Raw genomic sequence first — 120,923 nt, forward strand, 5'->3', positions numbered from 1 at the left:
TTGATAGAGGGATTGTTATGTAATAATAACCACATGAAGCGTGCTTCACAAAATAGGCTCTGTAGCAAAAAGTATTGGACCGAATGGGGAGATCTTGGTATCATAATTGTTCTAAAAGGATTCTCCATCAATTGGTACAGGTTGTTTGAGTCTCAAGGTAGTGTAAATATGCCGTTCCGGGTTTTTTTACCACCCTGTATAATTATAGGTGTTGAATTTAACACCACTGTTTTGGCATTGTAATGTTCAATGCTATATAAGGGAACATTAAGTTATTATCCTATAAACATTCATCCATTATCTTACTAATAAAATGGGGAATGAGATACGGCGTATAATTTGAGAAGCAACGAAAAATGTATTGTTCAAAATTAAAATACTCTTTTTTTACAGAGACATTGTCATTTTGTTAATGAATTGAGTCCAAAGACTGTCGCAATTATCTTTAAAGTAGTTCTTGTTTTGAATTTGTTATTTTCCAAGTATCAAACATCAATGACAAATAGACAAATCAGCCAAATTCAGTTTGGTTAGGATTCATGGAATGGTTAACCAAATAGAAAGCATAATCTAGCGGGAAAATCAATTCTACTTGTCGCCCCTATCCCACGAGAGAACGTCTGAAATGTGCACCGAAGACGAAGTAATGCATTTAAGGGGAGAATATATCGTGCAGTATGCAGTGGAAATCTGTAATTCAAGGGAATTTGACCGTGTCATACGTGCATTGCAGCAGGTGAAATTCTTGCCTCTTTTTGTCTTCTTCTTCATTTCAAGGGTCCTACTGAAGCAACGATCGGGTGTCTACTGAGATTAATTTTAAGGCCATCTGAAATAGCTTTGATTCGTTTATTACATCTGACGTCACATTGACGTCATCAAAACATTGCCACTAACAACTACAAATTGAATGTGTTCCTCAGCCATCAATGTGATGATGTACTCCGTATACTACAATATTCTCGATTTCCTCCTTCGCAATGCTCTTCAGAGTGAAATTCCTACGGCTATGAAATTCCACAAATGCTTGAAAAAGATGCATGATAGTGGGACGCACTTTTAATCTCAAAATCTGATGATCCTTTGTTTTAGTTTTAATCAACTACCATTCAACTGTACATATTGCAGTGGAGTTTTTTGCGCTGGTATCATCACCAATGTGACAATACGTCTCTCGCTGTTAATTCCATCCTGATTTTTAAGCTCAAACAACCAAACATACTAACATACCAAAGCAACCAAACTGATCTGTTACCCTTTCGGAACAATGCATAACATTGTAGGTACTGATAAACCTAAATTCATTATTAACAGGAACGTTTGGAAAACCCGTATCTTACGGAGAGATAGATAAGGGTGCTTTTTTTGGGGGGGAGGGGAGCTTGATTTGACCAAACAGCTCCGCAGCCGAACTTTATGTACTTTTGATGTTGTTGTTGTTGTTGTTGCTGCTGTTGTTGTTGCTACTGTTGTTGCTGTTGTTGCTGTTGCTGCTGTTGTTTCTGTTGCTGTTGCTCCTGTTATTGCTGTTGCTGTTGTTGTTGTTGTTGTTGTTGTTGTTCTTATTGTTCTTGTTGTTGTTGTTGTTGTTGTTGTTGTTGTTGTTGTTGTTGCTGTTGCTGTTGCTGTTGCTGTTGTTATTGTTGTTGTTGTTGTTGCTGTTGTTGCTGTTGTAGCTGTTGTTGCTGTTGTTGCTGCTGTTGTTGTTTGCAGCTGTTGCTATTGTAGCTGTTGTTTGCTGTTTTTGCTGTTGCTGTTGCTGTTGCTGTTGTTGCCGTTGTTGCCGTTGATGCCGTTGTTGCCGTTGTTGTTGATGTTGTTGTTGCGGTTGTTATGGCTGTTGTTACTGTTGTGGTTGTTGTTGTGGTTGTTGTTTTGTTTTGTTTTGGTTTGTTTTGGTTTGTTTGTTGTTGTTTTTTTTCTGACTCCAGGTCATATTGTTCCTTAGATCTTCCCCCTCGCCTCAATAAAAGTACCTTCTCTTTAAAAGTACCTTCTGTGCCTCAGGGCCTCCGCGTTAGGGCGCACAGGTCGAGTCTCTCCCCGCAGGAGCTTAATGTTGCTTGGATTGATGACAGTCTCGCGCGAAAGGTCGAGGTTGGCAAATTGACAAATTGCTGGCCAATAAATTAGTTGGGAATGCTGAGTGCAGAGGTGTGCGCTTGAGTGGCTTTGGCTCCCTGTGGTGCGACGATCAAAGAGCAAAGGCGTGTGTACGCGCGTGAGAATGGGTAGAAAGCCAGATGTTAAATTAGACATTCCGTGAGATATCGCCAAAATTAAGTGTATTATGTTGTTTACCAGCCACAATTCAAATACCGGGGTAACAGGAAATCCATATAATGTCTTACATTAATGGAGATGATGTTAGAAAACCTGGTTGGTGTACATCTGACGCTATGCGTATTTCCAGCGGGGAATAAAACCATCGAATGTTGGAGCCCAACTGTAAACATACGACTGGCGCCGTATCAATGCATACCACGAATTGACAATTCAATGTGTTATATTTGGGGTGCAGACCTGTAAATCGACTACCACAGAACTCAGCGATAATTACGCGTACTTCCAAAAATTATTTAAAATACTCACAACTCTCCAAGGTGTTTGAGGCATCCATCCCATTAAAGCTTATTTCGTCATCTTTCATTTTCTGTTCATTTTTGGGTGTATTCTATTCCATGACTTTTGGGGGAAAAATTCCATCCAGAGATGATCACCCCTAAAAGTAGTCATGTGGCCCATCGCCATTTTGAAAAATGATACCTGCACTCCACTGAAAAAAAGAGCAATTTTAGGACCCAATTTCATCCGTATTTCACAGAAATATGAGCGCGCACTCATGTGCATGCACGGCTTCCACCCATCTTTTTTTTACAAACCTTGAAGTTCATGGCCCACAAAGTGATCCAATGGCCAAGAAATTGAGGGCATACAAATCGTGTTGGTCGCGTAGGCAATTCTGGACCTATTTACAGGTCTGCACCCTAAGACCCAAATCTAATTTCAGCCTAACACACAAGGCAATTCTGTAACGCGCACGCGCTTGGGGCAACTTTTTAAAAAGGAACGTGCATAGGCCTATATGTTAAACTGGAATGACGACTAGCGCCCCAACGGCTTGATTTTTGAGGACCAAAATTCGGTACCCCAAAATCCTTTCCGCGGTAATTACATGAAAACAGCGAATTGTCAAGGTTTAAATGTGCGAGCGGTCATATTCTTTCTTTAACGATCATTCCGACTAAGATCATGCCTTGGTAAACGCGTTTTCCAAGCCCATAGGGCGCTTCTTCTCCAAATTGATGCTTTAAGCGTATCTGAGGAAAGGCTCGGCAGAGAAGTCTTCATGTCACGGCTGCCTACTGTCTTAGATCCAACGAAATGAAAACCAATGGATTATAAAATGTCACGTTCAGTGTCTCTTAATATCTGTAGTACTGCCCGCATGGTGCATTATGTCAGTCACTTTTCAATCATGATCAGAACGCATGATGCAGTTCAGGCGAAGGTCGACTCGAGGTAAAATCACTAGTCAATCATACGTCAGATCACAAGTTATATGAGAACAACGCAAACTCATCTTTTTTGTAAACATTTAATTTCAATAGCTTGACTTGGCTTGCCATTGGATGACTTGTGAATGCTTGTGATAACATTCGCTGACATGTGATGACTGCCGATAATAATAACTTGATTAAGACTCTGAATACATCTACCAGTACCTCTGTCAAGGCTGCATCCTGAATATTGTAAGTCTATAGGATCATAAAGATTGCAATTTGACATGGCAGACATGTCATGGCATTTCCATGTTTAGTCTTACCCTCCCTCTTTTCCCCCCGCGTTTGTGAAGTACGAAGGTCGATAGGATTTAAGACGTCTGGTTAATGAACACTTGGGGATTACATGAAATATAAATGAGAGGGAACTAGCAGGTGGTTTATTCAATTAACGTTGTCAAGTTCTTTGTGCATTCAATTTTAATATTATTTGCATCCACTTCACTAAAAATACCAACTCTTTCTCCTTCTCTGGCAATATACTTTAACCCAGATTTAACCCGGAATTTTGGTCATATTTGACCTGGCGCTTTTCGGGGTCAGAATGACACTTTCAGGGTCAAAATAACATTTTGCAGGGTCTGAAAGACATTTTTTTTTGTTCAAAACGAATCTTTTTCCAGGGTTATTTCTGGGTCATATGAAATGGGAAAATGTCGTTTCGACCCTGAATTTAACCCGGAATTTTAGTCATATTTGACCTGGCGCTTTTCGGGGTCAAAATGACACTTTCAGGGTCAAAATGACATTTTGCAGGGTCAGAATGACACTTTTTTTTAATGATTCTTTTTCCAAGGTTATTTCTGGGTCAAATGACCCGGAAAATGATCAGGAGAAGTGTCATTTTGACCCGGTAATGTGCCATTTTGACCCGGGAAAGTGTCATTTCGACCCTGAAAATAGTGGGTCAAAATTTAACCTGGATTCCGTGTCGAATCTGACCCGGGACTTTTAAGAGTGCAGGTAATAATAATTTAACTGCTAGTTAATATATTAGTCCAGATAAAAAACAAAACAATGTAAATGTGTTAAGGGGGGGGGGGGCGAGCTGGACCCATTAATTCCTTTAATTAGTATGATGTCGATGTTAACTAATGGGTATCAATCAAGTCTTTACAAAGACATTTTGCGTAAAATCGCAGTTGCAGTGATATACCGACTATAATTACTATAGCCCTTTATTTAACAAACGCACCCATCAATTAGTGAATATAGCCTAAAAGCTCTTGTCATATTTGTCCACGGTGAAAATCTCCAGAATCCGCAATTTACACTGTTGCAACTTGCTCATCAACAAAGCAGCAGAAAAGGTAAATGCCATCAAGCAAAGTGCACGCGATACTTGGGGGGGGGGGTGTCAAAATGAACACACACTCATTGCACATGTGATAGGAAAACTTGATATAACTGTTGTTCGAGTTATATTTAATAATAATTCTTGGTAAGGGAGCAATCATATAGGGTCATAAAACCTTCATACGTAGACAAAAATCATTTGAATGTACTACCAAAAACCCATTTTATTTTTTGTACCGTTCTTGGCAAAAAATTGCGAATAAAATATCCGGACGCACCAGGCCTATACTTTGCGTAATATACCGGTCCGCTAGCCGACGGCAGCATGATCCATCCACGTCTTAAATTACACATTTTCCTTGATTAAATGCAAATGAGGTTGTCACTTCACTTCGTGTTGTAATAACTCATTTGACCATCCAATAAAAGGAGTCAATGGTGCCGCGGACTGGGCGGCAACCCCCTCACCCCCCCCCCCCTCCTCCGGGCATTAGGCGAGATGTTTCCGGTGTAGGGGACACGGGATTTTTTAAGTGCGGTCATTGGACAACAGGTGGAGTGCACTTTGTTGATTTGATGAGTATAAAGTAAGAGATCCCTCCGAGAGCCAAATCTCTTAAGACTAGCTATACTGCAAAACAGATATAATGCAACCAAAAACTAGGACAATCAGTTTAAGGTTGATGTACCTGAACACATATTACACGCCACGTTGTCGCACCTTGACGAGAGCAGCCGTGGAGACGGTTTGAACTTTGGCCTGTACTTAAACTCGTCAATCTCAAACGGATATTATTGTCACACTGATGACACAACCATTCCGTCTTGTCAGAGTAACAGATAATGCCTAGATCTTGTCAAGATGATGAATTAAATCCTATCAATTCATGCATACTAGGAATATTGTCAGAATTATGAGGGAGGTTTTTGGTTGTATTATTTCCAACATTATTTCCCGGGGTAGTGGTGCGTTACCATCAACTGATCTTCCAACCAGGTATAGTGGATCCCTTGTATCGCCAATAATCTTGGATGCATAATTGGGCATATGTGAACAATGTGTTCAATCGATTATAACCGTGATGTCACGAAATAAATCTTGTTAATGATGCAAATTGATGATGAAATCCGTTCAACCTGCACGATGTTAATGAGCAATATGGGAATGGCAGATATCGTGTGATGATTACCGGACATAGTATCCGCATTAACGCAGCACACACAACACCAAATGAAAATTGAAAATCAAGGCACTACAAATTCACTGCTTATTATTTCGATAACCAAACAGAGAATGGAAACCAGATACCCTTCCTCCCAGGGTCTTTTTATGAGACTCAGGCTTTAAGTATTCCCCGTTAAAGAGACTGGTTAAGATAAGATAATACTGGTTAAAAAAAACACACTTTTTTGTCCAATGAGAAAACCATGGTGCGCCACTATTCTGCCCTCAACACTTCTGGCCGAAGAATGGTGCATACTCGTTGAAATGGCCGTCAGTATAGAAGAGACGCGGGTCGGTTGTAATGTTCATGTTTCTGCTTTTACCTTTTAGCAAACCATAAATTGAGTCCTTTTCGGCCTCTCGTGCATTTCCACCGAGGAGTAATCTCCGTCATCTAACAGGATTCAAACACGATGATGCGAAAACAAAATGTCAGGAAACGACCGGCAAGAAATTACAGGCCTGCCAGATTTCCTCAGAAAGACACCGGTGATGGATTAGGAGAAATCAGATGAGTGCAGTGAGCATGCTTTATTAAATCGACAAGACATCTTCAGCCTGGCTTAGCACTTTGTAACGTATTTTTTTCGGGGGAGAAGGGGAAAAAATCTAATATCGATATTTAGCGGGTGTTTAATATAATCTGATGTAGCCGGATGCAACGAGGATTGATCAAAATGACTCGGAAGCCTCGAAATGAAGTTGTTACCAAGGAGACGTTACCTTGGTGACAAGGATGTCGCAGCAAAATTACCACTTCCTTTGGAGACGATATTTTTTTTTCTCCGTTGATAGATGGATCATAGATATTGAATTATCAATCAGTGCAGACATCAATCAAAACATGTGGCTGAGGCAATTATTCTGTCCAATATCTTGTCAGATTTTTCGGGGGGGGGGGTTAATGATAAAATGTCATAACTGAATGTGCTGGAGTTTGACAACCGAATTGTAGTTTCTTCAGATTTACCAACCACGACCATTAGTTCTTAAAAATAAGAGAAATAATATGGCTTCTTTACCAAAAATATATAAAATACAACTAAAATTAACATACAAATCAATGTAGTAGTAAAAAAGAAAAGAAATTCGTCTGCATGCGCCGTCTTGTTTTCTAAAACACGTTGCCCGCGAAATGACAATGCAAGTTAGCAAAGACCATCAAAAGGTATATAAAAAATTGAACCCAACTATATTATTTGAAATGGACGGATGGTAGGGTTTGGCTATAGGCATTCTGCATCGTTTGTTATTCGTATCATTTATGAAATAACCCTTACCCAATTGTCACAGCTAAACCTCATCTTATACCGCATTATTGCTTGACAACAACCCGATTACATCTCAACTTCAACTTACCTTATAGTTCTCTAGTCCTTCTATTTAATCCAAGACGACCTCATTAGTTAGAGTCATGCTACCTTCAAACTGCAATCTATTCCAAACATAGATGGCTTGGCCCAAACCTCTTGAACCTCTAGCCTCATCTGCCATATAGGTCTATATAGCATTTCATTGTGTAAAATTCCCGATCTTTTAAAAGCACCACATTTATGCTTTTGTAATGAAATGAGGGGTTTTTGCTCTCTTTGGGAACATATCCCCTTAATCTCCCGAGGTTTGGATATCATCAGATTATCTAACAATAAGTGACTTTGCCAAATTATTTGTGGTGAAACGATTTTGTTGTTTGTTGTGACTCTGGCTGTTCCTGCTTTGGTGCCTTGGATGGATCTCCCCCCTTGAATCACAATCCAAACCTTGTGACTGCCTCATTCAGACTATGCACTATCCCAACCTGCCTGCATCAGTCTACTGACCCCACTCAACAGACGCTTTTATGCCACAAGCAACCTCACCATAATTGCACCCCAAGGACTTCAAGTTGATATTAGAAGTCAAAATATTACGTCTCTCTGATAGAAATCCAATTCCAAGAAATGTACTCGTCAGTTAAAGATTTATAGCAAATATATACACTACTAACTTTGCCCGGTTCGCGTCATAACCTCTCGCGAGTCTTGACTCCGCGCGACCTTCCACTCCTCTCCGTTACCCGATCTGTCTTCATTGCATTAACCCAGATCAGATATAGACCACTATATAAGTTGGATATCAACAGAAAATGGACAGGTTGGATATAGGTAAGGCTGATGCCCAGCCCACGAAATACGCAGTTCAAAAGGGCACGCGGATATTGCGTTCTGCAGGCTTGACAAGTTGTCTGGAGGTGAGATTGGCGGGATGAGGAAAGCTATATATGTGCGTAGGCACAGGTGTCAGTTTTCAGGGCCGGTTCATTAGACCAGCTAATGACAACCACATGAATGATGAGAGTTAACATAGACTATATCAAGGCCCTAGATTTAACAGATAATGCAAATGCACCTGATGTCTGAAAATAACCCACATGAAAGAGTTCGCCAGTGTAAAGGTATAAAATAATGGCGTTTGGTGCAGGTAAATTTTGTTTTCAAATCAGTTTTTTGAAAATGGTGTATCTGTAACAAGCACATGGGATAGGAAGTTTTCAAGATGAGCCACGTGCTATTGTTATGACACGTAGAGGCTTCCCGTGGACTAAATATACCCATCGTGAATCTATTTCTGCCCCGTGGAATGTTTCTGCATATGGTATAGCATCAATTTATGAGTCCAGCAGATGCCTTTTAGCACAAAGCCGAGGCGCCGCATGAAAAGCGCAGTAGATGAGCGCATTCAGGTATCTATTACAGTTAGATGGAAGGAATACAAGGCAGAAACCTTCCCAGCAAGCCGGTGACTCAGGCACGAGAACCCTTCACTTGCCAAATTTCCATTAACTGGGCCCGGCTTTGAAACCCAATCACGGCGTTGCCGTGACAACAACTGCATCACGGAGACTATTTTTGTGGAAATTATTGGCATGGGAGATACAAATATCTCGGAATGGAAGAAAAGACATGGATAGTCGCTGTCACCTATTAATGAAAGTACAGGTAAACGTGCACCGAGCCGGATGGCGATCGATTCGGAATAGTTCGGGGTAAAACGCCACAAGGGCACATAATATGTGCGCAGCTGTGGACAATATGGACAGCTATTGCGGTGCTGGATTCAAATTGTGGCTGGTATAGAAATACGTTTCTCATCAACACGGGTTATTTCCAATCCAAGTCTGGCCACTTAACCACTTCCTCTGTTCCATATCTTGTCTTTTAATCTGAATCCCTTCAGATTACTGTTAAAGGTACACGTATCTGCTCTTTGTTAATTGTTTACGTTTGAAGCAACACAATTTCTTAACATCTTAGGTAGGGTGCATAGCAACAAACTTGTTGAAGTTCTATCCGTGGAAACTCTACGTTTTGAAAAACAAACAAACAGAGAGATTTATAGGCCTATACACAGTTATTGTTTGGGGTTTCGTAACTGGATTCCTTACCAACGCACGCGCACGTAAAAACTTTGCCCGCGGACACACTTTTTAAACCGCCTCATTGATTTCAAGCGGATTTACCTTATTCACGAGGAAGCCATTTTGGTCGTGTTCCCTGAATGTTTTTTTGTAAATTGTGAACGGTTCAATGGGATGGTGCCAGATTATTTAAACATTCTAGCCTCACTTTCTTTTCTTTTTTAAAATGTGGCTTAAAACATCAGGGTGTATGTTTACTCACAAATTTGCAATTATTCATCAGAGCAGACTGGTGTTAATTTGTAACATACTTTATGTCATTGCTTTCAGTTCTTTTCGTAAGTTCCAAAAATGAAGATTTTACCTCGATTTTTATTTAATATAGCCGACTCGTAAATAAAGCTCGTTTGGTACCAGTCCTTTCTTCACTTTGAGCAATGTTTTTCTCATCAAGTCTGTGGGTACCTTTCTGGAAAATTGCCGATGTTTGAGCGTGTTTTTAACCACCGACACCGTTGCATATTTTGTCTTTTGACTTAAATCCCTTAAATCAGTTCACAGTTAATTTGTAATGGATGTGCATCTTTGAACGTTGTCAATTTCCTGTTTGTAGGGCCGCTGCAAAAAAATACCAATCAACACATGTGATATTGCAAATTATTTCTTAGCAATAATTATCAAACATGCTCGAGCGGAACATTCCAGAGACTACACGCATATCCACACACGCAACCGCACAGAAGATAAGATTTGTGCGTGTTTATGGTGTAAATCGAGGACACACACGTGCAAAATCATCGATGAATTGAGGACATGAAACAAATCGAGGACGACCTCGATTAGAAGACGTATACAAAACCAATTAGAGCTGTTGCAAAACAAGTTAGAGTATAAACAAAGGAAAAGGGAAGAGGAACATTAGAACATTCTCTATTTACACCATAAACAAATGGATGCTAGTGTGTCTGTGCTAGTGAGTTTGTTTCTGCATTCAATAGGGGACGTTGAACAATAGAGGACAATAGGGTCCTCAATTCCCGAGTGGTCCCCCATTTGGATTCGTGTGCAAAACATATGGGAGGTTTTCCTAAAAAGTTAAAGTACAAACAAGACAAGGACAACAGGGGGTCCCCGATTTCATGCAAATACATGTGAGTTTGTCTTACAGTCACTATGTTGACATGTGAACAAAAGATGTCCACATAATGCAGGTTGTGTTGACGTTATGTGGACTAAGCCGTGTTCACATAACGTTTCGCCCTCTCTGGAAAACAGGATTAGAGGCGTTTTCGGGTTAGGGTTATCAGTCGCAGAATGAAGAGAAACATTCACAGAAATCCCAAAAAAGGGGGTTGAAAGGGTTTTCACAGTTTAAGTAAAGTTATTTTTTGTACCAAGTTTTCTTAACTACACGAAAACAAAGGAATATCCACATAGCGTATGTAAAACAAACATGGGTGTGTGTGCGGGAAAGCTTGTTACATTTTATTTTCAATGCTGTCTCTGATGAATAACTATAATAATAAATATATTTATTAAATATATTTATTAAAGTAAGGTCATTATTATCATCATTTGGTATTTCTTTTGAACATTTTCCGGAGTACGAACATGAAAACGAAAAATATTTCTAGAAGAAACCTGTCTTAATGCTACAGCCTAGTATAATACTTTACAAAGAAACGCACAGAAATCAAAACAACTTTATGCAAAATCACTGCCAATTTACGGTAAATCCTCCCCCCCCCCCAAAAAAAAAAAAACCCGAGGGTAACAGTCCTCAGACAGATCAGCGTATTAAAGTCTAGAACACAACTTTAACTGTTTCTTTTCTGCAAGTCGATATTTAAAGAAACAGCACCTGTTGTCTATCAAATCAAATCCCACCCATGCTGAGGATTGGTAAATGACGGAAGGGGTAGGGTTTAATTCAACTATCGCCTAGGGTTTTTTTCGTGTTTAATCGACACAGTCTGTGCCAGGGGGCGGGGGGGGGGTCTGGCAATACAGATCCATGGTATAACGATAATATAGCTGTAACTAAAAATAAAAGGGGCCGTTGTAGCTTCCGCTGGAAAATAGGGATCAATAAAATCCTTCAGAATGCAGAGCGGATGTTCCCTGCAGTCATATAGTATTCCATCTGGCCACTCAATATCATGCCGTGTATTTTTCATAATATTTGTAGTTGAGAAACCTTTCCATAGCTCTAGAAACATAAAAAGCAGGTAGAATGTAGAATGCAGAATGGTACATATGAGTGGTGTAGTTTACCTAGGTCTATATTATTGGTTTTCCCGGTTAGGCGTAATTTAACAGTCTTGTATCATTCAAATTCCATGGAAATTTTTACTTTAATTTCGTTCTAGAACGTCGTTGGACTCCATTGTTACTTCCGATTTCAAATTTACCAGTAGATTTTGTATTTGGTCCAGTGTAATCCGCGAAAGTATCATTCCGATTCGTCCCAAATTTAGGGGGATTCGTCTCATGAAGAGATTGGCGTTGAACTCAATATTTCTTCTTTTTTTTGTTATCATTATTCGTGTTCAGTACGAGCATTTCTCGCATGGCAAGGGAGCAGATCGAAGGATGAAATAATGACATATTAAAGTTGTTTATTATGTTCATGCCTGATTTCGATGTCCCTGATTTCGTAGATCACCCATCTCCGTTTGCCCTTCATAATATAAAGGGACTAGCGCATCCAAGCAAAATCAGTCATGCATGTTATGCCTGATTTCCATGGTCATCTATACATCAATTAACAAACGCAGTAAAATAATATTCAAAAGCTTATATTACCATTTTTAAATGAATTAAGAAAAGAAGAGAGCAGACTATTTCACAAAATCTGCTTAGTCTTTTTGAGAAAGTCAAAAGTCAAAAAAAGTTTCAGCTTGCCACTAACGAAATTGAAGGACCGAAGCATTTAAATATATGACCCCCAAAACCCGCATTTTCCTTTTCAATCTACCGCTAATATCCTAATGAGAAGCATTTCCCAAAATTATTACGAATAACAATGGGACATTTTGTGAAATGCACTGCACCAAAAAGAAATCTATTTGTACAAATCAGAAATATGAAATTGACAATGGAGTCCAAATACGTTAATTCAAGTATTTTCAATGTGACTTTGAATGACACAAGTATTAGTGTAACTGGGAAAGCCTATACTATGATATTTTTGTGTCAGATAATATATGACAAGCATAATATTATACTTGTCAATATTCTCTTCTTATTCCCATTCCAGTGCATCTGTAGTGCTGATTAAAGGATCCACGAAATGAATTTTTCTTAGGAACATCATTTTGTTCAACTTTCTACTCCTCTTAAATGTATGAAAACTTTTTGACATCCCTTTTTGGTAAATGTTATTGAAAAGTGCACTTCTTCAAACATTTTTTAAAAATCCATGCTTTTCTGGACAACCGAGGGCGCTGTTTCTGTGATGTTATTTCCTGAAGACGCTGTTTTTTTTCCATGGGTTTTCTGTTCAAATTGTGAACCCAAAATTTTCTCATTAAAACATCTGTGAGAAACGTTTGCTTACTGGCTTACCACCGTGTACTGACACAACAAAAAATCACCAAAGAACAGCAAATTGCAGCAAAATATCCGAATTTCTGACATTTGGCGCTGAAAACTGTAACAGTGAGGTTTCTGCCAGAAATGACATCACACTTTTGCTCATGAATATGGAAATTCACATTAGCATTAAAACCAAAAAGGCACCAAAATACCCTTGAACATGGCAAAACAAAATTTGAAAAAAGGTTAAATGGGATACAAACGTGAATTTCCAAGGACTCGAGTAAAAAAATTACATTGCATGTGCCCTTTAAAATGTTACGCAAAATGAGGTCCTAGTTTATTTTGCACTTTATATAATCCAATATCATTTATTAGAACGAGAGTATATTCAAATTTCGGTCATCATCCCGGTTTTAAGCTTTCATCGGGGATCCATTATTAAGGGACGGAAATTGCCAGGTATCATTGAAAGCTCCGCCTCAGGCAACGCGTCGAAATTGGCTTAAGTTTTGCAATAATGATGTCGGCAATATGGCGATCGCGGCCAATCGCACTGATCATTCCAAAATGTGTTGTTGAATACTCGATGCTTTTAAGAGGTTGCATGCATTTTGTGGAACTGTTCTGAACGTGAATATTAAAACAGAAAGACAGCTCCTATTGGAATCTAAGAGGGAAATAACAATGTGTTTTTTTTCTAATTGCCAGCGTTTTGTGACTACATTTGTAACCGTAACATATTTTACAGTCGCCAATCTTTTTTGGTATTCCTTCATGTATGAAAGCGTAGACCATTTGAAACTCATCGGGAGACGAGACCTCTTGTATTTTCTGGTATAGATGTAATGTCTTGAGGGCTTTGGTACCTGGTCTATATGATATACAATATTGTGACAGGGGATAATGAATTGAGTGTGGTTTGTCATCTGGTTATTCCGTGGAGATGCATTTGGTAGTAGGGACACATCAGGGCACTCAATACTACACGACACTATGTACGACAATGATATCTCCGTGTTTCGGTGCCGCTTAAGCAAGAGATTAGATGTGTCAACTAAATAATGTGCTTGTAATCGGAAATGTTCATTGTAATACTTTAAAGGTATACTGCAGCAGGATGGTGTCAAACAATCCAACGGTCGATTGATACTCAGGGGTATCCCTCTGCAAATATATTGCCGTAAATTTTCCCCAACAATTGGTACATGTGACTCCGTTAAGAAATTGACAAATAGCATTCAACAGGTGGCGAGTTTTTGTATTTAGATTGCAAATAAATATCAAACCACAGACAAAATAACAGTTGGTCATCCCTGTAAATTCTTCATAAACATGCACTTTGTGTAGACTTCTTGCACATCCAGAAATATTAGGTATACATTCACTTTCCGGAAAAGTCTTCTTAGTTTGCATGAACTTTTACTATCCAGGTCGTTGCCTGCAACAACAATAAATGGTTGTAAAGAGTAGATGATCACGTTAAGGTTTTAAAACTTCTATTTTGTAAGAGGTTCGTGTCGCAAATCATGTCAGATTGACGAACTGAAAACGTACTTTTTACATTAGGAAATGCATATTATTATGCTTTATCCAGATTTTTGCTAGCATACCACTTCCACTAATGCCATTCAATGAATACATTGTAAGCAGAATGTCACTCGGAAAAAAGGAGTGAAGATATTATCCTAGACGTTTGGTCAAGCAACATAATTATTCGCTATTCTGACAGAAAGAGTCCCTTGACATATCTTCTGAAACAACATTTGCCGTTCGAAAGATTAGCACTGAATTAGTGGAAATATCATTGTTAGCATATTTTATGCAAATAGTGCAAGCACCGAATATATACGGAATCATTGCCAGTCCTCAATTTTTTTATTCATTTAATTCCATCGTAACCTAACTGACAGCTTGATGAAGGGATGGGAGGCCTGAAAGTTTTATCATGTTTGACTGTCTGTTCTCTCCCGTTGCGATCCATTAACAAATATTGTCAATAATCACTTCCTTGAAGGAAAACCCCCGCGAAAACTCGACATCCTTCTCCAGCCTTGTCATCGGATGACCATCCACATTATCGTCAGCAAATCACTGTCCAATCCTTTATCACAATCAGGAATCCATTGGATTACTGTCACCAGACTCCTGTAAAGCCCACTGCCTGTGTGTTTTTACGATCAAGTTACATTTCTATGTCCTTGGTTGCTTGGCAAAGCCATCCTCAAGGATGCCATGCTCATCCCGAACTCTCATCTCTCTCTTCCTGTATCTACCCACGGCCACTGACACAGTATCCCCGTGTTTCCAACATGGATGTGTAATTCATATCGTGTGTACAAAGCTCCATTCTTGCTTCACATTATATATCCATGATAATACAAAATGTATCTGTAGCATTATTCTGACACATGAACCTCATTCCAATCAAGCGTGGGGGTTAACTTGCCTTTACTTCTCTGTGGCTCGATAACCCAGCTTGAATCCAGTGCATATGGCTGTGCTAAAACGTGGCTACGCAGAGGAGACCCTGAGTGAGTGTAGTCTTAACCTCGTTCATTGGGTCTAGTTTCAACCTGGAGACAAAGTACACTCTGGGAAGGAAACTTGCTTCCTGTATGTTTATTCGATCCCGCAATAGCAAGTAATTGCTTCATATCGTGTACTTAGTGATTTTATTTCCAACGTGTGGTGTATATGCCTATGTGTTTTAACGTTATTGTGGAGTATTACATCCAATCCTCAGCAATTCTCCCTTTTCCCTTTTCCAATTTGCTTATGATCATATTTGGTGTAATACTATATGTTGGATGGGTAAGTCTAAGAATACAACTTGGTAAAAGATATTGTGTGTTGCCGACATCACGCCACATGCACAACGAATCGATTCCGTCTGTACCCTAGACACTGCATACAAAAAGAAACACTGATTTAAAGCATGACCAGGCAGCAGACTGGTCCGTACTTTATAATGTGCAACTTATGTTTAAAAACATGCAAATGGGCCAGTAATAGGGCGAAAGGGCAACTTGAAGGAGCGTACTGATTGACGCAATGGGGACGAAGTTGGTGTAGCCTCATTTCGCCTCTGTCACCGAAGCGCCTTAATTTCATGCACTACAAAAAAAAATACAGGTCAACTTTTCGGTTCGACAAGAACCGTCTCCACGATATGATTACATCATTCGGTGTGTAACCATATCAACAATAAGTCATTGAAAACCTCTATCTGACCCAACTGGCCTGGCGTTTGAACTCCGTAAGTGTCCATCAAGTGTCCTCGTTGATACTGCTTGGTGTTGGATGGACGTTTCATTTTTTGGTTGTTAATTATTACTTCACAAAATTTGCTGATTCCAGAGAGACCAGCTTACAGTCCTCTTTATACCTGACTGTATCTTACTGACTGACTCACTCATAAAAGTGTCAGTGTGTCGGCATGTAACTTACTGTTTGTCACTTGTAAATTAAAATCAATACCTATCTCACTGAATGACTTTCACTTGTGAGTTAGATCTCATTGACTAAATGTCACTTGTGAATTAGCCTGGTTTACCTACCGGTACCGTATCCCACTGACTGATTGTCACTTGTGAATGAGGCTGGTTAACTATTTCACTGACTGATTGTCACTTGTGAATGAGGCTGGTTAACTATCTCACTGACTGATTGTCACTTGTGAATGTGGCTGGTTAACTATCTCACTGACTGATTGTCACTTGTGAATGAGGCTGGTTACCTATCTCCCCGACTGATTGTCACTTGTGAATTAAGCTGGTTAACTATCTCACTGACTGATTGTCACTTGTGAATGAGGCTGGTTAACTATCTCACTGACTGATTGTCACTTGTGAATGAGGCTGGTTACCTATCTCACTGACTGATTGTCACTTGTGAATGAGGCTGGTTACCTATCTCACTGACTGATTGTCACTTGTGAATGAGGCTGGTTACCTATCTCACTGACTGATTGTCACTTGTGAATGAGGCTGGTTAACTATCTCACTGACTGATTGTCACTTGTGAATGAGACTGGTTAACTATCTCACTGACTGATTGTCACTTGTGAATGTGGCTGGTTAACTATCTCACTGACTGATTGTCACTTGTGAATGAGGCTGGTTACCTATCTCCCCGACTGATTGTCACTTGTGAATTAAGCTGGTTAACTATCTCACTGACTGATTGTCACTTGTGAATGAGGCTGGTTAACTATCTCACTGACTGATTGTCACTTGTGAATGAGGCTGGTTACCTATCTCACTGACTGATTGTCACTTGTGAATGAGGCTGGTTACCTATCTCACTGACTGATTGTCACTTGTGAATGAGGCTGGTTACCTATCTCACTGACTGATTGTCACTTGTGAATGAGGCTGGTTACCTATCTCACTGACTGATTGTCTCTTGTGAATGAGGCTGGTTACCTATCCCACTGACTGATTGTCACTTGTGAATGAGGCTGGTTAACTATCTCACTGACTGATTGTCACTTGTGAATGACGCTGGTTAACTATCTCACTGACTGATTGTCACTTGTGAATGAGGCTGGTTACCTATCTTACTTACTGATTCTCACTTGTGAATAAGACTAGTTACTTATCTCACTGACTGATTGTCACTTGTGAATAAGGCTGGTTACCTATCTCACAGACTGATTGTCACTTGTGATCAAGACTGGTTACCTATCTCACTGACTGATTGTCACTTGTGAATAAGACTGGTTACCTATCTCACTCCCCGACTGTCACTTGTGAATAAGACCTGTTTCTCACTGACTGATTGTTACTTGCGCATCAACTACAATAAACGTGAAAGTCATGGAGTCGCGCGGAGCCATAAAACACAACGTCATCATCAGTCATCGGAATATCACAGCGTAACTGATAAATTCTGCCATTAATCTTGGACCCGGCCCAATTTAGGCGTCCTCTGCACACAGTTTGTGCGGAGAGGCAGGAACTGCAGGGGAACAAATAGAGATGGATGACACTAGCTGTCTTCGCCTTCTCAAAATGTACCACTGTAAGGCAAGGCTACTCGTGTGATTTCAAGCTGCGAAGATACAGTGCCCAAATTATGTGTAAAAGTAGGTCATATTGGATTTCTAATTTCATTTACCTGTCAGTTTCAGTTCGTGTGCTCGCAATGCAACATTTAATTTCGCTGTTGTTATTAAATTGATGCATCTGGTAACAGCATATGTATGTGTCAATTATAAACGACGAATTTTCTATACCTTCGCTAAAACTTGACAATGTAGTAAAGTGGTATGTATATTTGTCATTGATATTTTATTTCGTATTTGTCATCAGTCTCAGTACTCGATTCTATTACTTAATTTTCCAAACTAATAACTCATTTATACGAAGACATGTATTTGTAGCATACATGTTAGCATACAAGACAGTGACATTTATGGAACTGTGCATATTTGAACATTCCCGGACAATTCCCAAATCAAATTAATTCTGCTTGGCTATCGTGGAATTCAAGGTAACTTATCATGTATGCCTTATATCTGTAGACTTCAAGCTGCATTTTAATAACAACCTTGTCATTTCCAATTATGCCAAATGTGAGTATATTTGATTAATTTATTCGATAAGTACAATTTGAAAAAAAAATAAACACACACACACACATGTCACAGGCAGACCAACAAGAGTACTGCGACTTTAAATTGGATGGAACAGCGGGTGGTGCATGACATTACGGTTCATTTTCTGTCTGGGTCAAGACAATTAAATGGATACGGAGAAGCAGGCGAGCAATTAGCGGCACAACTAGATCATGGGTGACGAGCTTTTCTAAGAATCGGCGTGGAATAGAGATGAAAAAAGTATGTAAAGCTTTAATTGCAGCACATTACATACCGCGAGGCTGTAATTGGGAACAAATGACAAATAAGCCAGCATGGATGCTAAATTCAGTTACTCTTATAAGAGATTATATGAAATTATAATGCAATCGATAATTTAGGGGCTAAAATCATTTAAAATTATCTGACAAAAACATATGTATAACCCATTATAAGGCACCACTTAGACTGCGTAATGGAAGCAGGATTCTCATTTATATGAATCTTTGATCTTTAAAGTGAATTATCAGTAACCATGGGGAAACATCACCATGGTAACATGGAATGAACAGTAATTGAATCGCTAGTTATAGCTACAAGTCATTGAAATAATTCATATTCTACTTTCCTCGCATCCTTTTCTAAGAATTTAACTCATTCACTTACAGCAGCTGAGTATGCATTGGCTGACATGTTTTCTATTCTAGGCCTAGTTGTGTTTCTATGCCTATGACGCCATTGAATAAGCAGTTACTGAGTACACACAACCGACGCGTCGCGACGGTCTACTGCCTTATTTTAGGTTAATTTTTAAGTGTGTTTGCTTTGCCACTTATCTTTTTTCTTGTTTCAGAGGCACAGATGATAACCTGGTAAATACAAAACCCTTTTAAGGGTTGATCGTTTTCGTATTTACATGCACAGTTATAACTTTTGGTCTCGTAGCTGGGCAGAGTATCGCGTGTGGGATGCTCTTGACCGATGACGCGGTGCAACCGAGCCGCGTTTGCATTGTACGTGACAGGAAACCTAACGTGGGTTCTCATAATACGCAACGTCAGGTTAAAGGTGCGATGCAATAAAGACGGTGTACATTTTAATCTGCAAGTTTTATCAAAAAGAGGTAACCCATAGACATAGGGTTAGTATTGTAAAAACGATAATTTTGATCACTGTTAGTGTGGTTGCCTCTGAGAGGATGGCTTATGAGGTTTCTGTTAAAACTTACAAGCACCTCTGCAATCGTAGGTGAATGACCACCATTTTTTTTTCAAAACAGAAAGAAAACATCATGTTTTTCCAGGTTTGCTGATTCTGAGAAGTGAGACGAGTTCTCTAAAAAAAAAATATACACCGTCACTATATTGACTGCAATAAGGGAAGGGCATAAGTCTTCAGGGTTCGACCTCAACTTTTTTTGTGTGGTTGCCTCTTAGAAGATGGGTTATCAGGTTTCTGTTAAAACTTACAAGCACCTCTGCAATCGTAGGTGAATGACCACCATTTTTTTTTCAAAACAGAAAGAAAACATCATGTTTTTTCAGGTTTGCTGATTCTGAGAAGTGAGACGAGTTCTCTAAAAAAAAATATATACACCGTCACTATATTGACTAATAAGGGAAGGGCATAAGTCTTCAGGGTTCGACCTCAACTTTTTTTTCACTAGCCAGCCGGGCTAACTAGCCTGTGGGCATTTTCACTAGCCCGCATGTTTTTTTTCTTTTATAGAGTGTCTCATAAACAACAATGTGCATACATGTAAAACGTATATAGAACCTTAAAGTTGACCACTGGTGGCGTGCTTCAGGGCCCCTCGAAAAGGAAAATTAACGTGTAAAAGTCCGAGTATTTGAAATCAGTTTTGGTACAATAATTTTTAAGTTAAGAACATCACCCTCGAAATTTTATGGAAACTGAAAAATCGCATGACGTGAAAGAGAAATATCGTGCCAAAAATTGACCTCTCACTTCCGAAAACTTCCGAGTGGACTCGTGGAACTCGATCACTCGTTCCAGCATGAAAATGTATGGAATATTTTGTGGCGGTCCATTGGGTAAAAACTAAAATTTAAACAGGAGACTCAAATGTCTTTTCGGACGGACAATTTTTTGAATAAACTTGAAGATTCTATTTTCATTTACGAGCAAATCTTAAATGACCGTTATAAGAACTGTATTAAAACGTGATCCAAACGAGCCTGAATATATCTAGAATCCATCGGATGTACGTTGGTAAATCTTTATGTCGTTATCATTTTCGTTCTCAAGCAAGTACGCGATGTAAAAACAGACGTGATCCAACAAGCCGACTTTGGAACGAAAATAGGTCGTACGTAAAATTCGTTTTTACCCATTTCCAACTGATTTCTCATCTTTTCTGATGCAATTTTGTCAGTGTTTTTTAACAAAGAGATCTAATAATACAAATTGATACAGGTTTGCTTTCTGAATGTCATGATTTATTTCTTCCTGTCCTTTCATATTTGCCGTAGCCCAATAATTGTTAGACTCGCCAGCCAGGCTTCTTAAGGAAAAGTTTGACTAGCCCGCCGCTATTTGACTAGCATTTGGCTAGCGGGCTACCGCTAATTTCGAACCCTGCTTATGATAAGTACTGTTTATACAGCTCATACCAACAGAATATCAGAGCAACTTGGCTAAACAGTTTTGAGCTTCAGGTTTGAAAACGATGGTCCTCAGTCATGGGCGTCGCCAGGATTTTTTTCTGGAGGGGGACAAAGCACATTTTCCCCAAACTCCCCATAATTTCCCTGCATTTTCCCGATTTTTTTTTTTGCTTGTCGGGGGGGGGGGGCTGCCCCTCCCCTCTCCTCGCGACGCCCATGTGTTCAGTCATTTATGACAGCTGGAAAACTGATGGACCACCTTTTTAGATGCCTCCACTCAAGTGTATGATATTGACATACTAATCCATTATTTTTTGATTACCTTTTAACCCACACGGAAAGATTGACACACGGCACCGAGCTAACTAAAGTTAATAACGGATATTGGCTGTCATCTCTGAAGTACACCCTCAAAATGTTGCCCAATGCACTGTTAATCGCTCCTCTTCAGCTAGCAATGACAGCCATTTTCTTGTACTTTTTTATTCCAACAGACAGTAATTTCGTCCTTGGCAATGCACAAGTCTCCAACACCTACCCGATCGTGTATTGCTCGGATGGGTTCTGTGAACTCACTGGGTTCGCGCGAGCTGAAGTCATGCAGAAGAGCTGTGCCTGCAAGTTCCTGTTCGGGAAGGACACACCGCCGGAGAAGATCGAAGAGATTCAGGCAGTGCTTGACAGCAAAGAAGAGTACAAGACGGAAGTCATCTTCCAGAAAAAAGACTGTAAGTGAAATCATACCCATTCGTTATCACGACGTAAGTCAGTTGCTTCCTTTAGCCTGGCCAGTTCTACAGATGTATAGTCATCACATGCTCCTTTGGTGTCTCCATCTTGGTGCTCCCATTAGGACGTTTGAGTGGGAGATTTGTCATGCAGTCCCCTGATACCAATACACTCTAGCGATACCCGAGTGTAAACAGTTAGTTTTTCCCCGTGCGTTGCATCTTCGTGGAACTCGTTGCCTGAGGTTTCCTTTCTTCGTCCTAAGATCTGCTCTTAACTGAATCTTTCCCCTATCCTTTTCATTGTAGTATTTTACCTTGAGTGGCATTTCACTCAAAATGGGGCCTCCGTGATAGAATTGATACCGTGCCCGGATTTGATCTATATCAAAATCGGAAAGAAAACCACACTGACCACACGCCGAAATTGGAAACATTTGCTATAGTAACGAAGCAAAAAACTTTCCAATAAATAACGCTTAATATATCACCTAAAGATAAGTGTGTTTTGATTTACTGAAATGTTCACATGGAAATTATGAAGAAAACAAATTGCAATAAGTCTTCGGACAAAGGGCCTCCTTTGTCAACGTACGTTATATGTGTACGCGTAATTAAAGAATAAGACAATCTAGTGAAGTGCAATTAATTGGGAGAGTAAAGTTCACGTTTGGTGAACATTTGCACTTAAGAAGCTAAACTCCTGCTCGTTACATCCGCCAACGAGGTTATGTTTTCATCGGCGTTGGTTTGTGGACTACAAAACGTTTGAGTTCAAGGATTTGCTTTATTGAATAACTAACGATATAAGGCGGTCAACATTGCTATTTTTCGATGAATTCGGAATATGAGCAATCCTGTTGACATTTTAAATGTGTAATTAAATATGGAAGTCCAGTGGATAGGCAAGTATTTCTTTTGGGTGTACCGACAATGTGGCGGGGAATTGTTCAGCATTGGCGGATGTTTGCGCTCTCTGAGTTCTAGTTATGTAACTTAAATTCTCCCCTTCTTGACCTTGATTTCTTCTTGATTTTTCTCTATTCATCCACATTTAATCCAGATGAGCTACTGCAGGCGTTAAAATGCCCTTTAAAAATATATTTTTACGGAAATCGATTGACAACAGCTTGTTTTTCTCTTTCTTACAGCGTCGCCATTTTGGTGCCTTTTGGATATTGTTCCCATCAAGAATGAGAAGGCGGAAGTTGTTCTATTTTTAGCATCGCACAAAGACATCACGAAGTCCAAGACAATGAACTCCGTCAACGGCCATACGGGTAATCTCAAATATCATTCCACACTTCCAGAAATTAAACAACTCGACAGGATAAGTGCTAGCAGCGGCTGACACAGTGCTAAATAATGGACAGGGAGGAGAAGTCATTGGCCAAAGCTGGGCTAAGCTATTTGCGTTTTGTGTGCATTAAAAAGTTTAACAATGCCTAAACAAAGCACTGAAATAAAAATAAAAAAATTAAAAACGCCCAGAGCAATAACAAATTATCCAAAAACATCGAGCTGTTCAAAACGAATTTTAACACAAAATATGTTACGCTGATGAGTAACGCTCTCTCAATTTTCTCAGAGAGAAACTATTCAGGGTTCCTTTGAATTAAGCACGATTTACTGTGCAGAAGATCGTGCTTAATTTAGACGAGCAGATGGGCATTGGAAGTGAGATCTTTTAAAATCTGGTGTATTTTAAATAAAGAGCGCTCTGTCCGTAAATAAGTGTGGGGTTCACACGAGATGTCACAACGAGATCTAGATAACTCATGAGCGGAACTTCCCCTATGTCGGTATATAGACCATGTCACCCAAGACATCATATCGGCAGGTACGCGACAGGTAGCCCAAACACCTTGCAATTTGTAGATGTTATTTTGCCCAATGCTTTAAACCGATCAAATTTCAAGAGATATAATACATTGCAGAAGAAAAAATAAATCACGTGACCACAACATTTAAATTTTGTAAACAAATGATCATATAACAGCTGGATCATTTCACAAATCTCGGTTGCACCCGTGGTTTCGGCTTTTTCTCTGGCTCCGAATCAATATGACAAAAACCTGTGGTGTTTGAACCGAATGCACAGACTAAGTTTTGGCTCAAAAAGTGGAGCCATAGTTCGCCGGGGTTCTCCAAAGTCATGCATGAATCCTGAGCCTAAAAACGTAGCCGAAGACACAGACAAAAACAAAAAACAAGTCAGAGACGCTTCCTGTAAATGTTTCCTGTAATAAATAAAACAACAGCTTACGACATTAGCTGTCAAATACTCTCCGCTCGTTGGAGATCAGTTCGATAAGAACTTCAGCCAACAACTTAGTGTTGTTTTGATTTCGAAAAACAATTTTTGAAGAAAAAAAATGCTCAGGCGTCTGGGGAAAACAAGCAATGTGCGATCCCAACTCGAGCAGAAGAGATCGTTGCGATATTGTCAACATTGCACGAAGGAGAATGCTTTTAAGGACTGACCGTCAGTGTCCCGTGGACTGTGACTCGCACTCGCTGTGTACTTCTGATTGATTTGTCCTTATCCAGAGGACTGGATCTAAAAATAATAATCCTCTCTAAACTGACCACACATTGGTGTTACACAAGCAAGACCGTCCGCTGAGTGACAGGAAATTAAAGTGTGTTTACTTTTATCAGATGCAATCACTGTGATTGCAAAACAACGCCACCAGACATGACCTCTATTTACTGCACCCCGATTATCTTGGAGCACTGATCATTCTCTACCCTTGCATGCGAGATTGCCTTTACTTAATATGAATCGCAAATAATTAACTTTTTGGGGATTTTTTTTTCTCCGTTTGTTGTAAATTGTGACAAAGGAAGAATTGACTTTCGAGAATTTGTCGTTGGATAGATAATCTTGGCATAGATGAATCGGTTGTTTAGGGTTGTTTTACGCCGCTGTATTTTTTTCACTTGTATAGAAGTAGCTGCGCACAGCATGTTAAGCAGGCGAATTGCCTTTCACTGTACAGTGAACTTTTGGAAACACGATACTGCGGAGGTAATACGAAACAAAACGAATTTTCCAGTAGTACAATGCATCCTAAGAATTCTTTTAAAAAAAGGTTTGCAACAACGATATTCCATCCTCATCCCCGGAGCGATAATACCTATGACCTTTCAAATGCATGGCCGTGAACTGAAATAATAATGATGATGCAGCATGCAACGGCTATCTAAACAATCTTCAATATTGCTGACAATTTCATCTTGATTATAACATTGGCAGCATCCCTCGACGCCGCTTAAAGATGACGGCATTTCCAATTCATTAGAGATCGCAGGGGGGCTGGCTCGACGTTGACTGCACACAACTGATGACTATCGGCCATTCCACAATCGCAGAGCAGTGGAAAATGTTCATTTTATATACGGCAGTGCGGGTGATTTGGGCACGGCCTCCAGAGAGACACAGGAATCGAAATCGATTATAATTCAATTGCCGACTCGCTACACCCATGAATAAATCAAATCGCGCGTCGGAAATCAGCTCTGAGTTAATTGTAACGTAATTGTACAAAAATTGATTATATTTGACAAAGAGTTAACCTGCCTCACACTTGAAGATGAAAAGTGATACCTTTTTGCTAGAATACATTTGAAAAATCCTTGTGCTGACAAGTTCACAGTGGGACCGTGAAGCTCCATGGTGGGACTAAGTTGACTGGATTTAACTTCTTACTCTGACAGGAGTGTTAATCTTCAAAAGACTGAGAACATTACTCTCTTGTCAAATGTCGAATTATCTCTCCATTTAAGACATGCCGTGGACCTGCCAGTGAACAAAGGAAAAGCTCTCTGGAAACTCTATACAATGATTGGTCGCTGATTATCATAATCATCCAGTATAAAACGAAACAAAACACCTGTTGTAACCTTGCCTTGGAGTTATAGGAAAAACAAAGACGGACAGAATTAAAAGCAATTGTGATATTTTTGATAGATTTTCCACTTGTGGTTGAATGCGTTGGTATATAAACAATAATATTTTGCATGCATGCTTCAAGTAGAAGACACACATAGAAAGTGCACAATGGCAAAAGAATGTGTAAATTTTGGACCTTTCTCTTGGGACATCAAATAAATAAATTTCATCATGGACATAATTTTGTTATATAATAAAACTTTCTTTAAACCTCCGTCGTACATTTCTTAAAAATGGTGTCATACTTATGAACATTTTGCTGTTTCAAAACAATCCATACTTTGACCTATTGTCTCAGAGAAGGGGTTTAATACCAACGTATGTAACGATGTTAAACAGGGTGTATCAAAAAGAAGTCCCCAGTTTATGGATTAGCATTATAAAATTATAAACTTGAACGACGCCAGTATGGCTGTATCTGAAAGGATGGTTTGTCACTTATATCAAAATACATGTAGAAGGTAAAATCATCTGTTTTCAGGGTTGCGCTCTGAACAGCCAGATGAGCTGTACGAACAATGCGCCATTGGTTCATAATTTTAACATACTGATCTATTAGTTTTTTTAGTATTACCTTACGCTTTATGTATTTGAGTGTATCACTTAGATTGTTTAACCGTAGGGGATGGAGAGGATGACGAAGACGACAACGAAGATGAAGACGACACGAACAACTACCTCAGTGACGGTGACGATCTCCCAACTAATTACAACTATGCCAGAAGACGAAGCCGAGCTGTCTTATACCACCTCTCTGGACACCTCAAGGAGCCAGAGAAAAGGAGGAGAAGAAAACTGAAACTCAACAGTGTAGGTCTCAGTTTGATATCAACATCGCGAAATAAAAAAAAACATCAATAGGCTTCAATCTTGAGCGCATGAGGGCGCTGTACATTTTGTGGGTTAAGGGTGCAGACCTGCAAATTGACTCCCATAGACCACAGTGATAATTACGCGTACTTTCAAATTATTAAAAATATTCAAAACTCTCAAAGGTGTTTGACACACCCATCAAATGAAAGCTAAGTTCATAATCTTTCATTTTCTGTTCAATTTTTGTCGTTATTTGATCACTTTTGAGAGAGAATTGTGATTTGGTCTGCATAGGCAATTCTGGGCCATTTACAGATGTGCACCCTTAAGATCTGTACCTGTAATCAGGTACAAAATTACCTACGCGGGCCAAATCATGATTTGTATGCCCTCGATTTCTTTGCTGTTAGAGCATTTGTTGGCCATGATATCGAAGGTTTGTAAAAAAAGATCCTAGGAAGCCGTGCAGGCACAGTGCGAGCTCGTATTTCTGTGTGAAGTTCGGATGAAAGTGGGCCCTAAAATTGCTCTATTTTGCAATGGAGCACAGGCATCATTTTTCAAAATGGCGATGGGCCACATGACTACTTTTAGAGGTGATCATCTTTGGATGGAATTTTCTTCCAAAAATTATGGAATTACCACCCAAAAATTGAACAGCAAATGAAAGATGGTGAAATAAGCTTTAATTTGATGGGTGTTCGAAACACGTTGGAGAGTTGTGAGCATTTTTAAATAATTTTTGAAAGTACGCGTAATTATCACTGAGGTCTATGGAAGTCGATTTACAGGTCTGCACGCTTAAATGGTTGCAGGACAGTAAAAAGGTTATGCCCAAGATTGCATACGCTGGCCAAATCACTATTTGCATGCCTGAAATTCTATGCTATTAAAGCATTTTGTGGGCCATGAACTTTAATAAAAAACCGAAGGCTGAAAGCCGTAAACAGGACTGCGAGCTTGTATTTCTGTGAAATTTGGATAAAATTGGGCCCTAAAATAAGGCTCTTTTGGGGGATGGAAATTTCTGCTTATAATCATCGGGTTCCAACCCCCCCCCCCCCCCCCACCCTCAACATAAATAAACTTTTATTTGATTGATGTGTATCACAAATATACCTGAGAGTGATGTGAGTATTTTTTTCGGATTTTTGGAATTGGTGGTATTTATCACTGGTGTCTAAGGCAGCTTATTTACTGCAACCGTGACCATAGGGGAATGAAAGGTTATTCACGCGAGTTAATTACACCTTATTACAATGCAAATATTGCATTACAATATTGTTACAATTGTAATATTTTAAATTTAATTACAGTTACCAAATTGCTTGAATAAGCTAAAATAAATTCCAATGAGGTGATTCTAGGAATTTTTATGTCGCAACTTTGCGTAAATCCTGTGCTGAAAACAGACACCTCAAGCATAGTCCTGCGGGACTTGAACCTTTCACCTGCTGTTTCATTAGCGAAGACACATCAGAAGCACTCCAATCTTGAGGGTGTCCATATCGTCAGGCAGATGTGAGTTCGACAGCTCTAGCCAATGTTTGAGGCAGCTACTCCGCATTTAATGTTTGCATAAATTGACATCACCCCGATGGAGAGTTCCATCTCCTGTTAAGTTGTCGTAGAACTTCGCTTTTCACTTTGTAGTGTCTCGTTCTTTGAAGTACAATGCTACTTCGGAGCCAATATACCTACACTAGTTGGCAGGCTTTCTTGAACACAAGAGTCTCTCTGGGGAAAATTTCGTTTTGCCTTCCTGTTATATTTTAGACTTGCACCTTTACGAGTTTAATGTGTGGTTTGCCTTGACTCATACAAATTATCCCACAGAAAGTGATAATTTAGAAACTGGTGATAAAAAAAATTCGAGATTTTTACACAAAAAGTACAAATACGGTGTATATTCCTGCAAACGTCATTTATATCCCCAAGGGATTTGAGTTGAGGACCAATGCAGTGAAAACTATAAAGAAACGTTTGTGAAGAAATGGAGTCTTTTAGTTGGAGAAAGGTTCAGTCTAACTTTCTGTTTCTGTGAATGGAATCCTCATCGTTTTTCCTTTATTTGCATTCAAAGCAGAGCCTGCTAGCCCCCAAAAGGACAGTCCTTCCCGAGTACAAAGTAGCAGCCATGACGAAATCCAGGTTTATAATACTCCACTACAGCACCTTCAAGTCGATATGGGACTGGCTCGTACTGATAGCAACCCTTTATATAGCTATCGTGGTGCCGTACAACGTAGCTGTAAAACCTCAGAAGCACGTGGTCACCACGATCTTAGACATTATGGTGGAAATTCTCTTTCTTACTGGTAAGTGTAAAACACATTTCTAAACACCTATTTTTTACCTATGGAATTTACACACTTTCCTCTCTTTGTGTCTTTTGTTACCAAATGCCTAAACAAACTTACTGCAAAATATTTACTTGACTGTATTTCTGATCTCACACTTTCATACTGTGCAATAAAAAAATCTAAACATGGCTCAGTTTAAACACGTGAAACTGGGTACGAACAAAATCTAAATTAAAAGCGCAATTTTGCAATGTCAAAAAAGTGTCCAATTGTCCATAAATAAACTGACGGAGCACCTGTGTTGAAAATGTTATTAAAACTGATACCTGTAATATTGTTCCGTTTGACGTTCTTGGGCTTTGTTCCATCATCTAATGTTAAGAAGGTATTCGGTGAGAAACTGCACTGCGGTAGAAATAGGAAAAAAATATTTTCTCGCATTATGTTGACACTACAGTGGGAGGACAATAATCCAAAACATGTTCTTCTTACACTGTGTTCAATTTACGATCAAATTTCACAAGTTCAGGCCAAGGACAAAAACTACGACACAAAACAGCACGAAAAGGTGCAAAAAACCAGGAACTGAATTTAAGTCAAGGAAAATATGTTCATCAACCCCACAAAAATAAGCGCAAACAAAAAAGGAATACATAAAAAGATAAAGGTGATAAAGGCCAACAATCATGGAATTGTCTTGAATGTATAGCTGTGTAACACCTCTTTCCCATTCACAATTTCCGTAACTGATTCTTTACCTTGAACAGATATAGTTATTAATTTTACGACGTCATTTGTCAGCAAGACGGGTGTTGTGATGTATGAGCGGAAGGAAATTGCTCTGCACTATGCAAAAACGTGGTTCTTCATTGATATCCTCGCAGCCGTTCCCTTCGACTTCATTGTTCTAGTGTCCAATGTCGATACGGTAAGACATGTAATGTATTGGAAAAAGCAGTGTGATTAAAATTTAGAATGGTCGCCACTTAGAAATGAATGAATGTCGATTACTCACCTCAATTAGAGAAGAAAGTTCAGTTGACTGACAGGAACACAACGACATATGTTACCCACTCTGCAAAAATGACTCTGTTGTGGCAAAACTCACGTTCTGAGTTAACTATACATTAATGAAATGGGAATGAAATAAGCTTTCATTTGGTGTATATCATGGACCTCAGGCTAGGCCATTTGGTTGCATCGTTGTGCTTGTTTCATTCTGTCACTTTTTTGCAAAGCTAGAAACGTCTCAAAGGAGCAAAAAAGGTTGGAAAAATGATAAATATTGAAATTATGTTATTTCCTCTTGTGGTATTTTATTTGTTCAGGTTGCCACCATTCAGCTGCTGAAGCTGGCCAGGTTATTACGACTTCTCCGCCTCCTACAGAAGATCGAGCGTTACTCACAGTACAGTGCCATTACTCTAACATTCCTGATGCTTGCCTTCGCTTTACTGGCTCACTGGCTGGGATGTGTGTGGTATGGGATCGGAACCATGGAGATTGACTCGCACCAAAACTGGAACCTTGGTATGTAGAGGGAGCTTGCAGTGCCTCTTCCAAATATTCCTCCAAAGGTTTCATTTTGTTGTAAATAAGCCAGAGGTAATAACGGAATGCGTTATATGTTGGTATTATGTACTTTTATAGCTAGCTTGTGAATTAGATATGTATGGTGTTAATATCTTATTTAACATTGTAGATGCTAAAACTGCACATAGAAAAAGATGTAATATGTAATACTACCTTGGGATGCATGTGTATACGTGTAAAATATCATTACGGTCTTTATTCTTAACCGTGAGTTGTGTTTTTTTCGATAAAGGATTTGCAAGACAGGCAATTAGACCTATCTGGTCGTTATAAGATTTTATAGGCTTTGCATGGTGGAGTATCGGTATCGTTTCGGTTTGCGGTAACACCATGTGGTAATAACTGCTGCTTAGAAGATATTTAGTTCTGTAAAAGAACTTGTCCTGCTTATTACATGTATCAACTTTCGCTAAGTATTTTTGTTCTGATAAGAACGGTCCTACTTTAAGTTCTAAGGAAATTGTCTTTGGTCTCGACGTTTCGACTAGACTGCTCTAGTCATCGTCGTTTTAAATACTTTCATACCAAGCAAAACGTCGTCGCTGAGACACATCGCTACACAATTCGGTGACACAAGTGTCTTTTTGGCCGTCCGAGAGAAGCCAGCCCATATTCCGCTTTGTACCTGACTGACTGACTGACTGACTGTAAGATTTGAAACTTGCATGGTGGAAGGTTTGCGGTAACACCATGTGGAGATCTCTTGTGGGAAGATGTATGGTTCTGAAAAGCACCGGTTGGTTGTAAAACTCGACGTTCCGATCAGTATGCTCTGAACTTCGTCAGTTCTCCTGAAGACGATCAGAGCATACTGATTGGAAAGTTGAGTTTTACAACCAACCGGTTCTTTTCAGAACCATACATCTTCCCAGAAGAGATTTCCACATGGTGTTACCACAAACCTTCACTAGTTGACTGTCACTTGTGAATTAGGTTTAAGCCTCACCTTGGCCCAATGGTTTGAAATAGGATTCCCCTTTATGCCAAGGAATGGGCTAAATTCGACCCATTGTGTAGACCACATGCGTGAAAAGACTTTCCGGTAAATAGCCATTCTGAAGACTTCTGCATCTGTATCCGTACAGTCGGCAAAGCATCCAAGGGGGAACATCACACCAACCAAGAGAGAAGACAATGAACAGAAATGGGAGGAAAAGCCAAGAAGACATTCTGGGGAAAAGCCACGGAATCAAGTAGGGACTGAAAACCCCATCCACATATTGACCAAGGCGGGATTCGAACCCGGGTCACAGCGGTGGAAGGCGAGGAAAGTACCGCTAGGCCAACCTGACTCCCCATTCCCCAACTTACTTTGTCTTGTTTATCATATTAGGCTGGATTAACACCCTGGGAGAGGATCTGCACACACCCATCACAAACAACGGGTCAGAGGGTGGCCCAAGGAATGAGAGTAAATACATTACGTCGTTGTACTTCACACTAAGTAGCCTTACAAGTGTCGGCTTTGGAAATGTCTCTGCGAACACAGACATCGAGAAAATCTTCACAATTATTGTCATGCTCATAGGAGGTAAGCGAGAAGAAAGAACCCTCAAACCTCTGTGATCAGTTCACAGGGATTAGGAACAGGTTTAGCCCTTTCTGAAGATCTACCTTGAACATTGCAGTGATGTAGTCCTTTTTCCGATGGATTGGATGGATTTGATTAAAGTGAATGATTTGTAAAAAAACAAACATGTTTAGCGTCCCTGCCCGCTTGCTTTTTGGAGGCCGCCTCCTTTTTCTTTCTTTCTTTTTTAAACCGAAAAAATTATAAATTTTAAACAGTGACATCTGTTTAAGTGACATCAGTGTCATTTCCTGAGTCCAATGGCGGCCATTTATGGCGGCCATTTAAAAAAAAAAAACCTGGCGGCCATCTTGAAAAATAGCCCGGTCGGGCGGCCATTTTGAAGGGCAAAAAGGGCCTCCCGCTTCCTTTTTTTTAAAAAGGCAGGACGCTAAACATGTTTTTTTTTTGCCTTAAAGTAAATGACCAAATAATTTCAATATTTTGACTTTTGACATTCAACACAGTAATTGGATTTTATGGTATCATTTACTTGAGGAATAAAAGTTCTTTAAAAATTCTGAAGAAGGTCTCGGTGACATTTTGGCTCTAAAAACCAACCTCGTCACCTGGACTTACTTTAATTTCAGACTCGTTTCTAATAGTATCCCCTGGGCGCTTGCCCCCCCCCCCCCAAATCCCTGGAAAAGCAAGATAACAAAAAAAGGAGAACAAAAGGGGGAAAAGAAAGAAAAAGAGGCGCGAAGTCATATTGCGTTTATGGGGGCAAATGTCCCTGCCCAGCCTCGAAAAATGATATATCGAGAATATGCTGGAAAAGTACTGGGGTTTCGGGGGGAACATGTGCTTTGCCCCCCCCCCCCCTAGAAAAATCCTGGCGATGCCCATGACAATCTTCTTTCATGAAGGCTCTACCACACATAAAATACCATAAATTCCCTTTTATATCGTTTTTTTAATCTCTGTGACTGTCATTTGAGTCATTAAATACAAACGCTTTAAACACATTCCTTTTTTTTTTTTACCAACCAGCTCTGTGCCACGCGGCAGTATTTGGTAACGTGACAGCGATTGTGCAGAGAATGTACTCGAAGCGGGCACTCTACCATCTCAAGTTGAGAGATCTTAAAGACTTTGTACGTTCACATCACATTCCGGCAGATCTCAAGACGAGGATGAATGAGTACTTTAACACGTCGTGGTCGAACAACATGGGTATCGATACCATGGAGGTAGGTGGTTGGTTTTACACTGCTACGATAAACTCGTCACACATGTTGGGGCATTTTGACCCTCGTTAGTTTATGAACCAAATGTAACAGATCGGCCCATCGATGTGTGCACACTACGTCTATATTATAACAAATTGTATCAGTATACCAGTGGAGTGGTAACAGTGTTGATATGTACCTTATTGCATGTCGGAACCAGTTTTGTTGGAAACTTAATAAGAGAGCAGTGGCGTCATTGTACCGAATGTGTCGTGCTGCCAAAGAACCAGGTTGTTATGCGTCTAGAATACATGCAGTGCCTTGTGTACCGTCCTTGTGCCGTGTGTGTCGTCATTGTACAGCAGACGCTGTCCTTGGGTTCGGATACCGTCGTAGTGCCTTGTGTACCGTCCTTGTGCCGTGTTTGTTGTCATTGTACATCGTATGCTGTCCTTAGGTTCGGATATCGTCATAGTGCCGTGTGTGATATCCTTGTGCCATGTATGTTTTCATTGTACAGTGGATGCTGTCCTTAGGTTCGAAATATCGTCATAGTGACTTGTGTACCGTCCTTGTGCCGTGTGCCGTGTGTGTTGTCATTGTACATCGTAAGCTGTCCTTAGGTTCGGATATCGTCATAGTGCCTTGTGTACTGTCCTTGTGGCGTGTATGCTGTCATTGTAGAGTGTATGCTGTCGTCAGGTAGGTTCGGATACCGTCGTAGTGCCTTGTGTACCGTCCTTGTGCCGTGTATGTCATCGTTGTACACTGTATGCTGTCCTTAGGTTCGGATATCGTCATAGTGCCGTGTGTGATATCCTTGTGCCATGTATGTTTTCATTGTACAGTGGATGCTGTCCTTAGGTTCGAAATATCGTCATAGTGCCTTGTGTACTGTCTTTATGCTGAGTTTGTTGTTATGCCATCATCCAGCGTTTGATGTCCTTGGGCCCGAATACTGTCATAGTGCCTCAGGGAATGTCGTAGTACTTTATATGCTGTCACTGCGCAACGTATGCTGTATCTTTACGTATATTTTGTCACTATGCCTTGCGTACTTAAGGTGCCGCCTGGTGTCAGTTCTGTGTCAAATGTCAGTTACTGTGTCATTTTGCCAACTCAATATGCATTCGTTTCCCACATTTCTACAGAAGAAACGTACCCGAACTTTGCATTATCAACGTGTACTTGGTACCATGTAGGCCTGATTCACTTAATTCAGTATTATACAGTTTGGTGAAAATAGTTTTTGTAGTTATAGTTCGATGCTTTTGATAAACTTGATCATACGGTGGTTGATTTCAGATGTTACTTCGGTTTCCCGAGGAGTTGAGAGCCGATGTCACAATGCACCTTCACAAAGAGTTCTTACAATTACCAATATTTGGTGAGGCTAGCCAAGGATGCCTTAGGTAAAATAAGTCCCGGAATTACAGCTGAAATATTAATGAGTATAGGAATCAAAATAAAAATCGATTACGTCTCTTCAATAATTAATCTCTGCACATTGATTGCCTGAGAAATAGGTGGTTTTTTTGTCGATACAGTGTTTTTTCTTTTAGATGAAATGGAAATAAATCTGCCATGTTGTTATAAAGCTGTACTATCCTTGTTTTTTTTCCAAAACATTTTATTGAAACATTTGGTTTCGAGTGTTATTTTGTTTTTAGAAAATATAAAAGTTATTCACTTTTGAATGAGACATCGAATATTTAGTTGTGGAATAAAAATTTCTAAAACAAATGAATTATTTTCCGCCAGGCAGTGATTCAGTTCATGATCGTCGCCAGAATTTTTTTCCGGGGGGGGGGGCAAAGCAAATTTTTCCCTTAAATTCCTTAACTTTTTCATTATATTCCCAATTATCATTTTTCCGAGCGTGAGCAGAGGAGCATTTGCCCTTACCCCCTCCCCGCCCCCATCAAATTAATAACGATATGGCTTCGCACATCTTTTTCCCTTTTTTTATTTTCCTTTTTTTCGTTTTCGACGCCCATGATTCAGTTCTGCATGGTGGACTGGTTGCCGCCTCATTAGGATCGATAATGTAGGGATTGAGAACCAGTCTACTCTCAAGGCGAATTTGTTTTATACAAAACAGAGGTGGCAGAAGAAAGACAGAACCTTTTTAAAGTGATGTTCACAAGAATGAAATACTTTTTTTCTTTCTTGCCAGGTCGCTGTCTCTTAGGGTCAAGACAGGTTTCTGTGCGCCTGGCGAGTACATCTTACATCAGGGAGACTCCTTAAATTCTTTATATTTCCTTCTCAACGGTTCAATGGAAATCTTAAGACAGGGAATGGTGGTTGCAATCATAGGTGAGTATCTATGAAATACTTTCAATATTTGTCTATTTAAAATCTTAATAAAAACAACATTTAACAAGTTCGAAATGATCTTGGTAGCTGTGGGCCAATGAGTTTGTGTTCATGCATATGCCCTGTGATTGTGCCATGTAAATTCACAATGCAAACTAAAAGTGACCTCGATAATGTAACTCTATCCTCCCTCACTGGAGACCCATTAACGTGACACAGGGCCTCTGTTCATCTCAGGCAGGAGTTGGCTAAGGTGATGTATAGTGCACAGGTTTGCATTCCAACGTCTGTTACGAACGAACGAACGAACGACCGAACTAACTAACGTAGAGACAGGAGGACTTGTTCATCTCAGGCAGGAGTTGGCCAAGGTGATGCATAGTGCACAGGTGTGCATTCCAACGTCTGTTACGAACGAACGAACGACCGAACTAACTAACGTAGAGACAGGAGGACTTGTTCATCTCAGGCAAGAGTTGGCCAAGGTGATGCATAGTGCACAGGTGTGCATTCCAACGTCTGTTACGAACGAACGAACGACCGAACTAACTAACGTAGAGACAGGAGGACTTGTTCATCTCGGGCAGGAGTGGCCAAGGTGATGCATAGTGCACAGGAGTGCATTCCAACGTCTGTTACGAACGAACGAACGACGGAACTAACTAACGTAGAGACAGGAGGACTTGTTCATCTCGGGCAGGAGTTGGCCACGGTGATGCATAGTGCACAGGTGTGCATTCAAACGTCTGTTACGAACGAACGAACGACCGAACTTACTAACGTAGAGACAGGAGGACTTGTTCATCTCAGGCAGGAGTTGGCCAAGGTGATGTATAGTGCATATGATTCTACCGTCTGTTACGAACGGGCGTACGAACGAACTAACTAACTATCTATCTAACTGAGAGACAGGACGACTTGTTGGGCTGCTTTTCGCAGCTAAAAAGTACAATTTACCAGAAATTTATAATTACGATAATGAACCGTGGCTGTCTATGAATAAGCTGCCATTCTGATCCCAATTTATTACAAATATCAATTAAGGATATAACGAAAGAAAGTCATTCAAAAATCAGATAATATTAAAAAGTAGCGATGGAAGGCACGTTAAATAGGAGAGAAAAACAAAAGACAAAGAAACAACAAAACAGGCGTGCAGAAAGGCAGACATGCAGCTGGACGGACGAAGAGTTGGACAAACAAGTGAAACAACAAAGGAACATTCTGTTCTTGTTTTCAGTTAGTCTAGTGACATAACGAAATTGGTACATGTCCTTTTCCATCCTCTGTAGAGCTAAACTAAACACATTGGTTCAATATGTTTGTGTACGGACGAAGCAATCTCTGTATTATTTTGCTCAACGGGGATGCACTGCTGTACAATACCTTTGCGATCTGTAGCTGGAAATCACAAAGTGCAAAAAGTATCAGAAATGTGTGTAAAAACAAACCAGGCCTACATTTTTATAGGGGCAAATAGAAAATGCAAAGTTAAGCTTTATTTCCATTGCTATTGCAGGGAAGGGTGATTTGTTTGGATGTGATCTTTATGACACGGAAACATTAATTCAGAGTAGTGGAGACGTCCATGCACTAACCTACTGTGATTTGATGCTGGTATCAAGGTAGGTATTCTTAATGGTTCGAAATGATATTCTGTCAGTGTCTTCCCTTATGTTTTCCCATAAGTAAACTGCCAATGGAGCTAAAATGAAGTGTTTTGAGGTATTTAAATACATACGTTTTAATTTCATATTACTATCCGCCATATTATTATCCGCCGTCAGTAACACCTTTGCTTATGCGAATTGACTTTAGCTTCCATGGACGCATGTGTTATAGAGCATGCAAGTCTCGCCAGTTCGTGTGGACGTCTTGGTGCCAAACACCAAAAAGTCTAGTCGCAGACCCCGTTTGATCGGTTAAAGGGAAGTTGAAGTCAACATTTTGAATTGTATAAAGTCATCAATTCGCAATATTTTCAATATTATGTTGTTAATTGAAATGCTTTTCTTTCGATGATTCCATTTTACCGCCCTTGATTGGATGGGCGTGGTTTAGTCAGGACACAAAATAAATGCCAAAAAGTAGGACGTTATACACGTTGTAGTTCATATATGTGCTGTATTCTCGTAAAATCTCGCAAGTTTCTGAGGTCAACTTACATGCTAAATTGCCAACCATACGTAGCCAAGTAATGAGAGGCTTTTGAGACGTTTGGTGGCAGCAAACACATCGGTCCTTTTCTATTGTTTGCAACATTTTGAACATGCGCACATAGCTAAAACATGACGTACTTAAAAAGGACTTCTTGCTGCCACCAATCGTCTCAAAAGTTTCCCATTCAGACGCAATCATACTATCCTCACTAGCCCGATGCATTTAATAAGCAGTAATTTATGCAACTCTTCTAGATTGTGATCTTCTATCACTGTGCCGTATTAAACTATCAGATAACTAGGTCACGACTGTCTTGCGCTTTATCCCTATTTTCCAGACATGAACTACAAGAAGTACTGAACAACTATCCAGAGTACATGTCCAAGTTCAAGGACGAGATTTCCAGAGACCTCACATTTAATTTGAGGGAAGGCTCCGATCAAGATGTAAGCATTCTGCCGCTAGTCTCCCGCTCAAGCTGTTTATACGAGTAGTCATGCTTTAAATGTCAAAGGCAGTAGCAAGAGGTTTGCATGTGACTTGAACACTTTTGGCGGAAAAGCCAATTTGTTGCGATGCCCTTTTTACAGGGTTTCAGTTAGGATGTGTCTGACATCTCAAACAAATTTAGCAGCCTTGAGGTGGCTTAAAGAGTTTCAATGAAGCTCAGATTGCTGGTTTCACCGACGCAGACAACAAAATTGTCTCTTCAACTGAAACGATAAAAACTCCACTTGAAGAGACTGTTTGGGAGCAAGGGCGGATCCGGAGGGCCAAAGGGGGCCATGCCCCCCCCCCAAAAAAAAAAACACAAAACGAATCCATTTTTTTAAGTGACCTGGCTATAAAGGCAGGCAATGAGTACACCACCATCTTTTCCTCAAAAAAACATTTGTTAAAGTGGTCAGAAATTGCCTCAGATCGCAGCACAGAGCATCTAGAATTCTAAAAAAAATTCGGGGCCCTTAAGTGGGCCCCGAACCCCACGCCGTAAGATTTTTGGACACACTTTTTGGGGACCAAAACTTTTTGTTGCCCCCCCCCAAAAAAAAGAATTGTGTTCTGGATCCGCCCTTGCTTGGGAGGCACGGTGTAATTCAAGTATATACTCTGAAAATAGCAAGCTATATTTAACGTTGAATGCCAGCGACGTTTGAAGACGAACTTATAACCAAATTTAATAACCGGTTGAAGTTGTTGCTTAAGATGTTCTTGTCCATCTACAGCAGTTGAATCAAGCATAAGCTTGCTCGAGAGAGGGAACTTATATCTTAAAGATATATACTGTCCTGCTGTTTTCCAGTCTTATTTTGAAGAAGTAGATTTCTTTTAACTTGCTGGGTTTTTTAAGCAATACATAGGTTATACAGGGCGACCCCCAAAAAATGCAACCCTGAAACATTAAGATTTGCCTTTTTTCAAAAACGTGATCTGTGAATTGTTATGTTTTGGGGTAACAGATTCAAGCTGGGAGCTTGTTCAAATTCATGAAAATAGCTCATTGTGTTGCTGAGTAAATGCCAATTATGTGACTCTGGTCCATTCCAATGGCATTACCAATGGCATTGTGTCCTAATCCTTACAAACAACACGGCAAATAATATGACAAGAGAACAAATGAATTCGATAAAAATACCTTTTGTTTTCCAACTGAACACGTATCTTATCCTTTTACTAGTCCTATTTTAAACCTTTTCAGCATCATGAATGTAAAAATATTAAAGATATTGCCCAAAATGAAAGACAATTGCACAGTGGGCTTCCAGTACAATGTTTCACTGATTAAAGCACCATTGGGTGAAAAGGATGAAAAAAATCACTTCTTTTACATAATTAGCATTTTCTCAGGAACCCAATGTGCTATTTTCATGATTTCTTCAGTGTTTGAAAGAAACAGCTCTCAGCTTGAATCTGATACACAAAACATAACAATTCACAAATCACGTTTTTGAAAAAAAGGCATATGTTTCAGGGTTGCATTTGGGGGGGGGGGTTACACCCTGTATAATTTCGAATGAGACATCGAAGGAAACAAAAACAAAATCGATCCACTTTCAGCATTTGAATAATTACTTCACTAGTTTTGAATTTCTCACAGGGAAGAGTGGTTTCGGCCCAGATTTGATAATAGGACGGGAAATAGACGGCACATATCACTGACAAATGTAACGTGATATGTGCGACTCACTTCTGGCATTTTCTCGAAGTAGCGCTAAGCCCATAGCTATTACACACGGGTAGCGTCACTTCGTGAAAACTCGAACACAGCGTTGTCTTTTCTTTCTTTTTAGTTTTCACGAAGTGTACTTATGATTAATTAGTTTGATAATTCATTAATTGTTATTTGTTCAATAAACATCATACATTAACGTGTGATTCAAGATTCCAGCTTTCAGACAATGCAAAAAAAAAAAGAATTTTGAGGCTAAAACGATATCCAAACCACCGTTTCAAAACATCGTCCACTTAAATCGCTGGTATCTCGAAACACACATTCACATCTACGGGGGTTAATGTCACTTCGTAATGACGACGACAAATATGGCGGATCTATTTGTACGCAATGGGGAAACACAAAATAAAAAAAATTAGAGGTTTTAATATAGACGTGAAAATAATACACTTAAAAGTCAAAATTTGCTTGGAGAAAACCGAATTTGTTGAAGAGCATGGACTTTCATACTTGTTTAATATGTTCACTTACATCTAAGGCAGATGAATCGACAAGATGGTACTTTTAACTAAACTTCAACATTAATGTTATCGTTCATAAGCAGCCGGATCCTTTTCAAGCTGAGTACGACGACAGTCGCCCATCCCGCTTGACTTCCATCTCTGAGCTGAACGACGAAGAAGACGAGGAGGCTGCGCTGGCAGAGAAAGCCAAAGACGTGGAGAACCGAAGCGTTGGCACGGAAACCATCGAGATGATGCCTCTAGACAGGAGCAAACACATGTTGCTAGATGTCAGTAACTCGGTGAACAGTGGGGTGCCACCGGATTTAAGCCCCAGGTAAACATCTAAGTCTACAGCGCTGCTCTTTCAAGACAGAACTACACTGTTAAAAGTCCTGGGTCACATTTTGACCCATAATTCGGTCCCCATGGGGCCTGACACCTTTCCGGGTCGAAATGACACTTCTTTGACTCACTTTTCGGGCCATTTTGACCGGAAGAGTGTAATTTTGACCGGGAAAAAGTATCATTTTTTTACCCGGAAAAGTGTCAGACCCCAAAGGACCCGGATTCCCGGTCAAATCTGACCGGGGAATGTTTAGAGTGTATCTTAAACATAACGTTGACTCGGACAGGTCACTTTTGCAATGACTATGCAGTATCTAAAATGTAGCCCCAACCCTGTACATAATTCTGACCTAAATATATTCCTAAAAGCCTGTACTTTGTAATAAGAGATCCAGCTGTAGCCCCAAACTTATGCTTAAATGTAACCTTTAATGTGTCACCCTGTACCTTAATGTAGCCCCAACTCTGTACATAATGTAACCTAAATAATTTATATTCCTAAAACCCCGTACCTAAATGTATCCCAAGACCTGAATGTAGCCCCAACCCTGTACCTATGTAACCTAAATACTTTGTATTCCTAAAACCCCGTACATAAATGTAGCCCAAGACCTAAATGTAGCCCCAAACCTGAACTTAAATGTCGCCTAAATGCAATCCGAAAACCCTGTACCTAAATGTAGCTAATGTATTGCGAAAACCCTGTACCTAGATGTACCCGGCACCTATGTAGCCCCCACTGCCCTATACATAAATGTAGCAAAATGTAATCCCGAACCTTAATGTAGTCCCCAATCTTAATGTAGTCCCCAATCTTGTAGGCCTTCCTAAATGTAGCCTAATTGTATTACCAAAACCCTGTATGCAAAGGTAGCCCAAGACCTAAATGTAGCCCCCAACCATGAACCTTAATGCAGCAACATGTATTCTCGAAACCCTCTTCCTCAATATAGCCAGAGACAATTCTCTTTTGGGGGTGGCCAAAAACAGTTTGTCTCCCATAAGTGGGTCAACAAAATTACAGCGTGGGGTTCGGGGCCGATCGAGGGCCCATGCTCTGTTGTGCGATCTGAGGCAATTTCTGACCACTTTAACCGAATTTGTCGAGGAAAGGATGGTGATGTACGCTGCCTTTATTGCGACGTCACTTTAAAAAAAAAAGATTGGGTTCGTTTTTTTAGGGGAGGCATGGCCCCCGTTGCCCCCCCTCCCTGATTCGCCCTTGCAGAGAGGCAGCCCCGACACTTTACCTAACGCCCGAGCCCAAAATGCACCTAAAATGTAGTCCAAGCCAGTGTTGTAGGTCTCGAGACCGGTCTCGGTCTCGAGACCGGTCTCGAGACCACTTTTTGCTGGTCTCGGTCTCGGTCTCGGTCTCGGAAGCAGTGGTCTCGGTCTTGGTCTCGGTCTCGGTCCCCTTTGGTCTCGATATTTTGGCTGGTCTCGGGTCGAGACCGGCAATATGTAGCTTTTACAGCTCGATCGATTACTTTGTGTTCACTTCGTTCAGTACCGTTGTTAGTTAAAACATTTGCTAGCCCGTAGATCGATCAAGCTTGTTATATATCGTGGTCGGTTTGCCGGACTCGACTGCACGTTGGAAAGTCCCCAAAGTACATGTAAAGCTGCAGCAGTACCAGTCACTGAACGATTTGGAGCAAGTTCGGCATTTATCTGTTGAGTCGGACACATAAAGCAAAGTATGAACTTGTAACAATTTATGCAATAAGGGTCAACCATTTTCGGGGATTGTGTAGTTTAGCCCACCCCTGTGGGCGTAATCACTTGCATTTTGTATTCTAATAATAAATGAGGTGCTTCAAATTAGTTATATTTTCGCCCCCACACAATGTTCTCTTTAATTTGGGACAGTATTTTGAAGAAAAAGTAAATTTTTCTACCTGATTTTCCAGCATTGAACTCACACACTCTTACCAGTTACCACTCACTGTTGCCATGAGAGTGTATGATGAGACCCCATTTTCTGGCCGCTCATTTTGAAGTACCCCATTATTCCTCAAAAATTAAAATCCCGTTCAGAAAAAAAAATAAAAATCCATATCTGGCACATTCTGGCTACCACCTCGCAACTTGTGGGTCTACATGTACAAGTCCACATTCTATGACAGAAAATTAAAAATTAATTCAACATTTTCTAGCTCCCATTTTTTAAAATCAAGTACACAAGTCTTGTTAGAAGTTACATGTAAGTCCTATTTTTATTTTAGGAAAAAAGAGGCACAATGTAAAATTAAAATTGCATCTTTAAATATCCGTTAGAAGTCATAGCTGAAACCAAGGGGTGACTGTGGAGTTTAGGATCCGAGTTCCTATAACAGATGAAACATCTACCTTTAACTTTTTATTTTTGTCACGATTGGGTGCAGACAACATGTCAAAGCCCATATTTCTTAAGTGTAACTACTTTTTGCTCAAGTAAGGTGTCATGTATCAATTTGTCAACACTGCCACTGGTCAACATTTTGGTCTGTATTCTTTGTGAATAGAAGGGTTACATTTTTCAACTATAATAACGTGTCTTGTTTTTTTTATTTCGACTATTGTTATTTATTATCAGCGGTCTCGGTCTCGGTCTCGGTCTCGGACCACATTGGTCTCGGTCTCGGTCCGCCTTGAAGGGGCTGGTCTCGGTCTCGGTCTCGGTCTCGGTCTCGAATCTTCAGGTCTCGGTCTTGGTCTCGGTCTCGGACTATCCGGTCTCGACTACAACACTGGTCCAAGCTATTAATGTAGCCCCACCCTGTAGGCCGAGTGCTGAGCATCCCCAGTGCCATACCTAGCTTGATGCAGCCTGGACCTAATTTGGCCCCATAACCCTGTACCTATAGCCAAATTCCTAATGAAAGCTCAAACTCTGTACCTAAACGCATCAAAATGTAACCCCAATCTAACACCTTGGCACGTGCAAATTGACAAAACTACGCAGTTCACTCTAGGCGGCTTTAAATTCTTACGAAAACCGGCTAGGACCTCTTTGACTGTATTGTGTACAAAGCAACCTACTAACGATAAACCAATCTTTCTATACACCGTATACATTTCAAATCCGTAATCCTTTTTTTCTCTTCCATTTATTGTTTGCATCGATCTCTTCCAGGGTTGTAGATGGAGTCGAGGATAACGCCAACCAGTACAAGCGAGAGCATCGGTTTGATTTCCCCATAAACGCCCACCAACAAGCTTCCAGACATCATAGCCTCACCATGGCACCTAAACAAAGACTTTCCAATCATTATAACTTGGGCATGAGACAGAGTTTCACATCGCCCCAGTTAGCGCATGGTACGCATATCATGCCATTACGGACTACAGAGTTTTGTTAATGCCTTACGAAATTATATATAATTATATACACTATAAAGACATCCGGATCAGATTGACCCCGAAACCGGGTTGTATTTGACTCAACACTTTTCGAGTCATACACTTTTTTCTTTTCCGAAATGACACTTGTTGACATCGTGCAATGAAAAACAATTCTATATTTAGTTTTGTGCCATGGTATATCCTTAGTACTGCCACGTAACATTAATAACTGAAGATAATATGGTAATTTTAAATATAATTGCAAAAAAATGACACTTTTTCGGGTCCAAATAAGACCCGGGTCATGACCCGAAAAACTGCCACTTTGACCCGGAAAAGTGTCATTTTTGACCCGGAAAAGGGTTGAGCCAAATAGAATCCGGATTCCGGGTCAATCTGACCCGAATATTTTTAGTGTGTACCCCTTGCATAGTTGGGGGCAGTGTTTTTGTTACTTAAATTCGGTGACGGAAAATTATATCTATACTCATGCGTATCACGGAAGAACAAAGGCCTGCCCTCAATGTGACGTCGGATTTGGGGACCTAAAGGTTTATTATGGTTAAGTTCGATTGGTTAATTGTTCTTCTACATGAAATGAGATTGTATTCACGTACGACTGTATACCTAAATGTCGACCTTTAAAAGGACAAGAAATATCCATACACTATCCACCATAGCCAATTGTTCTTCTACATGTAGATTGTAAGCCGGTATGACTGTACCTAGTGTAGCCCGTGACCTAACTGTAGCTCCAACTCTTCCAACTCTAACCTAAATATAACCTAAAACGTATGCCCAACACCCTGTACCCAAATGTAGCCCGAGACCTAAATGTAGCCCCAACACTGTACCTCAATGTAGTTAAATGTATTCCCAAAACCTGTTAGACCTCAATGTACCCCAACCCTCTACCTAAAGCCCGATCCGAAAATAAACCTAACTGTAGTCCAAGCTATGAATGTAGCCCCCACCCTGTAGCCCTAGTGCTGAGGACACAGTCAACCGAAACAGTAATCAGTTCTTCTTCTCCATGTATAAATGAGACTGTAAGCATATACAACTTAACGGATATGTCGTTGGACGTAAAACGTACGTGAACGAAACTATTGAGAATGCAGACACGCTGAAAATAATATGTACAGTTGCAGGGTATTAAGAAATACCCAATGATTACTTTTTTTAAGAGGTTACATTTCAAATTCAATTCAGAGCACTTTCTGTCTGCGCTATGAATGCTTCCATGCCGTTATTTCAGAAAACTTTGGAACACAGATGGCAATGTTGCGTCTAATGTGTTTGTCCTCCTTCAGTTTCTCGTTCCAGATCAGTGTCTTCGGAGTCCATTTGTACGGAGGACCTCAAACACGAGATTGAATACACGAGAAACAGTGTAGAGAGACTCGATCGACAGGTGAGATTGAGAAATAACATGAAGTACACTCAAGACTTAGTCCCTGGTCAGATTGACCCAGAATGACACGGAAAATGTTCCACAGCAGTGTCAGTTTGACTCTGAAACCTTGGCAAATTAGTCATTTTGACACGGAAAAAGTGCCATTTTTTGACCCTGAAAAGTATTAAGCCAAACAGAATCCATATTCCGTGTCAAATCTGCAAAAGTGCTTATATTTTAGAGTGTATATACCTATGCTTCCCCATCCCCTATCCATTGCATGGCACCAATTAAACAGACACATACGCGCAGAAAGACAAATTAAATTTTCTAATTGTTAAATTTCTGGATGGCATTATACACGCAGGTATCCAATCTTAGCAAAGATGTATCCAACCTCAGCCAAGACCTGAAGGCAGTTGTGCGACTCCTTCAGGTCATCTCTCCGGGCAACACGTCGACTTGCAACCCCAGCGGAGTCAACAACGGGCCCCACTCCAGTCCTGTGCGCAGTCCCAACAGCTTCGGCCCCAAGTTGAAACCGGCTGCCAAGGAGACCCGCTTCGAAGACATCGTCCACGTGCAGAGAAGAGACGGTGTCCTGGAGACGAGTCTAGGCAGCGGGATTCTTGAGACAAACTTGAGCAGTGGCCTTACAGGTAGCACAAGCAGTATTCCAAAATTCCCATCGTCGACGTCTCTACAGTCGCTAACGGGAGCAACAGCCAAGCCAGAAGGACCTATGAGGGAGACAAACATTATCCTGTTCCAGGACCCCGAGCCGTCAGAGCAAGCCAAAGACGGCAAAAAGGACCTCTTTGACTTTGACTCTGAGAACGGTACTGATTTGTGACAGTGAAACTCCTATGGATACTTCCAAAGTGTTACCTTCATTTTCGAGTTCCAAACTCTGTAAGGCATTTCCTACACGATTTCGAAATCTTTTTAATTGTGCTGTTGTGCCGTTTGTCGGTCTGTATATCAATGATTGAGGTTGGGAAAGGATGTCTTAGGATAAGCCCAAATTCAGTCCAACCAAAACGTATTCAACGATTTCAAGACCTAAATATCTTTAATTGCCGAGTCACAAGTCGCTGGAGCTTCTGTGGAGTAACTGACCTTTTAACAAATCTTACACAAATGAAATCAAAAGGACCAGTTAACTCTCTCAACCACATGTCTGTATAAGATGTCAAACTGGATACATCAAAATGAAAAGAAACATTAATGTGCTTCCCACAGCATGTGAACAACTAATTATCCCTAGGGCTCATTTCGTGTGATGTGTTCACACCCTCCACAAAATCTTTAAAAAAATACTATTTACCTTTATGATATAAAATAAATATGATTTTAACCATAATTAGCTAACTTGCACGATCCACTCCACTGAAATATAACAAAAGCAGGTAAACAGTTGACTTTCTAGAGTGAGTGAAACTAGATCAAATTTGGAAAGAAAAAAATAAAAACATTCCAGTTATTGTGTGTGCAGCATTTTTATCTTTATGTATACCTCATTTAAGAAGGGGCTGTTGGTGCAAACATGTACACAATTTAGAGCTTGTTGTCATTCATTACTTAGCAGTAGTCACAAGCTTCAAACTCGTTAACTCTATCTCACTTGTCTATTAGTATTATGAATGTTTATGAGTGCAATGGTAAGAATAATTTCATGAATGTTTCATTCTCCGAGGCGAAGCCGAGTTGCATGGAACATTCCATCTGTCACCGAATGAAATTCTTTTCATTGCACGAATGTGAAACATTCATTATTTGTTTTATACAACACCAGATTAAATCCTCGTCATCTGATTGGTCAGAGCCACCAATCATGTGACAGTGCAGTGGAACTTCTATTTACCGTGGTATGGATCGTCTGTTTTTGCGGTGCGGCCGGGCCGTGGGTTGGTACGCATAATTCAATTACACGTGATTAACGACCAACCAATCAGATGACAGGGACTTATTCAGGCGTTGTTTAATACAGATGACACACACAACACTATTGTGCAAATTGCATTAATTATTTAATGACATTAATACTGTCGGAATTAACTCCGTTAATTTTCCAATTTTTTCACTACACACTTTCATTCATTTAACACCCACCTCATTTTTTTTCTGGATTTCTCTCCATCCAAATAAATTTCCAGTTTTCGTATTTTGGGTGTTAAAAGGATGATTTTTCTTCCATCAGTCGTGTGCAATCTGTTATTTACTTTAGATCCATGCGATCATTTTCTCTAGGTAAAATCAATTCCAAATTGCAGACTCATTTTCCTATCATACACATTGTTGTTTATACTTAACCTTGATATTAGCATAAAACTATGCGTCCTTCCTATTTTTTTCTGTTTGGTATACTATTTTCAAATCGATTTGAATCATATATAATGATTTACTATAAATAATGCATTGTAGGATTTATGTTATTATTATGTTATTGGACCTAAAGTTTATACAATGTACTTTCCAATTTTTTTTTTTTTTTGGCTCGGAGGCATATTTACTGATTTATCGTTGAATCTCCTTCCTGTTATTACACCGATTTAAAAAAAGAAAGAAGAAGAAGTAATTATAAGAAAAGTTCCAATTTTATTTCTTATGAAAGAAATGAATGTCTTTCCTTAAATGATATTACGTGGGCTGTTAATTGTTTGCAATTTTGCAATTATATTTAATATTACCGTATTATCTTCAGTTATTAATGTTACCGTGGCAGTACTAAGGATATACCATGGCACAAAACTAAATATAACTTGTTTTTCATTGCAAGATGTCAACAATTGTCAAATTGTGATTGAAATGCTTTGGGTTGTCGCAATATTTGTTTGTCAGTCTGTTTGTTTGCTTGTTTATCCATCAGAAAGCATAAATATTTGTTAAAATCATTTTTATTTATTTATTGCGCGCTATTGTTAATACGAATGTAGGAAATCTAATGTACAGATATTTCATACTTTCATTTATAACATTCATATTTTGTACATTTGTTCATATTTTGGGTTTTATATATATTTCAGTCATGTAAAGAACAAACGAATGCTTCATGTATACACTGTTATTTTTCTCTCGAATATGTAAATGATGTAAATTGTATATACGACTTGCCAATATTTATTCTTACTTCACACGATATTATGCTATTATTACTAGTAAACATACAGCAAAGAATAAATCAACAACAATGGGCATAACTGATGCCTTTTGAAGATGAACCAACAAGTCTCTTTTTTACATTTTGAGTTTTAATATTTTATTGTCTTTTGTTACCAAAAAACCCCAACTAATTTACAGAACCATGATATTTCTGTAATTGTACAACTTAGACGTACCAGTGTCAGTGTTCTTAGTGTGATACATGGTGTCTAAAAAACCGAATCCTCAAAACTCCCTCTTTTTCACAGCTTTTATAGTTCATTTGCTTTTCAACAACGAAAACATCTTTCCAATCGGGTAAATATTTATTGAGTTATGGACAATTTCAAATTTTTAGTTGCTGTGATATTCTTGAGTGAATTTTACCGACTCAACCAGAACCAGAAAATAAGTGCCGATTTTTTCAATCTGTCCACGGTCTCAATTGTCTTTTTTTATGTAATGGATTTGGGGTGAGGGTAGTTTTGCTTTCTTTAATGTTTTAATCTTTCTTTCTTTCTTTTTTTTTTTTTTTTTGGGGGGGGGGCAACAATGGTCACTTATTCTTTTGAAAGTAATGGTAGTCCTGAAAAGGACTGTTTGGTTAACTTCTTGGATGTTTACTGTGCTGCTCTGTCTCTGCCCTCTACTTGGTAGCCCTTTTTCACAAATGCACAAATTAATGCAGGTTTCGGACCGTGTTCTTTTTGCGGCAGTCAAAATATCAGTCCCCGTGGACAAAACGAAAAAGCGATACTTGTATTTCAATATTTCCCCGATTGGAAAGATTTTTTCGGTGTTGAAAAGCTAATAAATACGCTCTGAATGTGTATCGATATTTGCGATGTATTCTTTTTTTAAGCTGTGAAAAAGAGGGGGCTTTGAGGGTTCGGTGTTTTTGTTTTTTGTGTGGGTTTTTTTTAGGCACCATGTAGTACAAATGGAGAGGGGATCATAATAATGATCTATCGTTTGTGCGAATGTTATAGAAAAAATCGCATTCAAAAAAATTCCCGAGTCAAATTAAAGCAGGACAAAACCAAAAGGAAACTTCTGTGAATCATTTTCCGAGTCATTTTGACCCAGAAAGTATCAGAACAAACAGAACACGGGCCAATCAAATCAGGGACTTTTTAGAAAGCGCCATAAAATCCTTTTCCATGAATTCCGAATTATCGTATAAGTTGTATGACGCTTTACAAAGTACCCCCAGATGGGTTTTGATGAAATTTTCGAGTAGGAAAGATCAACAAATTAAAAGCCTCTAACCGTCACCGATATGTTAAGTTTTTTAAGAGCCTACTCAATGCTGGGCCAAATGTTAGGAGCTGCTCAGAAAATATGACTGAGCAAAATCTTTTTGTTTTTAACGTTGACAATCTGCTGAAAATCTGAAATCCAGTCATACTTAGCAGAATACATCACATGACATTTTTGTCGGGTAATTTACCCGACAATGATTATTCTTTGCTTAGCAAATGTGTTTGCTAACTTAGCTCCAAGAAATTGGCCCTTGTTTGATAGCTTGTGAAAGAAACCCTTAAACCCTGCCGGGCAGCTGGTGGGAGCCAAACGATCGTAATAATGCGATTAATGCCACAACAACGATATAATAATGACACACAAATCGCCCCCCCCCCCCCCCCCGGCCCCGGCCGCGCCCCCAGCAAACGCGCAGCCAGTGCATTAGGATAGAGGGCGCTATAATAATAGACATAAGGGTTGAAGGGTTGAAGGTCACGCACGAATTTTGGGGAGAACCAAAACATTGGCAACCATTGGCATAACTTGATTGTCTCGGATTTCATTGTAACTCTGTTACTTTGTTACTGCTAGGTCTTCTGCTAAGTAAAGGTGTATTGCGAGTACTCTTTTGTAAGCCTTCATCATGAGATTCCGGATGAATTTGAAGCGTAGTTGTGCTGCCTTTCTGGCTCTGTCGTCGGGGTCGGTTTTGTCCATTCTCGTTGGGAGCTTGGCGGGGTTTGGCTGCAATCCGATGATTGCTAGTGCTGCCGAAGTGCCACACGATTCACAGTCACACCGTCACGGTGGGGTGGAGAAACCACGAATAGGTAAGACAAGTACAACTCCGAAGTACAATCAACATCACGAACATGATCAATTTTGACCCTGTCACTGCCTGTCATTAGCCCCACTAGTGTGGCCGTCGGTTGCTGCGCTGAACCTTTGGCCACACACCGTGGTACCGCGCGCTACTGAGGACAAAGTTTTCATAAAAATTCAGGGCAGTTTCTTACATTCTCAGTTTCTTACTTTCTTATGGTTGTATTCTATGATGTCTCACCTGTCACTTCTGGGATGCTTAGGTCTAATGATGTTCCATTTTCCGAGATATTCTTCAATCTTTCTGGAGCCCATATGCACTCGTGAAACGTCTGGTGGTGGCAGCCATTTTGAATGTGACAAGAGATGACCTCAAGCTGTGACGTCGCGTGTATGCAAATTGCTTGTCGAGGGCGCGAGTTGCAAATGCGACGGCTGTTTTCTGTGCCGTAGATCCTGAATAGAGATCGGTGCACGTGGCCCCCTGACGATAAATGCATGGTACAGGAAACAGCCGTCGCATTTGCAACTCGCGCCCTCGCGCGCTCGACAAGCAATTTGCATACACGCGACGTCACAGCTTGAGGTCATCTCTTGTCACATTCAAAATGGCTGCCACCACCAGACGTTTCACGAGTGCATATGGGCTCCAGAAAGATTGAAGAATATCTCGGAAAATGGAACATCATTAGACCTAAGCATCCCAGAAGTGACAGGTGAGACATCATAGAATACAACCATAAGAAAGTAAGAAACTGAGAATGTAAGAAACTGCCCTGAATTTTTATGAAAACTTTGTCCTCAGTAGCGCGCGGTACCACGGTGTGTGGCCAAAGGTTCAGCGCAGCATACCGACGGCCACACTAGTGGGGCTAGCCGTCGGTATGCTGCGCTGAACCTAAGGCCACACACCGTGGTCCGCGCACTACTGAGGACGTTTTCATAAAATTTGCAGGGAATTTCTTACATATGGTTGTATTCTACGATGTCCCATCTATCACTTCTGGGATGCTTAGATGTAATGATGTTCAATCTTCCGAGATATTCTTGAATCTTTCTGGAGCCCATATGCACTCGTGAAACGTCCGGTGATGGCAGCCATTTTGAATGTGACAAGAGATGACCTCAAGCTGTGACGTCGCGTTTATGCAAATTGCTTGTCGAGCGAGGGCGCGGCGCGAGTTGCAAATGCGACGGCTGTTTCCTGTACCATGCATTTATCGTCTGGGGGCCACGAGCACTGATCTCTATTCAGGATCTACGGCACAGGAAACAGCCGTCGCATTTGCAACTCGCGCCGCGCCCTCGCTCGACAAGCAATTTGCATAAACGCGACGTCACAGCTTGAGGTCATCTCTTGTCACATTCAAAATGGCTGCCATCACCGGACGTTTCACGAGTGCATATGGGCTCCAGAAAGATTCAAGAATACCTCGGAAAATTGAACATCATTACACCTAAGCATCCCAGAAGTGATAGATGGGACATCGTAGAATAAAACCATATGTAAGAAATTCCCTGCAAATTTTAAGAAAACGTCCTCAGTAGTGCTCGGACCACGGTGTGTGGCCTTAGGTTCAGCGCAGCATACCGACGGCCACACTAGTGGGGCTATGCCTGTCATATGAATGATGCACTCGGGTATCGTCAGACCAGTCCTAAAGCTACGCTTTGGTCATAAGTTTTAAAATCCGACATCTTAAAAACTGTCTCCATTGATTGGGATGATCAGAATAACAATATCATTGGGATCTACATTTAATAGGTAAATATGTATAAAAGGTATTTATATAAATATGTAAATTTAAGCCCTTGTATAAATCTCGAAAATAGGATATTGAAAATAATCTTGAAATTACGAAAAGTGTATCGGCATTGAAAACAAGAAAGGAAAATGAAAAAAAATTGTTTGAAAAGCTCAGATAATTTCCTAAAGCCAACAAGTCTTAAGTTATTAAAAAAAAAAATGTTAATATTGAGTTACATGGCCCGGACAGCACATATTTTTCATGAAGCGTCCCCTGCGCAGAATTAGGCAGGATTATTTTCTACAACGCCAAAACTGCACGCTTTGGAATTCCCCGCTTGCTGCCACAAATAAAGAGATTTCGCTTTGTTAATCAGTACGGTGGTTGATCGTAAGCCAACAATATAAGTTTCGTTGAGGAAAAGAGTGGTTGCTTTGCTATTTTTAAGCTACTTGGTTGCAAAGCCTTATCTGCGCAGAAATCGGAGGATCGAGGATATCACTATTTGTGTGAAGTGGTAAAAAACTGGTGGTAGAGGACGGGGCTTGGGGAATAATTTTCAATGTCTAATTTAACTCTAAACTTAATTTCACAATGATGTGCTGCTATGTAAAATGGTAACAAATTTGTCCAATTAAAGATTCGGCAATCATGTATCTACGGGCCCGGTTCCTATACTAGTCATGCTAGTCCGAGTAATTTGGACCCAACTTATCACCTTTTTTAACATTCGGACATGGTCTGGCGATAGTAGGGTCCAAGCTAAACCGTTGCCATCGCTTGACACAATTCTGTTCTTGACCCCCCCCCCCCCCCAAAAAAAAATCTGTTCTTGACCCAAACATCAGATTTCACCCTCAAAACGGCCTCCAAATAACTAGACTCTAATTTTATCGAAACTAAACATGGGCCCTACACTACATGATTGCCAAAGATTCCCATATCTGGCCATCACTCATTTTTCCCTTCAGTGACCTATCAGCCATCACAAAGTGATAATATGTCCTAAAAAGTCAATATTATATAGCAGGGAAAATATTGAAGTAGGCCTATTTACTGAAAAAACACTTAGAAATTTTCAGACCAGTCTCATAGGGTTTGTGCACAGGGTGACAAGTGATGGCCAGATATGGGAATCTTTCCCGCCCTTTTAATGTGATTTGGACATGGTCTAATGAGACCAAATGTTAAAAAGGTGATAAGTAGGGTCCAAGTTACTCGAACTAGTAACAAATAAAGTGTGAAAAGAAATACTAATGTTAGTATTCATTACACTAGCAAAAGTTGCTCACTTAATGATGTCATGATGGTCAAATTTTTCCCGTAGAGTTGGACATTTGCTAGTTTAATCTCTCAGAATTCAAATCAAGCCACAACAGGTTAGGCCTAATAAGCCACTTCGGAGTTACAAGTGCGCGTGTACACAGTCAGATTCAACGATTTAGTGTCCAAAAAAAAAGGTAGATAAATGCACACAAGTCTATGGGGGAACTGAATCCACATTTTGCAATTTTTTAACTTATAAAGAAGATGGAAACGTTTGTTCGCACAAAAGTTGGAGCTTGCAAAACATCTTAAACCATGCTGTGGTTAAAAACAATCAATATTTTGGATGTATAACTTCAAAAAGCAAACTTTTCTTTGATTTCATTGGTACCCCGCTATGATTTTGCAATGGACAAGTGGATCAAAAATCGTTTCACAACTCCGTTAACATGTCAATCAAGTGATGAGTTACATACTATTTAAACGCCTTCCATTGTCATTGTTTACCACCATTTCTCATGACCTGATGATTCATGATTGAAAATATGCATAATTTGCAAAGGGTTTATACCCATAGGCTGTTGAGATATCACTGATTTTCCGTTTCTTTTCAATTTTTGAAGCTATAATTGGAGGTGGTGTAGGTGGCACATCAGCAGCCTATTTCCTCCGCAAGCTTCTCGGGTCGTCAGCGTCCATTGATCTGTACGAGCCGCATGTGATTGGTGGACGAGTGGCCACTGTGAACATCGCGGGGCGTGACTATGAGAGTGGTGGCAGCATTATCCATCCCAAAAATAAGTACATGGTCGACTTCCGTCAGGAATTTGGTAAGAAACTGAAATGACAGTGTCACTGATTGTTTCTTCAAATTTTCAAAGGTCTGGGTCACAGAATGTAGGCATAATGTCTTACATTTGCAGAACAAAAGTTGAAAAAGCCTGTTTATTTACGACGTGGTAGGGATTTTTGCCTTGCCTGTACGTATTTCCAGCATTTTGAGCAAATTTGTCAACATAAGACTGGGGCCGCATAAAATGAATATCACATAAGTGACGATTTGCTGTTTGATAATAGGTCCCACACTAATATCAGATTAGATACACACAAGGCGATTCCACACATTTTGAAATAAACATGTGACTGGAATTTTGACGAGCACTCCAGCGGGTCCATTACAAGTCATTACAAGTCTTTCACAAGTCCTCACAAGTCCATTACAAGTCTATCACAAGTCCTCACAAGTCCATTACAAGTCTATCACAAGTCCGCACCAAGTCCATTACAAGTCTATCGTAAGTCCTCACAAGTCCATTACAAGTCTATCACAAGTCCTCACAAGTCCATTACAAGTCTATCACAAGTCCTCACAAGTCCATTACAAGTCTATCACAAGTCCGCACCAAGTCCATTACAAGTCTATTGTAAGTCCTCACAAGTCCATTACAAGTCTATCACAAGTCCTCACAAGTCCATTACAAGTCTATCACAAGTCCTCACAAGTCCATTACAAGTTTATCACAAGTCCGCACCAAGTCCATTACAAGTCTATCGTAAGTCCTCACAAGTCCATTACAAGTCTATCACAAGTCCTCACAAGTCCATTACAAGTCTATCACAAGTCCATTACAAGTCTATCACAAGTCCTCAAAAGTCTTTCACAAGTCCTCACAAGTCCATTACAAGTCTCACAAGTCCTCACAAGTCTATTACAAGTCCTCACAAGTCTATCACAAGTCCTCACACGTCCATCTCAAGTCGTCACAAGACCATTATAAGTCTATCATAAGTCCTCACAAGTCCTTTACAAGTCGATCACAAGTCCTCACAAGTCCGTTACAAGTCCATCACAAGTCCTCACAAGACCATTACTAGTCTATCATAAGTCCTCACATGTCCTCACAAGTCGATCACAAGTCCTTGCAAGTCAATTACCAACCCATCAGAAGTCCTAACAAGTCCATCAGAAATCCTCACAAGTTCATCACAAGTCCTCACAAGTCCATCACAAGCCATTATAATAAGCCCATAACAAGTAATCACAAATCTATAACGAATCCTCACAAGTCCATTACAAGTCCTCACAAGTCCATTTCAAGTCCTCACAAGTCCATCAGGAGTCCTTGCAAGTCCATCACAAACAAGTTCATCTCAAGTCCTCACAAGTCCTCACAAGTCATTCAGTCACATGTCAAGTCACAAGCTATATTCCAGTGAACTGTGAGGAAAGCATTCGTTTGTTATTGTCCATCCCCTGGACTTTCGAATGGACCTTTAATTTACTTGTTGCCAGACTTGTGATAGACTCACCTACAGCACTGCCACAGACTGCCTCATACAGCATGAACTGTGATTCAATCACCTCTCTTGATCGTGCAGGCCTGAAGGAGAGAGCAAAGCATGACAGACCAGCGGGGTTCTACAATGGCGAAGAGTTTGTCTTTACAGAGAGCAACTGGGCCGTTATAACCATGCTGCGTTTGCTATGGCGCTATGGGTTGGATTGCTTTTACATTTACAGGCATGTCGATACCATGCTCACTGCATTTAGCAGGTACGTGATATTTTGAGGTAGAAGAAAGTGAGATGATATCATTGACTTTCTTTTAAACTTTTTCTGTTGTGGATGTCTGTGTGTAGGATAGTGTGATAGTATTTCAGTCAGGTTAACTTGAAAACAAGCTGACTACAGCTACATGTAAATCAGCTGAGGGTAAGTTTTCTGGTCAAATGTGGCTTCATTTATTTAAAGAGTGAAGTAGATATATATACAAACAAAAGTACTATCTTGTATGTACAAGACGTTTATCCAAGAAGGCAGTGTTTTGCTAATGCTGACGGTTTTATTGTGTACAGAGTCAAAATTTCAATTAGTCTGGTTAACAGTATCCTTTGACTATGTACTGTACGTACTCTTCAACATATTCATTTATTTATATATTCAAACAAGATTTGAACTTGTATCTTCTATTTTAACTCAAACCTACTTTTTGTCCTATTTTGGTTGTCTGCAACCGCTGCAAAGAAGACTTAAATTACGGTTTGCTTTTGCACACAAACATATCCACCTTGCAAGTAGACTGGTTCCTGGTCTCTACCTTATTGATTCTGATTGGGGTAGGAACCAGTCTAACCTGTTGAGCTGCAAACAAATAAAAATGTACAACTTATTCCAAAAATAATTGTTCCCTTTTTTTCTTCAAATAAATCACAACAAGGGAACCTGACTAGGTGCATTATAATAATATTTTAAGGTTGAAAAAAGTAATTGACTGAAGCAGGGTTTGAACCTGCGACCCCCGGATTGCCGTTCCGGTTCTCTGCCAACTGAGCTATCCAGCCCTATGTTGGCGGTTCCCCAGTTTGCCAATGTCTCTGTCCAACATATCTCTCATTCAAAGCGAATAACTTCTGAATAAGCCAGAAATAGAGTAATTAAAACAAACGTGTATATTTAAGGATGAAACTTTTGAAAATAGCATGGTAAGTAAAGTAAAGTCTGTCACGAGCCAATGTGGCCCATCAGGCCGGCGTTTATCTCCAGTTTCAGTAGCATGAAACGACCGAGAATATTTCAATTCCCCCTGGACGGGATGCTAGTCCATCACAGGTTACTCCCCAGCTAATGCCGGTACCCATTTATACTCCTGGGTGGAGAGAGGCAAGTGGAGATGAAGTGGCTTGCCCAAGGACAGAATATATAACCAGCAGCTGGATTCGAACCCTTGATCCTCTGATCATGAGTCACGAACGCTAACCACTTGGCCACACTCCCCCAAAATAGCACGGCCAGTATCTTTAATAATGTTACTCTTTTTTTATGCCACAGGATTTATCAGCTGCAAGATGAGGGCCAGGCATTTGACAGCCCTGCTGACATGCTGCGTGCCATGGGCGGGGATGAGTTCGTTGAGTGGACGCACGCACCCCTGCAGCAGGTGTTGAAGCAACAAGGCTTCTCAGATCGTTTCATCAATGAGGTTGCGTCTGTGGCAATGAGAAACAACTACGGACAGAGTATCAACATGACAGCGTTCGCAGGTACGAGTGAAACTGAAGCCGTGTTCGCATTGGACGTCATTTGGTAAAAAGATGAGGGTGATTTTTCCAAATTTAAGTCCAGTGCGAACACGGTTACTTTTCCTAAGTCCAGTGGTTATTTTTATTGGCAAAACTCTGCCAATTAAACCTTACCCTCCTTAACCCTCCAGAGTCCTTTGGGCAGTTTTGGAGGATTTTGGAGGATTGATGATGAATGCAACATACAATTGTGGAAGATTGAGGGCACATGGACATTCAGTAACCCTAACTCCCTGGGCCTTTTTGCTAGGATGTAGCCTCAATCCTTCAAAATCCTCCAATTGGCCTCATGGAAAAATAGCAACATAATAGCCTCAATCCTGCAAATTCCTCCATTATTTCTTGAATATGGTCCGTGGAGGGGTGACCACTGCCTCAATCCTGCAAAATCCTGCGACAGTGACTCTCAATATGTTGAGGCTTGGCCAGTGACATCCTGGAGCAGTACGGAGGATTTCAAGCACAATCCAGGCCTATATTTATGCATGGCTGAGCAAAAACAACACAAGGTCCGGCCCAAGACCTTGACAAAGTGCATCCTACAAAATCAGTAACGCACTTTTGTCATGTAACCTCAATCCTCCAAATTCCTCCACTTTGGCAAAGAGGATTTTGAAGGATGCAGGGCGGTTAGGGTTAACGTTTGTTTTTGGAGGATTGAGGATGAATGGTGTTTGAAGGAGAGGAGGATTTTGGGGGATTGAGGTTGAATGCATTTTGAGAGGGTATCCTTCATTTGAACATAAGTCCAACAGTTTTGAGGAATTTGGAGGATTGAGGATGGTTCCTGGCAAAAAGGGCCTAGGGGGTTAGGATTAAACCTGACCAGTCAATATTCCGCAGATGAAAAGTCCTGTGTAAGCAGTGCACAATAAGGCAGGGTCCGGGAACCAGTCTACTTGCAGGTTGGTTTGCTGTTCCTTAATGCAGCTGGTCACTTGCAAATGTGGTCAAGACGCCGCAGCGGTAGAGGGCGCTATCATGAACCAAATCCAGTCTTTGTTATTCTGACACTCGGACCCAAGACATTCTAATCATATCTCATGTTTGCTATATTTTAGCTAATGTTCATGCATGAGGTATGCTTAGACTTCCTCGAGTCTGGGAGCCGAAATTGCTAAGACTGGATTTGATTCATCTTGTTGATAGCGCCCCCTACAACAGTGGCTGCTGAACCGCACTTATACAAGAGACCGGCTACATGAACATTGAGGGGAACAAAGACCCAAATCCAGTCTTGGATCAAGACTATCGTTGTGCATGAAGTTGCACTACTACATCTTAATATCAGGGTTCGACCATAACTTTTTTTTTCACTAGCCAGCCCGACTACTGAAACAGACCCTCAACTAGCTTGCGGGCATTTTCACTAGTCCGCAAGTTTTTTTTTCCTTTATAGAGTGTCTCATAAACAACAATGTGCACACATGTAAAACATGTATAGAGCCTGAAAGTTGACCCCTGGTGGTCCACTTCAGGGCCCCTCGAAAAGGAAACTTTTTGAAATTAGTTTTGGTACATTAATTTCTCAGGAAAATTACCCTCAAATTTTTATGGAAACTTAAAAATCACACGACATGAAAGAGAAATATCTTGCCAAAATTTGACCTCTCACTTCCGAAAACTTCCGTATGGACTCGTGGAACTTGATCACTCTTTCAAGCATGACAATTTATGAAATAATTTTGTGGCGGTCATTGGGTAAAAACTGAAACTTAAACAGGAGACTCGAATGTCTTTTGGGACGGACAATATTTTGAATATTAAACTTGAAGGATTTATTTTCATTTACAAACAAATCTAAAACGACCGTTGATAAGAACTGTATTAAAACGTGATCCAAACGAGCCTGAATAATCTTGGATGTAGGTAGGTAATTCTTTGCGTCATCGTTTTTTGTTCTCGCGCAAGTACGCAATGTGAAAACAGACGTGATCCAACAAGGCAACCTTGGAATGAAAATAGGTTGTATTAAAGTAAAATTTGTTTTTACCCATTTGCAACTGATTTCTGATGTATTCTGAGGCAATTTTGTTGGTGTTTTTAATAAACAGATCTAATAATTTAACCCTATTAAACAGATGATAAAATTATACACAAATTGATACAGGTTTGCTTTCTGAATTTCATGATTTATTGCTTTCCGTCTTTTCACTTTTGCTGTATCCCAATATTTTTTTTGACTCACCAGCCGGGCTACTTAAGGAAAAGTTTGACTAGCCCGCCATCGTTTTGACTAGCATTTGGCTAGAGGGCTACCACTAATTTTGAACCCTGCTTAATATCCTGCAGCTAGACAACAGTTTTAATTTTCTCATTGACAGGTATGGTATCCTTAGCAGGGGTGCAGCCTGGACTATGGGCTGTCCAAGGAGGGAACAAGCTAATCCCAGAAGCCCTTCTGAATTCTTCTCAGGCTCTTTGGCATCACGCCAAGGTGAGCTCTGTCAAGAACACCACCAAGGGAGGCGAGACCACGTTCAAGGTGACAGCGGTGGGCCCTGATCCCAACCAAGTCTCAACAGCAGAGTATGATGTGGTGATTGTAGCAACACCGCTTACCCCCGGCGTGGGATCTAAGATCGAGTTCCAGGGTTTTACGCCGAGTATCGGGCTGTTTGGTGGTCGTTACCAACGCACCGTGGCAACTTTCATCCACGGCCAGACAGACCCGGAAGCGTTTGGGAAAAAGCGGGATGAGTTTCTCCCCGACGTGGAAACGACTCGCAACATCAGTCTCGAAATCCGCACACTCGCACAGAATTCCCCCGTGGATACAACGCAAGGGGAACAGAAGACTAAAGATGCGAGCGCCGCGGTGTACAAGATATTTTCTGGGGATCAGTTAAGCGAGAAACAGATCCAGACTCTGTTTGTGTCACATGACAGTGAGGAGGTTGTCGATTGGCTGGCATATCCACATTACACAGTGGATGACAGCTTGCCGCCGTTCGTCTTAAGTGAGGGATTGTATTACATTAACGGCATCGAGTGGGCCGCTAGTGCGATGGAAATGTCCGTGATTGGGGCTCGGAATGTCGCCTTGCTGGTTGGAAAACACTGGCAAAGAACCAAGTCACCGGCCAAAATTCCCAGTGAAAAGCCAATGAATGGCGAGTTGTAGGCCTTAACTACAATGTGGTTTTTAAGAAACAAGACAAAGCAATCCTAGTCAACTCTATTCAATAGATTCAGAATGGTTATTCACTGAAAGTCTTTTCGTGCATGTGACCTACGCAATGGGCTGGTTAGCCCATTCGTTGGCATTGCAGAGTAAGTCCTATGCACATATTTGGGCTAAGGTGAGACTTAAGCAAGTCTAAATCACAAGTGCCAGTAGAGTCAGTCTATCAGTCAGTCAGTCAGTCAGGTGCTAGGAGGAGTATATGTGATGCGATCAAGCTAAATGAGTTGTTTGTCGGGAACATTTATTTGGAGATTCAGGCCAAAATAGGGCCACTTCATCACATCTCTTGGTGTTCTGCCTTCCATAATTTTTTAACTAAAGATGGTATCAGCATGCGGTTTATACAGCAGTAATGCTGAGATTGTGCTCTTTTCAAATCCGTAAAAAAAAATGTGACAAACAACTCATTTAGCTTGATTGCATCACATATGCTGCCCCTCTAAAACTTGCAAAAGTACTAAATATTCCCTTGCACTCTCCCAATAAACCTCAGGAAAGCAAAATTACTCTGGGAGATGATAAAAGATGAAATGAAATTTAAAACTTATGTATGTAAATAAAACATTTGGAGGGAAAATGCCACATTTCAATAAAATTGATTTGAAGCTTTAAGATTTTATAAAATGGCCACTTTAAAAAAATTGCCTGTTTGTAGTAGACCAAGATATCAAGCTCATTCATTTATATCATGTTTAGTTATTGTTAATACAATTGCAAAATTATTTTTAAAATGAAATTCATGACATATTTGTTTAACAATATGAGCATTGTTTTAGCTTAAAATTTAATAGATCGTAAAAAGTATTGCAAATATTTTAGTAAACATAAAAAGGTGTAGATTTAGAATTGTTAAGAACGTGCGAGTGTATATTTAGAACAAAAGAAAAATTATTTGAAACAATATTATAGATGTTACTCCTTTTATTTTTCTCAGGAATGCACCATCAATAAATGTTACATCTTGAATTCTGTGATTTACATGATTCGGTTAATCTACAATGACGTGTCTGATTTAAGGCTGAAACATTTATTTTTAAGACGGCGGATGTATTGAATCTTGAATTTTTAAATTCCTTCCTAAATGTCAAATTTTCATCTGTGTGCACCGTGAAAAAGCCATTTTATGAAGGCGGATGCCATGTTATACGCAAGGATTGTGTTTAAAAAATTATAAGGTCGGTGGAAAGGATCACAAACTGCACCGAAAGGTGTAACTTTTCCCTCATCTTAAGGCAAGAAGTTGGTCAAAATGTCAGCTTAGCCCTAACCATCCCCAACCCTTCAAAATCCAACTGCAGGATTTGTTGGAATCTGTTGGAGTGAGTACTGCTCTAATAAAACTGATTATGCTTTACATGGGGTTAGGCATACCACCAATAATCAGAGTCCAACAGTTGGGTGTTGAGTTACCATATGGAGTTGGAATTTGCAGGAGTGAGGAAAGATACTAGTAAGTCACTCAAGGGGTTAGGGACAATTTAAAACGACTACATGCATGACATGTACAATCCCACTACAACAGTTATGTTGTAATGTTGTTAATCAACTCCAAACACTTTGTTTTGACCCATATGGCTCTTGCTATTTAATTCATTTATTAAAAACTCTTTAAATAAAAAACAATTTGCAAGCACTGATTGATTTTTTTGCTAAAGAAGATACATGTATCTATAAAGAACGATTCTTGACAGGACTTTACTATAAATTAATATCATTCATTATATATGTACAAATAATGCTTGGTTTTCAAATAGTTTCTTCAAATGTAAAGAAATTATTTTTTTTATAATAGAAATGTAGAATTATACGTAAAATAAAATCTGTTTTGTCATTTGTATTTCAAATCTGGTTAAAAAATTGTAAATGTAGTTTCAGTATCAGTAAGCTAATAACTTTCTCTTTCAGTGGAAGACATTTTTGTATAATATATATATTTTTTTGCATAGCACGGTTCACATTTTGGGGGAAGAAGTTAAAATTAACTCACTTAAATTTGTTGTATTGTTTATGACTAATATTTACAAAAGATTTTACAAAAAGGTAACATCATTAAATGATGATTGTTTACATGATTTTACTGGAATCAATATCATTTATTATATGTCAAAAATAGTACCTGTGTTTGTTTGAAATAATTCCATCATTTACAGAGTACATATTAATGGCATCTCTTTTGCCATTAAAATTTCATTTCCAAACCCCAAAAAATATGTAATTGCCAGCAGCAGTAACGAAATGTCTTCAGTGGAGGTAGTTACAGTTACAGATCACAGTTACAGCTCAAGATGAGATTGGTGGAAATAATGTTGCCAGAGGGGGTACCGACGGTTCTTGTGACGGCCGGGATGGAGGCTGATCTTTCTTTGATTCGTCACCCATTCCGAGTCTCTGTAAAACTCTGTAAAACAAATCAAAATATGCAAGACAAACAACAGCATTTGAAGTCCAAAATTCATGTGTGTGTTTGCTAGTTAAAGGGAATTACAACATTTGCAAACATCCAACAACAAAACTATCAAATTATTATGAAATACCTTACTGGACTATTAGTCAGTCTAAAGCATCCTGTAAAATCATGGCACCTGGTGTGCTGACATTGTCAAGAAAAGGAGTATTTTTGTCAGCTACCAGCGGTGGAAAAAAACTGGCTTTTTGTAAACACTGCCCCCAATTTACCACATTTAGTTAGTCTAAATTTTTTTTGCAATCAGTTACACATATGAATGGGTACAAGCCAGCTAGACTGGTTACATGACCTTACTATTCCCCGATGTCTTTAACTTGGTCCATTTCAATTCAAGTGGGGTCAAGGAGCCAGACCATAAGATATATGATTGGGTTTTTTTCTTGGATTTTCCAGCATCTACGAACACAAAACTTCAAACAAGTCAGTGTAACAATATTTGCTTTATTAAAAACCCCAAATCCATCCATTTCTTAAAATTACGGCAAAATCAAATTGTTTTAACATGGTTTGACCTTAATCCTAGGCATTCTTTCAAAAGCCACCCGTAGGTTTTGTAGGACTTTGAAGGATTGGGGAAAGTCGAGCCCAGGACTTGCTATCCCTTAAAATTTTTCGTACAGGCAAGTATAATTTCAAGAAAAATGTCCATCACAAGTCCTAACAAGTCCTGACAAGTCTATCCTAAGTCCTCCAATCCCAAGTCAAGGCCCAAGCTAATCAAATGAATTGTGGTATAGGCATCCTTTATTGCTGTTCATCCCCGCTACTTGTTACTCAGATTCATGTAAAGACTTGTGATTTTACTTTCACAAAGGTTCCTATTGAAAATATTATGGGGGTTAGGGTGGTGCACTAATTTCCATTAGGCAAGTGGACTCAAAACTTTTGAATAACAAGTAACACCTTTGTTCGCTTTGATTACTTACTCTTTGGCAGTTTTCCTTCTACTGTCAATATCCATTTCAAGGATTTTGGGAACAGTCACCAGATCAGTGCCACCATGCAAATTTGATGGCATCTTTAAAAAAAAAAAAAGGTGAAGAACGTTATGAAGTGACGTAGCCGGGGGTGGGGGGGGGGCCCTAAAACTGCACCTATTTTGACGCTACAGGGCGCTCTTTTTGCTTATCAATTTATTCACATTTCGGGAAGTCGTACAGTTAAGGGAAGTCTAAAGTAATAATCTCAAAACAATACTTTTAAAACACACTTCCTTGGCTAGTGGCAAATTTGGTCGGCGGCACCTGTGGAGGGCGGGGGGGGGGGGGGGGCAATGGGAATTTTTGTGGGGGCATGTGCCCCAGCAGCCCCCCTCCCCCCTTTGCTATGCCACTGATGTTATGGCGTTGAAAGACCAAAATCTTTTTTTAACCTGATGTCCAGAAAATGCTCGAAAGTCTTTTATAACTTCCCCCCCCCCCAAAAAAAAAAATCTGGTGGACAGTAAAGAAACGAGGGTGATTGAGGGAAATGCTTCCTTAATTACAAAAAAATACAGAAAAATAAAAAATTGTGGGTGGCTTTAGGGTAATTTGAGACTATATCCCCCTAGAAATGTTTCCAAAATGTTATTCAAGCCTTTCTGAAGACGTCTAGTGTTGTGCATCGGTACGGGTTGACCAGGCCAAACCGACCCGAAACACAAACGTAAAACCAAAACCGACCCGACCCGACTGAAATGATGGACAAACCGACCGACCCGACCCGACCCAAAGTCGGTTTTGGGTCGGGTCGGTTTTGGTTTCGGGTCGGTTTCGCACAACACTAGTCTAGTCTACCTTGCCAGACTTTTTTGAAGGCCAAAGTCACACGAGATAATTTTTACATGCAACTTTGAGTCAACCGAATGCACTACACTACCATTTTCCATCCGTTAACGGAAAATTCCTCAGAACATGACAGGGAATTAAAATATCTTGGTTTTCTTCATGGATATTGCATGCACCAAGTTGCCTTTCTACTTGATTATATTCACTAATGTAACCACTTCTTGTGGGGTTCAACCCACCTTCCAGAAGGGACCATGATCCCCGATCAGCGTCACGCTGGTTCCAATCAGCTTGTTGGATTTGAACTCCATGGGGACCTTCATGCGTACCCCCTGCGGGCCGAGGACAGGATGGGCCTTGCTCCTCCTCTGTCGTCTGAAGACGGCTACCTTCTCAGTGGGCCGGGCCAAGCTCAGGCCTGTCTCCTGCCCAACTGCATCAAAGCTGAACAAGAAACAACAGCACACAGTCGTACAAAAAAGCTGAGGGTGCCATTTGCCCCCTAAGGGAGTACAAAACCCATGGACTATATCACAACTGACTTTTGTTTTTGTTACACCATGACATTATTTTTGTAACTTTTTAAAGACGGTTATAGAAGCTCTGATAAATAGCTACAAGTCACAATCACAACAACATAAGTAATTTTTGTAAAAACAGGATTTGTTAGTTTTGACACTCCTACGCCTTAAGAAAACTGATGGTTGGAATAGTAGATGGCTTAACCAATCTACTCTTCCTATCTTGACTCACATTGCCAGCATCTGTTCATACAGGTTGGTTCGCTCTTGTTTGATGGCCTCACGCTTCTCACGCCAGGTGTTAATGTTCTAGAAAAAATAATAATCAAAACTGAATTCTCAAAATGAAGCTATTTCAGTGTATAAGGACGATTTTTGTGTTAAGTGTTTGAGGCTGGTCAATTTAAAACATAATAAAGGTGTCTTATTTTCGGACTAACAAACCCCCTTTTATGGGAAATTTGTGGGTTCGGACTATCGAACCTTCGGATCAAAAAACCTTCGGACTATCAAACATTTGGACTATCGAACCTTTGGACTATTGGGCGGACCCTGTGCCATCGGCGTCACATTTTTGGGGGTCGCATTTGTAAGCTCTGGCAGGGATCGTTTTGATCTAATTCATGCAAGACTTCTTGCAACACGGCCAGAGGTTATTGCCCTGTACAACATCTTCCTCGAACAAGGTCACCGTGGACGCCATTTTGTGTAGTGGTTGGACGGTATCCAGAAGGAGGACATGTCCCCAAAAGGTGGGCGGGGTGTGGTTTTTAAGCTCTGGCAGGAGCTTCTACATGTCACTTGGTGGTCGGTCGATTGGTCGGTTGGATAGTCTGTCTGTCTGTCTGTCCCAAAAATTGACCAAAAGTATAGTGTTCTATACTGGTGTCGCATTTCTCGCCAGAGCTTATTTGTGCACTCGCACTTGTTTTCCTTTAAGGACATCTGCAACCCGCTGAAACCCTCTGAAAAAAGTGTTTGTGTTTTGGTGCAAACAGATCCACTTTGGGAGTAGACTAGCTCCCAGTCCGTACATTATCAATACTGATTGTGGGGCAGGAACCAGCCTACCCTGCGAGAACGGAATTATTATCTAGCAGCCAATTAATCGAAATTGTAAAGTAATAATTCAATAACTAAACATGAGCCATTTTTTTCCGTTGTTGTCTCATGCAAAGTGAATAACTTTTGTATTGCTACAAAAACAGCAATTTAGAAAAGGAATCTATTTTTGGTATGAAACTCGAAAATAGCATGAGGAATGCAACTCTATCATTCTACAATTTTTTTATAAAAAAATTCAAAGGGCTATTTATTTTACAGATGTCATTTCCACGCTCTTCAACAAATTTGACTGTTTTTCCAAACAGATCCGCCCTGCAAGACTGGTTCCTGGATCCCAGATCGTTAATTCTGAAAGGGGGTGGGAACCAGTCTACCATTTGAGAACTAGAATATTGTCGGGCAGCAAACAAAAAATGGTTAAGAGATTATTCTGTAACTAAACATGGGCAGAATATTTGCATCAATGTCTCATGCAAAAGTGAATAATTTTGTATAACTAGACAAATGGCAGTAGGTCTCTCTCAAAGACGGCCATCTCTGTAGGAAAACTGCAACTGCGTATTATACGCAATCAAGCACACATTGCGCAGTGTTGAAAATGTTCCAAACATGCCCGCTTGTTGCTCGAGTGGTTCGCTTGTTGTTCGTTGCTCGATGTGTTCAAAATATGACACAGCCATTGCGCGTTATGCAAGTTGACGCTCAAAATGCCGATGCACGTGGCTGGTCTGTAGGAAATGACGTCATTTGAGAGAGACCTATTTAAAAACAAATCTAGTTTTCAGGTTGAAACTCAAAAATATCACAGACAATCATCTTTAATATAATCAATAAAGCATTGAAACATTTTTTTTAACTCGGCATAAAAATTGCCATTGTTAGACACACAGGTACATTTATCACAAACATACTTCGCTCATGCGTGTCTCCATGCGAGCAAAGAAACCCTGCAACTTTTTGTCTTGCTCCATGGTAACGGACCCCTCCAACTTGGATATCAACTCATCTACACACGGACAATGAATGAATGGAAAACAGTGTCACAGACTGATGAGATTTGTTAAAAGAAAATGAAGTTAGTTATTGGAGTGAGAGTGATGTGACACAAATGGTGTGTATTAGTGTAAATTTTGATTACTGACAAAGTGCAACGATGCAACACATGAAATTTTTAGTAAATTTAGAAGATGACAAGACAGAAATTAGTTAAGCCAGTGTGTGATCACTGATGATGTTTGTAATTTCCCTGACTAACCTTTCTGCTCCTGCATTCTCCTGAAGATGATATACCTCTCAAACATGTGCCTTAGTCTCATCTCAGGTACCTCAATTGTCTGGTTGATGATGTCACATGTGATCTAAAGAAAACAAAATCACAATTTCAGTTAGCTTGTCTGCTTGTGGACAATACTCAAATCTATCTTCACAATCTGTCCAATGTGAAGAAATCAATTTTTAACTAGGTTATTATTTAACATTCATAAAAAATTATATCCTAAGACAGTTTACCAATTCGTATAGATTGTGTCGACCTTTCTCAGGGTACGCCATCTTGAAAATCATAGCGAGGCAAATAACGCAAACATGGCAGCGTAAATAGTGTGTGCGGTGAATGAGTGACTCTCTCAAAGTTACAGCAGATTGAAAATCTTATAAATGGATGTATAGCTCAAATCCCTTCAAAAAATCAATCTGTTTTCTCGGTAGGTCATGTCTCATTGCATTTTGACGAAGGATCTTATAATATAAAACCTAAAATCATGTAATATAAAGCCTAAAACAGTGGCCAAACTGAAGTTTCCATGTGTGGTAGTTAACGCCGCAGCATCGCCATCAATGTCGGACTTTCTATTTTCACTTTTCCATCCGTGGCGGAAAAACAAAAATGCAACTGTCTCCCAAAAAGTGGGTTCGGGGCCCGCTTAAGGGCCCTGAAATTTTTTTGGATTCTCGATGCTCTGTGGTGCGATCTGAGGCAATTTCTGACCACTTTAGCCAATGTTTTTTGAGGAAAAGATGGTGGTGTACTCATTGCCTGCCTTTATTGCGACGTCACATAAAAAAAAAAATTGGTTTCGTTTTTTTTTGGGGGGGGGGCATGGCCCCCTTTGGCCCCCCCCCTGGATCCACCCTTGTACCATGTGACCCATCCCCAAGAAAAACCTGGGTGTATGCCCACCACAGATTACCTCAAATTACCAATGTGACAGTTTTCATTTGGCGCGTACATTCGTGAGGTAGTCGGTGCAATGAACTGCTATCCTTTTTGAACGTGAACATTTTTTTTCCGAAATACTGCACAATTAATCTGTATTCTGATCAATCAACACATGGCTGGTTACGACATCATGGAGCTTGGTTATGACGTTGCCCTGAGATTCATTTGAGCAAATTTGCGCATTTTTGTCTGTGTGTAAATGTTTCCTAATCCCATGTGATATGCCGCTATTCGTTTCCGCTTTCCGTTACCGTGCTTCTGTGTAAATCTGCCCTTACCGTGTGCAGCTCCAGCGATATCTTGTTCTCCTTGAGGGCTGATTCCAACAGGGACAGATTCCGTAGTTGGTCGCCGACCTTTAACCTTAGCTGGCTGATATCTGGCGGGGGCTTCTCTACACGCTAGAAGGCAAAGCAGTGGCAAAATAAAAAACAAAGAAAGAACAGTCATTCAGCATAATTGGCAGTATCGGAATCTCTCACCATCTTGAAGGTTCCGCATATTAAAAGTAGTTTTGAGTCTTTGTCAGCCGATACACTGGCTCAAAATGGCGCCCCTAGAGACACCTTAACAATACGTTTCTGTGGGCTCCATGTGCAATCACCCCTGAATGGTTAAACAATGGCATATTCAATGGCATATCCACACCCACCCCCCCCCCCCCCCCCCCCCCCCCCCCGGCGGATATTTCTCTAAGATATTTTTTCAGTAACTATTTCCATAACTGGTTTGAGAGCTCTGTCATGAACAACAAAAAAAGAAAATGCGCCGTGAAAATTGGCATATTTTTTTCCAGCATGCATATTAATATTAAGTTTTCAAGAGCGCCCCCATTTGGAAGATGGGTACCAGCCCAGCCCCCCCCCCCTTCCCCGACTTCAAAAGCTGGATACGCCACTGAATGGTAAGAAATGGAGAGTTGGGGGAGACCACTGGGAGAGACATTTGAATGTATTGGCGACGATGCCCGACGCTCATGCGAAAATGCTATGGCTTTGTGAACATTCAGAACAAAATTAAATGTGCATACTTAGCGCTATACGCGTACTTGTTCTACATAGCCCCCAATGACAGACACACAAAGGGAGAACAACAGATCCTTTCAGTCCTCGGGTGTTTGGTCTTTTGTTCAAAACAGTCCTCTGTAGTAGGTTTGTGTGCTTAGTCTATGGGAGAGTGTTATATTACTGGGACAAAGGAAAACACAAAGAATTGTCCTCGAGAGTATTGTAAAACAAGAGTGGGTGTGCGAACCCGTACGCGCATGCAGTGAGTCCTGTCCACTGGGCTCTCAAAGTGGTAAACAAGCACCCTCTCTTGTTCGCGCTAATATACTAGTTGTAAATTGACTTGTGCTTTATTTGTGACCGGGCTTGAGATGGACTAGTGATGGTCCTGACAACATTAACCTGGTCATACTCACCGTCATTCAAATACTCAGCACGTGAGCAAGATTTCTCAACACTCACCTTGTTACTGGCAATGTCCATTCTGAGTTGAGTGACCAGCGTTTCTTGCTGTCTGGCCTGCTCGGCCATGCTGCCCTTCATGGAACGCAGTTTCATGTCGCGTTTCTTTTTCTCTTCACGGAAGGCCTGTTCACTGAAATGTCATCAAAACTTATTTAACATAAACGTGAATCATAATCACAGAAGGAATGTCTGACATGCAAAACTGTGGTTTGTATTAAACCAAAAAACTGGATATGAAGTAAAAAAATGCTGTTATACAAATTCATAATTAACAATCCAGTCGATAGATATTCATGGCTTTTTGAAGCACTCTGAAAATCCTTGTTATTTTGTTGGCAAAAAGAGATCTAAAAGGGAATTAATTCTGGATTTATTAAAGCCACTTGTCTTAGCAAATGTCTTAGTAATTACTTTAAATGACTTGTCCAGACAAAATGACTCCCAAGGCCTTATTTTCTTCCATATTTGGACTAGAACTTAAAATTTGGAGCTAGTTTGAGCTTGTCCTACGCAAGTTACAAGACCAAAACACAAAACCTGCAGAAAATTTCAGTGATGCTGGTTCCAAGATTGGATATGGAGAGCACTATCAACACGGTGAATCAAATCTAGTCTTGGGAACTCTAGCAGCCCGACCCATGAAAATCTTTGCATACATCACTCGAGGGCATTTGCTTGAATACGTCTCGCCTGAGGCAATTATAAGGTCAGTATTTCTTGGGTCCGGTTGCCGAGACTGGATTTCATTCATCTTGTTGATAAAACCCTCTATTCTCTAAATATTATAGATGTGAAGGTGGAAAAAATGTTACAACCTGACGCCACTTTCGAAACAGAAAAAAAAAACAACATTATTTTGCTTACCTTGTACCTCAGAGAGTAGGAATATGTTTTGTACATGTACATGAATTTGTACATGTCACCACATGTTTCCTCCTTCGTTTATCATGTGTCAGTTGAGGGCGTCAACATGCAGTGACATGTATAAATTCACTAAGTTGGCCACACATTTGCCTACAAATCTCTCTTAAAGACTTTGTCAACATATTCCTTACAGTTCTCACATGAAAGTATAATCTCTGAGGTACAAGGTAAGCAAAAATATGTGTTTTTTTGTTTTGTTTCGAAAGTGGCATCAGGTTAATACATTTTTTCCGAGAAGGTTTGCATGGTAAAGATAGCAATAAGATATAAAAATGTATCCCGGTTGTTTGCAGAACCACACGAAAAACTTGTATCTCTAAATATCGTATCTCTAAATAGTATCCAACACACAAGTACATACAGGGATTTCATCTCTCGCTGCAGACTACTGCTGTGAAGTATGAGGGCCTTGTGCCGATCCAACAATGCCTTGTATTTCTCATCCTACAAAGAATGTGGATGGGTGGAGAAAACAAGGAAAAGAAAAAGTCATTGTTGTGGAGTTTTGCCCTTCATCCGTGCAGACAAAATTCACACATGTCAGAGGAAATTAACACACTTACTCGAGTGGGACTTGGTCCGATGACTTCCTAGTGCTAGTGCACAGTCTAACAAATCTCCTACAGTGAGCTCAGTCTGTTATTACACCTCATACATATTCGTGAACCAAATACACTTCTTTCATTGATTGATGTTCCAACGTGTCAGGGCAGTAAAAGTGGGTAACCATGAATATGCGTGACTTAAGCATTATTATCCAACTCGGTGGTGGGACCAGGAAAGTAGTATCCCATGATTACCTCCTGCACTCCCAACTATGCAAGAGTAAGGTTGTTGGTGGTACCATACTAAAATGCTTACGACAGAGGAATGCTTATGTGGATTTTCCACAGATATGCTTTCTACTTTTGAGAATAAAACTGAATATGTATGAGGTGTCATAATTTTTGGGGAAGAAGTGTGAGATTACTGGTTTCTGGTTGTGGCTGATTTTTATTTTGTCCCTGCCCGTGCCATTGGGAGGCAGTCAAATCAGCCAGCACCTCAGGATCAGTAATTTTGTACTACTTCCCCTTTTGTAGATAAACAGGCGGAAATGGGGGGGGGGGGGGGAGGGGCGGGGCATGGAGTAGTCTGTTGGCATACCAACCCCCCTCCCCCCCCCCATTCAATCGGTCGCCCCTGTCTAACTTATACTGATAAATCCTGATAGTGCAGCTGGAGCTACAATCAATGATGTTTTGTGTGCACTTCCACCGAGGAAGATGGCAAATGGAGTCCCACGTACCCACGTTGGCTTGTTAACATGTACACCGACTGTCATGACAAAATGATACTATGGGGATGAAACAAATTTCAGCGAACATGCACAGGTATGAGACATTGAAGAAAAACAATAGAAAATAATTGTAACAAGAAATAACTGAAAAAAAACCCACAAAATTACAATTCCACTGCATGCAATAAGTACGCTCAGTACTTACATTTATTCTTTTGGTCTCACTCAGCATAACCTCTGTGGCGTGGAGAAGCTCTTGAGTCTTTGGGGAAAAAAAATATGTGACCTATGTTAGAAACATTTGAGGTTACTTAAACCCTGCAATAAAATAATGCTGTGAAAATAAAAAATCTGTCAGATACAGAAATGTATTCAAGTACTCACGGGTCAATCATAAAACAGTAAAAATAAAATTTACACTCAATTCAAGTGGCAAACTATTCAAATGAACAGTTACAAATGAAATCAAATCAAATCAAAACTCTGTCAGATACACTACAAAAATGTAAGCAATGAATTTGTCAAGATAATTACTTATTTATAAACCCCTTTAATGAACCCCTATTGGCGATTCCTATTGCCGTACTGTATTTGCAAAGTGAAATGAACATAAATTTTCCAAATACTTTTCGCAAAGTTTTGCTTTTATTTTTGGGACTTGAGTCTTATTAGCCTTCCTCGAGTCGAGTCGAGTCATTCTGATGAGGGACTCGAGTCAAGTCAAGTCATTTGCTCGCAGTGACTCAAGTCGAGTCGAGTCATTTACCCTTAGGGACTCGAGTCGAGTCGAGTCACCAAAAATTGTGACTCGAGTCCGACTCAAGTCGAGTCATTGACTCGAGTCATTACAACTCTGCGTACTGCCTGCATGTGGCGTGGAGATTGGGCTCTCCAAACTGGTTTTAAAAATTGCCATTTAAACACTGAGCGGCCTTTAAATGTTGGGTTGATACCACCCACATGACAGGCTCTCAACCAATAGGAATATGTAATGTATCTGTCATTTATGAATGCAAATGAAAGGTTTTAAAAGCATGAAGAAATATCAGAACGAAAAATGTTGAACTGTATGCACATTCAAGACCCACCTTTTCCAGCTTCTCACTCAAGTATCCGTTTTCTTTGGTCAGCTTCTCAATCTCAGGGTCAACCTCGACCAGCGGGGTCAAAGTTCGCTGCCTGGGCATCAAGGCTTCTTTCAGTTCAAGACGCTGCAATGTAATACAAAAACAGAGTATCGTGCATTGAGCGCCGATATGGTTTTCCAGAGATCACAACTTCAAATTGCACCTAGTCAATTTCCCATCTTGGTTTATTTTACATAAGTTGTGGAGAGTTGTTGGGACAGGGTTCCAATAGTACTTCATAGTCCACGAGTTTTACCTGATGTATCCCTTAAAAATTTGCAAAATTCCATGCGAAATATTTTCACTTTAACGAGGTCACTGAGAAGTCGAGGTGGTTGCAGCAAAGCAACTAAGATTCACATAATACACAGGCAACTCGCTGACAAGCGATGGCCTCCCTTCTCCTCTTACATCCTTTTCTCACCATATGCAACAGAGTGGCAGCCTGTGCATACAATATTTTTTTTTTTCCATTTTCTGTCAAATGCATTGAGTTTTTCCCTGATTCTTGTTGTGTTTTTCCCCGAATGCCTGAGTTTTCCCTGACTGGACACAAATGGGAACTCATTTTCAAGGTTTTCCCTGATTTTCAGACTGGCTGAGAACCCTGAAATGTACTAAATGGCTGAGAATTTCTTTCAAATATCACGTCTCCAGTTAATAATTACAAAAGTAACAATAAATGAATACAGAAATGGGAAATTAAAAGATCTTTGGCTAGATATACCTTGTTCATCAAGGCCTGGGCGATTTTCAGTTCCACGGAAACAAGCACTGCAAAATGAAGAAAGGCAAACACAAATTTGTGTCAAAACTTGCAACACTATGTCATTGTTTGAAGCTATATAGAACAATCTGGAGGACAAAAAGAGGAGCCATTTTAAGGTGGCACGCATGCCGCGCGCATGCCGCGCGCATGCCGCATATGTTCTCAAAGACAAGGCGCACACGCATTTTGATAACAATATTGGTCAAAGCCACCGGATTAGTCTATACAATGTCAAATGAAATAAATGGATGAAGAAAAAGGGAGAAAATACAGAGAGGGTAAAAAGGGAAACTATTTGACAAGATACAAAGTGAAGGAGATTCACAATCTAACCAAGAAATCCTTTCAAACAATCAAACAAAAACTTTACACTGCTTTTGCCTTTTAAGAGAACCATACATCTTCAGTACACATCTCAAAATTTCATTTGCAAAATCGCCCTTGGTGACTCCTTCAAATTATGACTCTGCTCAAGATAACAATTTATGACTATGTTTCTATGGCTTGACAACAATAATTTGTGACTTACGTTCAACAGCATTTCCAGCCATTTGTCCCAATATGATTTTGACATCACTTGGTTTCTGTAAAATAAAGAAATAAAACATGTCATGACCTTCAGCAGTTAATAACTTTTTGGTCAGCACGAAAACTATATTCAGCCAGCGCTGTGAGTAATGGGCTGGACAATTTCAGGGCCCATATGTGACAAGTGGTTTGCGTGGTTGACGTCAGAATGGCCTGTCAATATACTGCAGTGATAACTACACCGAAAACGATACGAAAATCCAAATAATATTGGTCATGATAATCAACAATACTGAACGAAAACAACAAAGGCAATGTAATCGATATTAGCTGCATATTGTTGGTCTCGACTCGAGACTAGCAAAAATATCGAGACCACAGGGTAAAGAGACCGAGACAAAGACTGAAACCACAGGATAGCGAGACCAAAACCGGGTGAGGGGGGGGGGGTGTCTCTCCCACTGGGACTCTCGAAAGTGGTCAGAATCCCCATCTACTGTTTGTACACAGAGGCCATAAAGGTGTTTATAATCATGTTTTAGCACTCCCTGTGTGAAAATTTCATGGCCCGGAGAGACAAATTTTTAATAATCATGTAGTTTAGGACACTTCTTACGTTTTACAAGTTCCGTTAATAAATCAAAACCCTGCCCCCTTTCCACAAAATTAAGCTAGCTAATATTCAACATAGTGTCTTAGCGAACTATTGTAGATGACTCCAAACACATAAAGTGACTTTTCCTGCTTGTATCATAGCCAAATGCGTAGGTATTAAGTCCCAAAACATAAAAGTGTCTTTTCGTTTTCTTATTTAGATATGAAACGGGGGTCCTAAACTACATGATTACCACATGTTTTTCTGTCTGTGTGTCTTTTTTTTCACAGAAGATGATCACTTTTCTCAAATGCTCACCAGGGATACCTTCGCAGTATTTCACTGAAATATCACAAGGAGGGGGCGTAATTCAAAGACTTGGAGTTCATGAATCTATGATATGCTGTCATCTAAACAAAGGAAGGTTTAAACAATCAAAAGAATTCTTCCCTTTACCTCTTCAATTGGGAGATTATTTAACTGACGCACATCATGAGCTGTGTCAAGAAGACCTGTAAAACAAAACAAAAACAAAAAAAAACATATTACATCTGATTCCACTTTTCAGTGAAAACTGAATATCTAAAGGGCTTCATCTGATATAAAATACTTATATCCTCATCTCTCCAGTTTCCAAATTACGTGCTAAATCAGAGCAATAAAAATCTTGATTACAGTGGAACGCCGCTATAACGAACATCGTGGGATCCACAGAAAGTGTTTGTAATAACAATCGTTCGGTATAGCAATTTTGAACCGCTGGTACCCTCTTTTGACCAATAGTGAACTTCACTGAACTGGCATTTCTCACATCCCGCGGCCGCACGAGGAGTCGTCACGAAACTATAGCAACGAGTGGTTTTCCCTTAATAGCCATCTATCACTCTTTAACATTCGAACACGATGTAACTATGGGTCGTTTTAAGGTTCGGGAATTAAAAGTAGCCCAAATAGTGTTTTATACATGTACAACCGGTACATTTTTGGTAAATCTGTTGACTTTTTTCAACAACGATGTTCAGAACGTTTTGAACATTTTGGCCAAGGATGATGATCAGTATAGCCGAATGTTCGGTATAGCGGTGTTCCACTGTATTAGGAAAATGGTGTCATTTCACTAATCTTCCTTTATCTTTGACTCTGTTTTATTTTTAAATTTGGTTGTTTTTTATCTTGTTACTTCCTAGAGGATTATACCAACAGCTCTTCATGTAGTTTTGTAGCATTTGGTAATGTACAAAATCTCCTTTTCAAAATATGACTCTCTTTAAGAGGGAAACATGCAACAGGGAAGTCACCCCGATCTTAGGAAAAATAAAACAAAATTAAAACAACACGGAGCAAAAACTATTTATTTCCAAACTTAAATTTAATTAAATTCCAAAAAATGTTTAAATTTTACAAATTGAAACTTTGTATGTCATACTTAAAAAATATGCATTTGATTGCTAATTGTGAACTTAAAACCTTTGCAGACAAGACCCATTTTGACATGTTTGTAAAAATACCACGAAGTAGGGTATACTCAGTGTTGTAGAACTCATACTCGGAACTCGTACTCAGGGAAAATTCGAGTACTTTTTGAGAATACTCGTACTTGAATATCAAACTACAAATTTACAATACTCATAAACGGGGAGCAAAGTACTTGGACTCGACAATTCAATATTGTACTAAACACCCCAAAAAAGAAAGTCCACACTAATTTGAGGCATCATAATTTTGAATCTGATTGTCTTATGATAACAGTCATTTATATAGACCTTTGGGGAATGTTGTTAGCTACATTTTGATACCACCCTTGCTACCAGAGACTGTAAATTGTCCAACATAAACAACAGTTTATGAAAAATGATGCAGTTTGAAAAGTTGCAAACATAAAGAATACGGGAGTGGAAATTGCCGAGTGCCAATGTCACACTGCCCGAAATAAACGGCAGGGAATACCGATCGCACAGTGCTTGCATGCATGGGAGCATGCGAATTGAATTGTTCGGGCACGGTGCAGTCGATAGGGGCCAATAACAGGCATGTGTGGTTACCCTTAGCAATTTCTCCTCGCGTAATCCTTAAATTTGCAACTTTTCAAACTGCAATATTTTTCATAAACCTTTGTCAATCTTGGACAATTTACAGTCTTTGGTAGCAGACGTGGTATCAAAATGTATTAACAAAATTCTCCAAAGGTCTATATAAATGACGTCATCATAAGACGATCAGATTCAAAATTATGGCCCCTCCAATAAGTGTGGACTTTGTGTTTTTTTGCGGTGTTTACATCATCAAAGTAATCATACTCGATTATAACTTAGGACTCGGGGAAAAATCAAGTAGTTTATTTTTTTATTAAAAAAAAAAATTCTCCTCATTTGGAGAATTAGCTGATTAGCTTTCAAGAAGTCTTGCTCAAAAGTAGTCCATAACATCCATGTTGCTGAATTGGTGGTTTCTGTTTCCACTCATTACTTGAGATTAGGCCTGGGCGAATATTGGATTGTTCTACTCGATTACTTGCAAAGAAATTAGTCCCGAGTAGTCGAATACTCGTAGTAGTTAATCCAATTCCCATAAAAGCAGAAAAAATGATTTATACATAAGTATGACGGGAAGTAACTACAAAAAATAGCGTGTAAGTCACACCACATTCTTCAGCACTGAGATATACTGTGCGACATTTTGAGTCATTTACTTGACTTTTGGGTTTTTTGGACGAATGGAATCCTAGGGAGAGAGAGGTGGAGGGAGCGATTCCCTGTTTGCAGGGGAAGTATTAAGCCGTGAACCCAAAACCCTAACTTTGCTACTCGCAAGTTCCTGCTTCTACTCACACCAGGACGAGTACTAGCGTAGATGAAAACCACGAGTTGAACAACGAGTAGCATAAACTGCTCACGAGTACTCGAGTAATCAAGTTACTTGCCCAGCAGTACTTGAGATTTAATTTGTTTTCACTTGAGTACTCCGTAAAATACTCATACTCGGAGGTCCAAGAACTCGCATTTGTACTCGGAGGTCCAAGTTACACGGACTCGGCTTCACAATAACTTGTACTCAAAGGTCACAGTACTTGGACTCAGGAACCTGTACTCATTCTCAAGGCTCAAAGTACTCTGAGGCGAGTTGTACTCAATGGCTTGGTACTCGGGAGTACTTTGTACTCGGATAAAAGTACTCGACTACAACACTGAGTATAGTTGTAGTCGAGGGTTACCTTCTTTTTCAAAGATGGCAGCCAGTCCGTCTTTGAATCGGTTGATGGCTCGGAGTAAACGGTTGCTCTCCTTCAAGATGTTTGTCAGCTGGAGCCTCATCTCATTCTCCTGTTTCCTCAGGGTGGCCTCACATCTTAGAAGATAAGAAATAAGAATTTTACATCAATTCAATTTTAAAATTACGGGATGGTTCTGGTAGCTGAAATGTTACGCAGCGTGAAATGTTGTTCAACTTACGCCATTAATTGTGGCATAAGTGGAGTTGTGCCATTGCACAAAGTTTCAAGAAATTGGCTTGCAGGCCCACTTTAACCAGTTTGCGTCGGAGGCCATGTTAACATGCACTGGCTGTTTTTATACACAGGCACGGCTAAAACATCAAGGGTTAAAACATCAAGCGTGCCTCAACTCGCCTCTGGGTGACGTCTAAATATGCTAATCCCTCGTGTCTTTTGTACACATCACACACAAAGTCCGTGAAGTCTGTGGAGGTGGACCGTGTGTTGATCTTGAATTGGCTGCTGTGCATGGCTACAATTTACGCTCCGTTGCACAACCCGGAGTGTTGAAAAATATGAGGTTTCGGTAAGAAATATCGTACAAATACTGTTGAAATGACGCTTGCGAGTCAGTATTTGTGGCATTTGGCTGTATATCAGAAGTTGGCTGGAAAATTGTGCCTTTTGCGAAAATCGAAATTTTCGGCAAAAAAATCCTGGCGTGAAGTGCTTATAACTGGCCTGGCAATTTTTCCCGATGATTGTCAATTCTTACCTTTGTTTCTCCTTGGTGACGTAATCTTTCAGAGTGTGTAACTCCGTCTCGTGTTCACCCTTGAGCCGTGCCAGCATGTTACGCATCTCGGGGGAAGCACCAAGGGGCGGAGTTGCATCTTTGGCAGGGGGGAGGGCAGCTGCGGCGATGGCTTGGTGTTTCATCTGTGCGAGTATCTCTCCGATCTTTTTCTCCTGAGAAAACGTATGTCACCAAACCATAGAGCAATATCAAATTATTAGAACGCTAACTCCGTTTTCCCTCACAGGATATTAATGCATTTCCTGGGTCGGCCTGGGCGAGTAGTGGATTTTTCTACACGAGTACTCACAAAGAAATTACTCACAAGTAGTCGAGTACTCGCGAGTAGTTAACCGAATTCCCATAAAAGCAGAAAATGAGATATACGATAGTATGATGTGAAGACACTTACAAGCAAATAGCGTTGCAAGTCAGACCACATTCTTCAGCGCTGAGATATCTTTACTGTTCGACATTTTGGGTCATTTACTTGAATTTTCATTTTTTTTTTGGACGAATGGAATCCTAGGGAGAGAGAGGTGGATGGAGTGATTCCCTGTTTGCAGGGGACGTATTAAGCCGTGAACGCTATATTGCTACTCACGAGGACCTGCTTCTACGCCAGTCTGTGGTTCAAATCGAAAAACCCAATTTTCGATTTTTTGACAAACAATAACATCTGGGGTTTTACAGTTTGATTTCAATTAAATTTGCGTGTATTTTGGGACTTTACTGTATGATCATTCATATACCTGCAGTGCGATGGCTTCTTCCCTAAGCTTGATAACATCTTTGAGATGAGTGATTTCTTTCTCCATGTCGTCCATCTAGAAAAGAAAAGAGGGAGTGTGATAATTAACAGTCCTTCATTAGGGATATTAAAATCCTAGGACAATTTGACCATTCCTATTGCTCAAAAGCCCAACACATGGGTGGTTTTAAACCGCCGGTAAAACACTGATGAGAGCTACTGCGTTCTGCGCCACATTGGGCAGTGCGCACCACGTATTTGCCAGTCTCCATATAAGGAGATGTTTAGCACTACTCACATGAGGCAAATACCATAGACATGGCCAGAGGGGTGTTCCACAAAACATGAAGTAAAATGGTTGAACAAAATCGTTGGAAATTTGTCAATTCTTGACTTGTTTTGACTTTTTGACCGAAAAGGTATTTATAAATGGGGATAATAGTGTGCTGGCACAGTTTTAAACGTGCTGTTGAAAATCGCGATGTTTACAACCGATAACAGCCCAAGTCGAATATCAGTGACCAGACCCCAAGCTAGTTTTAAAGCACACATTTCATTATTATTTCCTTATTAATTGTTTTAGATGATATTATGGGCTCTGTGGACAAGTACCCCCTCAATGGCAAGAAAGGGAGAGTTGGGGGAGTCCACTGGGAGAGACATTGAAATGCATTGCCGACGACGCCTGACTCTCACGCCAAGCTTTGTGCACATTAAGAATAAATAATTTGTCTGTACTTTGCAAACCAGTACGTATGTGCACGTAATGTGTCCCTTTTGTTAGCGCACAGAGCTCATTATGTTAGCAACAGATATCAAGCAAAAGAACGGGGTATATTCAAGCTCTGTTGTACAAAGCAGCAGGGACAAAAAATTGTACACAAGTACATGAAAGGTGATGTTCCTGGGAACATGAGGTGATGTACTCCACAGAGTTCATCAAGTTGTCACATATGAACTTTTACAGTACGTCACATGACCAGTTCTCAGCCAATGCAAGTTAACCATCTTAAAGGCATATAGGATCATTTGCTTTTCTTGCATTTTGTTCGTTTCCAATAATTAAACCACTCAAAAAGCCAAAGAAGAATGTTTAGAAAAGTTTAATTCAGCTCAGTGGATATTACCCTTTTCAAGAAAACCAAATTGATCACGAAACCCAATTTCGTCTAAAGAAATCTTCATTTCCAATGATCAGCCAATTGACCTATCACAGTAGAATCGCGTTAGAATCGCATCAACGCAGCTTGTGAAATATTGTCAAATTACATGATATACAAATGGATGCGGAACGCGTAACATCTGAGACAAACAAAACTTAGTGTACAAAAATTCCATAGGGTTGTCTGAGGGGCGTGGCCAACTCGCAAGTGGTGATAGGTCAATTGACTGATCATTGGAAATCACCTACATTTCTCTACAGCAAGCCAGACAGAATAATTTCACAGGGTGTTCAGCACCAATATGTGGCCTAGTGGTCAGGGTTCGTGACTCATGATCAGAGGGTCAGGGGTTCGAATCCAGCTGCTGGCCATATGTGTCCTTGGGCAAGCACCCCCATTTGCCTCTCTCCACCCAGGAGTATAAATGGGTACCGGCATTACCTGGGGAGTAACCTGCAATGGACTAGCATCCCATCCAGGGGGAGTAGAAATATTCTCAGTCGTTTCATGCCACTGAAACCGGAGATAAACGCCAGCCTGATGGGCCACATTGGCTCGTGACAGACTTTACTTACTGACTACTATTTTAGTACCAGTATGATCTTTAATCCAAGTAAGCTTTTGAATTCAATTCGGTAGGTTACTTTTGGGATAAATGCAAATGATCCTATATGCCTTGACACCATGATTGTGAGTCTACCAGACCTCGTGCTTGTACTCGTTGATGCGTTGCTGGTACTGATCCCTGATGGAGGATTGCTGAGATTGCTTAGCCTCGCTTTGGAACTGAGTTATGTCCAGTTGGTGGGCATACTCCTCCGCTTGTTCTAAATATAGGAAAGTAAACAACGAACCAAAACTGTAATTTTGTGTACTATTTTCCCTTCCATTTTGGGTAATGAAATGGAGATATGAATAAGGAAGAGGAAGTGAATGAACTGAACCCGATTTCATGAAACTCATCGTAACTTATGATGCATCGTATTGCTGTGATGCCTGGTATCCGTATGATGCGCAGCTGCGACGCGTCCTACATGTGATTCATTGGACAGAATTCCATACCTGGACATCACTTGACAACCTGTGCACAAACCAGTATGAGACTGGTCTGAAAAACTCTAAGTGTTTTCTCAGTAATGCTTCAATATTTTCCCTGCTAAATTTGACTTTTTAGGACATGTTATCACTTTCTGATGGATGAAAGGTCACTGCAGGGAAAAATTAGTGATGTCCATGTATGGAATTCTTTCCGATTCATTTCACAAAACACGTCGTAAGTGTATTTAAAGCACAACACGACGACATGAACTTATTCTATGCACATTAAAAAGTTGTCTGATATCCAGCAAAGAGACGGTAGATCTTCTCTCGAAAAGTTTTTAAAATGTAAAACAAAATTGCGGATGAATGATGCAGGTTTAAATGACTGCTAGCTACTTCTGAATTTCAACTGCAATATCCCAGGCTAATTCATATTTTCGATGATGCATTATTCCATTTACAAGTTCAAACATTTTATGGCATAAGGCCCTTCTTGTTTTGCAATGACCAAGTGACACGTAACTTCCAACATGTTTTGGAACATTGTCAAGGAAGTGACGACGCGTTCAATGCATTGTAAGATTTGTGGAATGGACCATATGAAGCGTTGCAAGTTGCGACGTCTTAAGCATCAAAACTCAAGTTGCGACGCGTCGCAGTGCGTCATGAAATCCGGTGCAGGTCTCAGAAAAAGAATGAGCGGTTTGTGTTGTAGCGTTTTCAGATTATCAATTCTTAATTATCAATTCGTCTTAATTTTTAGTTAATTATCACACTTTAATTATCAATGTTCCTTTTGACTTTTTTAATGATTAATTCTCCTGAATGCATTACTCATCGTTTTCCTTGTATACACATACACCCACACAGTGCCTATGCAATGTGTAGTCCCTATAATTTTATACAGAGTAAATGACCTTCACTGCCCACACACAAGTCACTGGTCAGTTTCTTAGTACAACCAAGTTACTTTCAAGATCATTGTTTTAAGAAACTATATACTACTCATTCCTAGTCATTTTTCTGAGACTCAAGGAAACCACGATATGACTAAATTTCCCCATTCTTAAGTATTTCTTATTCCCAAGACTTCCTGTTTCCACCAGTATATAAGTCCTGCTCCACTAGCAGTTCTTCATTCTATTCTGTTTTCTGTTTCATTTCTGTTTCAATTCCATTTCTATTCTAGTCTATTTCAGTTCACCCAGTTCTCTTTGTCTCAGTTCACTGTAACCAGTTCAATCAATCAATGTGTATTAAAATATTGTTGTGGAATAAACAGTCACGGTAAACACAGTCCTCAACCAAATTGTGTATCGACCTATCCATTCCCCAACAGTGTTTTTATTATTGTTAACTATCTCTCTTTCTTCACTGTTCCATGTTTATTGGTTAATTACTTTAAAAAAAAAACAGTCGTTAATATTTGTTTCAAGTATAGACAAAAATAGAAGTAGGTTCTTTGAACAAACTGAATCTTACCCTGTACATCTGCAAGTTGTCCTTCCAGGTTTTCAATCACTTGTTTCAGTTTCTCTACTGTGTCCTAAAGATGGCAGCAAGAAAAATAACAATAAAAAAAAGATACAAATATAACATGGTTTGAGGGTTGATAGTCGATATTAGCTCCCATAGGTATTGGAAGTTGACAAACTAGTTCCTGAGGCCAAGCCGAGGGGATCGAGGCAAAGCCGCGGGGATTGAGGCCAAGCCGAGGGGAGGCAAAGCCGCGGGGATTGAGGCCAAGCCGAGGGGAGGCAAAGCCGCGGGGATTGAGGCCAAGCCGGGGGGAGGCAAAGCCGCGGGGATTGAGGCGAAGCCGAGGGGAGGCAAAGCCGCGGGGATTGAGGCGAAGCCGAGGGGAGGCAAAGCCGCGGGGATTGAGGCCAAGCCGAGGGGAGGCAAAGCCGCGGGGATTGAGGCGAAGCCGGGGGGAGGCAAAGCCGCGGGGATTGAGGCGAAGCCGAGGGGAGGCAAAGCCGCGGGGATTGAGGCCAAGCCGAGGGGAGGCAAAGCCGCGGGGATTGAGGCCAAGCCGAGGGGAGGCAAAGCCGCGGGGATTGAGGCCAAGCCGAAGGGAGGCAAAGCCGCGGGGAGGCAAATCCGAGGGGAGGCAAAGCCGCGGGGATTGAGGCCAAGCCGAGGGGAGGCAAAGCCGCGGGGATTGAGGCCAAGCCGAGGGGAGGCAAAGCCGCGGGGATTGAGGCCAAACCGAGGGGAGGCAAAGCCGCGGGGATTGAGGCCAAGCCGAGGGGAGGCAAAGCCGCGGGGATTGAGGCCAAGCCGAGGGGAGGCAAAGCCGCGGGGATTGAGGCCAAGCCGAAGGGAGGCAAAGCCGCGGGGAGGCAAATCCGAGGGGAGGCAAAGCCGCGGGGATTGAGGCCAAGCCGAAGGGGAGGCAAAGCCGCGGGGATTGAGGCCAAGCCGAGGGGAGGCAAAGCCGCGGGGATTGAGGCCAAGCCAAGGGGAGGCAAAGCCGCGGGGATTGAGGCCAAGCCGAGGGGAGGGAAAGCCGCGGGGAGGCAAAGCCAAGGGGAGGCAAAGCCGAGGGGAGGCAAAGCCGCGGGGAGGCAAAGCTGAGGGGAGGCAAAGCGAGGGGAGGCAAAGCCGTGGGGATTGAGGCGAAGCCGAGGGGAGGCAAAGCCGCGGGGATTGAGGCGAAGCCGAGGGGGGGCAAAGCCGCGGGGATTGAGGCGAAGTCGAGGGGAGGCAAAGCCGTGGGGATTGAGGCGAAGCCGAGGGGAGGCAAAGCCGCGGGGATTGAGGCGAAGCTGAGGGGAGGCAAAGCCGCGGGGATTGAGGCCAAGCCGAGGGGAGGCAAAGCCGCGGGGATTGAGGCCAAGCCGAGGGGAGGCAAAGCCGCGGGGATTGAGGCCAAGCCGAGGGGAGGCAAAGCCGCGGGGATTGAGGCCAAGCCGAGGGGAGGCAAAGCCGCGGGGATTGAGGCCAAGCCGAGGGGAGGCAAAGCCGCGGGGATTGAGGCCAAGCCGAGGGGAGGCAAAGCCGCGGGGATTGAGGCCAAGCCGAGGGGAGGCAAAGCCGCGGGGATTGAGGCCAAGCCGAGGGGAGGCAAAGCTGCGGGGATTGAGGCCAAGCCGAGGGGAGACAAAGCCGCGGGGATTGAGGCGAAGCCGAGGGTAGGCAAAGCCGCGGGGATTGAGGCGAAGCCGAGGGGAGGCAAAGCCGCGGGGATTGAGGCGAAGCCGAGGGGAGGCAAAGCCGCGGGGAGGCAAAGCCGAGGGGAGGCAAAGCTGAGGGGAGGCAAAGCCGAGGGGAGGCGATGCTGAGGGGAGGCAAAGCGAGGGGAGGCAAAGCCGCGGGGAGGCAAAGCCGAGGGGAGGCAAAGCTGAGGGGAGGCAAAGCTGAGGGGAGGCGAAGCCGAGGGGAGGCAAAGCTGAGGGGAGGCGAAGCCGAGGGGAGGCAAAGCCGCGGGGATTGAGGCGAAGCCGAGGGGAGGCAAAGCCGCGGGGAGGCAAAGCCGAGGGGAGGCAAAGCTGAGGGGAGGCAAAGCCGAGGGGAGGCGAGGCTGAGGGGAGGCAAAGCGAGGGGAGGCAAAGCCGAGGGGAGGCAAAGCGAGGGGAGGCAAAGCCGCGGGGAGGCAAAGCTGAGGGGAGGCAAAGCCGAGGGGAGGCGAAGCTGAGGGGAGGCAAAGCCGAGGGGAGGCGAAGCCGAGGGGAGGCGAAGCCGAGGGGAGGCGAAGCCGAGGGGAGGCGAAGCCGAGGGGAGGCGAAGCCGAGGGGAGGCAAAGCGAGGGGAGGCAAAGCCGAGGGGAGGCAAAGCTGAGGGGAGGCAAAGCCGAGGGGAGGCAAAGCCGAGGGGAGGCGAGGCTGAGGGGAGGCAAAGCGAGGGGAGGCAAAGCCGAGGGGAGGCGAGGCTGAGGGGAGGCAAAGCGAGGGGAGGCAAAGCCGAGGGGAGGCAAAGCGAGGGGAGGCAAAGCTGAGGGGAGGCAAAGCCGAGGGGAGGCGAAGCTGAGGGGAGGCAAAGCCGAGGGGAGGCAAAGCGAGGGGAGGCAAAGCCGCGGGGAGGCAAAGCTGAGGGGAGGCAAAGCCGAGGGGAGGCAAAGCGAGGGGAGGCAAAGCTGAGGGGAGGCAAAGCCGAGGGGAGGCGAAGCTGAGGGGAGGCAAAGCCGAGGGGAGGCAAAGCGAGGGGAGGCAAAGCCGAGGGGAGGCGAAGCTGAGGGGAGGCAAATATGCCCATGCGATAGTCTACTAGGCAAAGTTGAGGCGAGGCTGAGGGGAGGCAAAGCGAGGGGAGGCAAAGCCGAGGGGAGGCAAAGCGAGGGGAGGCAAAGCTGAGGGGAGGCAAAGCCGAGGGGAGGCGAAGCTGAGGGGAGGCAAAGCCGAGGGGAGGCAAAGCGAGGGGAGGCAAAGCCGAGGGGAGGCGAAGCTGAGGGGAGGCAAATATGCCCATGCGATAGTCTACTAGGCAAAGTAGGCATGCATATTTACCATACGTGAAACTTGCTTGCTAAACAGCAAATCTAGCGGCTGGCACATGATGGTGAATGGACCAGTGAGATTTTGGCTCTCGATGTATGAGGTACAGTAAAAAACAAACAAGTCACATTCTTCATAAACCTCTCCTAGGGAGCTATACTTTAAGAAACTAGTAAAATTCTATTTCATGAAATTGTTTCATTTTATTCGATAGTTTTACCTCAGTGTCATACAGCTTTGCCAGTGTGTGCTCCACTTCTTTGACTAATTCATCCTCCTTGGCTGCAGCTTCTGTCTGCACGGTCTTCATCTCATCTTGTAATCGTGCTGTCGATTAAAAAATGATGTTGTTCTTGAACAAATCGTACTCTTCAACATTAATGCCACTGGAATATGTACATTATTTTTATTTCCCAAACCTGTAGGCCTATGGGCTCCGTGCGCAAGTACCCCCTCAACGGTCAGAAAGGGAGAGTTGAAGGAGACCATTGAGAGGACATTCAAAAGCATTGCCGACAACACCTGATGCTCACAAGACACTATGACTTGAGCCATACACTTTCAGATTAAAACTAGTCGTGCAAACCAGTACGCGCACGCAGTGTGTCTCAAAATTGGACCAAAAGCAGCATCTCTTGTTTAAGCATAGAGCCCATATTTATACATTGAAATACTGTAATCATCTGTCGTCAAACCCATCAGGGATCATGGTGCTAGTGTTCTTGAGCAACATAATTTACTGCAACTGACTCTCTCCACCCAGGAGTGTAATATGGGGAGTCAGGTTGGCGTAGCGGTACTTTCCTCGCCTTCCACCGCCGTGAACAAGGTTCGATTCCTGCCTGAACCAATTGGGTTTTCAGTCCCTGCCTGATTCCGTGTGTTTCCCTAGAATATCGTTCTTGGGTTTTCCTTCCACCTCTAACACTGTTATTTCTTCTCATTGTCTTCTCTCCAAAGGTTCTTCAGGCTTGCGAGCTACAGTGCCTAGGGCGCTTTTGTGGAATCCTCGTGTTTGATTGCCCGAAATAATTAATAATAATAATAATAATAAAAATAATAATGATCAGATGACGATGAGAACAAGTTACAATGATCTCACACTGCTGCATTTAAAACTGATCTCATGGTCACATGGAAACTTGAAAGAACTGTGAAACACTGTTAGACCTTTTTTTGTGAAGTGCTACATAAGCATCGTCATTATTCATTTGAATCATCATCCAAGTCTTTTACCGATTTCCTTTTCTGCCGCTTTGAGAGCAGCCTCCCTTTGTGCCTCTTCCTTTGGGTTAGGCTTCTTGACCGCCTTGGCCTGTTCCACTTTGTGCTTCATATCCTTCAGCTGGTTTTGTAGCTCTTTCTACATGACGAGAGAGAAAGACAAAATAAACAACTTTTACTTGGATGCCTGGCTGACTTCCACGTTGAAATAATCAAAGACAACATAAGTCAAACCACTGTTTAAGTGAAGGTTGCTTGGTTTTGTTCTGCTTTCTATGAAGAATCCAAACATCATCACTTACAATTTTGTGATTTTGTTTTTCAGTGAAGTTCTCCAGCGCTTCAAGCCGCGTCGTCTTCTGAGACAATTCCTTCTCCATTTTCTCATTTGCGTTGGTCAGATGGTTCGTATTGACCTGTCACAAAAACAAAATTGGCCGTGCAAAATGATAAAACAGATGGTGTTCTTAAACAATATAAATGCATCTGAAAAAAAATGTTAAACTTAGAACCTTTATAAATTGTATCAATAAACTGTGCTTCCAGATGTATCAATCTCTCTTGAGCTTATTAAAGAAAAAAATAGTTACAAAGCGTCTCGCTTAAAGACATATAGGATCATTTGCTTTTCATGCATTTTGTTTGTTTCGAATTATTACACCACTCAAAATCCAATGATGAATGTTAAAATCTAACCTGCTGAAGTTTCAGCTCAGTGGATATTACACTTTTCGAGAAAACAGTGAAAAATCATGCACAACCTTTTGATCACGAAACATGATTCTGCCAGTAGAATGCTATATTTCCAAAAATGAGTCAATTGACTGATTGTTGGAAATCACCTACATTTCTTGATTTCTTCAACATGACAGCTAGCCAGACGGAATAATTTCAAGTGGTGGTTTAGTACCAGTACGATCTTCAATCCAAATAAGCTTTGTGATAATAGGTCTCTCTCAAATGACATCATTTCCTACAGACCAGCTATGTGCATCAGCATTTTGAGCATCAACTTGCATAACGCGCATCAGCTGCATCGTATTTCGAACACATTTCGAGCAACAAGCGTGCATGTTTGGAACATTTTCAACACTGCGCAATGCACGCTTGATTGCGTAAAATACGCAGTTGCAGTTCTCCTACAGAGATGGTCTTCTTTGAGAGAGACCTATAATTTGGAAGGTCACTTTGGAGATAAATGCAAATGATCCTATGTCTCTCAGGACAAGCAGACTACATTCCCATTGGCTGGATCTGAATCATTTGACCATTACAGCATCTGGCAATCCATTTTTTTGACCAGTGAAGAAACAATTATTGTATTCTTGCTATGGACCAGAGTTCCCGAAATCTACTGAAGGTTCGACCAGGGTCCCACTAAGAGAGTTTGTCCAGATACCACCCCAACAATGACACTTTTTCCCGTTTGATAATTGACGATTCGTCCCTGACACCTTGACCCTTTTATATCATCTTTTTTATTACCCCCATCTCCAGTATTTGTTCACAAAGCTGCATATTCTCTTCGTTCCGTCGCTCCACCGCAACCGACATGAAGTTGAACTGTTTCAAGGCATTCTTGATCACTGTAACATATAGAAAATAACATAATCATAAAATGTAAACAGTTTGAAGTCATTACAGCCAACCGCTTTAACGTCAGTTTTTCAATTTCATCATCATTAAGGATCAATTTCTTAACATAATACAATCAAACCACCATAATACAATTATATTAAAGCTATAGTCCATCATTTGCAGCTATCCGAAAAGTAACTGGCGTAATTATTGTTGAAAAACATACTTGGTTGAAAGATAGTAAGGGGACTAAACTCCCTGTGAAATTATTCTTTCTGGCAAGCTGTCATTTTGAAGTAATCAACGAAAGAAGGCCTTTCCAACGGTGCTTCTTAAGACGCACAGTTGGAAATTTAAATTAGTAGTTCGTTTTGTTATTCGGCGAAGCGCGCGCAAGCATTGGCATGACGCACACACACGCATGGTTGCTACAATTCGTCGAATCAGTGCGCGACATCGCGTAGCTGCAATCGGCTCAGTGAGAACGTGTCTCGGACGCTGAATTCAGGCCCAATGCAAAACATGATTCAGCAACTTTTGATTTGAAATTGAGATCCTAGAATGCTGTTTTTCTCGGAATATACAGCTGAAGCTGAGCTGAAACTTCATCAGGTTAGTTGTTCAGTACCCTTCTTTAGAGTACGTTTGAGCACTTTTGTTGCTTCAAACGAACAAAATGCACAAATTCCAAATGATGGACTATATCTTTAATATTAAGGTTTTTGGGGGCCTTCCATTTATACTCAGGGATGTCCCGAGTGATTGTCAAAAACAAATATCACAAACTACTCATCTGGGACTCGAACCCACAGCCTCTTACTTACTAGTTCAGACGTCTTTCAGACAATCACTCAGGAAACACCGAGTATACAATGTTCAAAATACGTCGGTGAAGGGCAAACAATTATACATCACCCCGACGGAAAGCTAATGCTTGAAAAAAATATTGTGGTGGATCCAGGGGCAGTAACTGAACTTTTCTCAAATAAGGAAATTGTTCACATGTGAGAGCCCTTCCCCCCCCCCGGCACAGCCTCAGCCCCTCCCCCCCCCCTTCCCCCGGCTGCAAGCTCTCAGGATCCGCCCTTGTCTAAAGGAAGACTGTTTGACAATGTCTATAATAAAGGTCTACTGTTTTTCATGTTTCACCACAGGCAAAGTAGCAGGCGCGGTTCTAGAACCAATATTTTGGGGGGGCTAGCAGGGTGGATCCAGAATTTTTTTCAGGGAGGCATGCTGAAATGTAGACCAGTTATTTTCTCCAGACACTTAGGCCTCCAAAAATCAATAGGTGGGTGGGTGGGGGTGGGGGGGGGGGGGGCTCATGCCATATTTTCAATGGGGAGCGCACTATCTACAAATGCACCCTTGTCACGACTATTTCTTTAGGGGGAGACCATTCGCATGTACATCACAATCCTTCTTTTTGCTAATGCAAAATCTTTTTACGGAATTTATTGTGGGGGGGCTAGACAAAATATTGGGGGGGCTAAAGCCCCCCCAGCCCCCCCGTAGAACCGCGCCTGCAAAGTAGGATTTGCACATCAGTAGAACTGTGAATCTCTTGAATTGGGCAAAACTGATTTTACAAGTGTAGACGTACTGTTTCGGTCGTTGTTGGTTCGAGCCATTCTCATGGTATCTTCCAGAGCTTTCTTGACTTCTTGAGCTGCTGACTTCCAGTTGGCAGCATCGGCCAGAAGCGCTTTCTCTGCAGATGAGAAATTAAATCAAATACAGCTCACTAGGGGCACATCTCAATTCATATCCTGGACGAATTCCAGACAAGTTAAGGACACTGTATCGGGTATAAGTTGCAGGATTTTGAACAACTTCCCCGCAATCTTCCCGCATTGAAGTTATCAGAATAAGTGAGTCAAACAGTTGCTAATGAAAATTCCCCCCGGAACATGTCCGGGACAAATGCAGATTGTTCCGGACAATGTGAATGATTCTACCCGCAACTTGTCCAACTCATCCTACATACAAATTGAGCTGGGCCCTAAAAAGGTATATGTAACTGGGAAATCACAAAAAAAAACAAGGAAATTCCAAGCCCACTTAAGACACTGCAATGTTTGTCAATTATAAATGGCATACAGGGGAAGTGAAAACATGGAAAATCGGCTGATCTGAGGAATTGACTTGGGATTCGACTTGTGGTGGACTTGTGAATTGACTTGCAACACGCTAGTCTGAATTGGTCCAAGTGCGGTTAAGCTTCTGCGGTGTAGAGGTTGCTACATTGTATATCAACAAGATGAATCAAATCTTGTGATTTCTCTTGAGAACTTTGGCATTCAGATCCAAATCCAGACTGGGGCCGTGACCAACGACTGACTTGTGATTTGACATGTGGTTTGATTTGTGATCGGCTTTGATTTGAGTTGCTATTGACTTAGGCCAAAAAAAAAAGTCTCCGGTTTCTCGTATGGAGCTTGTCCAAAAAGTGGTGCGGCGACGCGGCTTTTTTTTTTTTTTTACCCGACTTTTTTGCTTCAAATGTCGGCTGATGACTGCAAATGGTGCCCGACTAAACTTAGTGCAAATATATGGGAGTCCAGAGAGGCCACATAAATCTTATTCTCGATCATAACTCCATCTAAAAACACGTTGAAATTGCGCAGCAGCAGAATTCCAGTCAAACCAGTGAGTTTGGCGGTTTTGAGACATCATCTTTCATTGAAAAAAAACTTTTTCATTTTGCCGACGCGCATGGCTACGGCGACGCGCACGCATACCAGAAACCGGAGATTTTTTTTTTTTGGCCTTATGATTTGATTTGATCCGACTTGTGATTTGACTCCCAGACAGTCAAAGTTTCGGCTCATAGTATGGCGGAACCCAAGCCCATGTGGAGGAAAAGCAACACATGGCCCTGGTATATTACACAAATATTGACTGCTTCAATTGGTGTAGTAAAACTAGCCTCCCGAGGTGATCCATGGAGTGTTCTGTTTCCTCAAGGTGTAGCTGAGGTGGAACGCTCCATGGATCACCGAGGGAGGCTAGTTTTACTACACCAAGAGTTAAAGCAGTCACTTTTTGTTTTATAATGCCTAACCCACAGATTCTGTTTGATTTTAAGAGATAGCTGATGAATTTAACCAAAATCCAATTAAAATGTATTTCTATTTCAATATGAGATTAGTTGAAAAGTTACTGGCAGTTTTCAAAACTACCCCTTCATGAAATGTTTGAACCCAGCTCTGTATAGCTAGCGCATGGGAACAATAATGCACAACACGCATAGCCTTATGCAGTTGCACACATGCAATACCAGTTGCTAACGTTGGTTGCGTAAAGTACTTTTTTCAGCCACTGTAAAGCATATTTGGCCATGCATAGCAAAGAAGTGAATATAGAAAATGCCATGTGACTCGCTCTCGGCCAATCAAAATACAGAATTTGTGGGTGAGGTGTTTATATAATGAAATATGGAATTTTACTGTTTTTTTACCATTGAGAACCTCTTGCGTTTCTTTGGCTTTGGCACGTATCGCAACCTGGCGTTGTGTTGCTAGACTACTGAAGGCTGGCTTCAACTCACTGCCTGCACCACTGGGTCTAAGCAACAAAACACAAAACTAAAATTTAAAAAAGTCCAAATCGTCTGCACATATTAAATTAAAAAAATTCAACTTCTTTTAATATGAAGTCAAATATTGGATGAGAATACAAGTTTATCAGTAATATTGACAAGCAAAGGGGAACATTCAGCCAGAGTTTGCCAAGATGTCACGTTGTATCTATAGGCATAATGTCTTCCACTTATGGAGAACGGGTTGAAACCCATGTTTGTTTAAATCTGAAGCAGCAGCGGTTTTTGGCCTCGTTTTTATATGATTTTCAGGCACTGAATTTTGAGCCAAAATGTAAGTTTGACAGCAAATTGAAGTTCTAGAAGCCTACCAGGTGGTTTGAACTAACCTCTTATTATACAGTGAATCCTACCACAAACAAATAACTGAAAAACTGGGGGGAAAACTGAAAAGGAAGTTTTAAAATGATTCTGAGAAAAAAATGTTATTTAGCTCACTCCAGATTTTCACGCTGAGCTAAGTCATTCATTGCCTCAAAGATCTCCTGTCCAAGATTCTTCAGTTTCTCAACATTTTTCCGGACAAACTTTTTGTTGTCGTTCAGAGCGGCACTGCAAGTAGAACAAGATATTAAAAGATGCAGTTGCTGTACAAGGTGAGTAAAAAAAAAAGGAAACCCAAATGGTAGGATCATTTTTTAAATGAAGTTCTGCATGTGGCACTTTCAGAATCTAGGATATGAAAGCCCTATTCATAAGCTTTCTTTTAGTACAGGAATCATTCAAACCACTCATGTACTTTTCAAGTTACAGAATTTTGAACACCGTTTTAAACTTCTGTCCACGGATCACAAAAAATGTAAATGTTCCTTCAGCAAAACGAAAACAATTCACATCAATAATATGTAATTTGAACAAAAATAAGAGATGCCAAAATCTAATTTGCAGAACAACCACCAACTAAAAAATGACAAAATTTGTAAGTTTAGGTTATATTTTGCAAAACTAAAGGAAAAAGTTCTCCTTTCTCAACTGTCCAGTTGACTCTCATTTTAACAAGAACTAGAATAATAAAATATAATTTGGAATTAAAAACAAATGTGAAATGAAGATAGAATCTCACTTTGCAGTTCGTTCCATTTCAACTTCTTCCTTGTCTCTTTCCTTGAAAAACTCTTCACTCAGTAAATTCTGCTCCTGTTGGATTAATTCAAACATATATTGGTTATTCTATAAATTTAGGGCCGAAAGTGTGACATTTCCCTGTTATCTCGGTACTTTGTAATTTGCCATTCAAGTATCAATATAGGGAATATACAACATTTGCAAACATCGAAAAATAAAACTACCAAGTTTTGGCGAAATACCTTAATAGGATGTTGGTAAATGACAGTCTAAAGCATCCTGTAAAATTATGGCACCTGGTATACTGTCATTTTCAAGAAAAGTGGTATTTTTGTATCAATTTCCAACGCTGATCGGCCGATCAGCGTTGGAAACAACTGGCTTTTTTTCAAATACTGGCCCCAATTGACCATTGCACTTGTTTGCAATCGATTACAAACCTATGAACGGGTACGAGCCAGCTAGACTGGTTCCCTGACCTTACAATTCCCCAATGTATGTAAACTGCTCTGTTTCTTCTTATATGGAGTCAGGGAACCAGACTACAGGAAAATGATCGTTTTTCTTGGTTTTTATAGCATTTTCGAACCCAAAACCTCAAAAAAAGTCAGTGTAACTATATTTGCTATATATTTCCAATCCCCCAATTCCATCCATTTCTGAAAATTACAGCAAAAGCAAATGATGTATATTCCCTTTAAGATTGACTTCATACAATTTTCTATTAGTTGGGGAGGTGGTAGCCTGCTATTCATAATCACTCTTGGAGGATGACTGCATTAAGGAGTGCATCAGAATTATACAATCATAGATTTCAGATGCAACAGGGACAGGACAAAAATTGACCCCAAATTTAATGAATGACCCATATCTAAAGGCATTTCTGAAAATTTTCAGTTGTCCATGACTCATTCAACTTCTCTCTAACTAAGCTGTCAAAACAAAAAATGTATCTACATCTAGGCTTTGGGTCCTTTGGGATGAGAAGATGGGTGAATTGTCCTCGGGAAAAAAAACCCAATTTTGTTTTATCTTTTGGGTTTTTTTTCGTAACTGCTAAAAGCTGGTGCCATCTTTTTTCTCTCCTTACAAAAAAAAATGACCAAAATGTCGCGGGGGGGGGGGGGGGATTTGTCCCCCACCCCCAGTATTTCAAACGATCTCGGCAATGTCCACAACTGGAATACACTATTATGTTTTTAAAAATGATTTTCAGAAATTTTCAATATTAGATAACACTATCACAATTTCCTATGTTATAGTCACCTTCAAGGTTGTACGAAAACAATTCCAAATTTGATAAATGAATGCTCACCAGTGTTGTCTGCACATCAAACAGCCAGTCTCCAACCTCATCAACGAGCTTTTGATTAAAAAAATCCAGTTCATTAATGATATCAAATAACATCTAATGATCAAGTCATTTCTAATAACTTCAAAGTCCAATTATATTTCCAATGCAAGTCATTCCACTTGTCATTCCTGTAAAATTATATGTGTTTGCTATGTGCAACTCCAATTAAGGAGACATTAGAGAAAGTAGAATGCTGAAATGTATGGATTCTTTTAAAAACAAATTTCAAATCTGAATTGTGTCATTGCCAGAGTCATTCCTCTATATCAACCATACCAACTATTTGAACCCATACGACTAAAATGACAAAACTTTTCATGAACTTGTGATGAGCAAATTAAGTTGAAATGATGCGAAAATGATTGATAATGTCTATGAAAAAAATTGTACACATGTTTAAAGTTGGATTTTGCCTTTCACTAAATTTGGTTCTTCATAAATGGGGAATTTTGTACAGAAGGTAAGGAAGTTGTAGGTCATAGTCATAACTTACAGTTTCTCGTCGGATGGAGACCTGGATGAATTCATGAACAGTATCCAAGATGTTCTGCTTGTGTAGCATCTGTAACAAATAGTTGGACAATTCAGTCTCTCTGGTATTCAGCGAAACTACACTTGCATTCACCTAAAATTCTCTCTTTGCTCATTCTCAAAAACTCTTAAAGGTATAGTCCATCATTTGTAATTTGTGCATTTTGTTCGTTTGAAGCAACAAAAGTGTTCAAAATCTAATGAAGGATACTGAACAACTAACCTGATGAAGTTTCAGCTCAGCTTTAGCAGTACATTTCGAGAAAAACAACATTCTAGGATCATGATTTCATATCAAAAGTTGCTGAATCATGTTTTGAATTAGGCCTGAATTCAGCATCCGAGACATGTTCTTACTGAGCCGATTGCAGCTACGCGATGTCGCGCACTGATCCGATGAATTATAGCAACCGCCCACGCGTGTGCGTCCTGCCAACGCTTGCGCGCACTTTGCAGAATAAAAAAGCGAACTACTAATTTGAATTTTCTACGGTGCTTCTTAAGAAGCACCGTTGGAAAGGCCTTCTTTTGTTGATTTCTTCAAAATGACAGCTTGCCAGAAAGAATAATTTCACAGGGAGTTTAGTCCCCTTACTATCTTTCACCCAAGTATGTTTTTCAACAATAATTATGCCAGTTACTTTTTGGATAGCTGCAAATGATGGACGCTGGCTTTAAATGTCATTGTACATTTAGACCTTTATTTATAAATACCTAAGACAGATTACCCATTCCTATTGGTCGAGAACCCGTCACGTGGGTAGTTTTAAATGGTTGATAAAACCACTGACTGGTTTTTTCCAGCACAGCTGCATTCTGTGTCACATTGCGCAGTACGCGCCACCCATGCGCAATTTTCCATATAAGGAGATTTTTTGGTACCACTCGCACGAGGCACATACATCAACATAGATAGAGGGGTGTTTCACAGAACATGAAATGAAACTGTTGAACAAAATCATTTGAAATTTATAATTTTTTGAATTTTTCTTCGTCTTCATCTGAAACTTATCCTTACCTCTTCTCTTCTGGCCTTAGTTTGAAATCCCGGAGGTCGACGCCTTCGCATCTCTTCCTCAATTACCTGCCAGCAGAGAAAAAAATAATCAAGTCATCAAAAACAAACAAACAGAACAAAAAATGCAGAAAATTTGTTCAACATATAAATAATACAGACCATTATAAATTGTGGATAAGTGTTTAACTTACCTCAGATTGGGTTGCATGGATGTTGGTGTTGACACCAAAATGAGCAAGCGCCTGGAAGAGTTGACAAAAGAAATCAAATTTGATTCCATTTGAGATCTATTTTGTATGCAAATTATATTCGAGGCAGCAGTGAATAGACCTTACGTGTCGCGGGCGTCTCAAAGGCTATTTTTTGTTATTTTAAAGATCATGCAATGTCGTTTTTTAAATGCAATACTTGAAAATGCACCTTTGTGTCCCACTTTACCTTATTTTCAATTTTCTTTTGCCATTTGCACATGTTGCAAGGGTATTTTGGTGCCTTTTTGGTTTTTATGCTAATACAAATTTCCATATTCATGAGCAAAAGTGTGATGTCATTTCAGGCAGAAACCCCAATTTTATGAAAGGGTCTATATACAGAATTGCGCCACTTTTCAATGGTGGTTTTTGTGGTGTCAAAAAGAGATTTCACCATGAAAAGGGACGCAATTCTCTAAATAGACCCTTTCATAAAATTGGTCAATGCTCAGTCAACCGTGAATGTAATGACAGAGTGTCATTTTAAAGAGGAGATTCAACCCTAACAGAGCATTTATCTCCTTTGATTCACATGTACCCTGCTTCTGTTCCAATCAGCAATAATATCTCGGTTTCGTTTTTTTTATCCACCCTGTAGTGTGGACTTCCTGCCTCCATGATTGAGACAATCCCAACTGTAGTTGGGACCATCCCAACTGGGACCATCCCAACTGTAGTTGGGACCATCCCAACTGTAGTTGGTACCATCCCAAGGCCGTGTCCGAAACGGGCTTCCAGAGCTAAGGCTACGTCTATTGTCAGCGCGTCCCTGCGTATTTTCAATGGGCACAGACCTAGACCTAGCTCTAGGCAGTTGATTCGGATGCAGCCCAACTGTAGTTGGGACCATCCCAACTGTAGTTGGTACCATCCCAACTGTAGTTGGTACCATCCCAACTGTAGTTGGGACCATCCCAACTGGGACCATCCCAACTGTAGTTGGGACCATCCCAACTGGGACCATCCCAACTGTAGTTGGGACCATCCCAACTGGGACCATCCCAACTGTAGTTGGGACCATCCCAACTGTAGTTGGGACCATCCCAACTGTAGTTGGGACCATCCCAACTGGGACCATCCCAACTGTAGTTGGGACCATCCCAATTGTGGTTGGGGTGATGCTATAGGGGCGAAACAGTTTCATTACCGGAAATAAAAAATTATGACTTTCAGCGATTACTTCCAGTTCCTGTCTGGACTTACAGCTTTGACTCTGTCATGAATAGTGCAGAGTTGCTTGATTGTCCCCTCCTGTGCCCTCATCTGCTTGGCCAAGATCAGATCTTCAAAAACACCGATAACCTGTTCAGGAACTTCAAGGATAATCTCCTCAAGTTCCTGGATTTGCATCTCATCTCGGGAAGAAGACATCTTGATTGATTCAAACAAATTTTACTTCACACCTGTAAAATAGAAAGTAAGTAAAATATGGTAGGCCTAACTCATTAATGTCAAGTCCCGAGTGACATGATTTTTGAAGAAAATGAAGAAAATAAGTTAATACTGAAAAAAAAAAAAGGATTACATTTTTAAGGTATTTTTAACAAACTTCAGATGTTTCTATCTAGGTTAGAGAAGATTTAGGCTTTGCATGGTTGAGTAGCAGTATCGTTTCCGTTTGCTGCAACACCATATGTGGTAATAACTACTGTTGCTCAGTAGTATTAAGTTCTGATTAGAACTTGTCCTGCTTATTATCAACTTTCGAAATGGGCATCCCATTCAAACACTGCCCAATGCTCACAGCAAACTGACACAGCTGAGCGAGCAGGACACAGTATATGGGCATCCCACTCCAACACAATGCCGAACAGATAACCAATCAGCATCCAACACAAGCACTCCAATCCTAACACAGCCTACTAAGGAGCATCTCCAACTCTCCTCAGCCTCCTGACGATGACTAAAGCAGGCTAGTAGAAATGTTGAGACCAAAGACAAGTTCTTTAGACTGGACTGTTCTTATCAGAACTAAAAACTACTTAGCGAAAGTTGATATTAAATAAGCAGGACAAGTTCTTAAATATCTACTGAGCAATGTTCAGTAGTTATTTCCACATGGTGTTACCGCAAACCGAAACGATAGGTTTGAGAAACTACACAACAAAATAAACAGAAAGACAATCACCGCTGATCAAACATTTGTCAAATATAGCACAATGAATTAAATTAGAACACTGCTTCTACATTATTCATGATAGGCCTATGCCAATAAGAAGAATCTGATTAAACCATGGAGGAATAAAAACATATTTCCTCCATGATTTAATTAAACACACTCCAAAAAAGGAAAACCAAAGTTTAAAAATTACATTGACATCCCTACTCTTAGTAAGATTTAAGACAGAACACTACCCAAATCCCTTACCCCTTTCCAACTTTGAGTCATCTTTTGTGGTTAACGTGGGGTCGCTGTGCCAAAATGTAAACAGACACACGTGCGTCGGGCTCTATGGCAAAGTGGCCCGCGAACCATTGTTCCTGTGTGCCACGTGAGTAAACACATTGTGACACCTGACAATAATGACAATAGATAATGGCTAGTCACCACTGCGCACTTTTTGCACCTTGGTCACAACACAACAATGGCACACAACTATGCCAAGAATGTAAACAAACCCCACGTGCGTTTTCAACACGCATGACTTGTTCAAGAAACATGAGGGGTCATGACCACTACATGTATGTATTCTCTGAGGTAATTTCTTTGGCAATTGCGGCCCTAATCAGCCGACTCGTCAATGAAAAGCTTGAGAAATAGTGGTTCGATATAAAAACAAACTAGGATCAACATCATTATATGGGAGGTAACATTTAACAACGGTAATTATGTTTGAGGAAAGTTTTCAAAAGTACAACACAATTTAAATGTCAATAACAATTATTAAGTGAAATTTGAATTAACAAATAATCAAAAAAGGAATATCTTCGACGGTTAAAGAGTTCAAGGAATGTAGTTTTTTTTACAATCACCCCTACAAATATAAGTGGTTTTTCCGCTCGTCAACACGCGTACGTGAATTCGTAAAGAGTTGCTGGTACCCGCACTGAATAATTGCGCTCTTTCATACCAAGGTTTACCACCTAATTAAATACCCACAAAATTCGTGAAGGAAAAATCATTGTGGGCACGCTTTCGTGGCCAGATGCTGTAAATTCCGGTAAGTAATACTACATTTCCTTGTCAGTTTGACCCATTCATACATTTTTGCAACAGCACCGGGTAAACGTTATTCCGATTTAGTTCATTAAACTTGAATACGGGTATAATTTTCACGAATTCACGCTATTTTGGGGGGTTGGCTGGTTGGTCATGTTGGTGTTGAGAGTCGAATAATTTTGGGTGGACATGTTCCGTGATCTCTACAGTGCATTCCTGTTACTAAATTCATGTGTGTGCCTATGCATATTATGTGTGTTCCCAGTGTTACTTCTAGAATTAAGTATTGCCTGTGTCATCGACCAAACTCGTGTTGTTGGATGGAACGCCGCTGAAAATAAGCTAGTGTGGTATTCCAACACAACAGAGGTTGTCTTGTCATGCTTGTTCGGGTGAAATTGGGACGGCTTTCGAGCAGAAACAAACACAATGGCATTCATATTCTGGAAAAAAATGTTGCAACCTGACACCACTTTTTTCTTCGTAGTTATCATCAGACCCCCTAACATGACGGGTCCTGTTTTGACCGCCTGCATTCAATTTGCGTTGGACAACGCGCGCGCACTGCAAGCGTTACCTGCGCCAATCATGATGACTCAACGATATATCATCGCAAAGAAGATCAGTCATTGCAAAAATGATGATAAAACATGAATCTGGGACTGAGAAACATTTCCAATTTTGTTGGGAAATACTAAGAAAGTTTTCTTGACTCTCCATAGACTTTGTACACAACCGCTGAAGTGGCGTCAGGTTGCATCATATTTTCCCATATTCCTGTAATCTGCTTGAGACTGTTGAGTTCATGGGTCATAATACTCGTGCTTTCCACTGAGCGTGCATCAACTTTGCCAAAGTACATTGCCGGCTGTTGCCTGTCAAAGTGTCATTCAGTAATCATCTGTCTGAAATACGCCCACATGCGCGCTTTTCACTAAAATTGAATGACAGGCAACAAGCTGGGTGTTTGTGAAAATACCGGTTTAAAGTTTTGTTGATTTGCCCTGATTGGGGCACTAGTACGACCAACCAAAGACAAGATTCGAAAAAAGGAGTTCTAGCGCCCCAGTTACTGGGTCTAGTAACAAAACCATCTTTCCCAAACATAAAAATGGAACGCTAAAGGTCCTAAATGCCTCCCGAACCCTCTACCTTGAATTTTCACCAAATACACGCAGTACACACCCGCATCGCATGCACTACAATCTAGTACTTGAGAACCACTGATGTGATCTCCATATAAGGAAATGTGTTGAGCACACGGCGTGCTGCACACTATTGAAACTTTTGCTCAAAACATGGAGTAAAAATGGTCGAACTAAATTGTTGGAAAATTGTCAACTTTTTCAACTTTTTTTTATGGTGTTACACTGAAATAGTATTGTGATGGAGCAAAACTGCTTGGGTATGGTGGTTGATAAAAGCCCATAACAGGCTTTAAACCACATGTTTATAACTGTTTCATGACACTTTTATCCCTCAGTCAATAAGTTGTTTACATAAATACTGATTAAATGCACAATGGGTACACGTCTGTCAACAGTGATAGTGTAGTTTTATCTGAAAACTAAATGTAAGTGATGAATTACAAACATTCATTGTACATGTACATGTACTAGCGATTATGTAGTGTACGTTTTTGTACATGTATGCATGTACAGCTTACATGTTTTTTTTGTTTACGGACTTCCTATTTCAAACACCATTTATCATCAGACATATCAGTAGTGTAATCAGACTGTCAAGGATCCATATAGTCAGAAGATGACAGTTGCATGTTGCACGTGTACAATAGAACAAAAATATGTACAATGTATACATGTTACAATACATGCTAGTAGCTATCCTAGAAGTGAGCTATCCTAGAATCATAAATGCTTTAAAAAAACAAGTACCCTGGTATTATCCTAGTGCAGAGCAGGACTTTTGTACCCCTGTATCTAATTTGAAAATTCTTTATCACAAAAATTTCTATTATAGCTTCATACCGGTACTATAATGAATTTTTAAGTTTCTTGTAGGGATTTCTTTTCTCTTTTTCTGTAAAATAATAATGTTTTGAACATTGTTTTGGAGAAGGATAGAAGTAATTGTCCCATGCATGCAAGTTTCCTGAACTGAAACGAGGCTACGCATTGTCAGTCTTTTTTGCCTGTTAAGAAGTGAATGATTACAAAATACTGAAAAAAATACTTTGAATTATGAAATTATTACTTTGAATAACACAAGTTAAATGATTTTTTTATGTCATAAACAGTGAAATCAACACCTTGAATGAAAATATTACTCTGAATAATAAATTGGATTCAGATTAATATACCTGGGGAAAGTAAACTTTGCATACATGTACGAGACTTGAAAGATTTCACAATGTGCCATACTGAGTCTGTACTCTGAGCCCGGCTTATGATTCATTTCCAGGCTTCTGAGGGCCCAAATCCTAAATATAACCCTCGGTCCGTGTCAGGCTGTCTAGTAATCTATCCAGGATATGAAATCACTGCCTGGGTAACTAGTTCATCTTTAGACAGGAATAGAAACGGTGATGGTGTGTGGATACATGGGTGTATATGTACATGTACGTGTACGTGCGCACTGGTGAGATCATTAAAGAGTTACTCTGTGGACTGGACCCTAACCCACCTCACTCCTCCAAAATCCTCCTGGCGGTTTTGGAGGATTCTAGAGGATTGAGGATGCATGGTGATTGAATCAAATGAGGATTCTGGAGGATTGAGGATGAATGGTGATTGAAGCACATGAGGATTTTGGAGGATTGAGGATGAATGGTGATTGAAGCACATGAGGATTTTGGAGGATTGAGGATGAATGGTGATTGAAGCACAAGAGGATTTTGGAGGATTGAGGATGAATGCATTTTGAGGCAGGACTGTCTGATGATTTTGAAGGATTTGGCATTGGTTATCCTTCATTTAAACACGAGTGCAAAGTTTTGGGATGAGGAGGATTAAGGATGAATGCATTTTGAGGCAGGACTGTCTGACAATTTGAAAAATTTAGGCGGAGTTGCAAAATTTTGGAGGATTTTGGAGGATTGAGGATGGTTGTAAGCAACAAGGGCCTAGGGGGTTAGGGTTAACCGTTATTATGAGGGCGAGGGCACACTTCAATTCTTTTTGGTAGGTACATGAGTTTTTGGGTACATGTATGCACTCTGTGCATAAACAGTAGATAGCTTTGTGAACATTTTCAAAAGCCCAAGTGGGAGGGAACATGCAGTCCGCATTTGGTACAAGGTGACCCTACACCCACTTATTTTATTCTGCACACACCATACATTTGACAATTGTTGACTGCTGTCATGGCTGTGATGTTTTAAACACCGGAGGGGTGCATAGCACCCAAGGCGAAGCCGAGGGTGCTATGCGCCCCTCGGGGGTTCAAAACGTAATGTCCCACATCACAGCTGTCGACAATTGTTTTGTAATACCTCTGTCTTGGATTCTTTGGATTTTGATGTAAAAATCACGAAAACAAATAGCACTTACGTGTAAACACAACAATCATAACAATCGAATAGCAACTTGCATGCATGTCGCGTGCTTGAAACAGCTGATCGTCTGCTAGTTCGCTGCCCACACTCATGTGTGAAATCATGGTGAAAATAGCGTTGGTACCGACGATACAAGCGTTTCACACCGTACGTATCGTACACGTGTACAACTACAAAGTCATAGCACACTCCCTGTGGGATATCACGTACCGTGGGATATCACGTACCTGATATCCCTCAAGTGTGCCATGACTTTTTATAAATTTAACACGTGATAGTTCTAGTCTAATGAAAATACAGTATTCAAGACAGAGGTATAACAAGTACAGTTGTAGCATCTTCACGTGAGCATCAGGCATCATCAGCAATGCGTTCAAATGTCCCTCCAAGTGGTCTCCCCCAACTCTCACACTAACCGTTCAGAGAGTACTTGTGCACTGAGTGAGTCCATAGACCATCAAAACATGTAAACCTAGACCTGATGCACAGGTCTACATGTATGCTTTTACGTCGTGTGTTTCTGGGCCCGAACTCTGTGTCCTGTAGCCGCCATCTTTATGCAGATCGCGTCATGTGACTACTTCCTTTGTGCATTTGTTGAGCTCACGATTATGTTCTTTGTGCATTTAAATTTGGGGTAAAAAAAATGCAGGCTTATGTCCAGTCTAGGTTTATTAAAGCCGGCCTCAGGTCGACCCACAATTTGCTTGCACCACGACAGAACCGTTGGCATCAAGCACAAAAATTATGCTCAGGTCACAAAACTGAGAAATCGTGTGATTGTTGCGGAACACGTCGCAGAAGTTGAAATATTTCTACTCTTGCGCCTGTTGATGTTTTTTGAGCACCGGTTGATGCCGATCATCTTAATATCGTCACAGTTTACACTCAGGTCGCAAAAAATGGGCGACTGAGTTGTTCCCGACGGTCGTAGCTCAGGCACAGCTTGATCCTGAAAAGTCAGTCGCCGACTGATTGGTGTCGTCGCAAGGTCGACCTGCGGCTGGCTTTAGATGTCTATTATGTCATGGACTTAAACACAGACCATAATTACTGAGACAGTGCTCCTTCAACCAAAAGGATTTTTCCAATTAGCCTAAATTCCAAGTTGCATGTACCCTCAAATTTGAGAAAACATGTGGTATGCATGTCACGCGAGTGTGGAACTGAGTCGGTAATGCTTAAAATTGTGGCTGTCGGGGGGGGGGGGGGGGGGGGGGGCAAAGTCAGATCTTGGCCATCGAGTGACGAAAAATTATGAAACTCTGTACATTGTCAGAATTTTATGTTTTTGGTATCAAAAGATGCGCAAGGTTTGAGGCTAAAAAGTCAGAAAAGCTTGGGTCGGGAATTTTGGGGTTTTTTGCAAGGGTATCGCAGAAAAAGTTGAGGGGGGGGGCAGATCCCCCCTCCCCCCCCCCCCCCCCCCCCCCGGACCTTTTAGGGTTAATATAGTTTCTTCTTTGCAAGAATTGAAGTAAAGTTGTAATCATCCTGTAAAGGAACAAACATATTTGTGCATCTTTATATTCTTCACTGAAAATTGACACTCTCCCCCTCCCTCACATGTTAGAATTCATGAAAGAGTAGAGTAGACAGATGGCAAATAAACTTTGCACAGAAGAGCCTGACATTTCAGAAGTGAACAAAACAGTAACCTTTGCTGGTTGGCTGGGGAACAATTGAAATCTATACCTTCAACGGTGTTTGTGGAAAAAAATTCCAGTTAATAGAACTCTTCACATTGTCTCATTGCACTTTGCAAAGGCAGACTATTTGAGAAAAGGGCAGTTGATATGGTTGACAAATTCTGTGTATATATTTATAGTTTTTCCATTTATTATAAAAAACAAATATATTTAAGTGTACAATATCAGTGTCCGTTTGAAAAACAAAAATAATTCCCTAATGTCTGATTCACAGTATAATCAGAATGAATGAGTATGAAAAACACTGCTCCAGATTTAGAACAACGAAAAAGATACTTAACAAACATGTGGAGATTGAATAGCATTCATAGGTTTGCACTTCGTGAATATTTATAGGTGCGTTCAAATTTATGACACAGCTGGTGCAATAAAATGCACCTGTTATTTGACGTATTGTATAATTTTGTGAAGTTATTATTGAGTTGCAGGTGAAGTAGGCCCTATGTAAAAAAAAGAAGCCTACTGATAAAGATGAAAGTGCATAGTTGAAAGGTAATTTAGACCTGTCAATCACTTTCAATGCATCAGTCGACTAATATTGATGAATCAAGGGGTACTTAACTCTACACAAGCTTGTAAATTGTAATGGCCTCATGAACACTATCATTAAGTCAGCTGCATAAGTGAACTCCCCTAAGGCAGTGAAATGCAATGTGAGCCACTTGAGTATTCAAGGCATGTAAGGTCGCCACCTCAAGTAGTTTGCAATGCTGGGGGAGTAGTGCTTTCAGAGAAATAATGTATTCTCTGATTGCGCTACTCATCAGTGGAACCTGTAAATTCTGGGTTAACTACATGTACATAGCTGGGTATTAATTGTAACCTAGCACATAATGCATTTGTTGTCAGTTGTACTAGGGTAAGATAAAATATGCATCTTCTTAGGCGAAGTAAAACAAAATTGTTTCTCGTCCCCACCCGCTTCCTTTTTGGAGGCCGCCTGGATTTTTTTAATTATTTTTTATTTTTGAAAAATGCAGTAAAAAAAAACACCGAAAAAGTCCACAGATTCATCGGAAAATAAATACCAATACCAATACAACTCTAAATGACACTGTAAATATGTCCAGTTCTCTTGTCCAACTTGTCTTTCATTTTAAAAGTGTCTTTGAGCAGTGGAAACACCAATGGTTGCAGGAAATTTTAAAATGGCGGCCATCTTGAAAAAATAAAAAATAAAAAACCCCTCTTCCTAGTTTTTTTCAAAAACCCGGACAAGAAACATGGTTTTTTTTATTCGGCCTTATCAAAAGCAGATGTTCTTTAAATCAGAAATTATGAGAAAATGCACTGTATCATTCACACTTAGACAAGCTGGACTGAACACTTTATCTGCACTGATCAAAATTATGTTGAATGTGCATGACATCTGCAATCTTGGGCATAACAACCCATTACTTTGCCCTGTAAAACTATCAATGTACTGAATTGTTGGTACCATCAGTGTATGGTTGTAATGTAAACAAAAGACTTGCTGGCATTTTTAAGCCCATCATGACAGTTGCATCATTACTGGTTTAGGCTGATAATTAAACTTACATGTATGGTAATACATGTATGCAGTATCAAAATGGAAAGAATTTGCGATGGGACTGAACAACTTTAGACTGGTTAAGTGTTGTCTGTTTACTTACTGCAGATGTACATGTACGTGTATAGTACGTACGTTCGGCATACATGTACATGTACATTGTGTCTTTTGAGTATGATTATTCTACGTATGTATTTGTTCATGTACATACATACATAAAGATTCCAGCAATCCATTGGATGATGTACATAAATATCAAATTGATCATGCCTGTAAAAGCATTGAGATTGGCAGACATAAATTTGCCGTTGATTACAAAACCGAATTCCCATTATGATAGCCTCCAGATATGATAACGCTCTCGCTCACATATCCATTGCACCCTCTACACAAATGACTGAATGGCATTAGCATACCGGTCCCCCGAGGCCCTGTTGTCGTGACAACAGCTGACATGCACAGTTGCCATGGTAATCGGCAATCCATCCATTGAGCGGCGATTGCTCCACAGTAGCCGCCACCTCCCTACCCATCAAGTCAACCTGTGAATTATGGATTCACCGCCGGATTAATTTCCATAATTATTTCTTTCAAATGGAACGAGCGTTCCAGACGCGGGGACGAGTAATTTAACCGTCCAGCGTGTGAGATTGCTTAGCCACCTTCCAGTAATCTCGCATAGTCTAGACAGTTATTGAAAATAGACATAATTGAGTAGTTTTTTTCAGCAAAAATCTGTGCATGGATCATTACTAAACACAAATTATAGGCTATTAAAAGTTAAGTTGTGAATATTTTTTAAAAATTTAGAAATTGAACTAGTTTTGTAGGACACGTTTGGGTTGCTTTGGTGTCCTTGTTTCTCCCTGGATCACAGTTGCTGTTTGGACTTGTTCATCCCTTGAAAATCATGTTTGTTTACAGACCTTTGTACAACTCTAGTCAGGTGATGTATTTTGTGCAATGTTTCATCCCGAAAGTATGAAAATAATGAGACATCCCTTTTCGGTTGAATTTTTTGTAAAGTGCACTTTTTTGGACATTTAAACATAAGGGCACACCCTGTTCAGTTTAGGGTTGCTAACTTACTGTTCAAAATGGGAACCCTTATATTTGTTCACTGAAAATGTTTGTTGGTTTGTGCATCAAGTTTACTCGTTGACTTACTGTCGTAAACTAAAAGAAATCACCCAAATCACCCAAAACATGAAATTTGCCACAGCAAAAAAATCCAAAATTTCTTTTGTGCTGAATTAGCTTTAAAAATGAAATCTCCACCTGGAATGACATCACAGTTTTGCTCATGAATATGGAAATTAATATTCAGCATGAAAATAAAAAAGGCACCGAAATACCCTTTGCAAGGGAGATTTAGAATACAGTGAAATGGGACACAAAGGTGCACTTTCAGTGATTGCATTAGAACAACTCTATTTCATTGACTCTTTAAAGTCGTATGTACATGTATGGTACAAGTACTGCTGTGAAAGAAGTCCTCTTAAATTATGGTACCTTGTTGAACATTTTCTGAACTGTCTTGAGTTAATTGGAAGCATCACCACTATGGACCCACACAGGATATTTCTAATATTTGACAGGAAGTTGTGTGTCTGTTATTACCCTGTACATAGTACATGTACATGTACGCACATATTTTGGCAAAACTCCAAGCATTGACATTGTAAACTTCTATAAAACCATTCATGTTTAAAGGATGTGTACGTCAACAAGCTACAGTTCATTAAAAAATATGGATACATACATTTTAATTATATACATGTACCAATCTTCATCACAAATAAAGTGATGTTTTGAGGAAGTACAAGTACATGTACGTCAGTATTACCCTAAAAGTCAATTTAACAAAAAAGCATCCATCTTAGTAAAAGTAGAAATATGTAGAGCGTGAACTTCAAATGCTGTGCTAAATTTGATTAGATTTCCCTTTTTTTGCAAAGCATGAACCAGACTGACATGTTTGTCGTCTATCCCAAAAGCAAGAGTTGGCAGGGAAAAAAGGGAGTATTTTTAAAGGGGATACTTATTTTGTGTAAAATTGATACCCCATGAAAATTACTCAGCAGATACATGGAGGTCATCAGATTTTGCTGTCTGGTAACATAAAACGCAACTTGTTATCCACTACGGCATATATCGAACGCTACTGTCAATGTGAAATGTATATAATTTGTCGGGGGTGGGGGGGGGCAGATTTTGCCGCCCCCCCCCCCTTAGATCTCGGCCATCGAGTGTTGAACAATTTTGGAACTCGGTACATGCATAGAGCAACTTATCATGAACATACCCAAGAAATGTCATGACTATAGGTCAAAGGGTTTTAAAATTATGGCTAATTCATTATTCATATGTACGAATGGTAATTCTGCTCTGTGCACACGACGTATATGGGAAAATTCAGTTTTCACCAGAAAATTTTTTCAAGGCTATCCCGAAAAAAGTTGAGTGGGGGCGGATTACGCCCCCCCCCCCAGCCCTTTTAGGGTTAAGGGATCGGTCTCTTAAATATAGCCCCTGCAGTATAACCTCTGACCCTGTGACCTCTTCTTGACCCCCAGCTTGAAGCCTTCTCTATACATGCCACTAAGTCTACTCTTGCCACTTGTCTTGTGCTGCCTGTCGTAAAACCATGGCCACCGCTTCACCTGAGTCTCCCTGTCCAACTTCTTCCAGCAACAAGCGGAAGCGTTCCCCTAGTCCCGTGGGGGAGTCCTGCCCATCCTCCCCAGACGAGACTAGCGGGAGCCCGGCAGGAAGCTGCAGCAACTCCACTGGTCTGGCCGCGGATGCTGCACTAAAGGCTTCAAACGGTAACTAAACTGGGTAGTCTGTGGGGAAGGGAATCATAGCTAAAGGGGCCATGAAATGAATTTTTCTGAGGAACACATTTTGTACAACTGTCTACTCCTCTAAATGTATGAAAACTATTTGACATCCCTTTTTTGGTAATTTCATTGAAAAGTGCATATCTTTATAATGCATTTCAATAATTTCCAGGCTTTTGCAGACAACTGAGGGCGTTGTTGCTGTGATGTCATTTCAGGAAGACACTGTTCACTTTAGGGGTTTCCTGTTCAACTTTGCTCATGGAAAATATTTGTGAGAAAAGTTTACTCATTGGCTTAATGCCATGCTCTGACACAACAACAAATCACCAAAGAAAATGAAAAAACTTTACGACAGCAAAATATCCAAAATTCTGCCAACTTCTGGTGCTGAAATAGCTGTAACATTGGGGTTTCTGCCTGAAATGACATCACACTTTTTCTCATGAATATGGAAACTTGCATTAGCATAAAAACTAAAAATACACCAAAATACCCTTGAAAATGGCAAAGCGATACTATAAAATAAATAGTCACTTTCAGAATCTGCCACTTTCGACTTGGCGTCCTCCAATGTCGTTACAGTGCTGGGGACGGTGGCGGTAGGCGCATGCTGTAGCCGAAAGCTTCTGAAGGGATGCAGGATCACCCATGATGTCATTGCCCATCCCAATCATTTGCCGCAACACACGATCGAGGTGTGCAATGACATCAGGGGTGATCCTGCATTACTTCAGAAGCTTTCGGCCGCAGCATGCTCCTTCCGCCTCCATCTCCAGTGCTGTATCAACATTCTGAAAAAGTGAATATGTTCTTCGTATGGCATTTAAATCTCACCCCTTGCACAAAGCTAATGAGACTCGCTCCATAAAATTTGTTATGCCTTGTTTACATGATCTGAAATTTTGGTATAATTCCATTTGTAAACAACAGAGTTATGAAGAATCAAAAGTAAGGACATGTTTTTTTTTATACAGTACTGATGTATGAAATTGGCTTTTGCTCAGAAAATTTAGATTATGCAAACAATTTAGACTTTTAGTCTTAATTCAATGAAAACTCTTCTCTCCATGCTAGATTTTGCCAGGAGAAGTATTCTAGGACCCTCCAGGAAGAAGAAAAAGTGCGTTTCATTTGATGGGGTCACTGTCTTCTACTTCCGTCGTTCTCAGGGTTTCACCTCGGTACCCAGCCAAGGGGGCTCAACTCTAGGTGAGTAATAATGAAAGCTCTCTGTACATTCTGGATATAGTTTTCTCTATGGCCTCCATGTGCAAACAGTAGATAGCGTTATGTGACCACTTTCGACAGCTCCAGGGAGGGGAGATACACTGTGTGCTCATACTGGTACCCATGCAGATGGTGCGAAGAATGCTCGAATAATGTTATTCCGAATGTGCACAAAACCACATTCGTTGGTGTGTTCGAATGTCCATCCAAGTGGTCTCCCCAACTGCGTAATCATCGAGGTACCTTGGAATCCGGTGACCAGAATTAGAAGCTTTTACTGCGTCTGTGTCATGTGAGGTGCACGTGCATTTTGGTATTCCTCTTGGTTGAAGGAGCCAGGGTTGCGTGCATACTACCTGAGCCCGACTGGCGCGAGCCTTGCGCCACCGTAGAAATGGCTGCCGCCGGATTTGTCTGTACAGATCCATAAAAGATTGTATTCATATGGTGGTATTTGTCATAGCGTAGCAGCATTCTACTGTATACGCTCCGTACACAAGTTTTCCCGTCAATTGTAAGAAAGAGAAGTTGGGGGAGACCACTGGGAGAGACATTCAAACGCATTGCTGAAGACCCCTGACGCTCATACGAAGACACTATGGTTTTGTGCACATTCAGAATAAAATAAGTCATGCGTGATGTGCATTGTTATATTTGGAGTACAGTTTGGGATTGTTCTCTAATTTGTTTTTTGAAAAGTTGGTATTTACTTGACAATTTTTCTTCTTCTTTTTTGTTGTTGTCAGGAATGCTGCCCAAACATGAGTTGAAGAAGTCCTTCAGCCTGTGTGACTATTCCAAAGAGCAAGAGCGACTTCACCGCGTCATCCTGAAGAGGCAGCTGATTGAGAAGCGACAGCAGCAGTTTCTGGAGAACGGAGCCGCCGAGCTGGCCGAGGAGATCTCCGAGGAAGAGATCGAGGATGAACTCAGCAGCATCAACGTCTCGGATTATTACTTCTTGCAGCCCATCCCGACCAAGCAGCGGCGGGCCCTGCTGCGCATCGCCGGAGTCAAAAAGGTGGACAACGTGGAGAAAGTGGACCTGAAGAAGATCCGGGTCTCGCGGGAGAGCTGCGGCTGTGACTGCAGGAACGTCTGCAACCCGGCGACGTGTGCCTGCGCCCAGGCCGGCATCAAGTGTCAGGTGGACCGGTTGTCCTTCCCGTGCGGCTGCACCAAGGAAGGCTGCGGCAATTCTGAGGGAAGGGTGGAGTTCAATCCCGTCCGCGTTCGGACACATTTCCTTCACACCATCATGAGATTGGATGCCGACAGAGACTCCAACGGCGGAGAGGGACCGAGCAGCAGCGATGGTGGTGAGGAGGCGCCTAACGGAATGCTCAGAACATCCGAGGAGTACACCATGTTGGCATCCTGCACCAAACCGTGCTGTGACAACTCAACAACGGTGGGGGATAACTCGGCCACAGGGTACACCAACTCCTTAAACCAATACAACAATGGCCAAATGGCTTGCGCTACCATAGTGGAAGGCCACCACTTGTTCCCCAACCAATATGGTGGTCGCGGTGTCGAGGGTAATATTCCCGTAGAGGTCAAGCAGCATCTGAATGTGCAGGACCTTATTCCACGCATGCTGCACTACAACGATTCCGATGAGACCCTATTGAACCATCACCACCATGTTGGTCTCGGCTGCACTAATGATCCCGTCCCCTCCCTGGCCACCTACCCCCACTCAGACGACAGTATATTGACCTCCAGCTCCGATGCCAGCTCCAACGACAGCTATCATTATAACCAGTGCAACGAGTTTGCTTTCAAGGAATCTCCAACCTACGCTGAAATAAGCAAAGCCTCTGACATGTGCGTCAGCAGCGCAGCCGACACTAGCTTCACAGAGGTCCCTACCAACAAGCTGAGTACATTAGACGAAAGCTCCGATTTACACTTGGGATTGCCCTTGTGCAGTAGCAGCACGTTCACCGATCTCAATGCCCACATTACTACCTTTTCAGGTAATTTTGGTAATAACGTCGTCCGCCAACCCGCACCCTCCATCACAAGCAGTCCTGGCAGCTATGACAATGGTATGATCATGGACTCCAGCGTGAGCCAAACGGAGCCGTGCCATTTTGACAAGGGTGCCGTTTCCTCGACATCACTGGACTCCACGCCCTGCACCACCACAAGCAGTTACACCATCCTGAGTGCGCTGAATGCCATTGACCCCCTGGATGAGACAGAGTTGGCCACAAGCAAGATCAGCACGGTGGCTGTGTCCATGGGGGACACGTTCAACCATGCCACCGTCAATCACTCGGAGTTCCACGAGTTGCAGAATTGCAGCAGCGCCGAGGCGGTTGTGTCAGGTATGGTCCGAGTAAATTGTCCGGATGTGAAGCTCACACCGAATGATACTAATGGAGAGGAACAACCAATCCACTGCTTTGATTCCGTCAACAAAATGGAGGATCAAAACAAAGATGAAATGGTCCACTCTGCTCAATTGATTTGAAGCCCAAACAACTCAAGTGTTCACTCCCGTTGTTTTCCTTTGAAGTCTAAAGTTCGGGTTTTAAACTAAGGTTAGCCGTGTAGGCAAAGAAATGCAATATGATTTTGTTTTCTATTGAGCAAACCTTACCACCAGCATTGTTCAAAGTGGTCACAATGCATTTATTACATGTAGGTGGTGCTTATACTCCTTAACAGAAATGTTTTAATTGTGTCCAGTGTGCCCAATGACCATTTCGTGTCATAGGAACCAGATTTATACTACATGGCCAACCAAATTGCCAAATATTGCCATACAAGCCACTTACGTGTTATGAGCAGTTGCCTATATTGTAACACAACTCTTTACTTGTTTTTATGTGTTTCTTTTTGTTTATCTTAATTGTCGACAAAATTATAACTTAAGTTGAAATAAGATACCGGTAACTATAGTCTAAAAACACGCAAGACTAACTTAATACAGAATGTTCTAAGACACAATGACGAGATTTCTAAACCAAGTCTGATTAATTCTGATTACGATGTAAATTTACAGGCATGATATTTGAAGGCTGCCATTTTCTTATTTAAATTAATATAAAGTATACGTGTATACACTGAAAAGTGTAATCTCAAATTTGTTTATACCTATTTTTTTTCCCATAACAATGCATATTTAAAACAGTTTAACAATTCCAAACAATATATGCACAATCCAACGTGCACAGTGAATGGGGAAATCAGCTGTCTGCCTCATTGAAAAATTCGGATATAAACATTTTGGGCATGTGGACCTTGGATGCATTGATAATACTTGGAATGGACCCAATGCGTAGCGGCCATCGTAGAGGGCATCTTTTGTTATTTGTATTCAGTAACAATGAACGCACACAATATATTGCCCTTCAAGATGGCTGCTACACATAATGTCTATAGGTTTGGGTTTGTACTGAATACACACTACTTAAAAGTGTCTGTTCAGTTCAGTTCAGGGTCATGATGGGTGGCATGGGTGGCTTGTGCGTAAAGCGCTCGCCTCTCACCAAGGTGACCACGGTTCGAATCCTGGCTGCGGATCGCATGTGAGTAGAGTTGTGCGTTGGCTTTCTCCTGTGCCACGTGGGTTTTTCTCCGGGCCCTCCAATTTTCCTCTCTCCGGAAAAATCAAACACTTTCGATCTCAGGCTGTGCTCCGTGGTCATATATGGCAGCCATAGGTGCCTTTACGTGCCAGCGGCCTGACCACGTTGTAGCCGCGTCCTTCGCAATTCAGCATACCAGCTGCGAGTAAGGATGATTAGCCTCCCAAATTATTATCATTACAATGTAGGGACAAGTTGGGTAAGTTAAAAAGGGATCGTTTTCCTTCATGATTAATTTTGTGGATTTGTGTACATGTACGTACGTAAGATGTAAATTGTACGGTTGTTAAGTCTCTGTATAGATTTAGACCAAAAAAAGGTACACTTGAATAGCAAAGAAGTATTTTACGTACATATCTCATGGATCATGCTATGTGAAATGTAAAGAAAAAAAATCTAGTAGCAACTTTGTGTCATTTCTAAACTTGTTGAGTATTTTTCATAGCCAGATTGTATGGGCCCATGTGTGTGTGTGCTGACCTGTAAAAGTATTACACTTGTACATAATGTGTGTATGTATAGACTTAATTAATGCAGAACAATAGAGCCTTGTAACATGCCAAATAGCAAAGAAAACATAACACAATATTCTGAACTATTTATTCTGTATAAACGATTGAAAGAGCAGCTTTGAAGCTTTTTAAGTTAAAATCGATTTCAACTCTTGCCATCCAACCCATATTATGTGGTCATTAGAAGAACAAAAAAAAAGTATACGCCAAAATGTGCTGCATATTTGATTCAGTTTTCACATTCAAAACAGTATTTAAAAAAAAACACCTTTATAGTTTATTTATTGTTTAGAGGACACAAAACATTCTAAACACAGAAAGTATTTATGAGATTTTGTCGTTTTATTTTACAGGGTCCGTTCAGAAATATTGTCACTTTCAGAAACACTTCTAAAACTCTTTTATCAAGTCCTTTCAAGTGACCTTTTGCGTGCTCAAGTATTTATTTATAAAATTTCACGAGGATCTCTCTGTAAAAAAAAAAATGTTTTAGGTGCTGAGTTTATACGGGGAAAATGTGCAATGTTGAGTACTTAATCCAACCAGAAGGTCCAAGCTTGGTGTTGAGAATACACGTCAGATCATGAAGGTTCAGCCGCTGAATGCAATTCAATGGTTAAACTATGCCGTTCCTGTAAATACGTCCTGTATTTAAATAATGTGTTAGTCAACTAGAGTTTCTGAATTGTGTATCTGTCGCCCGCTTACTGTAGATGTGAATGTAGCTTAGTGCGCCAATTTGGAAAGTTTCATCCAGCGTTGTTATTTGTAATTTTCCGTGTGCATTTTTTCTCCCAGACTATGCTTGGCATTTTTACATACGTGTGTGTGTGCACAAGGGAAGAATGGGCTGTTTTTCAGTGCGTCCATGCTAACACCAGTATAGGATGACTCCACAGAAAGTCAATTACTTAGACTTGAAAAGACATGTGCATATGTAGAGCATTCAAGGGCGAATCAAGGAGCACATTTTTCATAATGGCGGTGCGCGTGTTAATATCAAACAAACGATCTTCCACAGCCATGTCTGTTCATTCAGTCATTATATTGCCGCACGCTGATTGGTTACACAATGAAATCACATTCTCCGGATGCGCACAGGACGTCGTAACTTCACACAGGTCGACTGCGATTGATTCCTGCCTGTCGGGAACACGTTCCGTCGCGGGGCAGAAGTTTTTAGCGCTGACTGATGCCGATTACTGCTGATCGTGTGATCATGAATCGCAGTTACACTTTGGTCGCAAAAAAAATGGCGACTGATATGTTCCCGACAGTCATACATTGTAGCTGGGGCACAGCTTGATCCTGAAAAAAAGTTAGTCTCTGACTGATCTGTGTTTGTCGCAAGGTCGACTTGAGGGTGGCCTTACATGTACATGCATGCATGGCGAACATTTATCCACACATCAGACATTTATCGTGGCTGTGATTGGAACAAACATCATGGGGCGCGGCTTAATTGATCCGTCTTCTGGTACAAGTACATGTACAAGCATGACAAGTGGCCCGAATAGCTGAGAACCAGTGAATTCAACTGGTTTCCCACCTCGATACACTGAATTACTTGGTTTCAAGAGAAAACCGTAGTACTTCAGTTCACATTTAGCTCATCACAAACCTGTACATGATGGCGCTTTCCTAGTCGCATTTTTTTACATGTGTGTTTGAGTGACTCTAATGTGGTTGTCCAGTATATTTGATACAGTGTTGAGTTTGATCAAAGTTTTGTCCGTGGACGTAACGTTTTTATCTCAGAGAGGTAAAATGACTTGGATTAGTATGTGGGAAGTCTGAAAACATTTCTTCATTATTTCTTTTAATTAGCAAGGTAGAATTCACGTACATTGTACATTGTAATATGCATATAAACATGTGTGCACAGAGTGTTTGTTTGTATGTCTGTGAGATTGGTTGTTGGTCTTTCATAATGGACCATTTACTTCCATAGCTGTTTCATGTCATTTTGCAGCAAAAGCCATTCAAACATTTCCATAGCCATAGTTTTATGATTACACAAAGGCGAGTTTGTCTCACAGTCCCTATGTGGACTTTTGAACAAAAGATGTCCACATAGTGCAGGTTGTGTTGACGTTATGTGGACAAAGCCGTGTCCACATAACGTTTCGCCCTCTCTGGAAAACAGGTTTAGAGGCATTTTCGGGTTAGGGTTATCAGTCGCAGAATGAAGAGAAACATTCAAGGAAATCAAAAAACAAATTTGGGGTTGAAAGAGTTTTCACAGTTTAAGTAAAGTTAGTTTTTGTACCGAGTTTTCTTAACGACACGAAAACAAAGGAATGTCCACATAGCGTATGTAAAACAAACGGGTGATTTTTTGAGTGTGTATTTGAGCATGTCTTGGGTGTACAGGCAAAGATGTAGCCAGTATCATTTTAGCGTTAAGCCATCTACCTAACTTGAAACCTACTCGGTGAGAAATATAACAGCATTTCTTGGCTACAGCTTTGAGTAACACACCACGCAAATACTGTCAGCCACAGCCATCTTATTTATACACAACCTTAGCTTCATGCACAACTTCATTTATTGCCAACTTTCTCGTGTGTTCACTCACGGTGCGTTCACACACTTGGTGCGTTCTCTCATACAAAATTAGTAAAACATGTTAACATTACATGCACAGATTTGTTCACATTATATTGGAAATTGGTCTAAGGCACTGCATGCTGTTAGCACAATGCTTTAACCATACTGGTATTAAATGGTTCACATTCGCTATGATACGACCCTCAACCATTTTTGCCAAGTTTAAGTCATGTCTGAGAGGCCTTGTGCCTGGCAAAAGCAACCCCCCCCCCCCCCAACAAAAAAGGGGGGGGTGGTTTACTCAAATGTTCACTTCTTTTTTTTCAATTCAGGCGGGCTCTTCATCTTGAAGCCAGTAGAAGTTTGTTCATTGAGAAATAAGTACATTACCGATTATTGGAAAAGTATTTCAGCATTAGGGAATATTTTCATGAAATACATTTTTTTGCCATGTGGTTTTTAACCAGTATTGTCTCAAAACAGCAAAATTTCAGTTTTAAAGATCGTCTTGTTTGACTGCTTTGTGTGCTTGCCTTTTATGTCATATTTTAGTTCTTGCCGATGAAAATTCCAAAGTCGTGATATTTATCATGTGAATGTTTACTCAAGTTACAACTTCTACAGCATGGTTCATTTCAAAGTTGGAACAGCATCTTTTCAATCGATTTTGTTTCAAAGTAATTGAAACTGGTACGTGAATGCATAAATCCTAAAATCAAAATATAAATATCTGCATATTTATATACCAACCACAACATTAAACAGAGTGAAATACAGAGAATGCACATTTATTTTCAACCCATATTTATTTCAGAAATATATATATATAACAGGTATTTAAAATGCGTACATAGACCATATTCAAACGTACGACTCTTTAAATTCATACTTATGAAGTAATTAAAAGGGGAATTCACATGATGCATACAAGCCAGCATTTTTCTGTATTTTCAGGCAACAATTCAAGACTTTTCCAATCGATGTTAAAAATGAATCAATTTCAAAACTGATCTACACAAACTAGAAACGAAGGTAATTTGGGACGTGTAGTAAAACAGAAATCTGAATTTCAAATGTCGGATAAGTTTTACTGAATGCCCTGAGTTGTCAAACAAAGTATTAAATATTATAATAGTATCTTTTTTTAAAGGCTTGTCTATATCGATGCAAAAAACAAAATAAATCCCTCATGTGATCAAGGGTTCAATAGACCTTGTTTGTTTGGGGGGGGGGGGTCAGAGGGCACTGGTTTGATATCAATGGGATAGGCATGATCAAACCTTGCATGCATTGCAACTCAATTTAATTAACAGAACATTCTCTGAGACAATGCAAAAGGTCTATGGCAGATATTGGTCACAGAACGACAAATAATAGCTTTGTTTCTGTCGGGTACATAGTAGAGAGAATTGTTCGTTTTAGTGCCATTCTCTTCAGTGATAACTGAAAAAATTCGAAAATACCAAAAGTGCATGTTAGAAATTAAATGTTTTCATGTTCATGTTCGTAGTGATAAATATTCTAGCCTGAACAAGCACACTTTCATTTGTTTCTTGCCTGTTGAAAATGCTACTGCTTCATACTACTGTGCTGCGATGAGAAAATGAAAATGTGAGTCGATGAAAAAAAAAAAGAGTCATAAAAAGCATTTGAGGTGCTGGAAAACATTTGCCATTCAAAAGATTCTGTAAATTCGGTTTCAAAACTTGATTTTCCCGAAATAATTTTAAGAAACCTTACCTTTCTGTTGCAACAAATCTGCCCAAATCAATACAAATGCTTCAATTTATCTTAATATCACTTGTACTTGTTTTCTCTGTTTGTTTTAAATTATGACGTCACATCTTGTCTGCATTTGGGAATGCTGCTTTTCATAAATTTGATGAAATGTTTCTCATAGATGTTCTGTATTGATGTAGATATAAAAAAAAACTGGTGCAATTTTGATAATGTGCATGATGCTATAAGTCAGACGTTTACAATTTGCATGTTGTTAATTTTTCCCACGATAAAAAAGAATCACCTTGTAATGTAGGATTTTTTGGCTATGTAGATTGATTGTGTAGAAAATTTAAAAACAAAAAAAATTATCAACACTGCGTTAAAGGTACACACGTATACAATAAAGTATGCTTAATGCTTGAGCTTTGTACGAAGCAGAGGAGATTAATAAAAACGGAATTAACAGATTTTTTTGTGGGCTTCCGTTTGTTTTGTTCTAGTTTATGCGATGAAGTTTTCTTAGGAACAAATTTTGTGCAACTTTCTACTCATCTTAAATGTGTGAAAACTATTTGACATCCTTTTTGGTAAATTTTATTGAAAAAAAGCACTTCTTTACACATTTCAAATTGTCCATCAGGCTGGCGTTTATTTCCAGTTTCACTGGCATGAAATGACTGAGAATATTTCTGTTCCCCCTGGATGGGATGCTAGTCCATCG

The 120,923-nt window shown here is 40.7% G+C and overlaps 5 protein-coding genes across 7 annotated transcripts; 3 read left to right on the forward strand and 2 right to left on the reverse strand.

Moving 5' to 3' along the window:
• The first annotated feature begins 21,721 nt into the window (after positions 1-21,721).
• On the forward strand, positions 21,722-47,294 carry LOC119722662 (potassium voltage-gated channel subfamily H member 8-like). 3 transcript variants are annotated; one of them, XM_038192898.1, is made up of 16 exons: positions 21,722-21,954; positions 23,106-23,234; positions 26,532-26,719; positions 28,806-29,040; positions 29,793-29,953; positions 30,354-30,555; positions 31,952-32,149; positions 33,182-33,381; positions 34,666-34,772; positions 35,537-35,679; positions 37,199-37,304; positions 38,177-38,285; positions 40,614-40,852; positions 43,982-44,166; positions 45,504-45,604; positions 45,954-47,294. In XM_038192898.1, exons 1-16 carry the CDS (start codon positions 21,825-21,827, stop codon positions 46,437-46,439), a joined length of 2,919 nt encoding a protein of 972 aa, XP_038048826.1. In that variant the 5' UTR covers positions 21,722-21,824; the 3' UTR covers positions 46,440-47,294. The 3 variants fall into 3 exon arrangements, with proteins under 3 accessions (XP_038048826.1, XP_038048828.1, XP_038048829.1); XM_038192900.1 differs by having other exon boundaries at positions 40,617-40,852; XM_038192901.1 differs by having other exon boundaries at positions 28,809-29,040.
• A 3,158-nt stretch (positions 47,295-50,452) lies between these two features.
• On the forward strand, positions 50,453-61,050 carry LOC119722663 (prenylcysteine oxidase-like). The gene is made up of 5 exons (XM_038192902.1): positions 50,453-50,802; positions 54,432-54,638; positions 56,188-56,362; positions 57,638-57,849; positions 60,213-61,050. Exons 1-5 carry the CDS (start codon positions 50,616-50,618, stop codon positions 61,010-61,012), a joined length of 1,581 nt encoding a protein of 526 aa, XP_038048830.1. The 5' UTR covers positions 50,453-50,615; the 3' UTR covers positions 61,013-61,050.
• Positions 61,051-63,347: 2,297 nt separating this feature from the next.
• LOC119722664 (protein Daple-like) lies at positions 63,348-96,587 on the reverse strand. Its single transcript, XM_038192903.1, has 29 exons — positions 96,523-96,587; positions 95,991-96,038; positions 94,674-94,747; positions 94,049-94,162; positions 93,470-93,576; positions 91,613-91,720; positions 89,917-90,017; positions 88,734-88,847; positions 88,444-88,570; positions 87,428-87,534; positions 84,254-84,317; positions 82,436-82,557; positions 80,569-80,643; positions 79,796-79,989; positions 79,021-79,154; positions 76,266-76,321; positions 75,216-75,270; positions 74,645-74,691; positions 73,879-74,001; positions 72,996-73,052; positions 71,873-71,955; positions 70,585-70,717; positions 69,394-69,516; positions 68,153-68,255; positions 67,809-67,903; positions 66,065-66,141; positions 65,551-65,755; positions 64,469-64,560; positions 63,348-63,473 (listed from the first exon to the last, which is right to left on the reverse strand). Exons 3-29 carry the CDS (start codon positions 94,688-94,690, stop codon positions 63,356-63,358), a joined length of 2,751 nt encoding a protein of 916 aa, XP_038048831.1. The 5' UTR covers positions 94,691-94,747; positions 95,991-96,038; positions 96,523-96,587; the 3' UTR covers positions 63,348-63,355.
• LOC119723190 lies at positions 95,599-100,618 on the reverse strand. The gene is made up of 7 exons (XM_038193750.1): positions 100,198-100,618; positions 99,033-99,232; positions 97,770-97,820; positions 97,579-97,644; positions 96,523-96,591; positions 95,991-96,038; positions 95,599-95,607 (listed from the first exon to the last, which is right to left on the reverse strand). The coding sequence occupies exons 2-7, from the start codon at positions 99,198-99,200 to the stop codon at positions 95,599-95,601; spliced, it is 411 nt and encodes a 136-aa protein (XP_038049678.1). The 5' UTR covers positions 99,201-99,232; positions 100,198-100,618.
• A 268-nt stretch (positions 100,619-100,886) lies between these two features.
• On the forward strand, positions 100,887-115,335 carry LOC119722665. The gene is made up of 4 exons (XM_038192905.1): positions 100,887-100,990; positions 110,320-110,571; positions 111,664-111,798; positions 112,563-115,335. Exons 2-4 carry the CDS (start codon positions 110,391-110,393, stop codon positions 114,296-114,298), a joined length of 2,052 nt encoding a protein of 683 aa, XP_038048833.1. The 5' UTR covers positions 100,887-100,990; positions 110,320-110,390; the 3' UTR covers positions 114,299-115,335.
• Positions 115,336-120,923: the final 5,588 nt, after the last annotated feature.

Source organism: Patiria miniata, unplaced genomic scaffold, assembly GCF_015706575.1.
Source record: "Patiria miniata isolate m_02_andy unplaced genomic scaffold, ASM1570657v1 HiC_scaffold_16, whole genome shotgun sequence".
NCBI lineage: Eukaryota > Metazoa > Echinodermata > Asteroidea > Valvatida > Asterinidae > Patiria > Patiria miniata.

What these genes read in the sequence shown, in the direction of transcription:
- LOC119722662 (XM_038192898.1), top strand. Translation starts at nt 21,825, where the DNA reads ATGCAGAAGAGCTGTGCCTGCAAGTTCCTGTTCGGGAAGGACACACCG. An exon ending in CTCCGTCAACGGCCATACGG is followed by an intron (nt 23,235 to 26,531) that starts GTAATCTCAAAT and finishes GTTTAACCGTAG; the next exon opens with GGGATGGAGAGGATGACGAA. An exon ending in CCACCGGATTTAAGCCCCAG is followed by an intron (nt 40,853 to 43,981) that starts GTAAACATCTAA and finishes GATCTCTTCCAG; the next exon opens with GGTTGTAGATGGAGTCGAGG.
- LOC119722663 (XM_038192902.1), top strand. Translation starts at nt 50,616, where the DNA reads ATGAGATTCCGGATGAATTTGAAGCGTAGTTGTGCTGCCTTTCTGGCT. An exon ending in CGACTTCCGTCAGGAATTTG is followed by an intron (nt 54,639 to 56,187) that starts GTAAGAAACTGA and finishes TTGATCGTGCAG; the next exon opens with GCCTGAAGGAGAGAGCAAAG. An exon ending in CAACATGACAGCGTTCGCAG is followed by an intron (nt 57,850 to 60,212) that starts GTACGAGTGAAA and finishes TCTCATTGACAG; the next exon opens with GTATGGTATCCTTAGCAGGG.
- LOC119722664 (XM_038192903.1), bottom strand. An exon ending in CCCAGGCCTTGATGAACAAG is followed by an intron (nt 74,002 to 74,644) that starts GTATATCTAGCC and finishes ATTACATTGCAG; the next exon opens with CGTCTTGAACTGAAAGAAGC. An exon ending in AGAAGGAAAACTGCCAAAGA is followed by an intron (nt 63,474 to 64,468) that starts GTAAGTAATCAA and finishes TTTGTTTTACAG; the next exon opens with AGTTTTACAGAGACTCGGAA.
- LOC119723190 (XM_038193750.1), bottom strand. Translation starts at nt 99,200, where the DNA reads ATGTCTTCTTCCCGAGATGAGATGCAAATCCAGGAACTTGAGGAGATT. An exon ending in TTCATGACAGAGTCAAAGCT is followed by an intron (nt 97,821 to 99,032) that starts GTAAGTCCAGAC and finishes CAACTCTTCCAG; the next exon opens with GCGCTTGCTCATTTTGGTGT. An exon ending in TCTCCATCCGACGAGAAACT is followed by an intron (nt 96,039 to 96,522) that starts GTAAGTTATGAC and finishes TTTAATCAAAAG; the next exon opens with CTCGTTGATGAGGTTGGAGA.
- LOC119722665 (XM_038192905.1), top strand. Translation starts at nt 110,391, where the DNA reads ATGGCCACCGCTTCACCTGAGTCTCCCTGTCCAACTTCTTCCAGCAAC. An exon ending in TGCACTAAAGGCTTCAAACG is followed by an intron (nt 110,572 to 111,663) that starts GTAACTAAACTG and finishes TCTCCATGCTAG; the next exon opens with ATTTTGCCAGGAGAAGTATT. An exon ending in CCAAGGGGGCTCAACTCTAG is followed by an intron (nt 111,799 to 112,562) that starts GTGAGTAATAAT and finishes TGTTGTTGTCAG; the next exon opens with GAATGCTGCCCAAACATGAG.